The sequence below is a fragment of the Poeciliopsis prolifica genome, unplaced genomic scaffold, assembly GCF_027474105.1.
Source record: "Poeciliopsis prolifica strain line A6 unplaced genomic scaffold, Auburn_PproV2 SCAFFOLD043, whole genome shotgun sequence".
Classification (NCBI taxonomy): Eukaryota; Metazoa; Chordata; class Actinopteri; order Cyprinodontiformes; family Poeciliidae; genus Poeciliopsis; species Poeciliopsis prolifica.
In genome coordinates, this window is record NW_026562418.1 from 4,581,339 (window position 1) to 4,692,951 (window position 111,613).

Consider the following 111,613-nt stretch of genomic DNA (forward strand, 5'->3'; position numbering starts at 1 on the left):
GTACACCTGTGCACTAATCATTATGTGAGATCAGCATCTTGATGTGGCACACCTATGAGGTGGGATGGATTATCTCAGCAAAGCAGAAGTGCTCACTGTCAAACATTTAGACAGATTTGTGGACAACATTTGAAAGAAATGGTCATATTGTTTATCTGGAATGAATTTTAGATCTTTGAGTACATCTCATGAAAAATGGGAGCAAAAACAAAAGTGTTGCGTTTATATTTTTGTTGAGTGTATATTAATATTAAAATATATATTTTTGGTTAAGTGTATGATACTATACCAATATCCTATGCTATATATATATATATATATATATATATATTATATATTTGGTTATTTGCTATATATATATATATATATATATATAATATATATATATATATATATATATATATAATATATATATATATATATATAAAATAAAAAATAAAAAAAATTCCCTTCTCACCCACCGCGGGTGGTTCTTATCCTCTGAGCTCGGGTCCTCTACCAGAGGCCTGGGAGCTTGAGGGTTCTGCGCAGTATCTTGGCTGTGCCAAGGACTGCACATTTCTGGACTGAGATGTCTGATGTTGTTCCTGGGATCTGTTGTAGCCACTGCTCCAGTTTGGGGGTTACTGCCCCGAGGGCCCCGATGACCACAGGTACCACTGTGGTCTTCACCTTCCAGGCCCTCTCCAGTTCTTCCCTGAGGCCCTGGTATTTCTCTAGTTTCTCGTGCTCCTTTTTCCTGATGTTGCAATCACTTGGTATTGCTACATCTACCACAACGGCTTTCCTCTGATGTTTATCCACTACGACAATGTCTGGTTGGTTCGCCATTACCATTTTGTCTGTCTGGATCTGGAAGTCCCACAGGATCTTAGCTCTGGCGTTCTCCACCACCTTTGGGGGTGTTTCCCACTTTGATCTCGGGGTTTCCAGTCCATATTCTGCACAGATGTTTCTGTACACTATGCCTGCCACTTGGTTATGTCGCTCCATGTACGCTTTCCCTGCCAGTATCTTGCACCCTGCTGTGATGTGCTGGACTGTCTCAGGGGCCTCCTTGCACAACCTACACCTTGGGTCTTGTCTGGTGTGGTAGATCTGGGCCTCTATTGCTCTGGTGTTTAGGGCCTGTTCCTGGGCTGCCAGGATGAGGGCCTCTGTGCTGTCCTTGAGTCCAGCTTTTTCCAGCCATTGGTAGGATTTACTGATATCAGCCACTTGGGTTATTTGCTGGTGGTACATCCCATGTAGGGGTTTGTCCTCCCATGATGGTATCTCTGGCACCTCAACCTCCGTTCCCTGTTGTCTGAGACATTCACTGAGCACATTGTCTGTTGAGGCTTTGTCCCTGATGTATTTATGGATCTTAGTTGTTTCGTCCTGGACAGTGGTTCTCACACTCACTAGTCCTCTGCCTCCTTCCTTGCGGCTCGTGTACAGTCTCAGGGTGCTGGATTTGGGATGGAACCCTCCATGCATTGTTAGTAGCTTTCTGGTCTTAATATCTGTGGCTTTTATCTCCTCCTTTGGCCAGCTAATTATTCCAGCAGGGTATCTGATTACTGGCAAGGCATAGCTGTTTATCGCACGGATTTTGTTCTTGCCATTGAGCTGGCTTCTCAGGACTTGCCTTATTCGTTGGAGGTATTTAGCTGTGGCTCCTTTCCTTGTGACCTCATCGAGGTTGCCATTTGCTTGTGGTATACCTAGGTACTTGTAACTGTCCTCTATGTCTGCTATTGTTCCTTCTGGGAGTGAGACCCCTTCTGTGTGGATGACCTTCCCCCTCTTTGTGACCAGCCGACCACACTTCTCTAGTCCGAATGACATCCCAATGTCAGTGCTGTAGATCCTGGTGGTGTGGATCAGTGAGTCGATGTCTCGCTCACACTTGGCGTACAGCTTGATGTCATCCATGTAGAGTAGGTGACTGATATTGGCCCCATTTTTGAGTCTGTATCCGTAGCCAGTCTTGTTGATAACTTGGCTGAGGGGGTTCAGGCCTATGCAGAACAGTAGCGGGGAAAGAGCATCTCCTTGGTATATGCCACATTTGATGGACACTTGTGCAAGTGGTTTGCAGTTGGCTTCAAGGGTGGTATTCCACAGCCTCATCGAGTTTGCAATGAAGGCTCTCAGAGTCCTGTTGATGTTATACATCTCTAAGCATTCAATGATCCAAGTATGCGGCATTGAGTCATAGGCTTTCTTGTAATCAATCCAAGCCATGCACAGGTTGGTGTGTCGGGTTTTGCAGTCTCGGGCAACTGTGCGGTCTACAAGGAGTTGGTGTTTGGCTCCTCTGCTATTTACACCGATACCCTTCTGTGCCGTGCTCATGTGTTTATCCATGTGTTTGCTTATCTTGGCCGCTATGATGCCTGACATGAGCTTCCAGGTTGTGGAGAGGCAGGTTATTGGTCGGTAGTTGGGTGGGACTGGACCCTTTGATGGATCCTTCTGGATTAGGATTGTCCGCCCTTCAGTTAACCATTCAGGGTGAGTCCCACTTTGTAGCAGCTGGTTCATTTGGGCTGCCATTCGCTCATGGAGAGCAGTGAGTTTCTTTAGCCAGTAGGCATGGATCATGTCAGGCCCTGGTGCTGTCCAGTTTTTCATACCTGAGACTCTTTCTTGGACATCTGTCACAGTGATGGTTACCGGGGCTTGCTCAGGGAGGTTGCTGTGGTCCTCTCGTAGAGAGATCAGCCACTGTGCATTGCTGTTGTGGGACGCCTCCCTTTCCCATATGCCTTTCCAGTATTGTTCCGTCTCCAGCCTTGGTGGGTCTGCTCTGTTGTTATTACCCTGCCATTGAGAGTACACCTTAGCTGGTTGAGTGGAGAAGAGCCGGTTAATCCTTCTGGATTCATTCTCCCTTGTGTATCTCTTTAGGCGGCTGGACAAGGCTTGGAGCCTCTGTTTGGCAGTCTCGAGTGCTTCAAGTATGGGCATCTGCCTGTACTTTCTGGGTACTGGTCTTTTCATTGCACCCTTGTGGACCTCTGACAGTTGGCTCACTTCCCTCCTTGTTACCTTGATTTTAGCCTCTAACCGTCTTTTCCATGGTGGGTATTGGGTCTCATGGTTGCTCTTATAGCCAAGTATCTCAAGGATCACTGATGCTGAGTTGTAGATCAGCTCATTGGTTTCTGTTATGGTGTTGGTAGGGATCGTTCTCAATGCTGCATTCACATTCTCAATGAGACTTTCAGATGGTACTTCACTCAGCCGTTGTAATTGGCGCCGGGGAGGCCTGGTTGTCATTCGGGTCATGATTCTCTCTCTCAGGTCAGCAGCTGTCTCGTTCAGCTCTGTTTCGCTCATTGGGGCCGTGTATCCCCTCACTGGGTGGGGACTTGTAGTTAAGTCCCCACAGTCTCAGGACTGTGGGGACTTAACTTGACTGTGGGAACCCGGATGTGGGGACATCCGGGTTCCTCCCTTTTGCCGTAGCATTTGTGTTGTATCTCGTCAATCTCAAGTTGTGATAGCAGTTGCCGTTTGCGGATGTTGGAACACTGAGCTACTAGTTGTTTAGCACTTAGTGTTGACTGGGGATGTCGAAGTAACCATTCCTTCCCCAGTCTTTGCATGTAACCTCTCTCACTAGGGTTACTTGAGTAGTAGCATTCCAACAGATCCACATTTTCATCTCTCGCCCATTTCCGTCTTGTTCCAGTAGCCCATTTGTCATCAAGGTGCTCTGGTTCCCCAACACCTGACGCAGACCTTGTTTGGCCGGGCGACGTCTGAGCCGGCATGTTATGCAACTTAGTATCTCTCATGGTATGAGGTAGGCAAGTAGCCTGAAGGGTCTTGCCTAAGGACCCAGACTAGATTCGAACCCTGCCCTCTCGGGTGATATACTGATGCCTTATGTATTGAGCTATCCAGTCAGATATATATATATATATATATATATATATATATATATATATATATATATATATATATATATATATATATATATAAAGAAAAAAATTCCCTTCTCACCCACCGCGGGTGGTTCTGAGCTCGGGTCCTCTACCAGAGGCCTGGGAGCTTGAGGGTTCTGCGCAGTATCTTGGCTGTGCCAAGGACTGCACATTTCTGGACTGAGATGTCTGATGTTGTTCCTGGGATCTGTTGTAGCCACTGCTCCAGTTTGGGGGTTACTGCCCGAGGGCCCCGATGACCACAGGCACCACTGTGGTCTTCACCTTCCAGGCCCTCTCCAGTTCTTCCCTGAGGCCCTGGTATTTCTCCAGTTTCTCGTGCTCCTTTTTTCTGATGTTGCAATCACTTGGTATTGCTACATCTACCACAACGGCTTTCCTCTGTTGTTTATCCACTACGACAATGTCTGGTTGGTTCGCCATTACCATTTTGTCTGTCTGGATCTGGAAGTCCCACAGGATCTTAGCTCTGGCGTTCTCCACCACCTTTGGGGGTGTTTCCCACTTTGATCTCGGGGTTTCCAGTCCATATTCTGCACAGATGTTTCTGTACACTATGCCTGCCACTTGGTTATGTCGCTCCATGTACGCTTTCCCTGCCAGTATCTTGCACCCTGCTGTGATGTGCTGGACTGTCTCAGGGGCCTCCTTGCACAACCTACACCTTGGGTCTTGTCTGGTGTGATAGATCTGGGTCTCTATTGCTGTGGTGTTTAGGGCCTGTTCCTGGGCAGCCAGGATGAGGGCCTCTGTGCTGTCCTTGAGTCCAGCTTTTTCCAGCCATTGGTAGGATTTACTGATATCAGCCACTTGGGTTATTTGCTGGTGCTACATCCCATGTAGGGGCTTGTCCTCCCATGATGGTATCTCTGGCACCTCAACCTCCGTTCCCTGTTGTCTGAGACATTCACTGAGCACATTGTCTGTTGAGGCTTTGTCCCTGATGTATTTATGGGTCTTAGTTTTTTCGTCCTGGACAGTGGTTCTCACACTCACTAGTCCTCTGCCTCCTTCCTTGCGGCTCGTGTACTGTCTCAGGGTGCTGGATTTGGGATGGAACCCTCCATGCATGGTTAGTAGCTTTCTAGTCTTAATATCTGTGGCTTTCATCTCCTCCTTTGGCCAACTAATTATTCCAGCAGGGTATCTGATTACTGGCAGGGCATAGCTGTTTATCGCACGGATTTTGTTCTTGCCATTGAGCTGGCTTCTCAGGACTTGCCTTATTCGTTGGAGGTATTTAGCTGTTACTTCTTTCCTGGTGGCCTCATCGAGGTTGCCATTTGCTTGTGGTATACCTAGGTACTTGTAACTGTCCTCTATATCTGCTATTGTTCCTTGTGGGAGTGAGACTCCTTCTGTGCGGATCACCTTCCCCCTCTTTGTGATGATATATATATATATATATATATATATATATATATATATATATATATATATAAAGCCACAGATATTAAGACTAGAAAGCTACTAACCATGCATGGAGGGTTCCATCCCAAATCCAGCACCCTGAGACTGTACACGAGCCGCAAGGAAGGAGGCAGAGGACTAGTGAGTGTGAGAACCACTGTCCAGGATGAAACAACTAAGATCCATAAATACATCAGGTACAAAGCCTCAACAGACAATGTGCTCAGTGAATGTCTCAGACAACAGGGAACGGAGGTTGAGGTGCCAGAGATACCATCATGGGAGGACAAGCCCCTACATGGGATGTAGCACCAGCAAATAACCCAAGTGGCTGATATCAGTAAATCCTACCAATGGCTGGAAAAAGCTGGACTCAAGGACAGCACAGAGGCCCTCATCCTGGCCGCCCAGGAACAGGCCCTAAACACCAGAGCAATAGAGACCCAGATCTATCACACCAAACAAGACCCAAGGTGTAGGTTGTGCAAGGAGGCCCCTGAGACAGTCCAGCACATCACAGCAGGGTGCAAGATACTGGTAGGGAAAGCGTACATGGAGCGACATAACCAAGTGGCAGGCATAGTGTACAGAAACATCTGTGCAGAATATGGACTGGAAACCCCGAGATCAAAGTGGGAAACACCCCCAAAGGTGGTGGAGAACGCCAGAGCTAAGATCCTGTGGGACTTCCAGATCCAGACAGACAAAATGGTAATGGCGAACCAACCAGACATTGTCTTAGTGGATAAACAACAGAGGAAAGCCGTTGTGGTAGATGTAGCAATACCAAGTGATTGCAACATCAGAAAAAAGGAGCACGAGAAACTGGAGAAATACCAGGGCCTCAGGGAAGAACTGGAGAGGGCCTGGAAGGTGAAGACCACAGTGGTGCCTGTGGTCATCGGGGCCCTCGGGGCAGTAACCCCCAAACTGGAGCAGTGGCTACAACAGATCCCAGGAACAACATCAGACATCTCAGTCCAGAAATGTGCAGTCCTTGGCACAGCCAAGATACTGCGCAGAACCCTCAAGCTCCCAGGCCTCTGGTAGAGGACCCGAGCTCAGAGGATAAGAACCACCCGCGGTGGGTGAGAAGGGAATTTTTATATATATGTATATATATGACAAGCCCTACATGGGATGTACCACCAGCAAATAACCGAAGTGGCTGATATAAGTAAATCCTACCAATGGCTGGAAAAAGCTGGACTCAAGGACAACACAGAGGCCCTCATCCTGGCCGCCCAGGAACAGGTCCTAAACACCAGAGCAATAGAGGCCCAGATCTACCACACCAGACAAGACCCAAGGTGTAGGTTGTGCAAGGAGGCCCCTGAGACAATCCAGCACATAACAGCAGGGTGCAAGATACTGGCAGGGAAAGCATACATGGAACGACATAACCTAGTGGCAGGAAACCCTGAGATCAAAGTGGGAAACACCCCCAAAAGTGGTTCCTGTGGAACTTCCAGATCCAGACAGACAAAATGGTAATGGCGAACCAACCAGACATTGTCGTAGTTGATAAACAACAGAGGAAAGCCGATGTTTTAGATGTAGCAATACCAAGTGATTGCAACATCAGGAAAAAGGGGGTGTGCATGGTAGTTTGTCCTGTTTGTCTCTGTGTTGCCCTGCGACAGTCTGGCGACCTGTCCAGGGTGAACCCGCCTCTCGCCCGGAACTCAGCTGGAGAGGGACCAACAACTCCCGACCCCGTTAGGGAGAAGGGTCATCAGAAAATGGATGGATGGATAATAATAATCATAATTATTAAGTTATAAATAATATGTTATGTTCTTGTAATCCAAGAACTTGAAAATGGCCTAAAAACAACATTATTATTGTTTATTGTGATAACTTCTGGGACAATTCATCATCCAGAACAAATTTATTGTGAGAAAACTGATCAATGACTTGACTGGGGTTAATGTATGTTTTTGGAGGAAAGGCAGGTATCTGTCATGTTCAGCCAACTTGTTTTCTATACACATACACACATATACACATAAACAAGGCCGGACGCAAATAGGGACTTATAGAGAGGAGCAAACATGAGAGTGGAAGTGTCGGGAATACCGTGTCCACTGGAGTAAGAATGCATCCTTTTCTGCTTAAATTATTTGGTTTTCACTCCTTGACCTCTTTTATATTTTCTCATGATACTACTGCAAAATGCAAGAGGTGTTATTGAGATTTTGTGCGACAGGCCAACAAATAGTGGAGCTTCAAAAAAGTGAAAAAAGAATGATTTTTTTATTGAAAATACATGTTGTGTGTACTGACTCTGATACCCCTAAATTAGAGGTCTGCAAGAGCTGCTTTGCCCTCAGTCCAGCTGAATAAAACTTGTTCAGAGCTTAAAATGTTACTCTTTTCTGAAAAGACAACTTTCTTTTTAAACATTCTTAACAAAGATTAATTTGGTCATGTTTTGTGTTTAATTGCTGGTAAAGGAGACTCAACAACTTAACATTCCGGAAAAACTATTTATCCACTGTCATGCTAATTAGCTGAAAAGCAAGGGGTAAGAACTAAGCAGCAAGTAAACAAGTGTGATTGGCGGCGCTATGAACCTCCTCCTGGCTCTTCCTGGCAAAAACACATTGTTTAAAAAATTTACACACTTGTTATTTCAAGACCATTTCCACTCAGAAAGCTATCCACAGGAAGTAAAACACTGACTGTTCATAAACTCCTCACACAACCACAAAAACTCCCAAATGTCCACAGAGCTAGCAGGCTCTGAAAAGATGTGCGTGGGTTTGTCGGACTAACATGACCTATTTTGTCGTTTAGGAATGGAGACTTGTTGTGACACAAACCACGGCGTCTTGTTTTGACATCGTTTCCACGTGGCATGACATGGCAACTTGTTACTAGGCAGCCGAGTTAGGCTAGCTTCTCCCGCCTGCAGCTTTCACCATCCAGGTGATGCCTTGTTGAGTCAGGGCAAGTAAATTAAGTGAGTGGAGCTTCAGGACTAAATAAATAAAGAGAATAAAGAAAGTTTTCCTTAAATTTTCAAAATAGAATCTAAAATGAATCACTTATGCTAAATATATGCAGTTTTTGCCTCATTGTGCTGATTCAGTTTGTTGGATCACCAACAGCGGCTCAGTCATATTCCTGAATATTCCAAGACTGGATGTGAGCACTAATTGCCTCTTCTCCATAGGCCACTCTTCCTTCATTTTTATGGCTTTTCCAATGAGCCAGTCAGTCAACCTGTAAAATTATTGATGTGTTTACCAGAGTAGGGGGTTCGCCACTCCCTACCTGGGGAAACCCTGAGGCTTTCAATTGTTGAGTAAGACGGTTCTGCTGCCAGAGCCGGCTCCGATCAGAACACTTCGCCTCATTATGTGCTCATAATGAGGCGAAGATACATCCACACTTTGGCTCACCTGTGTCTCTTGATTCAATCAAAAACCTGAGAATTGGCCTTCTCCTGAAACAATGAGGCTGAACATGAGAAGACCTTCAAAGTGCTGCAACCAGGAGGCACATGAAGCTGAACCTCCTGGTTCTCTGCATGATCCCTGCAATAACAGCAGGTTACCCCGTTACTGTAAATACTGCAAATGTTCTGCCATGAAGATGCAGCAACATTTAGTCAGGTTCATCAAAAATAAACCAATCAGAGGAACTTTTATCCTGCAGAGATGGAGATGGGCTAGCAGCAGTAGCTGTTTTCATCAGAAATGATCACACAGCTATATTGATATTCTGCTAATGTAGAAAAAGCACAATTTTGGAATTGCAGTGATTCTGTTCTTCATCACAGATGAATAAATTTGGCCGTGTGACAATTGCACAACTACATAAAATTTCACTGTCCTCCAAGAATCCTCCAGTCATCAGAGTGAACCCACCAGAGACGGTTTGGGATGTGGAGGAGCAGGAGATTCTCATCATGGACATTCACCACAACAGTGGTGTCGTCGTCTCAAAATGAGCTTAAATCTCAGCTCTGAAACAATCTTTGCCAGGAAGAATTAACTCAGAGGAGTTTACAAACTGGAACAAACTGGATGCATCTAATGAAATAGCTAGAGAGTATTTATAGTGCCAGTCAAGGTTCTAACACCCCTTGAACATTCTGGATTTATTAATTTAGATCTTAAAGACCAACACCAAGTGGGAAATAACGGTGAAGTCAAAAAACAAAAAGGTAGACGACTTACATTTTTTATCAACTGAAATCTATATGGTGTATACATTACACTCAGCCCGCTTTGTGTCTCCCAAAAATTGCATTGCCCAAAAAATCACTTTAGGTGTAAACGGAACCCGCTGTCTCCAGGTGAATGTGAGTTTAACTGCTGATGTTCTGTTTCTGGCCTCAGATGTTCTCTAGAGAACAACCAGCATCATGAAGACCAAGGAACACAGCAGACTGATCAGGAGAAATTCATCATCTGAACATGGAGAAAGAATAACCCACCTGCAGGCCTTCCAAGCCCTGGGTGTCCAGCTAAATTGGCAAGGAGAGCATTAACCAGAGAAGCAGACAGGAGCCTCATGGTACTGGAGGCGCTGCACAGATCCAGTTCATGTGGACGAGTCTCTGAACTTAAAACTCCCACATTCTCTGGCATGCTGTGTGTTGCAGACTTCACACACAGTCTGCAGTCAGGATTTCATAGTCAAATGTACTGATTGCCTGCATTTTCCATGTCAAATTCCTTCATTTCCCATAATACAAATGGATGCTAGCAAGTTTGATGAGCTACCTGGGATGCTGAGCTGATTTTCTCTACTAGGTCAGTTGCCACACACCTGTTAGTGCGAAACAGACTGATAGGTTGCATTGACTGTCAACCTTATCAGCTCTGGGTCTCATCCAAACAGTTTGATGTGAACACTGCTCCCTCTGCATAGTTTCCAATGCAACACAGGGGCACTTAAAAAAACCCAGGTCATTATGGAAGAAGAAAAGTCATTGTTGGTAAAAATCAGAAGAGGTCCAGTGTAAAGATTGCAGTGAGCCACACAGGAGACACAGAAACATGTGAAAGACAGTGTTCTGGTCAGATCAGATTACATTTGACCTGGACAACGCTGTTTCCCCATTACCTGGATACAACATCCGCACAATGAAACTCGGGACTGGAAGGCTCATCCTATGGGAATGCCTTCGTACTGCAGCAACATGGAAGCTGATCAAGATGATTAGAAGCCAGATGAGTGGCGACTAGGCTTCAGTTTTTACTATGTAAATTGTTTGGCTTTTTAAAAACTTAAACAATGAGTGTATCTACTTGCAGGAGAGACTCTGTACTTTGGATGAGCCCATAAACTAGTGCTGGAAAGTCACTTACTGAATACAAACTTTGTTCGTGAGAAACATCTTTTTTTTCTATTATTGTCCCTTCGGCCCTGCCGAGTATTTCCAACCAACTCACTTACAAATAAAATTAAATTGTTGGTTTCCAGCAGAACTGAATGTCTGTGTGTGGAAGCTCTGGAAACAATGGGTCGGGCATTTCAACCCCATACCGTGCTCATGGTCACCGTAGGAAGTCATTCTTCTTGGCCTTCCCAGCGTCAGTCAGACACAAAACTACCTAATATTCTGGAATTATTCATTTATCTCAAGAAGACAAAAGGTTTGGATTTTGTTCACATTCTGGCAGTGCTCTCTAAAACTGCAGCACACACACACACATTTTTAATTCCCATAATAAGTAGAAACTGCACTATTGTGTGGTTCCTGCCTTGCAGGCTTTAGATGAATACAAATACAGTTTCAGTAATATTTAAAGATTTCCCCTCCAGCGATGTTCAGTGGTGAAAGGGTTCAGCCAGACACAGTGACAGATTTCTCTCCGCCACACCTGACATAAAGAGGTTTAGCTAGCACTACCTGACACCTACTGTTAATCCTATTTCAAGCTCTACTCTCAACCATGAAATCCACTCACAAGAGGGAAAATACACAGTGATGCAGTGCAGAGGTGGTACACAGATAATCTTTCCCCTGACACTTTTCTTCGCTGCCTTCAAAGCAACAAAAGCTCTTACAATTAAAACAAGGGCGGAACTTCTCTCTGGAAAAGAGCTGTATATGGAGAGGTACAGCTTTTCGTGAGAGATTACGTTAGGAGGGATATAAAAAAGCAAGGGAGGAATTGCATCGCATGGTTTCAGCAGGCGGTTCCAGACATATGGCAGACATTGGCTGTAACTAATGGAACGTTTCTTGCCAGCACTTGATTTGACCCAGTCCTTTAAAACTTCCTGATGGTGGTTGCAGAGAGTTGATCCCACAAACTCTTCCAGGCCTTGTGGTCTGCTGACCCGGCACTGATCCCAGAGAGGGAAGCGTCTCAGTCGTGCAGAGTGCTCAACGAGACAAACAAAACCGACCGCCTGGAATTTACTACAGGTCTGAAGCCATGGCTAGAGGATGAGGCTGAAATAATCCACCTATTTGTTTTTGTTTTTTTAGAACATGATAGCAGTATAAAATAGCAGGCATGAACAAGGAATGCAAGAGACACATATTTTTGTAACACAATAATCTTAACATGCTCGATAAGGAGTAGGAAGAAGTAAAACTTATGAACTCCATCCCCATAAACCCAAGCCATCTGAAAAGCCATGTTTTCAGATGGTGCTTGAATTATGATTAAATTAAGAAAAAACAAAAAGGAAAATCTTGACATAGGTTAATTCATTTTCCTTTTTCTTTCTTTTTTTTGCCATGGACTCTCCAAACACATTCATACATCAACACCCACACACACTCACATGCGACGACCTCATTTTACATAAACATCTCACCCATTTTACTATATCTTTTGAAAATGACCTCCTTATATTTCCTTTTGAATTGTATTAAATTTTGACTTTGTTTTTAACTCCTCATTTAACTTGTTCCATAAGTTTACACCATGAATTGAAATAAAAAAAGTTCTTTCTTGTAAGAAATCCTATAAAAGAGAAATTCTGGAAACACAATGCCAGATTTGGGTCGCCATCTGTAAAGTTAAGCAGTAAAAAATGTAACTGTAATATTTTTGGTTTATTTAGACTGTCAAAAAATTATAGGCATTCATTTTCCAAAGTTATTTTTTCACCATGTTATTGATGCATTTATAAATGTCAGTTCCAACCTAAATATTTAGTTCACAAGCTGAATATCTAGTTAAAAAGCTACATGTTGAATTAGAAAGGTAAGCATTTCGTTTGCAAATAAAATACTTTGTTAGAAAGTCAAATATTTAGTTAGCTTTTCTATGTAAAGTCAAATATTATGTTATAAAGCTAAATATTTAGTTTGTAAAATAAATATTTCGCTTCAGAACTAAATCAATCAATCAATCAAATTTTATTTGTATAGCACATTTCAGCAGCAAGGCATTTCAAAGTGCTTTACATCATAAACGCAAAAACAAAGTCATGCATCATGGAATAAACAATACATTGTTACATATTACATTTCAAATACAATTCTAAACAGGTGTGTTTTTAGTTGAGATTTAAACTAAATCTCAGGGTTTCTGCTGTTTTACAGTTTTCTGGAAGTTTGTTCCAAATTTTTGGTGCATAGATGCTGAAAGCTGCTTCTCCTCTCTTGGTTCTGGTTCTGGGGATGTAGAGCAGACCAGAACCAGTAGACCTGAGAGATCGGGAAGGTTGATACATGATCTTTGATGTATTGTGGTGCTAAACTGTTCAGTGATTCGTAAACTAACAACAGTATTTTAAAATCTATTCTTTGAGGGAGCCAGTGGAGGGACTTTAAAACTGGTGTTACGTACTCTATCTTCCTGGTTTTAGTGAGAACACGAGCAATGTTAGTTTGCCATTTGCTTTCTAACTAGAGCATTTAGTTTGCTCTAGATTTGATAAAGTCCAGGAATGGAGGAATGGACCAGAACAAAGTATGATGAGGAGCCCAAGTCAAACCGTTCACATGTAATGCTAGTAAATACTGAGAAAGTGCATGGAAGCTTATGATGTCAAAGAATTTAATAAATATTTCTATTATTATTGTGACCTTAAGCTAAAAGAAATAACTGTGATAATCCTAGCTGAGACAGTTTGGTCTTATTCAACTTCAGAGAGAGAAAAAAAAGTGTATGTCTTTTATTAAGTATGTGTAAGATTCTGGTTTCAACTGTTTATCTGAAATAAGTGTGCTGTATGCCGTTTGAATAAATACTATCAACAAGTGGTGGCTTCACATTAACTAACTGCAGAAGCAAGAAGCTATGTTGGCAAATTGCACTGAGAGCTCCTGCATTATGACCACATATTCCCCTAAAAACATGTCAGACATAAAGAGAAAAACAATAACCAAACTGTATCGTCTTAGCTCTTGTGAACGCCGAGAACATATGAATATTTTGGGCCAAATCTGAACGCCGGTCCTCTCTCTATCTCAGCTACAAAGTGTGACAAGTGAACGGAGACAAACGGGGCCCGGTGCGGACACGACATGGCGGAGGCGCAGCCCGCTGACAGGAGGCTGCTCACTGGAGCCAGCTGTGACAGAAGACGGCAGGGTGGGTGTCACCAGGTACCCCTCCCCTGTCCCCGCCGCGTCTCGGATAGTCTCGCCTGGCTGATCAGAGACGACAGGGACGCTGCTCCCAGCCTTCAGTCAGCCGTCACGCGAGGTCGGGGCGAAAGGCGGCGCGTGCGAGTCACGCATGATGCCGAACAGGCCCAGACACGCCGAGACACGCAGAGTTTGGCTTTCACAGCAGCTCTTCGGTTCAGTTCGGTTCCAGCTCTGGGAAGGCGAGGAGAACAGGCGTGGGCCGACAGGAAATGATGTGGTGCTGAATTTAATTTCAGAGTTGCTTCCATTATGTCGGTGGTCACGGGTTAACGGGTTATAACGGGTTAACGCCGCGGAGAGAAACTGGGAGAATAAAAACACAACAACTTGGATTAGAGGGGGGGAAAACGATGGAGTTCAGAGGGTCGTATATCATTAAGCAATTGAGAAAGTTAATTAGGCAGCTCTGATAATTATTGCCATGGCAACCTGAGCGCACTCATGCAGATTTGATTAACGAGGTGCCATTTAATAGTACTGGCTACACAGCAGGGTCTGCAAAGAGCTCGAGAGACCCCTAAAGGTAGAGCACGTGTAATGTTTCCTTCATTACACGTGCACGAATGCACTCACCTACACACACATACTCACGCACCACACATACACGCACACACAACATGAATGGAAAAAATCCCAGCCTCCATAGTTGACTTGGAACCAGAGGAATCAATGATTTCCAAACAGATAAGAAGCTTGGTTTCACTGCAAACAGACTCGTAGTGACATATTCCTACAGTTAAAAACAGATTAACACAAGTTGAAAGAAAGGATGTGGTATGTGTGTATGCGTGTGCGCGTGTGTTGAGGGAGTCATGGAAGGGAAGTTTATGGATTCCAGTTCACATGTTGCCCCCTGGTGGATAAACAACAATACTTGCAACACATGCAATGGGTTTGAGATGCAGCCTCATCAGGCAGTAATACAAACTGTGCTCCATGTGCTGCAAGTACACCACCCATCATGGCCATGGAGCAAAACTGCTTCAGTCTGACTCCTCCAGACTGGACCACTGCAACACACTTCTCACAGCAAGAGCCTGCAGAGGCTCCAAAACTCTGCAGCTCAGATTCTGATCAGAGTGAGCAAACATGACCACATCACTTCCGTCCTCCACTCTCTCCCCATTTCCACTGAAATCAAGATTTACCTCCTCAATACATCTACAGAAATGTCCCAAACTTTTTCAAAGAACAGCTGAACCCACAAAGCATAACTCTTTCACTCAAACCTTCTCCAAACTGAAGGGTCTTCTCTGCTGGCATTTTTTACCAACATTTTTGGTACATTTTCTTAGATATTGGTTTTAATCTCTTTTATATATGTATATATTTGTTTATTTTTAACCACTACAGTTGCTTGTTTCATTTCTGTTTCTTGGTCGTTGAGATCTAAAGATATAAATAAAATCTATTATTAATCGTGGACTTTTAATGATACATTTAAATTGCATTTTTTCCCAGGTTGTAATGATGATGTATTAATCTCAGAAACATAATTTTGGTCCACCAGTTTAAATGTATTGACATTATTGACCCATACACATACACACAAATATATGCATGCACCCCCACTAATATCTGAGATCTTTCAAACACTGGAGTTGTCACTGGTTTGGAAGATTTGGACAGGAAGCAAATCTTCACAGGACAGTTTCATCACCATGGGGGAGAAAAAAACACATTTAGCATTTGCTATCACAACCAGTTTGCTTAGAAATGATGTAAAGTTTATTAATTAACACTCTTAAGAGCTTTTCGTGGCATAGACAGCAGCATTGTCAGCATTCAGACTAGAGTGGAAACATAAAAGGAAGGTAAACTCAGCAGGAGATTTCTCCAGGGACCGACTAAACCTCCTCCTCCTCCTCCTCGTTTCACACACAGCCAGAGAGCTATAGATTATACCTTAATAGACAAATATCAAGCACAGATGAATCCTAATAACAGTCATATCCATTTTGGTCTCGTCACTCTGCGTTTCTTGGATATTTGATGATGGTGGCGGCTGTGAGAGAAGAACGGGTTTAAAAATAGAAAATAGTAAAAAGAGACATTGATTCCACTGGCATGATTCTCTATTTCTTTGTTAGTTCTTTTGAAGTCAGTCTTCACCTGCAGTTCACAGCCCTGTCACTGTCTATTACAGGTAGAGTCACTGTTCCACTCCACAGTGGAGACAATTTCCTCCAATTTTATCAGACAATTCCACAATGGAGCAAAAATAGTTCCAACAAAGTAGAAGATGGTCAAGAAACAAAGGGGTGGCTCAGGTAAAGACTCATGGTTAAATGGGAAAGAAAGAAAATATTAAAGCAGGTCGATCCTGATTGCTCTTTTATTAAGTTGCTCAATCAACAGAGTTGACATTTCAGAATGCAGTTCATTCAATAGGAGTCTGCAGTGTCGACACATTTGTGGCCAAACAAGTTGGAGGATACGTTGATCCCGACAGCTCTAACAAGATGCTCTCCATTTGACTTGATGTTAAATAATTGATTAGTCAAAATAAGAAGAAAATAAGGTGAGTTCAGATGGCAATGGTGCATACATAATACAAGAAGAAGAAAAAAACAAAAAACTTCAATCTAGAAGTCATTTACAAGAAAAATTACTGTAATTCACTTTAACAAAATAAATAAATAAAGCTTAGTCCCACAAGTGGTCCAGGACTAGTTTTTATGTTTTTTTTTTGTTGTTTTTTTTCCCCCAGAGACAATTGAAGTTATGCTGCCTTGAAATGATGCTCATTAATGGTGGAAAAGATGTGACCTTCACTTGCAAGGAAAGCCAAGGAAGATCTGAAACAAAATGATCAGCTTCAGGTAAAACCCCCAGTTTGGACTCATATTTCTGAATTTTGCAAATTTAGCAATTTCAGTGTTAAGACCAAAAATATTGTAATTAGAGTAACTGTCTGCACAGCTGTTAGCATGTAAAAAGAAAGAAACACACTCGCCGTTTCATAATCACATCTGATTTACAAATCCCAAGAAATCACACAAAAATGCCCTGACTTTGCAGCCTTTGATGAGGTCCCTGTCTCTGCTTCGCTCCTGTCTCTCACAAGAGAAGAAGTCTGGTCTAATTGGTTATTTGCTCCAGAAAGTGACTGGAATATCAGAGATGGTGTTACCAAGAATTTGGCTGCAGATTTGTTGCAGATAAAATTTGCCTGCAGCCACATGAAAGACTTTTGCCATTCCAGTAAAAAAAATAAAAAAAATAAAAATTCATGGCAATCTCTTGCCATTTACGTGCTGGCAGAGTATCTTCCCACATCAAACTCTGCTGTGGTGTCCAGGTTTTTCCAAACTATCCATTTATTTAAGGCGAGATACAATAATTTCCTACAATTTTAGTCATTTGGAACATTGAATGTCTAAAATGGCCATTATTGTGAGGTTACACTAATGATGATGTTAGTAAAACAATGTTTTAGAGAAAAGGGGTTGGGAGTGTACTTTGCAGTTACCTAATGTCTTGCATGCTAATGTAGTCCAGGTTTCGTTTCAGGTCACAGACACTGATGCCATCATCATGAACAGAGAACACTTGGATTTGATGCAACACCTGAGAGAGAGAGACAGAGAGAGAGAGAGAGAGAGAGAGAGAGAGAGAGAAAAAGAGCTGACAAAACTTAAATGATATGTTCACTTTTTTTCAGTGTAGAAGATGGTCACTGACATCCAGAATCAATGCAACTAGCTGGATCATTAGCCAAGACAACAAAGCGTGGCCGATTTAATGTCTCCCAGCTAAATGCACAAATTACCACCTGCGTGGAAGCGCCGGTAGCTCAGTTGCCAGACACCAAGGCAGTCACCATTTTTTAGTTACTTATTCACAAATAAATCAGACTTTCTAAGCAAAAGATCTTGAGTTTGATTAAATGGACTAAACAGGATTGCTGTGAATGCACCCATAAACTTATATTTTTAAACAGCTTAATAAAAGTACATTTGACCTGACTCAGTGTGTCAACTACTCAATGTAAAAAAAAAAATCTTAATGTCAAAATGTAACACACAGTACATCATAAACAGAAACTGATCAGGATGAACTTGCTCTTTGCAGTCACTGACCTGGCCCTGGACTGCAGACAAACCATTTGGTAAAACGCCTTGAGGACGCATTTCACTGCTCCATTCAGGTTGCGGCTCCACAGCGAGGTTCATGTTCACATCAAAGACCTAATGGAAGCACAGAGATTACAGGTATTGGCCTGGTTCAAGTGAAACCATGATATATGCCATCAACAGCAGACATCTGAGTGTCAGTTTCACCAAACAAAGAACTTCTTAAGGGGGTTTGTGAGGCCAGCTTGTATGACTTGTATGTTCAGACTAAATTGAATGAAATGGCTTTTAACAGTCTTTAGGTGGCAAACAAGCATGTTTGGACACACTGTCAAAGATATCTCTGATTGCATTGACAAGCGCAACAGTATCTCCAACAATGTCCAGGTGTTTGAAATCAAATCAAAATCAATGTGCACAGAGCAACAACAGAAAAAAAGTATTAAATTCCACATTTTCAGACTTCCTGCAGTAGATAGCTGTGCTGCAGTGCAGTACGACCTGGTTCACATTCAGGACATGGAGAGGTGGTTTTTGGCTGACATTTTTATTTCCATCCTCTTTAAACTTTACCAAGACATCCAATGTTATTTTTCCAGTGAAATTAAACTGCTATGTCCTTCACCAAGGGGCATTCATCAAAGCTCCTTATTTCCCCAGCTGCTGTACATGATTACAATTTTTCTAACATCTACGCTAAAGTATGTCCAAATCACTTTGGGGAGTCTCAATAACCCTTACACTCCAAAGAAGTTGCACATTTATTTAATTATGAAATTTAGGTTCCTTTGTACCAAAGTGGATGTTCCCAAAGAAGCAGAAATGCACAAGAGTATACCTTTCTGAAAATCTGCATATGGGCTTGTACCACCTCCAACATGTGGGAGCTGATCTCATTCAGGTCCTTTATACGTCGGACAATCATTGCCAGTAAGGACCTCTGTCCCTATAGAATCAGAAGAAGAAATGGCAGTGTGGCATTTATTTTCCGTGTGCTTACAGCCTGTTTCTCTGGAACGTTTGCTCACACTGTCGATGCGCAGGCTTCCAATCACCTTCACATACATTCCTGGAGAAGCTACAGTCGTCAGTGCAAAATCCTGTAAAGATTGGAGTTTAGATCCAATCTTTCATCAACAATCTTTTATTGCCATGTCCATTTTACTTTTCCCCAAATGTTCTTTAACGCCACTGACCTCCATGTTAACCCACAGCTTCACATTCAGAGGTGGACCGGTCATGTCATCCACAGCGTACTGGACGTTGGTCACAAATGGAGCAAATCCTCTGATGACTCCAACAACAGAAACCTGAGATAGGAGACAGTACTTGGCTTAGGCTAAGTAGTACTTCAGTACTACTTAGCCTAAGAATTATTGGAAATGTACCAAAGCTGTGATGAAAAGCGACAAAAAATTATAGAAATGTTTCTTAAGATGTCAGGATGTTGTTGAGAACAAATGAAAAGCTTAACATTGAAATTTGCCCTTGTGATATCTAAGAACACATTGAGTCTCATATTCAAAATCTAAGGAACATGTTTAAGATTAGAGCCTTTATGCTTGGAGTGACCCAGAAAGAAAGGGATGAATGCCAAATGTGGTCATGGATAGTCAGACCGCCATAAAAATGACCATAAAAATGCGGTAGTAAAATCACTGCTTGAAGACAACATACATAAGTGATGGTTAAACAACACCAAATATGGAAAGCTGTCTGTAACCTACAAAAGACACTGGGACAATACTGTTTTGAGGGAAACTAATTAGATTTGCTTTCCCTCAGATTATGTGTGATGGTCTGTAATACAAATCTTCTTATTCATTTATGGGCGTGTTCACAGCTGATAGTCTCGGTTAAATTGAGTAGTAAAATTGCAGCATTTGCTAAATTTCCAGCTGGTGTAGTTCGCTTTCACGCTGCACTGTGTCAAACGAACCAAACCCTTTGGAAAACATGTGGTGGCTCTACAACTAGAACCCCTGAAGGAGGCGACACAAAAAACTCTGAAGAAGACACGGAGCGAAACATTTCCACTTCTCAAAATGTGGACTAAAACATGGAGTTGTTATGGATTCTGTCATTTCCTCCATCACTTTTAACCTCTCCTATCTGTTTACAGTTTACATTACCATGTTTATGTATGACTGCCTCCAGTCATATGTAAACAGATTTAAACTGATTAGACTACCTTTTAGGGAGGGTACAAATTGCAGAGAATAAAAAGCTAAATTCACACTAGAGTCTTTGCCTCACTTGGTTTCATCAATAAGGTGAGCTCAGTGTGGCCCAGCGCTGGATGGTGAATGTAATTCTGTATCTGCTCCATTTGTATGACATGTATGGCTTGTAACATTTGATCATATTTTGGCATTAAAGCTTCTTTAATCTCATTATTTCTCAAAGAAATTTACACTGAGGGGTTCTGGTTGGGTCCTGAAACTGGTTAATGGACCTGGTGGAGCACAGAAAAAACAGAGTGGAGTAAAATTTTGTGTGGCTGTATGATTTCCCTTTGGCAAAAGACCATAAACCATTTCTCCCGCCAGCTTTAGACAGACCGTTTGTTTTGGTTATATTTACCCAGAATGCCCTGCACTCCAGACCGGCTCCTGGAACCTGTTAGGGGCGGTCTGCTCGCCGCTTGGCATTCAACTCAGACCATTGGTACCACACCCAAGTTCACTCCACCTGAACCAAGACCGTTTGTAGGCGGAAGTAATCTGCTGAAATTTCTGCAGAAACTTTTTAAACTATATTGAATAATTAATTGAGCTTACTGTACTGTTTGATCAATAGTTCAGTAATGAGAATGTATGTATGATGAGACAGACACTTTTTTTGTAAGGTACTTCTAGACAATATTTGGTGTGAATTGGTACTATAAAACAAATATAATAAAACTGAATTGAGCTTCAAAGTGAAAAACTGTTTTAAAAAAAGAGAAAAAAGGGTGAACATTTACAAGTAGCTGTTCAACTCCTCTGTAATGGACTGCAGACATTATCCACAGTGCACCTTTGCAAAGATAGATTTTAATAGGTGGCTAAATCCTTTGGTTAGTAACTGTCTGAAGCCCACTGTCCACAGTATGTGTTGAACAGTTTCTCTCTAAACCCTGACCTCTGAAAATAACCGGCTCACCTGTTTGAGCTCAGAGTCACAGATAGTGAAGCAGTCATTGCAGAGTTGAGCAGCCAGCAGCTGAGAAACGGTGCAGGGGAAAATCTCAAGCTGTGCTTTCTGTGGCAGAGACAGTGAGAGAGCAGATTATGAACCCAACAAATAATCTGCTTCTCTTGGCCATTAAAGCTCTTTCTACTTAAGCCAACAGACGTGCACCTTTGATGATGTAGTTTTGTGGCTCAAGGTTTCACCACTGGACTGACTGCAGCCTGTGTCAGAGCGACCAAGTTTCAACTTATGTGAGGGATGTTCAACAGATGACTTCAGACACGTGCCACTCACCTTGATTCCACATGCTCGAGGTCAAACAAAGTCATCAAGATGATGCAGACAGGCAGCAGTGGGATTTCATCAGCAAAGCTTCAACGCTAAACAGAAGAGCTTTCTGGGTTTCTTCAGCAGCTGAGCTGAGTTAACACCAATCACCTGTCAGTCAGTACAGCTTTAAAGAGCCAGTCAGATTTACTAGCCATTCCTTATATATTCAGAATTGAGATTTTGAACTCATTTTAGTCATTGATGATCAATGGATTTTTAATTATTTAGTCTCTTCAAAAATGCCATACGAGGTAATTTATCATTTAAAGACGTGATTGATGCTGCATTGTGTCTCCTTCCGTCTTTTCCCTAATTCTTCTCTTCTTCTCTTTCCCCTCCAACTTACCCCATACTTTTGATTGTTTACGTTTTCTCCTTACAACAAATTCCAAATAATATTCCTTTTATAGAAGGCAAACATAGGTTATTAATTACTTAACATAGTAAGTAAATTGGTGATTTTAATTCAAACTGGAATCAAATCAATCGGGAAACAGAGTCCAACCTGGACTAATTTTGCTCTATTATGAAAGAACGACAATTATAAATGTATTAATTTGAACATGTCATTGTACTTGACCACACAGAAACAGTAAATAAGGAAATTAGCCCCTCACCCATTCTGTATACATTTTGCATATGTGCTGCTGTAGAAACCTTGACTGGGGAAACAAAAAGCTGCTCAGAACCCCAGAAACTGCATGTTTCTGGACCTTAATGACACCATCAGTAGACTGATCCTCTTTATGAATTATCCATTCAAGCACTGAGAAAAAATGTTCCCATATAAAAATTGTTCAATCTTGTGTGTGTAAGAATTTTTTTTTTTTCTATACAGCAGTCATCACATTAGGGGATATTCCAGACATATTTTCAAAGTTAGACCATAAGACTTCCAAGTACAAACTGAACACATTTGCTTAATCCAGCAGGAAAATGTTATTATAATAATAATAATAATTATTATTGTTATTATTATTATTATTATTATTATTATTATTATTATTATTATTATTATTATTATTATTATTATTATTATTATTGTCGTTGTTGTTGTTGTTGTTGTTGCTTTACTAATCATTAGAATCATTTAAAATCATTGGAACCAGTGTCACAGAATGCTAACTTTTAAGGAGCAGGTGAGTGTAAAGCGGCCACCAGAGGGCAGAAGTGATCCACAGTAAGAGCAGATGCTCCTGTTACTGTGTGATTAGTCTGGATGTCCTGAAGGGAGGTTCTAGACTCATCACTGGTCAGCCTTTGGACCCATGACGTGAAATTCAAATTGAACACTACCAAACCCATCACACAAATGACTAAGTTGGGACAATACTGTAAACTATAACCTTTGCTATTTTTATAAAATATGCCATGGTTATGTTCCACAAGTCATCCAAAGGAATAAGAAACTACTAACAATGACAGGCTTTCGCCATTTAGGAAGAAAACTGCTAATGGTAAAACTTTCTCTTATGATACCTCTGACACCTGGAATACAACTTCAAGTGATATACAGAAACTCCCACTTCATTTCGAAAACGTCAAAATCAGGCTCCTGGAAAGCCAAAAATATCAAATTGGCCATATTTAAAAATTTACTATTAGGTTTTATGGCCCTTTATATGCATTTAATATGGCATTTGCTGTTTTTTAAACTCCAAGTGGGATTAGTCAAGGGCTCCACAGTGATGCAGTTGATACCTCTTAATAAAGGAAAGAAGGTAAAATTTTGTCTGCTTACATTTTTCTTTCTTTACAATGATTTACTGACATCCAAAGTTCCAAGAACCTGTGAGAAAGTAAAAATGTTTTAAAAGTTAGAAGTTCAGCAAAACATCCTTTATCTGTTTTATTCCTTTATTAATCATAACTGATTAGCAGTTATAAGCATAACTAACTAATAAGTTAGTTATGTTTAAATTAATAACTAATAGGATTAGATATGCTAGCACAACTAATCAGTTGAGCAATAATGCAGTAAAGCAATTATAAAGCAAAATCATTCTTTATTGCATTATTTTTAATGCAATAAAGCGTTCGCTTTATTGTAACTGTTTTTGGACTCAAATTCTGGCTTTTGAATTTCAAGTCAGTTCAAAAGTGCGTTATGTATCTCAAAGAGAAATTAAATGTTAGACAGGAAGGATTTCCTGTAGCGGTCAGTCTTGCAACAAATCTGAAGGGGCCTCTGACTGAAGACTGTTGCTGTATTATGATCTTGTCAATGTCACTGTGTTGTCGGGGCAACAACACAGCGACTTGAGCAATAGTGGTTTGTCTTGCAATCGGTGGATTGCCGGTTTGATTCTCGCTCCACTCACCCTTGTTGTTTATGTCTTTCACCTGGTCAGAAGTGCCTGTAACAATCATAATTGTGGTGTCTCTTTAAGACAGCCCAAGTTATCACTAGTGATGTCATGGGACAGGGAATTGTTGCCGTGTTGGAGTGTCCTGAGTCGGAGGCTGGAGTGAGGAGCAGAAGCGTTTTGTTGGTTAAAGTTAAAGTGACGGCGGTGGAATTTGGAGTTAATTTGTAGATTACTTTAAACAAGGAAGAGCGATGGATGAAGGCGAAGAATTAGATGACTCAGATAATTGTAGTATGAATAGTAATTATTGTAAAAGAAGAGGAAAAACAGGAGACTGGCAAACAGTGAACCAAGGAAATAAGAAAAGGAAAGGTTTTGAAACTGATAAAGGAAAACGAGAGGAAAATAAAAGAAATGACATTAAAGTGATTCTTAGATTCCAGAACCCATATGCTTTGAATCCTTCAAAAATAAGTGAGGCAATATATAAAATAGTAGGTCAGGTGAAAGCAGTCAAAATGTTAAGAGATGGTAATCTATTGGTGTTGTGCAGAGATAGAGACCAGGTAATGAGATTCAAGACATTATTAGGAAAAACAATCAAGCCATGGCAGGACAGAGAAAAAGTAATGGGAGTAATAGCTGGAGTATCAACTGATCTGATGGAGGAAGAGATTAAAGGTAAAGGTATAAAGGGTGAGTAAACTAAAGCGTTTGTTTGTTACAAGAGGGGTTAAAAGTCCTAGTAAGTCAGTTGTGTTGGTCCTAGAAGAGGCGAGATTACCAGAAAAGGTGATGATTGGGTATGTCAGTTATACAATAAGGCAATACATTCCTCCACCAACCAGATGCTACAAATGTCAAAAGTTTGAACATATTTCTACTTGCAGAGCTAAAGCCAGGTGTCCCAAGTGTGGAGGGGAGCATGAGTATGGAAAATGTTCTGGAGGAATAAAGTTAAAGTGTTGTAATTGTGGTGGGGAACATAGTGCTGCATTTAAAGGATGTGAAGCACATAAAAGAGCAGTGCAGGTACAAAATATACACGTAAAGGAAAAAGTTACCAATGCAAATGCAGTCAAGAAGGTAAGTAATTTAAATGTTCATGCTAAAAGTATTTCTGTGCCCCAAACTCCATCTCAAACCACAGAGTAAATGCAGAGCCAGAGAACCTTAGGAAGTACAATGATTGTGGAGAACAAGAAATTTGTTGCATTTATTGTGGAAGTGATAAATTGTTCAGCACAGACAGATAGCAGAACAGAGCGAATTAAAATGATAATTAAAGCAGCAGAATAATATCTTGAGATGGAAGACTTGTCTTTTGAGTCAATCAGTGCACTTTTGACAACTGGAATGAATGAAAGTCAACAGTCCGGTAATGGTGAAATTTGATGGTTCTATCCATATTACAGTGAAATGCAAGAAGCTTAATTCCTAATGGCCAAGAGTTTAAATATTTCATTGAAAGACAGAATGTTAAACCACATATAGTCTGTATTCAAGAAACCTGCTTAAAACCATCACTTGATTTTATTCTTAATGGATAATACGTAAAGATAGAAGTCCAAATGTTGGAGGAGGTGTTGCTATATTTGTTCTGCAGGGTATTAATTATAAGGTTTTGAATATAAATGAAGAAATAGAAGTTATAGGGGTTGAGGTGTGGATCAGTAAATCAAAGTTTAATACAATAATTTTTTATAACCCTGTAAAAAAAAATAAGTAGAGAAAGACTTGATAGTATTTATGTGAAGGAGAATGAAAGAAATATTTTATGTGGAGATTTTAATGCTTTCTGGGTTTCTTCAGCAGCTGAGCTGAGTTAACACCAATCACCTGTCAGTCAGTACAGCTTTAAAGAGCCAGTCAGATTTACTAGCCATTCCTTATATATTCAGAATTGAGATTTTGAACTCATTTTAGTCATTGATGATCAATGGATTTTTAATTATTTAGTCTCTTCAAAAATGGGGAAGTAAAAGAACTGATGAAAATTGGAACATAATTGAGGAGTTTATGGATGATTATAAGTTAACTTGTCTAAATGATGGAAGAGGTACTAGATTTGATGTAAGACATGGAGCGCAATCTGCAATTGATCTTACTGTAGTGTCAGATCAGATAGCAGGAATTAGTCAATGGCAAGTAATTAATGATAACCCCCTGTTGTTGGCAATTATTTTGGCGTTGCAATCGGTGTTGGAGGTGATGCCTAGTAATGCAGTTATCTGCTCAGATTCAATGTCTTGCTTAACCAGCATTATAAGTGGAAAATCTGAAATCTGTCAAGATATTTTAGATTAATTTAGTTATTTGCTATATGGTTGGCTAAAGAAGCAGTAAAGACAAAAGAAATTGAATATGATGTCCCACTAAGTATAGCAGAAATAAAAGTAATTATTAAAGATAAAATAAACAATAAATGGCAGGAGAGATGGACTTTAGAAGACAGAGGAAGGCATTTACATAAAAAATATAGCCTAATATTTACATTTAAAAAATACAAAATTAGCTGAGAGGATTTAATATGTATGTGTGTGAATGTATAAGTATGTATATAATTTAGTTATTTTAAGAATTGAAGATATACAGGAAAAAAGAATTTCTGAATTACATCTCCATCCAGTTGATGGCGGTAATACACAAAGTTTGTAAACTGCCAGGAAACGCTATAGAAGAAGTAGTGATGTCATAAGTCTGTACCACTGTGGCCCTGTCAAGAGAGAAACATGTTGATAGGACAGCTGTGGCTCTGGCCCAGTAGCTACCCGTCACCACTGTGTGAATGGGCCCTTTGAGATCTCAATTCGACATATAAAAAAAACATCAATTCTGAAGAGATCGTGAAATTATCAGGATTTTTTTTCCGATGAAGGTTAAAACCTTGAGTTCTTTGGGTCAGTCTAGTTTTCTCTGCAATTGTTTGTAAACATACAAAAACATTCACATGGCATCACCATAATATACTAGAATGAAATTATATTTTCCACAACACATGACATGCTAACGTCTCAGTGTTAGAGCAGCAGAGATGACGATCCACAGTAACATCCTGGATGACAGCATCAGTTGTTTTCTAGCTCTGCAAATCCACATCATTTGCTTTTTATGTTCCTCTTTAAATTCTTGCCTGGTAGTTTTGTTATGAAGCTGTGCAGGGACATGTTGGAGTCTGGAATATGATCTTTATGTACATTTACCACTATGATACATTGAAGAGATGGTTTCATTTCACTCTCTGCTCTTTATCATGCATCCTTTGTTTGAACTTCTCTGGGATTTGTGGTCAGAGTTTAGTTTTTTGTTTGTTTGCTTGCTTGTTTTAGCCTGTGACATTCTAATCAATAACTCCCAGGTGTAAATAAATAAAAATTAAAAAAAAATACCTTGTTGCCAAGATTATGCATCATAACAAAAGTTTGCAATTAAAAATAAAGAGCATCCATCGTTTTGGATGTTGTGCAGCAGTTGTATTCTATCTGTGAGTGACAGTTAGGTCTGGGGAGGAGGCTGTTGGGAGGAAGATGCTAAATAAAGCTAACTACACTGACCAAAACGTCAAGCTGCAGAAAAAAAAACTTTCGCACAACCATATCACTGAGTTGTTGAATTGCAATTAAGAAAAACATCTTTTGATTAAAATAAGTGATGACTACATATTTAAAAATACATAAATTTGAATGCCCCACAGCCTGCGCAACGTGAGTTTAAAATTAAACATAGAACTGCGAATGTGTTTTACTTTGAAAGGGACCGGAAGCTGTTTAAGCTGCTCACGCGGTGAGTTGTACGGTACCTCGCACCGCAGCAGCTGCACGCTCTGACGTCCAGTGTTTGACACAACCTCGTCGATTTGACTGAGCGAGCGTAGCGTGTGCAGCTGTAATGGCTGCTAGAGGGAGTGAGGAAGACCACCAATGAACCCCCGAGAAGCGACTCTAAGGTGAGCCTCATAACCTGATATCATGCGGTCAAACCTCTTCTGTCCCCGCTGTACTCCACCATTGTCTTGTCTGCTGTGCGTACCTGGCAACCCGGCTTGCAGGTGTGTCGCTGCTTGATAGCACGCGCACGTACACAGGACAATAAACTGTCAACACCTTGTGCTTAGCATGGATAGCTCTTCTGTTCGCCACTGTTGGGTCAGTGTAAGGAGACCCATTTAAACCCAATGTTTGGGTTTAAATGAGGCGACGCCAACGCAGAACCAGATTAGTAAACGAACTAGAGCAAACTGGACTCTTTGTTAGCTGCTGTTAACATGATTAGCTCGCGTTAGCAGCCAGGGGCCAGGCCACATAGCTGTTAGCCTGATAGCCAATCACCGAGGTAAGTGTCTCATTAACCCGTTCACTTAGCTGTCTGTCAGGGGAACAACTGCCTGTAGCACTCCATCATCTTCTGGTTAAATGTTGTTCATATCTATCATCTAAAGGTGAGAATACACCCTCCTTGTCCTGTATTTTTCAGTTGAGGGGGAAACACATTTTGCTAACTTTGATGTTTTGTTTCAAACTGAAATTTTTATTTTAAATTTTGGCACTTTAAATCTCTCTTACAGATTTAACAGTGTTAAGGAGTGGTGGAAATGTTGGTTATATCTGGTAATTTTTTATTATTATTGCAAAACCAGTAGTTTATTAATTAAACTTTATGAATTCATAACATAGATGTTTTGAATGTAACATCTATGTTGTATTAAAATAACATTGATAATAAATAACAATCTCCCCCATCTTGTATAAAAAAGTATAACTAATACAGAAAGTGTAAATGATGTAGAAATCAGTAGCCTTGGATTGAAACGGGTGATTTTGAGTGTGTGACCTTTGATGAGGGAAGTTGAAACCTGAAAGATTATTTTTATTCCCATGCATCAAAGCAAAAGTTCTTATATTTTCTGGAAAAATTTGGAAATTATTCCATTGATTTTGAATGTGACCAGCTGGCCAGACCTCAAAGAAAACTGGAAATCTGTCAGTCAGTAAAAACCTGATTTATGGATCGGTAAGTTGCAGTGTTGGTTGGAATACATGCTGAAATGAGCTGGTGTTTTTGTTTCATTTTATTTCCTGTTGAAGATCTGTTATTAATTCACTAATATCAGGTAAATATAATTGGGTGTAGCCTTCCTGTTTGAGGGTTGATCTTTTTCTGCACATTCTCTGCATGTCACTACCTTGAGACAGCAGCTCCTTTAACCATCTATTTGTTGTGAACTCAGGCTGGAACGATCCTTCAACTGATTTGATTTATTAAAATGATTCTGAGCTAATTTCATACTGTTGAACCACATAATTTTCTTCTGCATCCTCAACGGTGAACCAGTTTAGCTTAACATAGCATAATAAACAGTAACATAGCAGACAGATGTGTGTGTTGGCTTTGTCAGAGCCCACCATGATCAAAGCAAAAAAAAAAAACACACAGATGAAACAGTTTGGCTACACACAAACCTTCTCATGAATTAACCTTGGAGTAAAATCAGTCATATGATAAGAATGCTTAGATATTCTTATGAAGGACCAATTACCTGGTGGATGTCTACATTTCCACCTTAGAAGATCCTGGAGGACATCAGCTGTATTTTAGGACAGTTAAAACATTTGGCACAGACCAAACTGTTAGTTTTAGGTTATTTGTTCTTTATGAGTCCCATTAAGACATGTCTCATTTTAAACAGTGATCTTTAAGTCAACACAAAACGCTTTTCTTCCCTGTTTATTTTCCAGAATGCAATTTTTATCAATTCTAATCATGTAGCCTAAAAACTGTGTAATTGTGGAGTGAAATAACACAATTTGATAAATTGTGGAGTAAAATAACACAATTTGATAAATCGTTATCATTACAAAAAAATTCATGATTGTCACATTATATAAAAGAAAACCTTTTTAAAATGGTTTATCCTTCATTTCTATGGCATACCGTATTTTCCGGACTATAAGTTACTCCAGAGTACAAGTTGCACCAGCCATAAAATGCATAATAAAGAAGGAAAAGACATATATAAGTCGCAGTGGAGTATAAGTTGCATTTTTGGGGAAAATTTATTTGATAAAATCCAACACCAAGAACAGACATGTAATTTTGAAAGGTAATTTAAAATAAAAATAGAATAGAGGCAACAACAGGCTGAATGATTGTAAGGTATGCTATCGTTACATGACGCATAACGAACTGAGAACGTGCCTGGTATGTTAACATAACATATTAAGAGTTATTCAGATAACTATAGCAGAAAGAACATGCTAACAAGTTTACCAAACCATGCGTGTCACTCCAAATCACTAAACGCAATAAAATCTTCATCCTCGTGTCGCTTTTAAACAATTCCAGAGGTAGAAGATGCGGCGCTTCTTCCGCACACAATATCAACACAGGCCTAGAGCACCCTCTTCCAGTTCACTGTGAAAATAACGTGACATGATAGAAAAATGTGTTAATAATTTCACACATAAATCGCTCCAGAGTATAAGACGCACCCCCGGTCAAACTATTAAAAAAACTGTGATTTATAGTCCGGAACATACGGTAATATGTCCAGGCCTCTCACAATAACAAACTTTGCTGAACAGTAAATTGTCCTAGAACTTATTGAGATAAACGATAATGTTGTTGTTTTGAAACCATTTTCAAGAAATATAATGAACATGGCATAATAATGAGAAGAACACATTCTCAAAGATCAATAAACTTTAAATTCTAAGGGATAGATGGATAAAAATATTTAACACTGGAACTGGAAAACATTTGAAACAACCAAAATTAATAAACAAAACCACAAAAACAACTAATAAACTGAATCATGAAGTCTCTGTGAACAAAATTATCTTTCAAAAAACGGGATAATTGACACCGAAGCACCAGACTGATGACTTTTATCATTCAGTTTTTGGTAACAAGAGAAAGAAAAGCAATAAATCAAGCGAATTAAAATTGAGTTTCTTTTCATTTATCATTTATTAATATGCCCCCTCAGCTTCTTTTCATTGTGAAAACGAGGTTTTGACAGGTTCTCTTTGACATTGTGATGGTTGTTCATACAGAGCACACAGATGTTGCCATGATGGACTCAGTTAGGTGACATAAACCTGTAGTGACCAACGGTGTGATAATAACAGTGTGGTGATTGCTGCACTGTTTGATGTGTGTGCTATCATGTAATGGTCACATGTGCTATCATGGTAATGCTGAGGATTGGTATTGATGTCCACAGTGACTGACCAGGCACTCTGTCTGCCTGCAGGACTTTTAATCTGCACGTGTAAACATTGTGTCACTGTGTTCAGGATCTTGTTGCTTTTTCGCTTTGTTATACATATTATCTTAAGTGGAGCCTTTACTGTTGAGCCATTCACCAAGGTAGACTCTGTAGAGCAAAAAAAAAATAACAATGAGCCACCTTGGTTCATTCTGGTTAAGTTAGCCACATGTGAAGTCAATTAGCCACATTCTGATTTAGTGCCTAGTGGGAAAAAGAATGTTTTCAACTGAACTTTATTATAATTTGTTGCAAGCTCAGATAAAGAACATCAAGAAGCAGTTCTTCAGACTAAAGTAGGCTGTAGTTTAACCTGTCATTTTGTTCAGCTCTCACTAGTAGTGGGTCAGTCTGTTACACCTCAGTAGACATGTTTCCATCAATGGTTTTTTTATGAGCATTTTGAAATGTTGATATTGGAAAAGGTTGATAGAAATGGCATAATTTGAAATAGTCTCAATATCACAGTGAATAAACCCCACCTTGCTTGACGTGTTTTTTTTTTGTTTGTTTTGTTTGTTTGTTTGTTTGTTTTTTTTCTTTTCTGGAATGCGCTAAGGAGAGAATGGAAACATTTAATTCCAAACCTCCAGCACAGATTGGAGGACTTTCAGCCTGGAATGGCATGTCCAATAATTTTTTTTTTTTTTGGTTGTTCTTTTGCAACATTTCAAAAGTCAGTTTAAAAATTCCCATAATGATTAGATGGAAATATGACTATTGTTGATTATTGACTCTCTATAGTTGCAGATTCTTTGCAGTTGTAAGTGGAGAGAAGTTTGTAACTAGCTTTGTGTTTTTTGAATTAAGGTTAGTATTTAGCACCACTAGCTGGATGTGCTGAGGGTCCACAGTGTTGCTTCATTCCATCCAACAGTCCTGTCATTTCTTCTATTTCAAAGGATTTCTTTTAAATTTAACACAATCATGGGTATCATTTTCTCTTTGCATGTGTTGGTCACCATAAGTCATCCAGATTTCAATTTACCACAAAATTGTTTATTTTATGCTTGTATTGCCCCCTCACCGTTTCACTACTTATATCTAAATTGATACATTTTCAATTTCCTTCATGGGATCACAATTTCACACAGCTTCACTTCAAACACATAGAAAGGTAAAATTGTACCTTATTTTTAGCTTTGTAGGAATCCTCTTGGTAGTTAGATGTAGTTTAGGTAGCATTAGCTTTTGACTTTTAAGTTTCTGGATTAATCAGAGGTGAGGAAAAAAATGACTGACAAAAAACAATAAAAGCAAAAATAAACATACTGGTTTTAAAATACCAGCAATCATAACATTTAGGAAAAGGCTCCACTGGACATGAGTGGCTGCCATGTTTTAAGCATCTTGCTTGTGCCTATCTCACCCAGCAAAATTCTTGTCCCAAATTTCCCCTTCTGACAAACTTAAGTATGACCCAGTTATGATGGTTCTTGAGATAATCTTCAGAGATATTCCTGTGGTGTGTTGGTCTTTCTTTGCAGCTGGACACCACACATGGTGCAACCAAGCCTATTATGCTTAAGATTTTGCATTGTTTTCTGTGTGTGGTCTCTCAAATTTTGAAAATTGGCTGACGATTTTAGAATTTTACCATGTGAACCAGGCTATGCTGATTAGCTACATGCTGGGTGTGATTAGAGGATAAAAGTTAGCAGAAATAAACAGTTGTTTAAAAGGTCACCTAAACCATAGTAGAACATTCTCATATAATGTAATGTCTAGTTCTGGTACCACTGGGATTAAACAGGAACTTACCAAGCATAATAAATGCAAGACACTTAGGAAATGAGTCCTATAAATTTTCAAAGTTTCAGTCACAAATAAAAAAAAATGTTTTTTCTATATAACAGAATGTAATGTTCTTCACAGTTACAATGAAGTCCAATATAAACGTGGCTTTGCTTGTTCAAGCTGCTCCAATAACTAAAAGTCTTCTCACCTGCAGTGCCACTTGAAGTCACATGGTAGGAGCTAATGCTAGCTCATGGATCTGGACAGTTTACAACCAATTCAGAGGGGTCTTATTAAACTGTGGAGTTTTATCATGGAGTTTTATCTACAAAGAATCATGTAACCCTCATGTCTGTCTGAAGTTTGTTCCATGATATTCAGTATATGATTGACCCCAGAGCTGGAAGCTCCGGGATAAATGCATCAAAAGATGGGAGGACAACCATGTTTGATGCATATATTAGTGGGTCAAGTAGGCATTAATTCCAACTGCCATGCTGTAGAGCTGAAATAGCTCTGTGTTGGAAGTTGCTACTAGTGATTGTTGGCTTTGTGTGTGTGTAGTTAAACACGGCCGCAGCAAACTGCAGAGACTCCAAAACTCTGTAAAACCTGTTAGCCTATTAGGGAAAACTTGGCTGTTGATGATTTCTGGTTTTGGGATGTTTTCTTAAGGCTTTGGTTAATTAGCCAATGTTGCAGAAAGCTAAGCCTGTCACAACAAGAACTTAATCAAGTGCATGTTAAATTAAAATGAGCTTTATAATTTCCTTAGCAAAGGTCTACAAATTTGCTAAGAGGAGGCAGAAGAGGACAACCACTGTCCTCTTCTGCTTTCCTGCCATAGAGGTTTGACTGACAGGCTGGCTTATCAGGTCATGTCTGCATGTTTGCGGTTAACAATAATCACTCTACTGTTGCCAACTCAGTGACTTTTTTGCTATAATTCTGTCAACCAGAATTGGAATTGGCAGGTCAGGATTTTTAAAGATCTATGATTGAAGAATCGCCAAAAAAACTGCAATCAGTGTACGCCTAGTTCTTGTGGTTTGGTGGAGAGCAGTGTAACAGGCTGCTTTATGTTATACTATGACGTGTAAGATGAGTTCTTTATCACTGGAATAATGTGTGTAGTTGAGATTTAGACTCTGCTTCCATCCAGCAGCTTGATAAAAACAAAGCTTCAGTTACCTCCCACACAATCCAACAATAGAGGTAATTTATAATCAGCTGCACCATCTGTTAATAAATCAACTGATAATCAATTGTTTGGGGAAAAGTACTAATAAATCTAGCTGCTGACCAGAGACCTAAAAAGAAAACAGGGTGATGGAAAGTACTCTCACAAGCATCATGATGACCAGTGTTCAACCAGCGCTCATTAGCAATATTACCTTTTAAATACATCACATTGCCTTACAGGAAACATATTGCTGGTTACTGTTTTCAGTTTACACTACACAGTGGCCAGGAGATTTGTCAGCCAGTGTTTAAAGCAGTAAGGCTGTTTGCGATAAAGGCAGAGGTCAGAATATAAATATAAACTCTTCTACAATGCAAAGTGCAATTACTTGTCTTGTCCTTTGTCAACATCATAAATAATCAGTCATCCGACCAGTTTGTCTGGTAATAGTTTGTTCCTTATGAAACTGAAGACCAGCTCTGCTTCTCATTTATTGACTGCTCATTTACATTGTACTATGTGGGCAGCTGTACAGAGCTTCACCTGTACAGCCGCCACAGTCTCATGTTAAAGCTTTTCTTTGTTCTTTGGTAGCAATATCAACCAAACTGTTGCTTTCAGTACCCAAGCACTGAGCTGCTGTCTGTAAGCAAACATGGTTTTGTTTGCATCTTTTTTTTTCCTTTGCAAACACGTTTTTCATATATTCATGTAAAATCTCAAATTTGTGAGCTGGCTCCTAGCACTTCAGTGTGAGATATCACCTCATTACTAAGCCTATTGTGAGCAGCTAACACCCCCACCTCATAGGAAGTCCTGTTTCCTTTCAGACCTTTCATTTTGTGTCTAACTTCAGTTTGCCATCTGATCTGTGAATCATATTGCTACCAGAGATTTAGTGACATCGAGACCAAATTAAGGAACAAATTTCCAAAGTTCACTTTACCTTTCAAGTGAAGAGTTCTGTTTTGAAGATCTTTTGAGTTTTCCTCACCATCTTCTTTATCCTGTTGATTTTACATACCCTGGTAGGCCTTTCCTTCATGTCAAACCATGTAAATCAGCTGGACAGTTTTTCCAATTTTGTATCACACTATATGAGTCTTTCCAAGTTTTCTTGTCATGAGATGAAGACCTGTCTTGTTTCTCCACAGCGAGGATGGAAGGATGGTAAGCAGCCAGCCCAAGTACGACCTAATCCAGGAGGTGGGGCGCGGCAGTTACGGTGTGGTCTATGAGGCAGTAGTAAAGCGCTCGGGGGCCCGGGTGGCAGTGAAGAAGATCCGCTGCCATTCTCCAGAGAATGTGGAACTGGCCCTGAGGGAATTCTGGGCGCTGAGCAGCATTCAGAGCCAGCACCCAAACGTAATCCACCTGGAGGAGTGTATCCTGCAGCGGGACCATCTGGCCCAGAGGATGAACCACGGCTCTAGCTCACCGCTCTACCTTGAGGTGAGAATGCAGAGTTCACCAAACTGGACTAATGCAGCTGTCCTACTGTCTGGAAACATATACATTTAATTTGCCCGTTATCCATCTGTGGCATCAAGAGCCACCGAATGAAACAATGTGAAAATTTTTGAAGACACTGATCCCAACTTTCTTCTCTGCAAAATGTTTAATTTATGTCAAATTTTAGCCATTGTAGAATCTCTAATGCGTTTTTGGTAAAAAACAATGAGCTATTTCTTGCGTTTTTATATTGGTTGTATTCCTCCAGAATGTTGTGTTCATATTTGCTTTTTGTGTCCATGTCAGAGTTAGTTTACACATTCACACAACCCCGAACAAACCGGACGTTCTAGGGAAAACAAACTGGAGTTTGCTTAAAGCAAACTAAACAGGGTTGGTGTGAATGTACCCTTGAATTTTTGTTTGTAAATCTTATTTCAAACGTTATACTTACTGTAGTGTAATATAGAATTCACTAAGTGAGTTGAGCTGGTTTTAAACTAGTTTGTGCTGTGGATTGCAGCATCTCATGGACCAGTCTGCAAGGCGCGACTGCTAGTGTGTGTTTTTCAGATGACTGGTTTGCTGCACCGCTTTAGTGTATGTGTATATGTATATGTATCTTTGTAGTTTGTTGCCTCAGATCAATGGGCTGTTGAGGACTTGGGGTGCTTCTCTGTCTGGTCGACTTGTCTGCAGCTTGTCATGTTGCCGTGGCTCCCTGCTGCGTGACAGCAGCCTCAATCGCCTGATTCCAGCCTTTCAGCAGCTCAGTGGTCTATTGTCAGAGCAGTCATTTAGTTTTCTGCAGCGCCAGCATTGGATGTTTTCCCAGAATTCCTTTATTCCCTCTTGTTTACCACTCTGTAATGTTCCAAGACGTGCGTTCAGAAGAACAAATGATAAAGGGGTGGAGTTCTGCGCCTGCTACAACCATGGAATAACAGCCATCTATTCTCTTTGGACACTCATGAATTATGGCAAGAACTGGCAGCCATTTGTTTTCCACCAGGAGCATCCTCTTCCATACATTAAGCAGATTACTTGACAACAATAAATTACACTATATTCATTCCCTTGGAAGTTTTTTTTTATTTCATAATGTTACAGCTATAAACTTTAGTGCATTTTATCTGGATTTTATGTAATGGAGCAACACAAAGCAATGCATAACTGAAATGGAAGGAGAATGACAGTTTTCCAGATTTGATGCTTGTGCATTTAGATTATTTCCCCTTTTATTCTAATATCCCTAAAGAACTCCAGTGTAAATCGGCTGCCCACAAGTGTGTCACAGAATCTCGGTACAAATGCAGCAGTTCTGTTTCTGACCTCAGACGTTCTTTGGAGAATAAGCAGCATCATGAAGACTTAAGGAAGCCGGCAACATGCCAGGGAGAAACCTGTGGAGAAGTGTAAACCAGGGTTAGGTTCAACAACAAACCTCCCAGACCTCTGTCAGAGGCGAGGGGAAAGATGAGCCAAGGAAGATTAAGAGATTTCATTGTATTGGCTGCTGTCTTGCAAGACCAATGGGCCATCAAGGTTGATGAAAATTATTTGTACTTATGACAGCCATGTAGATCTGCTGGACAGACCATGGAGATCCAGCTAAACAGACAGGCTGGACAAGGAGAACATTAATCAAAGAAGCAGCCAAGAGAACCAGGACTAGAGGTACACTGGAATGGTTTAGATCAAAGCATGTGTATACATTACGTAGGGCTAATCAAAGTCCAGACATACATTAAACTGGGCATTAGTAGCAGGTCTGGAATATTGAAGTTTACAGAACCTCCAGAGTTGACCAACATGTTGTAATGCTCCTGTAATTTGGACAACAATGGTAGGAGTTTGATGGGTTGCCGGTTCGATCCCTGCTCTATTCACCTCTGTTGACTTGGGTGCTTTCTCCTTTGTTCAGTTTGCTGCCATGTAACCAGATGTTTTCTTGTCATCTTGTACTGCAGCTGGTGGAGACATCTCTGAAGGGGGAGATCACCTTTGACCCATGCTGTGCCTACTACCTGTGGTTCGTCATGGACTTCTGCGATGGAGGGGACATGAACGCCTACCTGCTGTCCCGTAAGCCCAGCCGCAAGACCAACACCAGCTTTATGCTGCAGCTGGGCAGTGCTTTGGCCTTCCTGCACCGCAACCAGATCATACACCGCGACCTCAAACCAGACAACATCCTCATCTCGCAGGCGTGCACACCCACTGGCTCCTCTGAGCCCACCCTCAAAGTGGCAGACTTCGGTCTCAGCAAAGTCTGCTCCGCCTCAGGGCTCAACCCTGAGGAGCCAGCCAGCGTCAACAAATGCTTCCTGTCCACGGCGTGCGGGACGGACTTCTACATGGCCCCGGAGGTCTGGGAAGGCCACTACACAGCCAAGGCTGACATCTTTGCTCTAGGAGTGATCTTCTGGGCCATGGTAGAGCGCATCACGTTTGTGGACGTGGAGACCCAGAAGGAGCTGTTGGGAAGCTACGTGCAGCAGGGCTCGGAGATCGTACCGCTGGGAGAGGCCCTGTTGGAGAACCCAAAGATGGAGCTGCTGATCCCGGCCAGAAAGAAAAGCATGAACAGCCACATGAAGCAGTTAATCCGGGAGATGCTGTCAGCCAACCCCCAGGAACGGCCTGACGCCTTTGAACTGGAGCTCAGACTGGTCCGGATTGCCTGCAGAGAGCTAGACTGGGACACGTGATAAACGAGTGTGTGTGTGTGTATGTATGTGTGCGTGCGTGTATGTGTGTGTGGCATTATGAACTCCTCCCATCGTGCACATGTACACATCTCTTCATTCGCTCTTAACCCATCCTTCTTTCCATGAAAATAAATGACTGTAACGAGGGGGTGATGAGAATACACATGGGTTGCAGCTTGGTCAGACATTCAGTCTGTGTCCAAGTGCATCCAGTCTTCTACTAGCTGTGTCTTTATATTGAAAGAGAGAGGTGCGACACCCACAGCTGCTGCTGCTGCTCCAGAACGCAGCGTCGTCTCAGGCCATCCAGAACACTTCAGCCACTGCTTCCTCTCACACACCACAAGAACACAATCGCCCAGAAAGTCAGAAGAGAATGGCTACGACTTCACAACTTGTCTTCGAATACCACCATGACCCCGGTGCTGATTACTACAAGATGCAATATGAGACGGTGTCCTGTGATTTTTACTCTGTAGGTTCTGCCTAAACTTGTTTCATTCAAATCATCAAGATTTGAGTCAGTTTTGGGGTCAGATTCAGTTCTGCTTCGAAAGCTCAGGTAATAACATTCATCATGGTGGTATTTGTGGACAGATATCCGGTGTTGATATCAGTGTTTTTCCGTGTTCTTAGAAGCAGGGAGAAAACCAAATGTTGGAACTTGAACATGACTTGGTTTGCCTGAGTGGGTGGAGATCATTTTTTTCACCCGATATCCAGCCACAAAGAGCTCATCTTTGGTATGCTTCTTTCTTTGCTTCTGAACTGCAAACTTGAAGATAAGTTGACTGGCTCCAGATGCACCCATAACCAGTTCACCAGAATGTATGAAGCTCCAGAACAGTCAGTTTTCTTTCCACCCAGCCTTAAATGCATCACTCAACCTGTCAGATTAAACCAGATCATTCAGGTTTATTGTGCTCATGTAACCTAAATGTTGTGCTTACCAAAGCTTGTGTTTTTTCATGGTTTTTCAGAACACACGAGTAAAACGGTTTGGCTTTTCATATACATACCTTTCGCTGGTTTCTTATGTCTTGTTTCCATGGAGTGGTATGGTACAGGTTGATGTAGTTTGGTATGCTATTTTGTCCATTTCCATTGCTGATGCATACGGTTGCAGGTCTATGGGACAATAGCAATGTCAGAATGGAGCTACTCGTTCACACAACCTTTGATTGGAGGACAGAAGTGATGAGCACTAGACACACTTGTGTGACGTTTGTTGTCACAGTAGTATCACGCTATGTTTGGGTTTAACTCTGTCTGCTCACTGACTCCCATTACTGGTCGAAAATCCTAAAGACTATAAAATATTGAACCATGCCATACCACCCTGTAGAAAGGAGAATGTTGATCACAGGGTACCTCAAATCTTTTCATCCTGATGGTTAAGAACAAGCCAACCGGTCATTGAGTCTCTATAGATCTGCTTTGCCAGGCATTTGGGATTGCTTTGGTGCGGAGGGCTTTAGAAATACAGATGGATCATCAAGTGAAGGTGAAGGTTTAGGTAATACTAAACCTTCTGATTCTCAGGAAGGTTTAGTATGAAAAGATTGTCTGACAACCTCATAAGAGTTTAGAATGTTTTTGTAGTTCAACCCAATTTCGATACTTTCTAATTTTGGATAAGTGTTAAAATTTTTCATATTCAGCAGCTACTTCTGCTGTACACCCTAAGTTAGCTGCAAAATACATAATTAGTTACATGGAATATAGCATTCCTGTGTGCTGAAATTTGAAACTTTTGATGTAAAGAACACTTAAGGTTCTCAACATCAAGTCACTACATCAGGGATGAATGGAAAGAACCTTGACATGTTGGTTATCCAACATGTTGAGGTGGCCAACCTACCTACTAATACGTTGGCCATCCAATCATGATAAAGTTATGTCTCTTTGCTCATAAGCTACTTGGTTATGAGGACAAATCTGCCTCTTCCTGTCGTTATTTGAATTAAAAGGGCTAGTGTTGCACCACCAAAGATTTGACTTATTTAATATTTCATGTCTCTTTAAGAATTATTATAATTTCAAAACCTTCCTGCTGTCATTAGTCAATTATTAGAAACAGAGACCAAATGATTTGGATTTAAATGGCAATTGGCATTAGCAAGTGTAAGCAGTCCTTGCAGACTAAGTAGTCTGACTTTCCAAAAGCCCAACTAGAGCTGTTGTAAAAGAATACTTTGGTAATCGAGTAGTCTATCGATTAATTTGTTTCCGAGTAATCGGATCTCTCACTCTTTTCTCTTTGTCGTATTCCAAGCATTTTTGCAGTCAATTTAAAAATGCTTATTTGTCGCCCCAAAAACCCAGAGACTTTGATGTTCTGCTGCTAACACACAGCAACAACTCCTTGGCGGAAGTGAACACACTGCCCAACACGGTGCGCTAAATAATGAAACCTAATTTTCAGGAAACTTCGAATCAGATAAATTTTTCTCAAGGAATTTTAATAATCCGGGTACTTGAATCGTTACAGCCCAAAGCCCAACATTCCCAAATGCATCTTCTGCCACACCAGAACAAAGCTAAAGGCTCCAGAGGATAAAACGGCTGCTTTCAGTCTTCCTACTATCCAGAAGATGGCTGACTTTGAGTCATCTTGTGGTAATAACTAACATAATTTTCACTGTCTGGGTTTCTGATGGTGAGTTCAAAGATCAGGAAAAAAACAATTGTGAGAAACAGTCACCAGCCAGTTTCTTGATGCATTTCTAGAAGAGAGTTTCCTCTCCTGATGAAGAGGTTTAAGCTGCTGGTTCTTTTAGCCTCAGGTTGAAGAGTCCAGGTTGCTTTGCTGAGCACAACGTTGGAGCCTGTAAGTAGCTGCAGTAGATCTGAATGATCCATGAAGGTTGAAAAAAAGTGACTCCAACTCCAGTGTTTCTTCAGAAGCTGCTTAATAATGTGAAGTAGAAGCTGCCTGTACTGTAGCGGCAGCTCCATGAATAGTCCCGTCTGAGCCCGTTCCAGACTGAATGTGTTCAACACGCCGGGACGCAGCGAAAGCACTTTTATTTAGCTGTCTGTATTTGTCCCTGCTGCGTGATGTAAAGGACTGTGATGCAGGATCGGCTGATGACAGCGTTTGTATTGCTGCAGCAGCCCGAACCGTGAGGGGTTGGGGCTCCTCCATGAGCCAGAGGAACTCTCCTTCCACAAAACAGCTGTTTGACTCTCATCTCCCACTCACCACACAGCATCCTCTTTGGCTCTGAATTTTCCAGTAACCCATTTGCTCATGCTCCTTAGCAGCTAATCCAAAACCTGTTGCAGAACTTGGCAGGAGATCATGTTGGATACCCTTTTTTTTTTTGTCCTATCAAATGTAATACTTCAACATATTTTTACAGGAAGCCAGAAAGGTCAGCCAGTGTTAGCGTTTTCTTTGCTGTGGTAGAAAATTAAATTTCCTTCCATTCATCTCCAAGTTGGCCTTTTATTCCTTCTCCCCTCATTCAGCTACACGTCTCCATGCAGGACATCTGGTGCTTCGGACATTGCAAAGTTTACTGCGGCTTTCAGTACAAGCAGCAAAGATTGAAGTAAAGTAGGCCACCCATCATCCTCAGCTCCACACAGAGCAGAGGATGATGGGTAGAGATGTTTCTGCTGCTGCCCTTCTGGAGAAGACGTCATGGAAGAAGACGTGGCTTCCTGTCAGGTCTGGGTTATCAGATGCCCCTTTCCTTCTGACTTACTGTATTTAGTTTTGCACATGTGTAAATACTGTAAAGGATCAATGGGACTGATGAGGCTGTACATATGAGGTGCTGTGCTCTGTTTTTAGAGCCTGATTGTAAATTGTTACAATGGCTTCAGTTGAGATGTGAGGATGGTGAAAAGTGTGTTTCATTGGCCGGTTTGTGGTCTTGTGAAAAAAACAAAACAAATGTACATCATGGATGATGTCTCCTGTCCTCTATGTGTGATTGGGGCATTCTGGAAATAAAATGGGAGTTTTTTTTTGTATTTATTTTTAAACCATCATTCAATGTTCCTATTCTAGAGAGCGCTCACCCAGGATCACCATAATGCTGAACCTCCCTGCTGGACATTGTAGTCACCAAATGGTGTTCAGATTCACAGTTTAAGTTTGAATCAAATAAACCTGTTACTGTGGACCCTTTACGAATGTGTGTGACCCTTGGTGAGTTGTCTGTGTGCAGCCATGAACACAGACATAGCCACTGCTCAGTACTGCCGTCTGAATTCATGAACTAAAGAACGGGTGCAACACTTGGTTTTCTGGCCGATTACTGATCTGAAAAAAGTCTGACCGGTCCATTCTGACTGGCTGATACAAACTATTTTTATTTTGTCAAATGTTGCTGAATATATCAAGAAAGTCAGTGAGTTGGCAGCATTGGGGTAATTATTGTTAAACTGTAAATATGCAGACATGACGTGAAATAGGACAGTGGCTGATTTTTAGATCTGTGCGGAGATGAATAAAATGAGTAGATAAGATCAGCTTCACGTCCAAGTATCGGCCAATCAATACCTTCCAAAATTCCATTATTGCTCACATAGCTTTGTTTCGCTAAATTAAAGTGAGGAGCTGTACCACACAACAAGTTACTCCTTTTTTTTGTTTGTTTTTTTGCTATAAGATTTCAAAACAGGTGGACCCAGCTTAATATGTAGTTAAATTATTAAATCATTCCTTGTTTTATTGTAACTACAGGAACCTTCCAGTTGTGATTTCTGTTTTTTAAAATCAGATGAGTATAAAGAGCAGTAGACTCTGCACAGCTCCGCAGTTAAACAGAATCCCCACATAACCTCTGAACTGCAGCTGATGTCTTGTTTAGTGATACATCTGTCTCTTTGTGTGGTCCTAGTTGGTATTTAACTGGAATATCAACTGTTGAAAACTAAAACGGAAAATGTTGGAAAATTCCATCATTTTCCAATCCAGCAGATTCCCTGTCAGGAATGGACCAGATCTGTTGGTGTGTGATGCATTCAGCTGATACGCCTCAATAGGAATTAGATTCCAAAATACTTTATTGATCCCAAAAGAAAAGAAAAGAATTAATACAGTTTGAAACTAGAAGACAACATACCCATGAAATAAGAAGACACTGAACTTTTTCTCACTGTTTGTAGTTAAATAAACAGTGAAGGTTCAGTCCTTTCTTGAATCATTTGTCTTTTTCCCTCCAGTGAAGAAAACGAATCCCTCAAACACATTTAGATGTAAAGAGGTTGTATTTGAGCTGATCAGTGCCACTCTTGCAGTAATATTTTTATTAGGGTGAAAATTCTGTTTTATTTTCACAAAATGGTGAACGTTTGGCTTCAGTCCCTCATCCTGGTGAGAGAAAGTCACACGTTCTCGCAGCTCTTCAGTTACGTGAAAGAAAAATGTGGTCAGTTTGTTCTTTCAGTGAAATCAAACCTCATTTTGTCCACATTTCTTTAGCTCTAGCATGTTCAGTTATATTGATAGTTTATCGTTTCAAGGTGTAAGACAGTGCTCGGCTTTAAAGCACGAGAAATCTCCAGATTACATGACTTGTGTGTTCAAAACCAGTGTTCATCATCTGAGTTTCTCATTCAAATGGATGAGTTAGAGAACAAGAAGGTCTGAAGTTTCTAAAGTAATTCAAGATTAGGGTGATGGCAAAGATGCCATCCTGGTTTAAAGACTTGGAGCTTGTAATTAAAGGGCACTTTAGTGAGGGGCAACAAAACAATGGTAGAAAAAAGATTTCTCTGTTTAACAGTTGTTGAGATGGTAAATCTCACCTTTTGGGGCTGTTATAAAATGCTTGTGCGTGAATTTCCAAAATACTTACCAGACCCTAGATGCTTTGTTATTTTAGGAGTTTGACATTCTGACATTGAGGTGAGATTGTGATTTTTTTACATTATGACATACCTTTTGATGCTCTCTTCTTTTCAGTTGCTGGATTTGGACAAAAAATACTTTCAATTTTTATTTTCAGTGAATTTGGAATAATTCTTCCTTTGCAAGATTATAGCAAGTGCTTACTAGCAAAACTGCAAGCAGAAATACAGGACATGATGGTTGTTACATTTGACAATGGAAAACAAAAGGCGGATTGTAATGAAAAAGAATACATGTATTGCAGTGGGGGGAAAAAAACAACATAAAAAAAAACAAAATCATGAGAATAAAGTGAGAGGCAATGGAGTCATTCTTCCAGTCTCTGGTTGGTGTGTGTGTGGAGCTTTTTCAAACAGAAAAAATTTAATTATTTTGTAACCAGCTTACTGTGTGTTTCAGACTTCTGCCCAGGTTTCTCTTGAAAATGAGATCTAGATCTCAACAGGGTTTATCTTGTTAAATAAAGGAAATAAAATAAAAGAAATGGGACCAACCCAGATTCATCTTTGGAATTTAGATGAACGTATAAAGTGGGACAACCAGCTGCGCCTCAGAGACAGACGCCATGAAGCTCCTCCTCTTCCTCCATTAGCGACCCTCACAGACTGACTGTTTCCGGTCGGCCTTAATCCCCCCCTGCCGCTTCCGTCATATAAACAAATGCAGCCTCCCTGACAGAAAGACGGACCGCAGCAGCTCGATGGGGGACGGGCCACCGGGGGCCCGGCTGCTGGCTGTATACGGGACAGACGCGCGAGGCGATCTGCTGAGGCTCGCGCTGCTGATGCGGGGGGGACGGTGAGGGCGGCGCGCGGCGAGGCGAGGCGAGGCGACGCGGCGGACCGCGCTGTGTTCTCCTGCGGCAGCACCACGGACAGCGGCCATGACGCGGATGCGCAGGAAGGCCATCGTCGCCCTCTTCCTCTTCACACTCTTCATCTTCGGCACCATGATGGGGCTCAGGACGCTGAAGCCCAGCGACGGCTTCTCGGACCTGGCGCCCGGGATGGACTTCGCCGGGGAGAAGTCCGACAGGAAGCGACCGGATGGGAGAGACGCGCTGGCGTCGCCGGGCCAGTTCCGCTCCGGCGGCAGTGACACCAAGGTGGTGTTCACCAAATCCGACCGAGACTCCAGCATCTTCTATGACGTCCACATCTTCTACTACCTGTGGTACGGCTCCCCCAGCATGGACAACCAGTACATCCACTGGGATCACCCGCTGGTGCCCCACTGGGACCCGAAGATCGCCGCCAGCCACGCTCAGGGCAGACACACACCTCCAGAGGACATCGCTTCCAGTTTCTACCCGGAGCTGGGGCCCTACAGTTCCAGAGACCCAAAGGTGCTGGAGTCCCACATGGCGCAGATCGAAGCGGCTGCATCAGGTAAGCTCTGCATGGGTTCTTGAGAGGTTCGGTTTGGTTCGGTTTCTGGCTGAACCCACAGTTCTGCTAAAATCATCAGCAGCTGAATATGAGCAAAAAAATGTCATTTCCATGGACTTTTAGGATGTTATGTCAAAAGTCTGATGGGTTTTTGTCTCCAGAAAAACGAGTGGATCTGTTCTGATCCAGGTTCTACCACCCACTGAAGGAGCAAACAGGGACAATCCATTTGTTTCATGGATTATAATTTCCAGAGCTCCCAGTTCTTTGCTATATTCTACCAATACAAATATTAAAATTTCCTTTGGATTTATTGCAAATATTTCTCAGATGGATGGAGGTTGGATTTTTTTTCCCCAGCAATTTCATCTTAAAAATATTTTTAAGATGAAATGTATTTATCTATTCAGAACTGGAAAATTTTTCAACTAAACCTCCCATTTGTCCAGACTGAGCTGGTCCATTGAACCCAAAACCATTATTCAATTACTGGATTTAAATAGCAAAATTTTCCAAGTAGCCAGATGTCAGATATAAATTATATCTTACTTATATTCATAATTTTTAAAATTATTATTATGTTTTTTTGAGGTCGGGTCACTATGAAAACCATAGGAATACTCTCTGGCTAATTCTGGGGGATGTCAGGACATTACCACTCTTGAGGTTTTACTAATGGGCCCCAGAGCCTCTCAGCTGGTTCAGGAATCCAGGGCCAAGCAAACCCTGGGGGGGTTCTCTCTCCTCTGATATCCATTGGTGGATCCTCTTGCTGTCACAGCAATGGACTTTCATAACCTTCAAGCTGCTGGAAACCACATCTACAAGTGGAGCAGGGTTGATTAGCTGACAGCTAAGCCCCCTCTTGTCACTTGAATATGGAGACTGCTGATGGCAGGATTACAAAATCAGTCATCAACGTTTGCGGAAAGTGGCCTGGTAGAGTAGACAGTATTCTACTAGCCTGGTTTAGTTGGCTTAAAGACAACTCTGGCTTGTTAGGGAAGGTGTAAATGCATAATAAACTCTGATGCAAATTAAGAGTTTGGTCCGTCTGCAAACGTTCGGTTGAAGTGAACTCGGATGCAGTTCAAATGCATATGTGAACGCCAAGCGGGCCGGAGACCACTCCGTCCAACAGTGTTACAGCGCCCCCAGGAGGAATATGAGGTGCTATATAAACTGGGTGGCTGGCAGCGATGAAGGCCTTGTGATGCTCATATGACAGAGAGAGAAATCTTTCCAGCCGATTTTATTACTGAGGTTTGCACTGATGTTGCTCATATTTATTCCTCTCTGATGCGGTTCTGAAAGTCCTCTTCTTGTCTTCACGCTGTGGGTTTGTAGGAGTGCTGGTGTTGTCATGGTACCCACCTGGGGTGGCAGATGACCATGGGGAGCCCACTGAGGATCTGGTTCCTGCTGTCATGGATGCTGCCCAAAGACACAGCATCAAGGTAACTGGTGAGACAACCGGTATGTTTTTTACCTTCTGACTACTCATTGAATGAATGAAGCTCTGTGATCACACCATGGTTTTCTTCCCTGTAATCATTTGGCCTCAGTTTCGCTAAAATAAATGAGACCCATCATTTGTTCATCCAAATGTCAGCAGTTTTGATGCACCAGATTTGGAACCGTGAGGTTCAATTTAGAAAATATTCCTATTTGGAGAAAAACTTTTTTTGGTCATAGGAGATGAAATATATTGATTGTTACCAGTAGAGAGAGCGCCACCTATCGGCCTTTTAAGGGCCAGCTTATAGCAATGTAAGTCAATTGTCAGCACTGTGAAATACATTTTTTGTAAAGTACCTTGAGACTACCAGGCCTGTCACATTAATCAATAAATCAAATTAATTGCATAATAAATTTAAACAAACTCAGTCATTTCCATTGGCATGATTCATTATTTATCTATTTTTCCCCTCTTTCTACCAAAAATCAATCAATCAATCAATCAATCCATCCATCCATCCATCCATCCATCCATCCATCCATCCATCCATCCATTCATTCATTCATGAATTCCCCTGCTGCTCATAATGTTTGTGAGTGTGTGTATGTGTGCTCACGCGTGTGTGTGTGTGTGTGTGTGTGTGTGTGTGTGTGTGTGTGTGTGTGTGTGTGTGTGTGTGTGTGTGTGTGTGTGTGTGTGTGTGTGTGTGTGTACACGACCAGTAATTCAAGAACAACCAGTAATACCAGAACAACCAGTTTTTCAAGAACAAACTGTAATTCCAGTTCAACCGATAATACCATTACCAGTTTTACCACACCAACCAGATTAATTTAAAAAATCCATGGTGGCACCAAGTATCTGAGTGTCCCTGTCTGGTACACTGTCTTGAAAGCTGTACCTATCCTCTTGCTGAATCTTCTCAGCTAAGATCATTTTCAGTCCTCAAAACCAAGTTCTGCCTGCTTATGTCCTGGACCTCGAGACAATCTGCCTCATGCTTGCTACGCAGATTGTCTAGTTCATTGCAGAGACTGTCCAGCTCTCCAGATTGCTCATCCATTGTCAGCTGTGCCTTTTTCAAGTCCATGTGAATCTCTCCAGCACTCCTACAAACCAGAGACTGTTGGCCCGTCTCCAAACAATGCACTGCAGCTTTCATCTCCGTGTACTCAGAGAATCGAGCTGTGCCTGCCTTGCATTGTTCTCACTTGCCAACATATCACATTGTGCTTGCAGATCTGGTGGCCCTCAAGTACTTTCGCAAGACTGGAGCGCCTGAACTTTCAATGGAGACTTTCAATAATCTGGCGGAGTTCTAAATTTTCTTTTTCCACTCTGTTGCACATCCTGTCATCAGAAGGCCTTTCCACAAAGCTGGCAAGCTCATCAGGCATGTGGCGTTCACTGCTGCCTTCAGCCATTTCTTAAGTTCAACTGACAGCACCTTTGAAATGCCTAATAAAATTAATTAAGTGCAAGAATGTTGGGATATGAAATACAGTTTTGTTCTTGTGTCTCAATGCAGTCTGACATTCAGAACAAACGAGTTGCTCTGTGGAAGTTTGGATTAAAGGGAGATGGATCACAGTCATCAGCGATGTGAGATAGCATGGGACCATTTTTCTGGCACATATTACATTGTGGGGATTTACTGCTCTCAAAGAAAAAAAATGCTGCTTTAGGGTTAGTGGTAAGGTTTAGGACCAAGGTGTGAATTGAGTTTTGGTTGGGATTCGACAGTAAAAATGAATGGAAGTCAATGGAAAGTCTCCGCAAAGACAGCTCTGTGTGTGCGCACGCGTGTGTGTGTGTGTGCGTGTGTGTTTGTGTGTGGCTGACCCTGTACCACCTGAACGATGGGACGTCTGTGGGATGGAGAATCTCTCTTCTGTTCCTCAGAAATGTTCATCCTGAGCTAAACTCTGGTTCTGTTCAGCTTGTGGCTGATGCTGAATCCAATTCATGGAGTCTTGTAAAAGTATTCACACCACTTACACTTTTCCTACATCTGGTCTCATTAACACTTTCAACCTCTTTGTGTTTTATTAGAGTTTTATGTGATAAATCAACACAAAGTAGACTAGAGCTGTGAAGTGCAAAGAAAGAAATGTACAACCCCACTTTGTAGAACCATTTTTATTTGCCAGTCAGTTGCTTAATTTCTTCATCCATATGAGTCACACTCACTTGTGTCTTAAAACATATAATTTTTATTGTGCATCTCTTTCATTTTTACTGTATATTGTCATAACGCCACCTACTGGGGTGTTTGTTCCCTCACTATTGATCTTGTGGGAGTTGTATGGTTTGGTTGGCTTCAGCTGGTCCTGCAGGCTGTGATCCAGCAGGTCCAGTTGTTCAGAGCGAGAGTCTCCGACTTTCAAACAGTGGTTCAGAACATCTGGTCTCCAGCTTTAGTTACACTCAAATCAACATCGATTTAGAATACAAAAATAACAAGGAGGTGGAGTTTTAGAAAAGGTTTTGTTTTGATCTCGTTGCCTTTTTTATCTCTTGTTGTAAGATGTGCTGAACAAAAGAAGAATGAACTGATGTCTACAGAGAAGACTCCAGATGTTCCCTGTGTATCATAATGTCTGAACAGATGTTTGGGGTCTAATATGGATGATATGGATCTGTTGACCCAGAAAAGACCCTTTACCCCACAGAGAAGCACATTATCTCAGATTAGAGAACAGTTGTGACTGCAGTAAACTGATCCCAGGATGGGGGTCAGTTAGTATGAAGGTTCTGATATATTTTGTTCTGGTATTTTTTCCTCTGCAGAGATCTTAAAAAATGATGAACAAAGGCAGCATATTTTTTACTGTTTTTCATATCGTAGTAGAATAGAAATAGTTTTCTTGTCTCACAAAGAGAAATTCAGGAGCATCAAATATACTAGTTCAGACAAAATAGTCCTTAAATTGCTAAAACAATATGTGGAAAAGAAGATTAATAATAACAATCAGAATAATGATTATGCTATATTGTGCATGACTTTCACATAAAAAATGCTGTGCAGCTATTAGAGGAATTTTTGTTTCATGATCAGGAAATTAGATGGATTACTGTTTCAAAAATGTACATTATATTAATTTATGTTGGAGTTAGAAAGACTAATTACAACACAGTATATCAGTACAGAAAACATTGTGTATAGCAGGTTTCAGCTAGCGTTTTGCTAACTAAAAGATGCTCTGATAACAATTTTTAAAAATTTCACCAAGACAATAATTTTCCAAATTTGAAACATTCCATCTTCTCCAGGTTCTTTTGTTTTCACTTGATGCTTTTACTGAAAATCCACCCTCCTGTCTCTGTGCACAGGTGGCCTTTCACATTCAGTCATACAAGGGACGGACGGACCAGAGCATGCATGACAACATCAAATATATTATTGACAAGTAAGCTCCTTCCCAGTATATGTGTATGTGCTGGGTGGGGTTTGCCTCCAACAGGTGGAGCTCTGCATTAAAGAACTGAAGGTGAAGGCAAGAGGGGTGATGATGAGGAGCAGCTGGGTGAATATAGATGGTTCCTCATTTCCTTGACAGCGTAATTGAGGTTTTTTGGAAGTGTGGCTCTGGTAAGACGTCATGACTACTCTAGATGTTTGGTGTCCTCACCATAACTAAGAACTACAGAGGAGTCAGGGCAGGTTCAAGAGGAAAGCGGAAAGAAGAGCCGACAGTAAATCATCCATTAGGTTCTTATTTCAACCTCAGAGGTATAAAAACACATAACAGATATCACCATGGCACTACTGAAGGTGTTAGAAGTTTGTGAAAAGCTACATCATTATTATTACTACTAACATCATTATCATTATCTGTGTAGTAGGAGAGGTAGTACTACTATTAATAGTAGTGGTGGTATTAACTTTGTCAATGGGGTTACTGTGGCTCTGTAGATGGAGTGATTGTCTTGTGATCAAAAGGATGTAGGTTCAATTCCTACTTCTTCATGCCTCATGTTGATGTTCCCCTGGTCACTGCAAGATACTTAACCTCAACTTGCTTGTGTATAGGTATATAAATGTGAGTGTGAATGGTAATATAACGTGCTTTGAATGGTCTAAATGATTGGAAAATTTACCATTAACTTCAAGGAACCTTGATATGAAATTATTAGGATAATCCATGTGTCTCACTCTGTTTTTCTCAGATATGGAAACCATGGCGCCTTCTACAGATTCAGGACTAGCACAGGGCAAGTCCTGCCACTGTTCTATGTCTATGACTCCTACCTTACCCCACCCGAATCCTGGACGGAGCTCCTGACAGCCAAAGGCTCACAGAGCATCAGAGGGACGCCTTACGATGGCGTTTTCGTTGCCCTGGTTGTGGAGGAGCGCCACAAGCATGACATCCTAGCCAGCGGCTTTGATGGCATGTACACTTACTTTGCCTCCAATGGTTTCTCCTTCGGCTCCTCCCACCAGAACTGGAAAGCCATCAAGGAGTTCTGTGATGCAAACAACCTGCTGTTTATCCCCAGCGTCGGTCCAGGCTATGTGGATACCGCCGTGCGCCCGTGGAACAACCACAACACCAGAAACCGGGTCAACGGGCGTTATTATGAGACGTCCCTGCAGGCGGCTCTGTCTGTCAGACCAGAAATTGTCACCATCACCTCCTTCAACCAATGGCATGAAGGCACTCAGATAGAAAGGGCTGTACCCAAAAAGACAACGGCACGTTTATATTTGGACTACTTACCAAATCAAGCAGACCATTATTTACAGCTTACTCGTCAGTGGGCCGAGACCTTCAACAAGGAGAAGAACAAGTGGTTGATGTGAACAAGGCTTCAGCTGGCTGGTGGAGGCTTTGAGGATCACTGTGAGTCTCAGTATATGAGCTCCTTCTGACTGTTGACCATGGGGATTTATCTCGCCAACATTTTCTGGTCAGTATTTCTTCGTAAACTTAAAAAAAAGTAGTTACAAAGAGAAGCTGTTTTTTCCTTCCCTATTTTACTAAAATAAAGACTGTTATTTCTTGTACTTTCTTTATGACCAATTAAAATGTCTGTTTACTGTTGGAGGGCTTGTATTTATTGTCACCTGAATGAGTCAACTGTGGCTTTCATGTCAATTGAACAGAAAGCCACAGTTTGAGATTGAGAGGTACGCTGGACTGCTTACCCGGTCAGTTCCTTCCTTCTTCCAACTGACAGAGATCAACCCTAAACACGGCGACGCATTTAAAGAACCATGAAACTTTGCTTAGTTTACTCATCACGCATTACCACACAACACAGCTGATTGAAAACAGATACTTACATACACTGTATGAAATGACTTAACTTTTATTTCTCATTCTCTAGCATTAAATCAGGTCAATCTTTTCTGTTTCACCTCAGTTAGGATTATCAACATTTTTCCTGTTTGCTAAATGTCAGAATAAAGTTTCTTCAAAGCCTGAAGTTTCGATCCATGTCCTCTGGGTTCAGTAGAACTGTAACGTGTCTTCACATATACGAATGTTTTGGTTTCAAGCCGTTCTTCCAGACAGAACCAGAGTCACTCTGTCAGAGATCACACACACACCTCCTCAGCTCTGTCTCTTTTAGTACATGGCTGAGGTTGGCTACCATCACACACTCAAAGCTCATCTTAACGTTCCTTACATTTCTGGCTGCACCTCAAAGGCTATGCACCATGGCAATGCACAGCGCTCCCTGATCAGTCTGCTACATGAGCACCAGCTGCTTCACTAATAGTTCTCCAAGTATCTGAATCTGCCTTACTTCTTTGGATGCAAAGTGAGTGAGGTGTCTGTCAGAAAATATTGAACTTCACTTCATGCAGTTATTATCCATCCTCACTATAAGCTACTCAGAAGGACTGCTATTGTTTCTGTCAGAGGAGACAATGTAGAAATAGAGGACAGGCAAAGAGGGACATACAGAAAAGGTAAAGTAGGTTGGGGGAAGAATAGATTATAAGCCAAATTCTAAGCTACTGTACCTAACACCAAAGGTAGATGCTATGAGTAAACGTTCTCTGCTCTTGAAAATAGGGAAGCCTCTGTTCTGGTAACAATCACTGGCTCATTCCATTATTGTAGAATGACACATTTAGTCTGGTATGGACACTAACAGGAGGAACTAGTGGCTTCCTCCTCAAGCACAGTGAATCTAACTAGTTTCACCAGCGTCTTCATAAGGTCTTTGGCTTTTGTTCTGGACATTTCAGAACAGAACCCGTCTCCTTCCTAAGCGCCATGACGGTTAGACATCCTTATCATGTCAATTGAACAGATGTACATGATGCTGTCAAACATCTGGAGGTTACACCAAAGGAAGAACCAGACAGGATCAGCTCCTGTTTCTCTTCCTCGTATCTGGGCTGATATCTGCTAACTTCCCTCATATCAAACCAGAAGGAAATGAGTTCCAGGTGAGACCTTCAAAATACTTCCATAGGTGTGCCTCCTATTAATTCCGATGTATCCTTCAAGTATCAGCTTTCCAAAACCATGACATTATCATCATCATCTGGGCTTTCTCTCGCCACTTAGAGACCGTAATCATTCCATATGCAAACCTCTGATCTTGAAGACATTTCTAAATTAATTATATCTTTCTCTTTGATTTGTGCTAATAGAAATAATTCTGATAAGTCTAACTGAACTAATTCAACTGACCTGATTTAACTTCAGACAGTAAAAGTCATGTATGTAAACTCCTGCCTTAAACTGTACAACTGCATCACATAAGTTTCTATTGTCTGCAGTAACAGGAATGCAAGAGCCCCACTTTGTGGAGGCCACATGGAAACACCTGCAGAGTAACGTTTTGCTCCTTTGGTTGCGTTAATGTCTTCAGAGACATTGTTGATTTACAGACAATGAAACATTAAAAGCTGTTGTGATGTTTATCTTAGACACTAGTGAAAAAACAGTAAACTGTTACTCTCACTCAACAGGATTCTGAGACAGAATCCTGATTCTGTCTCAATCAGAATCAGGATTCTGATTGAGACACAATCAGAATCCTGGGGATAATCAGGCTGCCAAGACAGAACAAGATTTAGGAATGACAGGGACTCAAAGTCCTCGGTTTATTGAAATCATCAGAGGTTGACATGTTACAAACTGGAGAAAAGTTATCTGGAAAATAACAGCACTACTTAAGACATAAAACAAGAGTAAATATGACTTTTAAAAAAAAGAAGCAGCTCAGAGTCACGCTGTCCTTCTACAGCAGACCCTGTCTCTTCAGATCCTCGTACGTCTTCTTGTTGACCACATTTCCAATGGAGTCCTCGTACTCCTCCTGAGGGGGACACAACGGAGGAGATGAGTGAAGAAGTCAGACTCCATCACATTCTGTCCAGGAGGCTTTGTGCTTACCTCTGTGTCCGGCTGCCACCGCTCCAACGCCTTCTGGGACTTTAGCTTCGCCCACACTGAACACAAACACATCACCGGTTAACAGGACGGACACGAGACAGAAAAACAACACAGGAGAGAGACGGCGTCCTCTATCTGTGTGACGTTGGCAAAATGAGCCGTGTTGGGGATTCCTAGACAGCGCATTCCATGTGCATGTCGCCACTCCTACACAGGCAAAAACATAAATAAATAAAACCTTGATCTTATTGTAATAATTTATAAAAGTTATTTTCACTGAAGGAAGCCCCTACTGCAAAGTGCCTCTGGAAGGCCTTGGGTCCTCTGTAGGTGTAGTTTCCACAGATCTCACAGTTGTAGTTGATGTTCAGGCCGTGCAGTTTGTAGAGCCAGTAAGGGATCGGCTGCAGGGAAAAAAATAAATAAAAAACCACACCAACTTCAGTCTGGGCCACAAAACACATGTAAAACCCTTAAACTAGTTTACATTTAGACATGCTGCATGAGAAAAAAGCAGCAAATAACTGATGTGGAAGGAAAACCACTCTGCTTTCTAATATTCTTACAACTAGAAATCTGAAAATAAAGCATCTTCCTATCCCAACAACACAGACATAAAGAAGCAGCATTCAGCTTCTATGTACCGTAAATCTGGAACAAACTTCCAGATAGCAGCTGAAACACTGAGTTCCTTTAAATCAGAGACATAGCAACATCACTTAAATCTAGTCTGATTCTTTATAGTCTGTTACTTCTTTATTTTGATCCTGTGAAGAAACGTTTTTTTGTTCATTACAAAATGTAATGCATGTTTATATTTTTATCATGTTAAGAAATTTGAATTGCATTAAAGTTGAAATGCATTATTCTAGCATGTAACTCCATTATATACTGTATGAGCTTATTATTGTGAAATGCAGGCCATGCTGAACCATTACAGGGTCCTGAAGTGGTCTGACTCAGTGTGTTTGGGCCTCACCTTGCCATCCCAGCCCAGCGGCAGGTTTTTGGGGTTGTATATGATCTCGTTGTCTTCATCTTCACTCTCACTCTCGCTCAGCTGCTCTTCCTCTTCCTCTTCGCGCTCCTCTCCTGTCCTCGCCTGCTTCCGCTGCACGTTCTCATGGGTGAGCTGCCTCTGCTCCTGCATAAGAACCCACAGACCCCAGCAGGTCAGGCTGTCCCAATTGGGACAGCCTGACGGCCCAAAGCCGGTCCTGAAGCTGATGAGGAAGACTCACCCCCAGGGTCTCCACATACTCGTAGACCTGAGCTTCCAGGAAGGCCGTTTCCCTGTTCCGCTCCGTGTCTCTGAGGTGGTGACGCATGGAGACGGTTACATTCTGCCCCATCACACAACAGGATTAACAGTCATTTTAATACGCTCACATACTTCTTAGGCCCTTTGGCTTTGGGGTTCTTGGCGAACAGAGACGGGTCCAGTGATTCCAGGGATTTGCCTTTGGTGCTGAACAGCCTCTGAGCTCTCTCCTCCAGAGTCCTGATCACACGCACGCACGCGCGCGCATGCACACACACACACACACACACACACACACACACACACACACACACCCCAACCAACACACACACACACCACGCACACACACACGGTGATAGTGAGGAAAAGCAGGGATCACGTTCAAGATTCTGTAAGAATTTAAATCTGACAAGTATGCTGTGCATCTGTACTCTGGTGCTTCAGAATAAAATCCAGTGAAACTATTTATGTGTAGCACATCGAAAGGTTCTGCCAGTCAAATTTAAACCCTTTAAGGAAATACATTTGGGAGAATTATCTTGAGAAACCTTTCAGTTGTAACAAAATAGAAAATGGCACCCCCTTCAGTTCCAGGGTGCAACATGCCTGACTGGATGCCACTTATTTTCTGCAACCAGGTTATTTTCATAAATTTGCACTTACCCAAATTAGACACAAAAAGCTAACTGGCTAGCTAGCAAGAGTATATTAGCAGTTGGTTACTGTTAGCCTTAAACTCCTCGAGCCAAAACTTACTAAAGATGTCAGGCATGACTCTAACTGTCCCATTATAAAAAAAAACCCTACAGGTACAAGATGAAATAGTGTTGCCACAAGAAAATATAAAATTTGTGATTACTGTGGTTAAAGCCACTACTAACATTTTAAGCCCTTGATTTTACATTTTATGGTGTACGTGCAAACTGATTAATCAGACAAGGAAAAAAATATTGAAGTTGTAAAGGGACAAAGTGCAGAAAAGTGAAATTAATCCGAGCTTCCGCTCCTTCTTACCCTCCACACTTCAGCCCCAAAGCCATGAGAGCAGACTTCAGCCTGTCCAGACCCAGAGAGGCCAGCTCCTGCAGGATGAAGCAGAGCCGTGAATTCAGTTCGCCAACAGCAGCCCTTCTGGTTAAAGTTTGATTTTACCTCCCAGGAGGAGAACGCAGAGAGGTCCAGATGAGCTCCGGCGTGGGTCAGAGCACTACTCGTCTCTTTCTGCAGTCAGATCAAAAACATGGAGGAGAAACGTGAGCTACGACGCTTCAGTGAATCACCGTGTTTTCCGTGGGCCACAGGCAGGACTCACAGGCCAGCCCGGAAACGTCCCGTTCTCCCACTTTTTCTCAAAGTCGGTCAGGACTTTCCCGTAGAGCTCGTTCTGGTCCAGCAGAGGCTTGACCCGGTCTGTGTAGTCTTGCAGATACTCCAGCAGCATTTCCAGGTACCTGCACACGCCACATGGTTTCCCCAGGTTATGCAGTTCAGGCCCAATGGGTCAGACTCAACACAAACAGGATCGTGGACCTACTTTTTGTATTCTGCGTTCTTCCTGTCTTTGGGGATGTCGAAAAGTTGGTCGAATGAGGACAGGTAGGTGATGTAGTCCAGTTTCTGTAGGGATACATGAAGCAGTTTGAGAACATGGTTCCTTCTGTCTGGAAGCTGATTATTACGGCAGAAACGGAGCATTGTTACCTCCGCTCCCTTCAAGTTGATGTACTTCAGGTAGCAGTCATGGAGATCCAGATAGCGGCCGTATCCTTCTTCATCAGTGAAGTCCACCATGTCTGGAAGGAGCGCAGCTGTTAGGCTGAGTGTTTACTAGCTAATGCTGCTGAGCTAAACAACAACTCAGACTTAAAATGGCTCATTTAAACAAGTAGAATCAGCAGAAACACAGCACAGGAATCCATCGGCTGCTCCAGCCTCATGCGTCTCCCTGAGTGGAGACCAGCTAATTAAATGTAATGGATGTTGTTTTGTATAGGCCACAGCTTGTTCAAGGAAGCATAATAGTGTACCTTTAAGGCTCAAATCATAAGATTAACTATTTAATTCACCATCAGTAAACATCCAGCCTTGTAGAGTTCCCTGATTATTCAGTTCAGAAAACCTAAATAATGAGTCTTACTCTGAGCCTCTTCACTGGGGTTGTCTCTGGCCTTCATCAGCTCTTCAAACTCTGCTGACATGGGAATGGAAATCTACAGAGGAAGGAAGATGCAAAGTAGCCCAGAGACTCCCTGTTACTGTTGCTGTTGACACAACGTGACCCGACGGCGTGGCGGCAGCTCTCCTACCTCGTTTGGATGCTTTCGGTGGAACTCCTTTATGTGTTTCAGTCTGTTGTAGAACTCAGCAAACTCGTTTGGTCCAGAAATGGCGGTGAGCTCGTCTCTCCTCATCCTGCCAAACAAAAAGGTTTCAAACGTCCGATAGCAAAACCAGCTGTGTGGAATCAGGTCTGTTTTTCCTCCTCTAGATCATCCTCCAGCTCAGGGGAGTCCAAACATTTGGTTGCATATTCCAAAGCCATGCAATCAAAACTCATGAACCAAATATGTGCTTATTTTCCTTGTCAGCAATAAACTAAGCCACAGTACTTTAATCAAACAAATAAAGTAGTAAAAATATGTATATTAGTGTAAATCTAACAAGCTAAAAAGGCTAAATGTGACAAATCCCTCAAATAAATTTTTATTCCTTTCAGTTTTTTTATGTCATCAAAAGAAAAAACTTCAACTATAAACATATTGCTAAAAAGATTTAAAGTAAACGTACCCGTCTTTGTCTTCGTAGGAGTCTCTCAGGTTTGCGCTCACGTCCATGTACCTCTGTCAGGAGACATACAGCAGTCAGGCTCCTATAATGGATTCACACCTCCCCAAACCAACCCGCCATTCTAGGCAGGCGAACTGGAGTTCAGTTAAAGCAAATTAAACGGAGATGGTGGGAATGAACCCTCACAGTAAGTAGATAAGTAGAACAGATAAGTAGAACTGCAGCAGATCCAGGAGGAAAACCCTGGGCATCATTCACCCTAGAAACATCTGTTCCAGTGGAGAACCACAGGCTCCAAAAGCAACCAGAATCAGATAGACGGCTATCAGCTAGATGGCCTTCATAACTGGGTTTACTCAGAGCACTCTCCATGATCACTGTTATCAGTGAAGAGCAGCTTCAGCGAACAACCCAGAGACAACTTGATGAGGATTTTTGTGTATTTTTCCTCACAGTGGATGTCATGAGGCAAAAGTGATAAGTGTCACAATTTCAAGACCCAACATCAATTAAGTACTTCCTGGTTTCTCTGCACAGCTTTCTGATTATACAGATTTAAACAGGAGCAGCAAAAGCATATGGGATGGAATAGCAGAGCTGCCAACATCCAGAACATGTCCCTGTAGAACAGAAGTCCTCAAATCCAAACCATGATGACCTGCGTTACATCAGAGTTACAATGTTTCATTTTGTTTTGTAATGAATTAAGCATTTCTGAATTTGAACTGAACCATCAGTTAAGATGTGAGGCAGAAGCTGTTGTACAACATGTCAGAGCGAAGTAAAGACATTATGAAAGCTCGACATTGCACATTTAGACTCTTTACACAGATTCACTCTATTTATCCATTAAAATGTCGCACTCAGTTTCTCTGAGTGTACACTAACTTAAAATCAGAACTTTTCCGTTCCACTAGACAATCAAGATAGACTCATATGGGTCGTCCATCCATCCAAAACGAACTTTATACTTACATCCAGCATAGCTCTTATGCGATGATCGGAATTAATTTGTTCTCGAAGCTGAAACAATAAGGAAAACATTTACTTACTCTGAGTGTTGTTCTGGTTTCTAACAAGTAAGGATTAGCCTCATGCTAAAGCTCGCTTGTAGCGCCAGAGCTTACCGTGGACTTTTTGTGCAACATTTCTTTAGTTTGGGCGTCCATCAGTCGCTCTTCCTCTTCGTGGTAACGACGCTGCTGTTCTAAAATCGTCTCCATGGTTCGCAAACACACACTGTGTCTATTAAAAGCTGGGTCAGGGAGCTCCGAGTTAGCAGAAAGCGCGAGCCACCGTAGCCGCTGCGTTTGTTTTCAATGGCGCATGTTACGGAACTGCCTTCCGTCGCTTTTATCGTTGTGTGAGAAACACGGACCGACGGAGAGTTCCGCTGTAATGACGTAGTCAACATAAATACTACTACTACTAATGGAAAAAAAACAAAAAAAAAAACAAAAAAACGACAATGTCACAATTACGCTATATTAGTGAAAACACGAAAGATTTTTCTATGTTCAATTTACTGTCAGTTTATTTTTTATTCTGAACACTTAAGAGTTATTGTTCTTTTCTGCTGCTGTGTTTTAGTGAATCTAGAGTTCGAAGACATTAATAAACACCAGTCGGTACATGCGGTATGCTGCAAGAATATTTAATTAGGCTGAGATTGTCTTAGAGCCCAGTGGGTTTCCTCTTTCTTTGTAGTCTGCAAAAACATTACAGCCTGCTACATCACATCTAGGCACGCGCGCGTGCTCGCGGGGAATCGCTCTGTTTGTCAAGTTTTTCTGTCAAAAAGACCGGAAGTGTTCATTGTTTTCCGCTGAAAATAAAAAAACTAAACGACAATGAAACGTATTTAGTACACATATTAGACACAAACTATTTTAATCCTACCAAGAAATATGTTTATGAGACATATCTCTTAAAATACAATAAGCAAGTAAGTTTTATTTAGTGCTTCATTGATAATGAGAAAAAGAGGACAAACACAACAAAGCCAGAATAGTTGTTACAACTAAACTCAGATTCCTTCCCGATAACTGAGCTTCTTGCCCCATCTCCATCAGAAAACCCAGATACCCTGCAGCCGAAATAGACACTTGTATCTGCGATCTTGTTCCTACAGTCACTTTCCAGAGCTGGTGACCATAGTTGAGGGTAGGAATATAGATAGACTTTTAAATTGTGAGGTTTGCCTTTTTGCTCAGAGGGTTTGCCACAGTTTACTGTCTTTTGCCCAATCTGTCTATTGCCCTTCTGCTCCATTTTCCCCTAATTTGTTAACAAGACCCTAAGATATTTAAGCTCTTTCACTTAAGGCACACAGAGAAGGTGTCCTATCCTTTTCCAGCTCAAGACTGCAGTCGTGGATTTGGAGGAACTGATTTTCATCCTGTCCACTTGCAGTCAAGTGTGAATCACTCCATCTAATGAAGCCAACAGAATCACATCATCTGCAAGAAACATAGGTCCACTTCAGCCAACAAACACTAACACTATTAAAAGGAAAAAGCACCTCTTTCAGCCACAACAAACAAAGGCTGCAGGATGAGGAGCATCTCTAGGGTCATGGAAACGGGCCAACATCCACTTTCAATTACCAAAACATGCAAATGAAATTCAGCCTAGGGCCTAATCTTAATGCAACCTTGGGCTGTCCCTGGAAAAAAAGAAAACGGGTACATTAGAAAATCTATATTTAATACTTAAGCTGATTGATTGAGCTCTATAATTATTGTTTGTACCTATTCCTATCAGATGCTGAACCTAATAATAGAGAGGAAAAAACAACAAAGCGGAAGGAAACCCGGGCTTTTATTTTAGTGGGTCAAAGAGGAACCCTTCTCTCTCATGCTCTCCGCCATAACAGACGCATTTTGGCACATTCTCCAGCAGCAGTCAGTCAAAGCAAAGTGACGCGGAGCAGCGGACGGCGAGTGTTTTGGATTTACGGCACTGGGAACCGTTTTCACGGCCGCTGTGCTTCCAGCCTGATTGAAAAGGTGAGGACTTTGTTTCCTCGCGGACACGATCCCTCTCTTCAGAATATTGGGGGTGTATTATTGTGGAAGGGGGCGGCGGCGGCGGTGTTGGCGGTTGTCGTTGTGGAGAACACCGAGGGTGGGGTGGGATGAGGTAGTGGGGAGGGGGCCGGGAGGGGGGTCTTTTGTGTTGGGGCATCTATCTGGCAGAGGTCAGCGCGAGCCCCGCTTCTGGAGGTGCTCACTTATTGTACGCGTGCATTCTGGAACTTAATCCTTTGAAATGTAATTGCGCGGCTGCCTCGCGGCCAACTCTTGATCTGCGGCTAACAAAAGCAGAGGACTCGGGGCGGCAGGAGCTCGTGGGGCTCGTACCCCACCACCATGCGACCTGTTTGCTGTAACTACACCAGACGATTCAACGGAACAATGTGGTGCATTTTAAACATTCTGCACTTAAACTGCGCTGTTGAGACGCGGCTAGCTTCTTTTCAGAGTCAACCATTTCAATCACAATTGAATTTACCGCACCGAGCAGCGTTCAAGCTTCACTGGTTCTGGCACGGAGCTACATTAAACAACTGCTAGCTGGTGACAGCATTTAGCTAGAAGTTGGCTTTACAGGGACTTTTTTCCGACACGTTAGGAAAGATCAGGACTGTTTTCAGTGTGGCTTAGACCTCAGCTTGAACATCCTTCCTCGAGAAGGTGGTGTCAAAGAAGAAAAAGTTTCAGATGAAAAAATTCAGCTTAGTCACTTTAATCCCCCTCAGCCTACTGCAGCTAAGGTTGGTGTGGCTGCTTGGCAGAGGTCAGGTTGGAGGCTCTGTCCATGCGGGTCAATTATTTTAGGCAGCACCAGAGTTGGCAGAACCTCTCCTCTCCTCCACCTGACTGCCTCCTACATTTATCACACATGATCTGGGAATGTAAATAGAGGCATTCACCTTGACTTACTATTAGATGGGCTCATTGAATTTAGTGAATGTCACCTTGTACGTGTTTTACATACTAGAGTTTCAGCTTGACTAGCTCTGCGCACCTGAATGACAATATTCATAGTTTTGGCTCCAATTCAGCTTCTTTCGATTGGGTTTTAAAACATGTATTGTTGAATGAAAAAGTGGCAGAAGTTAGTAGGTCAATGATTATTAAAAAGATGCCAGGTGAGGTTGAAGCCACACTGAAAACAGTCCTGCTCTCTCCTAAAGCCTCGGAAAAAAGTCCCTTTAAAGCCAACTTCTGGCTAAATGCTGTCATCAGCTAGTAGAGAATTAGACTGAAAAGAAAAATAAAAATCTGGAAAGTCTTTCAGCTAGGAAAGGCAAATCTCATTTCACTTTTGTTAGTGTGTTAGAATGGCCTAGTCAAAGTTCAGATTGCAATTCAGCTGAGAATCTCAAGCAGGACCGGAAAGGCTTTAGCTCACGAACGACCATAATAAACTCAGTAACTAATAGTTGTCATATGACTGTATTGGAGGTGAAATTAACAGCAGAAGTTCTATTGGGAATCAGCTGGAATAACGTTTAAATAAGAGCAGAGAGACAGAATGAGTAGTTACAGGGTTTATTTCTACTGTTTTGGATAATCGCAATTAGGGCTGAAATGATTAATGAATTACTAAAATAATCAACTAATTTTGTTATCGATTGTTGTTAACTGGAGCATATAGACTCAGATAAAGACTGTTTGCTAAAGGAACAACACAGTCAGAGCAAATCCAAAACCGTGTTAAATCGATCTACAATTTGCTTTTAAGAAGGGGAGAAAATAACCTGTTACTCTGTTGTACTAGAACTCTTCTAATGATAGTTTCAGCTTCACCTCTTTCAAATTCTGTCAAGGAAATCTTCTGTTGACCGTCTTTTGCTGTCCAACTATTAATAAATGAATCAAAATAGGAATCATCCAGCAGAAAGGCCTGGGTTTTTCACATCTCGATGTTAGGATTGTTTTATCCTTTGCTACAAATGATCAAGTGTTCTCTAAGAAATGCTGTTATTGTTAATGTCTTCAAGTTTACCTTTTGGATTTTCTTATGCATTTCTAATTTTGCTTAAAATAAGCTTAAATGAATAAATGCAAAATCTGCAGAATGAGCCAATTGTTTTTATCCAATTAGTTGTCATAATAACAATAATAATAATAAACAACGTTCTTTGCAGCCCTAATTACAATTAAAGGCTGCTTAGAGAAAACACAATGTGAGATCTGAAATTTATGTTAAGTACTATTGAATGAGTTTATTGGATTCTATAGCTACAGTAAAATCTTAAACCTGTTTGATTAAATATCTGCAAAATCAATATGATCTAATTATAGATCAGTCAGTCATTCTGGAATCATCCAGCTTTCCTTTGATGTGCCGTGATCAGAATAGTCCTAAAGTCCTGATACTTTCTGCTGATTCCAAACTGCTCCATCCATCCTGCTGGATGGTTCTGATCACTGAGGGACGACGGATCAGTGAGCGGTGCTGGAGAACAATCTGAGAGCTGCATCATGGTGCTTTTCCTGATGGTTGACTCTGAACAAATAACAGGAAATGAGGCGGGAGAGAGAGACATAATGGTCCTCCGTGGGTGTCAAAGCAAGGCAAGGACAGCGGTGCCTCCCCCTTCCCCAATTATTGCAGCCTATATTTTCGGAGTTGAGGGACTCTGGACCTAGAAAGTTGTGTGTTTTGTTTTCAGCGTCAGTCTTTAAATGTTCACAGATCTGTTATGTTTCCTTGTCATTGTGTGTTAAATTCGATGTGTGTGCTCCACAGAGTCAGCATGTCCAGCGAGGTGCAGCCGAGGCCGGACGACAGCCCCAACACCAGCGGTGGGAGCTCCGACGCCGAGCAGAGGGAGGCGGCCCCTCCGGAGCAGGCCGGCCCCGAGCAGCGGGACCAGTCTCAGCCCAAGAAGAAGGAGGCCAAAATCTCCAGCAAAACTGCTGCCAAGCTCTCCACCAGCGCCAAGAGGTAGATCCGCCGCTCTCCGCTGTGCTTTGTGTCCTCTGCTGGCTGCGGGCCGGCTCTTCCCCGGCGGTTGCGTTCTGCCTCTGCGCCGGTCAGCTGTCACCCACTTGTGCACTTTTCTCCAAGTCGCCGCTGAAAAACGCCTGGAGACTTCATCTGAAAGAGCCTTTAGGGGTTTTCAGGATGCTGCCTGAACAGAAGGGGAGTGCTATCCAAGCTGCTGGCGTTCCAACGGGGAGAGAGTCGATAAGAGGCTGATTGAAAAGAAAAGATTGTGAAACATCAGCCGAGTTATCTGTCAAATCTTCACAGAGCTTTAAATTGCAGAGCAATTCAGAGGACATTTCAGATACAGCCTGGGAGTGGAAACCTCATCTTTTGACGTACGGTTTACTGCAAAATTAATCACACCCCTTAAGGTTTTCCATATTTTGTGCTGTTGCTGCCACAAACTTTAATGGCAAATAAGAATCTGAAAGTGGGCTGCACATTTATTGCGTCAAATATGGCTACATAAACTTTTCTCCGACCTCAGACTTATCTGACCTATTTCACTCTATCTGGAGGCTTGTTCTGCTGCATTTTGGATTTGGGAGCAGTCCCAGCCCTAAACACGCTGTGAGAGGGATAGAAAAATGATCCATGCACATTTACCTTAAGCCTCCGATGCTTTTCTTACCTCTCTGTATCCCACACAACTTGTTAGATCTGAAAGATTACTGGAGAATCTTCACCACACAACCCAGAGAGAGGGAAAAAAAGGTTGACCCTGTTAGCTCAGCCAATGTGCCCTGTTTTCCTTATGTAACAAAGAACTGCCTCTTTAGATGACTTCATGGGAGATTGGAAGCATTTCTCTGTGATGACACAGAGCAGCAGCTGCTGTTATGTGACCAGGCAATAAACAGGACACAAGGCAGAGCCCGTGTGCCTGTGTGTTGATTGGGAGCTGCTCAAAGACATGTTATCATTTTCCACACTGGGTTCTATTCGCAGACAGCAGCTGTGGCTTTTGGTGTTGGCTGTAAAGATCTACTCAAAGCACCATCATCAAAATAAAGAGCGAATCAACAGCCTCTTTAGGACTGCAACTTGGGCTGACCCGGCCTGCATGGCTGCCATTTTGGCACCAGCACCTCCAGCCCAATCCCACCCCGCTCCCTGGAAACCTGAGAGCTGTGGTTCTAATTGGGCCGGCCAATCCGACTTGTGCTTGTCTATGATGTACAGAGTAAAAATGAATAGTCAGAGCACAGTGCCCTGTGGTGCTCCTGTGCTTCTGATCACCTGGGTAATCATTGATCCTGGCGATTGTTGAGACCTTTCTCTTCTTGTGGAGTTTGAGGGTTTGTTACAGTTGATGTCTCTAGATCCACAGCTGTAAGCACTTACTCATTGGACTGATGATGGATAGGTTTTCCTTTGGTACAGGAACAAGGCAGACCTTTCCTGAACTGTCTCTGTTCTGACCTTGAATCTGATCCTTCTGCTGCTCTAAGCAAATAATCTTCTTCACCCTGATTTTTGATATTACTCTGCTGTTACTTGCTCTTCAGTTATTCTCTGCACACCTACTCCTGAGGAATTCTGTCTCCATTACTTTAGGCTCTTTTTCTTTTTCAGTAGGTCCTCCAGGTCACTGGTGTATCAGGTGTTGTTGTTGAGGAAGCATCACAGTGTTTTAGACGGGCTGGTATTTCCCATACAGAAGCTGTACAGTCAGTTTCTCACTCAGTCTGGACATTGATGTCCTCTCCATGTGGCTGGAACAGAGCAGCCCAGTCTGGACACCCAAAAGAACCCTGAAGGACTTCTTCAGCTTCCGTTACTATCTGTTCAGTTCTTTTTGTCACAAGTTGCCTTTGAACAACTTCATATTAAACAAGATTGTGATCTGATTGGCCAAGAGCAGGATTTGTCTTGGTGATGTATGAGTCCTTGACATTTTGGTGAAAGAAATTCAACATTTTATTTTCTCTAGTAGAGCAACTGAGAAGCTATGGATACTTTGGATCTGTGGTAGAGAGAGAAGTGGGTTGTAAAAATGTCTCATTGAGTCATAAATGCAGGAGTTATATTTAAAAAAACAACTCAGAATTAATGCAACAGACAACATGCTGCCACTTTGAGCAGCACAACTGACTTCAAGGTACCTCTGGGATTCCTAACTCAGAAGGAATTTATATCTGCACTTTCAGCTCGGTGCCATTTGCCAGCCTTTTTTGAAACACAGCGATTGACTGCACTTTGTGACAGCATCGTTCTCAGATTTGGAAGTAGAACTTCCATCTTGTGGTGAGCCGGAAGGTCAGATGTCTTGCGTAGGTGACCCAGCTGCAACCATCTAGTGTGCTTTTTTTAACACACAGGAGCTGCGTCAAGATAAAGAAGAGCGTGCTGCTGGAAATGCAAGTCTCAGAGGGACCATTAGGCTCATTACACGTTCATGGAAATGATTGTCTTTGTGTTCAGAGAGGCGAAGGCCAACAGAAATGGAGTGAGGAACCAAATGTTATCAACAGGAACAGTAACTCACCCGGGGAGGGGCGGGGGGTAGTACAACAACTGATCATACCACAAATCTGGCCTTCCTTGGAGTGTGTAAAGTTCATTTGCAGTTTGCCACAAGCCACAGCAAACTGTGGAATGTGACAAAACCAAAGTTGAACTGAAGCGGTGGCGGTGGCAGCATTATGCTTGGAACATGGGTCGTGTTTAAGCTGAATATTCTAATAATGACATCAGCTGTGATTAAACCTAATCTTTCTCTAATACCATAACAAATTAAAGGGAAGCAACACGTGGGATAACTTAAAATAGGGTTTATTTAACAAAAATCATAGCTGGTTGGAGAGGAAAGGGAAAAAAGAGGAGAAGTTGACAGACAGAAAGAAAAGGGCTGGGTTGATGAGAAAAAGGTGATGCATTTTAAGCTGATCTGATGTCATTCATGGAGACACTGGCCAGCTGCCTCCACTTCCAATCAGCACCAATGAGAAGATCTGGAGCAAGGATGCTAAACCCCAAAGGAGTAACCTTGGGCCGTAACTCATTTTTCTCTGATCTGTTCTTTGCCAAACTGTTTCCATTGACAAAAAGGTGTAAAAGCCCAGATGCTGTCATAGCGTCTCCAGCAGCAGGCGGTAAATCCTCCTTATCACCAGTAATGGCTGCATAATAAAAAGAGAACCTGGAAGGTTCCTGCTTTTTTGGAAGGTTAACCATCTCAGTAATATTTATTTGCATTTTGGAGCCGCTGGCAGTAATAAATCGTCAATTGCTGCATCCACTCACAGCAGCTTGTCTTTCACGTTATAAAGGGTCTGCACGCAGAGACCTGCAGATTGCAGTGCTGTAGAGTGTGTGCTGTTTGCCAAGACTATCATGTAGAACATCAGAAAAAGATGGTGTTTGTTTAAGGAGGTTGTGTTAAAGCTGGAGGATCTCACTTTCGCCTTTTTGGCACACTGTTTCCCAAATGATCCCTTTGTTTCTGTTGTGTAAATGATCAGAAAATAGAGCTGAAATGCGTTGGTATTCACACCAGCTGTGGAGATAGTATTGCACACTGCTTTCAAATATGTCTAGTTTTCATCTTTATTTGCTGTGACTTCTCTGGTCTATATTACATGTTTATGAGACTGTAGCTGACCTCTTTGTTCCCATTACTTCTCTTTTTCATTTACTTATTAAGTTTTTTGTTAATTCTAGTCTCAGCTTCCTGTTCTGAGCTGACAGGACTGGTACCTGGTGAGGTTTTTCTGCTGCTGTTTCAAGGTTCTACATGTTGCGTGTTCACAGATGGTGTTCTGCAGCTGTTGGTTGGAACCAGTGGATATTGGACAACCCTTTCTCCTGACATTTGCATCCCATTTTTATTCACACAGCTAGTGCTCACAGAGTATCCTCTCTTTTTCAGACCACTCTTTGTAAACTTGAGAGATGGTTGTGGGTTAAAATCCCAGAAGATCAGTAGGTGCTGAAATTCTCAGACCGTCCTGTCTGGCACTAACAACGATGCTGTGTTGAAAGTCACTTAAATTCTCATTTTATTCCTATTCTGATTGTCAATTAAAACTTCATACAAACCATCTGCACCAGATTTCAAATTGCTGCCATATGAATGGCACATTTCTTGTGTGTGTTTTATTTACGTGGCGACAATTATATTTCCCTTCAGGGTCAAAACAAATTCAAATTTCTCCTGAATTTGGTTGTTCCTTGGTTTAATGTGTAAAAAAGAAAGTCTAAAACTGCTTCAGTGAAGAACTTTGACTGAGTGTGTGTGAAGCTGTTAAGTTTTCACAGCATGAATAAAAGAACATCAAACTGCATCATAGTCAAGGTTAAAGTCTGCTCTTCCCTTCTCTCTGATTAACTGCTTTGTTAGTTTGGTTGGTCTGAAATTCCTCTTGTTTCTGAGAATGTTGACCTGCTTGTGTGCTGTTTATAATGTGCAGCCGTTTTCAACAAAAAAGAAAACTGATACAGCTTTTTTTATTGTGCTTGACGTGCGTTGATGTGTTTCTCTTCCTCACTCTGATTCAAAAATTGTCACCATTTGTGAAGCAACAATAAACGTTACATTTTGTCAAATGTCATCGTCTTAATCATTAATACACTTCAAATATATTGATTAGTGCTCCATTTATTATAAGACAAAGACTGTTCAATAGGTGGTTTGTTAGCTTTGATTTAAAAGAACTCAACATTTCAACAGGTTTGCAGTTTTCTAGAAGTTTGGTGCATGGAATCTGAAGGCTACTTAGTTAGAAGCTTCTTAACCTTCAGCGAAGATTAAGAAAATTCTTTCTGCCGTCTTAAAAAATTCTTAGAAGAAACTTGGATAAAATGAATGAAGTGCTTTTGAATTAGTAATTTTGGAATTGACTGTTTTACAGGAGAGAGGAGTAGCTGTTCTAACTGATGGAGTGATTGTAGAATAGCTCCTTTCCTCTCCATGCATGCAGACAAATCACTGGCATGTAATGAAAACCTAATCAGTGCATCCGTTAAACTTTCTTCATGTGTTCATGCAGTACAGACATGGCTGTGATCATCAGTATTGTTTCAGAGTTATGACACCAGGATCAGTTACTGTACACATGCTTTAGAAGGTGATTAACGCACAGCTGTGCACGCCTGTGTTGATCTTGCATGACATGACTTATTCCTGTGCTCAGAAGCTCGTTGGAAAATCGATGAAATGTTTATTGTGCTCACTTCCAACTTGATTTCACAGACAGCCTTTTTGTGTGTGTGTGTGGGTGTGTGTGTGGGTGTGTGTGTGTGTGTGTGTGTGTGTGTGTGTGTGTGTGTCTGGGTGGGTGGGTGGGGTGTGTTTGTTTGTTTGTAGTGTGATCATAACCCAGATCCTCGTCTCATTTCAGGATCCAGAAGGAGTTGGCAGAGATTACTCTGGACCCGCCACCAAACTGCAGGTAGGAGGCTGTTGATGATTGTTTTTTTTTTTTTTTGTTTGTTTTTTGTCAAGGCTCATCTTTGCCTGTCACTATATCGCCCATTTTTCTGGGCGATACATTGTCCTTGACGTTATTACGACAAATATAATATTGTTGTTTTGAGACCATTTTCAAGTCATCAAACAAAAATGGTATAATAATGCAAGAACATATTCTCAAAGATCAATAAACCTTAAATTCTAATAAACATTTAATACTAAAACCAGGAGACATTTGAAACATCCAAAATAAATAAACAAAAGAACAAATAAAATTAATTATGAAGTCTCGAAAAACAAAATTGTGCTTCAAGAAGAGGGCTCACAGAGACCAAAGCAACAGACTGAAGACTTTTGTCATCCAGTCTTTGGTAGAAAAAGAGGGAAACTCAGTAGAAATTATTGATTATTAATTTATCATGTGATTAATGGAGTTATTGCTTATTGTGACAATACTCGTCTTGCTGGGGTCATGTGTTTCTGCGTGCATGTATATATGTGTTGTTTGAATGATTGAGAAGGTTAATCCAGAGTGGAATTTGCTTCTGTTTGTTCTGGATGAAGCTGAGTGGATCTGAAGGTTTAACCTGATGAGGTAAATATGGGAGAAAAAAGGAGGTTTCCCTCATTGTCTCTGTCGCTGCTGTAGTCACAGCAGTACAACCCTGCTGCAGCTCTGCATACTGAGTCACTCTGCTGGTGAAGTTGGGGGCTGGGGTGAGGGGAAAGGTGGACATGCTTATTTGGGTTATTTATCATTTAAAGGCTGCATTCACACCAATCCAGCTTAGTCCGCTTTAATCCAACTCCAGTTGATTTGCCTAAAGAGTCTGGTTATTTGTGGAGGTGTGAATGCTAATAGAACTCTGATGTGAACTGTGGTCTACCTAAAACCAACAACAAAGACCAAACCCCAGGTCTGGGTTTGGTTTTGGTTGTAATCCCAGCCATTCCACTTTAACAGTTGATGCTTGTGTTCCTGGTTCTGCTCAAACCTAAGCTCATAATTACAGTCCTCCACACTGAGCAGCTCAAGAAAAAACTTGAAAATGTTCTTTATTCATCTCCTATGCACTGTATTTCTACCTCCCCTTTCCCAGTCTCTATTGTTGGCTTTCTCTATCTCGTTTTCTAAGTGTTTCTGTCTCTCTGAACCTTTCAATATCAGTCAAGCTCAGAACCAGGGGGAGTATTTTCCCTCCAACAGCCAAGCCAGGTGAAAACCTTTGAACTGGTGGTGACTGATCTCTGCTCCAGGTCAGGAGCAGAGCATGGAGCTCTTGGACTATTTAGTATACCCTGGGCTGAGGATGGATGCCTGCTGATCTTAGTTTTTGAAGTAGTGTCAAGATGTGTTCTCAAGATGTGTTAAACACCAAATGCATGTTGAGGCATTTGGTGTTTAAATTTTTTAGAGGCGTAAGGGGTGGTGGGCTCTAGTAGTGGATAGCTGTGGTCTCTAGATCCTGGGGTTCACAGTATGCATGGGTTTGCTTTGTAAAAAATTAGATTTGGAAAAATAATTAAAAAAACATGCGTTTAATTTGAACTTGATTTGTAGTTTTTGGAACCAAATCAATAATGCCAAAATGTTTACCTGGCTAGCCATATATCAGTTCCACTTCTTCTTTGTTGTTTTTCTTTATCATGCTTTCCAGTGAACACACCTCGGCTGTCCTGTCAGTCACCACCACAGTGTGTGTGTTGACTCACAGGTTATATTGACTGAAGTCTCCTATTCTGTCTCCTGTCAGATGAGCAATCAGCAGAGCAGGAAAACGAAATTTCACAGACAAACATTGGTATCAAAACTTGACAAGCCTTTGAGAGGAGGGGAGCAGAGGGGGAACCATTTTGAAGAACGTCAATGCTGAGAGCAGCACTTGTGACGAATGGATTGAGCTGGGCATGTCAGTGGCAGTCGGATGTAATCCGGCTGAGGCGTGGCACTTCTTCAAATGTAGATTTTAGTGTTCATCAGGCCCCTGGAGTGTCTGACTCGCTTTTACCAACTCCCAGTTCCATACCAGGTCGCAGAATCCCCAATTGTTTGATTTCAGTGGCTGGTTCCACCCCAACAGATCAGTTTCTCGTTCCTTTGTGCTACAAGAGAAGGACAGTCTCACAGTGTGAACGTTTAACCCATTCCACTGAGATGAATTCCTGTTCTTCCTCCTACATGATGTCCTCCTTCACGCACTAATCAATCTGACACTGTTAAATCAGCTGCTCTCCATATAAAAGACGCCATGTAAAAGTGCTATGGACAGATGATGGGACGCAGGCCATTACCCGGCAGGTTTCATTACTTCTACTTCTTCTACCTCTGGTAGAACAAAGCTTTGTCACAGACGTCCTGTCCGCCTCATTAACTGAGTTTCCATTACAGATGTCCTGTCATCTGAATATAGACAAAGATGTGTACAAATCTTTGTCTATATTCCACTAATGTTATAGAAAAAACAAAATTTTGCAATTGCTGTGTCTCCCTTAAATAAGAAATTAAATTAAAATCACATGTGAATAAGCTTGTTCATGCAGTTAATCATTAAAAAACCGTGGCAGCAACAGATGTAAACAGTTATATGAAATATAGTCATAATTCAGTCGTTTTTGGAACCAAATCAATTGGTTCTCATCATCTATTTGCCAATCAGAGGAGACGTTGGCATTGTATTCAGGCGTGGGAACAACAAGATCAATCTACTTGGGTAAATTGTAGTTGGTGATTTTACAGAAGAACTATGGAGTCAACAACAACTTTTTATGAACTGTTATGCTGTGAGAGCTCTGGAGGACACTCTGGAGGACACTGTCCAGAGCTCTGACAGGATTGACACTAGTGGTGTCAATAGAAACACCACTAGTGTCTTCATCGTCTCTCTTTGCTGGTTGAGAAGGGAGCCGATCCCCTTTGGGAGCAAGCAAAAAATCCCATATTTAACTTCCACCAAGGCAGCACACCTGTTTCATGGATCATCTGCTGCCTCCTCAGAAAGTGTGGAAATATTTTTAATCATTTTTGTCACCCCTCCACAGAGTAATTAATTGAATGTGACAGGCGCTCTGGAAGGGTATGTAAATAGCCCCACACCCGACACTCTGTATTAGCGTACTGCTTGGTTGGCCTTCCTTGTTCTGTTTGGGTATGTGGTGTTTTTTTCAGGGTAATTATCATATTCTTTCATGATATTTTGTGTAAAATAAAAATGAAAATCCAACCCCCGTCAGTGAAGGGGAAACAATGTGTGGATTCCAGAGGGGGAATTATCATGCTTCTCTCTCCGTCTCCTTTTTGACTCCAACAAGACAATACGCTTTTCAACTGAAAATCTTTTGAATGTGAGCCAAGATCTTTAGAAATGAAAGCAATAGGAAGAAGAAAGATATGACAGAGATATATCTCCCCTCTGTTGTTTTTGCTTTGTATCAAACTTAAATGCTCAAATAAATGCTAATATCACAAAAGATAGCCCGAGTCCATAAACATTGGAGATTGTTTGTTTTTACAAAGAGGAAAAAAAAAGTTTGAGAGAAAAAATTTAAGAGGATTTACAAATATATTAATATTTGTAAAGGAATTATCAGTTTTTTGGGGGGGTTTTTTTCATTTAAAAGGTTACCTCCATGAAAAGTTATTGTCTTGCCATTAGGATTTCTGAAAAAAGAGCCAGATCAACTGATGCACAGCTCTGTAACGAAAGCTAGCAGTCTTTGGCGTATAAAACACAAAATATTTCAGAGCTACAGGAGAGAGCGCAGTCTGGAATTACCACCACATCACTTAGTCTATTTATCTAACTCGGGGGTCGGCAACCCGCGGCTCTCTTTAGCACTGCCCCAGTGGCTCCCTGGAGCTTTTTCAAAAATGTTTGAAAATAGAAAAAGATGGAGGTGGGAAATATATTTTTTGCTTTGATATAGTTTCTGTAGGATGACAAACATGATACAAACATTCTTGCTGTTTTCCAATGCTATAAAAAATGTGTAGAATAAATGCGAAATTTCAACATTTCCGACAACAAAGATTTGCGTCATGGCAAACATGCACACGTTTCTTTCAGTTGGGCGGGGTGCCAGACAGGTGGCTGTTGCAAACAAATTGACGGGTGTGTGGTGGGGCCATGGATGCCAAAGGGGAAAAGAGGAAAATAGCTGAGGAGAGATTCTACAATTCTTGGACCAAATTATTTGCATTCATTGCCAACGTGGAAGGATTAACTAAATGTTTCCTCTGTAGAGAGAAGTTGTCAAATAACAAAAATACCTACTTTCCGGACTGTATACACGCCTTACTATAAGCTGCACCTACAAATTTTAAAATAAATTTAAAAATGGATACGTACATATATAAGTCGCACAGGGTTATAAGCTGCATGGTTCAAAGCACGGGGAAAAAGTAGCGTCTTATAGTTCGAAAAATACGGTAAGATGGAAATACATTTCCAGGGAAGGCACTCTATGGACCTTACCACCAGGGCTGAGTTTCATTGGCTGATGCCCATTCTACGTAGTAGCATGGCTACCACGTGCGTGGCTGTCTCACAAACACAAGCTTATGTACATGCATTAGTAAACGCATGCTAACGTAACACCAGACTACATTGCAGACCGGCAGAAAGTTTTCACATCGACAGTCGAAAAAGAATGGTTCTCCATTGCCAGTGGGGTATCTGTACTGGTGATGTCAGATATCCTGATCGTATTTGTGGTACTAAAATTCACAGATTTCCAAAATCAAAAGCAGAATGCTTTGCTTGGATCAATGCTTGTGCACGACCGCATGAGCAGCTCAACCTGTGTCGGATCAACAAGAACAAAGGAGTGTGTGCTAGTGTAAGTATTATTGCTTTGCTTTCTTTCTGTCTGAAAAAAAGAAAATCACTAATAAACACCTCCATCATGAACACCTTTTCGTCAAGTACAGCAAAATAATAATGGCATGATAATAATGGCAGTATTGATAAAACTTCTACACTTTGACACCTGTCTGCTGTACAGACTTACGTTAGCTAAACAGATCAGTATGCAATGTGTACTGTATCTGACATAGGCTACATTAAAGATTTTATTTTAGCAGAAAATGCTTTTGATTAAACTGTTACTCCTGTTAGCCACTCTAGCACTGAGTACAGTGTATCAGGCCAAGGCACACTCAAACATTTGCCAACAAACAACAGGAATCACCCACTGATTTCGAAAGTAACCTACAAAACGATGATTACTTGACTTACCCACCCTTGCAAGAACAATAGGCATCAGTGATCTTGTCCACAGCTATATTGATGCTGAGGTTTATCACTGCTGTTTTCCTCGTCGACCGAATGTGCATAATGTTGGAGGCTTCACCTGGCTCAAACACCTTGATGTCATCCAAAAAAGATCACATGAACTTGTTAGTTCCTCTATCCATTGTTGTAGCTGATATTTGGTGAAAACAGTAACAAAGTGGTTGTTTTTATAAATTGATAAGAGATTTTTGTCAGTATATATGACACTTGGCGATATTATTGTGTTTAACATCCTAAGGTCCGAGGATGGCTGCGTTGGCTGTGTGTCAGAAGAGAAAAGGATGCTGCTATGTTTTACCATTACACTGACTTGCTTGGCATTTGCACAGAAATCAGACTTAAACTGTATTCATTTAATTTCATATACTTTCCCTTTTCAAAAGGCTGCTGTTTTATTTTATAACTGCAGTTTGCGTTTTATTGCACTCCGTTTGTTGCCCAGATAGGGGACAAAACGTTCTATTTTGTTGTTTTTTTTTCGATCACACACTTAATGTGATTATTTACAAGAAGACATCGTTGTTATGCAAACTGCATTTGGAAGCAGAATTTTCAAGTTACGAAAAGAAAAACATCTTTTCCTGTCAAATCTTCATAATAAAAATCAGATTTTTTTTATTGCATTTATTTAATTTTATAAATGCAACAAATTATAATACAGTCATATTGTAATGGGAGGTGAACTTAAAGCACCATCGTACAACAGAGTAGTCACGTGGTGCGTCATTCCATCCAGGACGCAGAACAGGGAAAATAAACATTTAACCTGTTTAATCCCACCGGCAACAATTGTTGGCAGACATTTTTTCTAAGTTTAGAAGCTCTAAAAAAATTTGACTTTTGGCACCTAACTGAAGTTTTAAAATAAAATAATAGGATGGGGTGTCTACTCTAATCAATATCAATTTCATGAAGCTAGTGTGAAAGGTCACATGACCAGACCCCTTTACTTCCTGCCTGTAAAGCTGGAGGTAAATGTCAGTCACAAACCTGTACAAGAGGAAGTCAGTAAAATACTTAAACAAATATAAATAAAATATTTTTAACATATGTTCTTTGAAGTGTCTAAAATTGATATATAAAGAAAATTGTATCCCTTCATCTTTTGATCATAAGAGGAGTGAATGTAAGCATGACAGTTGTTGCTGCTAGCATAACACATGGACAGCACTATGCTATGTGTCCATTGGTTTGCAGTTTATTCTATATGCCTTGCTGTTCACACACAGCTTAAAACTATCAGATATTTTAGATCTTCTACACCTGAAGGAACCTCAAAATGATATCATCTACATCACTGTCATTTCCACAGTTGAAATCCTCCCCCCTAAACCCTCCCCAAAAGGCGATCCTTTACACAAAGTGTGGCCTATGCACTGAATGACGACTACAAGATGATGCCATGCCTGAAACTAGTTTACATTTTCACAAACATAACCAACATAAACTGTAATAATTCATAAATATCATGTGTTAGGGAGGTCCAAGGATTGAAATGCATGCACTTATTTTACAGAAAAAAATGTTGGGATTAAACGGGTTAATTATGAATGCTCATGAATGTACGCACTTAGTTGTTTTGATAAAAGGCTGAAATAGCAAATATGAACTCTTAAAGGCTGGATTTCCTTCATTATAAGCCTTATTTAAGGCTTTTAATTTTATGCGGTTCCAGACAGATTTGTTTTTTGTATTTTTGGTCCAGTATTGCTCTTTCAATATTTTAGGTCGCCGACCCCTGACCTAACTGATGCAAAGAGCCAATGAAAATCTACCACATAGTAGATTTACTATGATCACAAGTGGAAGTGCTCTACTTGTCCTCATACAGTGGAATCCCTGTATTTGTAGATTAGTGTCCATTACCTCCTGTGAATACCTGAAATCTGCAAATCCTCTTAAAATTATTACAACTGCCTATTTAATAGTTCCAACTCCACATATGCTGACTTTTTACTGACTTTTTTTCTCAAACAGCAGAGTTTAGGTCATTAGCAGTAACACTATTTGCATCTAGTCTACTTTCATACGTCAGTTTTTTTTCTCATGGGTCAAACCTCCTAACAAATACTGCTGTTTGGCTCATCAGCTGAAGAAACTTCTCTGGCTGCAGAGTTTTAAACTTCAAACAGCAGCTCACCATTTTCTCTCAGCCATGAAGTCTGAGGTAAGTCTCTGCAGGGAAGATGGAGTGTTATTGGCAGAGAGGGAAATGGGTTTGTTTATATGGACCAATAGTAGCGTGACGTCATAAAAAAAGCTGCTTGATAACTAGTGTTTTCCCTTTATCCAAGGGAGTACCTGACCTCCCCAAGAAAGATTGTGGCATGTAGTTAATGGTGTTCACAGTCAATATTGTTAATTTTACTAGCCTATCCAAGCACCGCGAGACTCTGTTGTAAGCCATTTCTATCCCTATGTTCTGTATTTAAGCAGCCATGTATTTAAATTTACTTTACATCTACAGCTGTTCTGCTTTAATACACAGATAGAAATAATTTTTATAATTCCTTCCTTTTTGTAAGATTAAAAGCAGCACACCGTTCTTCTTTTATTTGCTATAGTCCTTAGAAAATAAATTAGAACCATCAGATCAAGCCTAAGAATAAGTATAAAGCTTATTGGTACATTTCTACTAAATCCAGTTAAGGTTCCATATAGAGGAAGAGATGGAGCTTTAGAATTGGCTTTTTTTCTTTCTTTTTTTTTTTTACTTTGACACAACAAAACAAAAAAAAACCTGAGTAGATAACACAGTTTGATCCTTGTATCTGCTCTGCTGCTTCATTTCTTTCTCTTCAGAATGGAGCATAACAGGCTGTGTTTGTATTCCAGGCAGTTGCCCCCCTCAGGATACATCTCCCATAAGTCTGTGCTTTGTGAGAGTTACAAGGCTCTTAGTAGAGATCCCTCACTTCAAAGAATGGCCCTTTATCAGCATCATCAAAGCATTCAGTTCTGCTCAGTGTTTGAATGTTTCCACCAAACAAGATTTAAGGACGGTGCTAAGATCTGGTTGCACTTAATCTACTGTAGTCTCAGAGATTGGTGAAGTAGAAGTTAGTGTAGGAATTTATTAACTTTATTTTATGGATTTACAATGCTTGTCTGCTACTGTAAACTAATATAGAGAGCTGGTACATCCTTAAGGCAACATGAGGGGCTTCTAAAGTGAGAATATTTAGATTTAAACAGTCTAGCACACTGCAATTCTTTAACTGAATCAATCATCTGATGATCCTGATTTATAAATCTCTACTCGGCCTAACTCCAGCATATTTAAGCTCTCTTACATAGATTTGATAGTTCTCATTCTTTACGCTCTAACAACATTTTTCTTCTGCATGTTCCGCATGTTCGAACTGAAAAATGGGAGCAAGCAGTCAGTGTGTTGGCTCCTACAGCGTGGAATCAACTCCAGTCTGAACTTAAGATGTTGGAAATGATTTCATTGAATTTATTTTGAGCAGTTCTTAAAAATAGGCAACAAGATTCTATGAAACAGTGTCACTGCTTTTAAATTGTTTTTCTATTGTTTTACGCTTGTGTATATGTATTAATTGGTTTCATTCTGTAACCAGGTTGCTGTGTATTGCAGACTTTTGCCCAGGTCCCTTTTGAAAATGAGATCCAGATCTCAACGGGTTTTACTAGGTTAAATAAAGGAAATGAAAAATAAATACCTAAAATAAATCAAATCATAAAAAACCCCAAAAATCTATTGGGATTTAGTGTAAATGGACAGCAACAGCTTTGCCAGCTCATTGTTTCCTAAAAACATTTTTTTTAGCTCCAATCATTATTAAAGCAAACAGCAGTTTATATTGCAGCAATATTCCAGTTGTGGAATAGGGCCAGATGTGGCAAATTAGCATAAGCTATTAATGCTATGGTGTTGAAAGAATGGAACTAGAGATGGACAGAATGCAGGAGTGTTTTTCTTCATTACCAGTGTGTTGTAATGAAAAAAAATATCGTCAAAAAATTCTGTTTATAGTAGTAATGTTTTTGTATTTTGGTAGCAGTATGTAACTTGTATAAATAATATTATTTATATAAATGTTGAAACTGTCGCCATGTTTTGACAGAAGGATATTAAAACAGAAGTCCTATAAAAAATTTACCTCATTTGCATTCTCACAGTACTAACTAGAAACTAGGAGGAGGTCTTGGTGCTGTCAATTATGCTTGTAAGTGTGCTGCTCATACTCCGTTCCCGTCCACTGTTTTGCCCCTTTGCCACACTATATCTTCCTTTTAATAGCAGTGCCGGTTGTGAATGCTAAAGCTAGTTAGCATGGCTGTAGATGATGGTGGGTAAATAATTTCTCTTTAATGGTAAGTTGTTTCTCTGCCATCAGCACATTGAGCAGCATGTACATCAGGTTGTAAAGAGGCGTGTTCTGCTCTGATGTTTTAGGTCAGTTTCTTCTCGGCCTCCCTGAATGTATTGTGTCTGCATTTATGCTTTTGTCAGATAAATGAGAGGATGGCCAGTTTTTTATCTGCAAACATTCTGCAGTGAAACAGCTGGCAAGTGGGTGCACCAGCTGTTCAGCCACAACATCCCATTCCATGTTAGAAAAGCATTTTCTCTTGAAACAGTATCTGCTCTATAAGGGACAGTCAAAGAAACCGAAGTGGTGGATTGAGCCTGGTTCAGTGTTAGGGGTCAGCTGCTGAGGGCCTTCATCTCAATAGTTCTCTCTGAGTAAGGCGGAGCTGCAGGGGGATCATGGACTACTGTAGCAGGATAGACTGATGTCACTTTGCAGACATGCCTCACTTGGGTTATGTCTAATGCCTTCCATCTCTCATGGCCCTTGGAATTGCAGGGAGTTAGTTCAAACATTTACACATAATCCTTATTTTTACTCCTAACTTTTCTGAGTTATCTTCCTATCCATGTATCATATTTTCAGTAAATTTTCAGTAAAGCCTGCTTTTGATGGGTCTGGCCTGGAAAGCTTGGTACTTGAGGGGAGAAGAGAACAGAAATGGAGTGAGAAATTAAGCTGAGAGTGGCAGAAACAGGCGTGCCCATCTGCTGCATAAGGGATCTGAGTGGAGGAAGTTAAAGATTTCTGCAGCCCCCCTGCAGGGAGAAAACACTGTGGAGCAGCTAATTATTCACCATGCCTTTACCCAGGCATGCTGCTGGGAAGTGTGTTGCGGTTTCTGCTTCTTCTACATGTTGAAATCAGCTTTCACTCATTTGCAAATCTGTCAGAACAAATGGGATTTTAGAACTTTTATGTTTAATTTTAAATATTTATCTGAAATTTATTACAGGTATTGTACTTTAAAAAACAGATTCTCGTTTTGTCATATTATGGGAAGTTTCCACATGCAATGACAGTGATTTTATTAGTATGGAATTACTTTGTATTAGAGCCAGGAGCTAAAACAGAACACTTCTAGCTCTCTACTCTTCTCTCTTTAAAAGGATTCTTGCAGGTCTGAGAAAGTTAAATTTAAGATCTTTTAAGACCGTTGTTAGTAAAATTTTGAACCAACACAACACACTACCAGAAACATTTAGATTGTCATTTTGAAAAAGAAATATTCATTTTGAAAAAGAAATATTGAAAATGAATATTCATAAAGAAGATTCAAGTTTTTGAAAACTTGAATCGTCTTTAGTTTTCAAAGAAGATTCAAGTTTATCAATTAAAAAATATTAAATCAGTTTTTAAACAATCTTAGCAGTTATCTTCTTAACCCGAGTAATCTTCCTAACACATTTAAGATATATTAATCATAATCACAGTTGAATTATAATTATGCAAAAGAAAACAGGAATCATGTTTTATTTTAATTGATTGTAATTAAAATCATAGTTACTCACGTCTGTAAGAAAGACCAGACAATGTTAATATATGTCTTTTGTTTTTGGAACTTACACTCTATTCATAGAACTTATAGCTTATTTCTTTTAAGTCATGTTCGCATGGAAGTGAGGACTAGTCTCACCTACTTTTGACAAATGATTTGAGTGGTTAATAAGATTTATAAACTCAGTCATTTTTAGTCTATGAGTTTCCTAAAATGAAAAAAACAAATTAGCTGAATTATTCAGAAATATGCTCCTGGCAGGGACTTGGCTGAAAAACGAGCCCAAATTCTCATTGACCTGGCACATTAAACATCCCCTTTTTAGGTTAGGAATAAGTAGAGTCTTTGTCATTTTTTTCTATCATGAAGTGAATTGTTTTTTCTTATCTGGAGAACACCTGTCACACTGTTTGATAGCTAATTGCAGAAAGACTTTAAAAAGAAAGCATGACTGCTTTATCAACTAAGTTTGTCCAACAGCTGTGATCAGTTGCTGTGATAACTAACTGTTGTACTGGTTAATGGGTGTTGCTAATCCCTCCTGAGAGCCTTCAGGTCTTAGCTAAGGTAAGCAAACACTTCTGATCTGGGAAGATCTGGAAATCTGAGAAGATCATTGTCACGCTGTAAGGAGCAGCTTGTTTCCCTCTGACAATGAAAGTTGATTCATTTGATGGAGAATCTCCCAGAGAGTGGATTCAGTGATGTTACAGAGCAGAGCAATGCTGGTTCAGTATGTATTTTGTTTTTTTCCAAATGGACCCTGCTGATGTGGAGCTTTCAGGTATAAAGATTATCAATGTGTCCTGCAGCAGTTGTGTTCCAGAAGCTTCAGACTCGTTTTAAAGAATCAAAGTGAAGATGTCTGATGCATTATTATAAGAATCATGTGATTCCAGTTTCTGCATGTTTTACTCCTCCGTCCTCTCTCATCCACAGTTAGCTGCAGCTGACTGTGGTGATTCTGTCATGGAGCCCGGATGTGTGAATAAAGTCATTAGTGTGCATTAATTATCTCTGCACACTGTGTAGGATGAGTGATTAGGCTCTTAACACAAGTTTCCCCTGCAGAGAGGCTACTGCTCAGACCTCCCAGCCAGTCGTATCTTCTGTCCATAAGCTAGAGTTTCATTTGGGTAAAATAACTTCATCTTAAAGTTAAACTTTAAGATGAGGTCATGACATAAGGTAAGGTCATGACATATCAACACTGACTGTACAGACAGTTTTAGCTCCCGGAGGTCATGCAGGGATGCTGTTTAAACACAACCACTCTCATTTCCTTCCAGGGTGAGTATCACTTCCTCTTGCACTTATACACAGAGATTCATTCAGGTTGAACAGACTGAAAGGCACATGTCTAACTTCAAAACTTGATAGTTATCCATGCTGAAGCGTTTCAGTAAAACCTAATGATGTTAGCAAAACCCAACAGGACAGTAATTTCTTTTCTTGGTGCTTTAACCCTGGTACTGTTATGGTGAACCAAACCAGTCAATGAGTCAGGGTTTATAGATTTATAAACCTCCAAGTTTAGTTTATGGTATTTTTAGTGCCACTAAAATGACCTGCTCTACCTGTTTACAAAGTGTGATGAAGTCTTGGCTTTTTGCTTACACAGTAAAATTGTTGTGGTTGGACAAAAACTGCAGAACTTTGATGACTCCCTCCAGAGTGAATTTTTTAGAAACGCAATGTGATCCATGTAAATGCAAACCAAAAAGATTTAGAAATTGACAGTCATGCCATTTTGCTCTTGTGCTCTCAGACTCGAATTTCACCTGCGCACAACACAATGGAGGACCTCCATGTCGTGTCTCTGCTGCTGCACCTCTTCAGGTTATTTGGGGTGTTAAAGCAAAATCTGCTCACTGTGGAACATTTTACCTTTAGGGATGCACAGGGATTAGAGGCATCAGAGGATGTGTTCCTGTAGGTACACAGCTACAAGCAAAGGGTTATAAAATAAACTGACTGAGATCAGAAAGCTGACCAACTTTCTCCACCTTCTACTGTTATTTCCACTTTCATTCCACTGTTGTGTAAGCTTTTTCTGGATACACAAATGGAAAACATTGTTGGAAACGTTACTGTGCAAACAGCACCACATTCTTGAGGAAGCAGAGCTACTGCAGCTACCATTAGCTAACTTGCAGACAAATGCCATTGTTGAGGTGTTAAAAGATGCAGTTACACCTGCGATATTTAGGACCAGCCTTGAGTGTACTAGAGAGGTGAACGCTGTGCTTTAGGGGTTATCTTGAACTATGAAATTGTGATGAACCAGTTCAAAATGATCTGAGTATATTCTGAAAGGTTACACTGAATGTACAGATGGGAAAACAGAAGCTACACATAGCTTCTGTTAGGATGTGTGGGGAGCAAATGCAACTGAAAGTATCAGCAAATTATCAAATGCAATACAAAAAACTTCCATAAAAAGATAGTGCAGTATAAATAGTCTTTGTAAAAAAAAAATATGTCAGCCATTTTGAAAATATGAAGAAATATGACAATGAAGCTTGCTTTATCTTTTCAAAAAATATTGAATAAATAAAGTGCTGATACCATCTGCAGTACAGACAGTAAAAATGTAAAAGATGTGACCCTGCAACCTCCTGCTAAATGGCTACAGACATCCTCGGAGAAATATCATCTGGATAGTAACGTTTCCAACAACCTGTCTGCTGCTGAGGCAGGGAGAGCCATATTCAGCTGAACACGCCTGTTAACAGATTCTTTTTCTCCTGCACAGCATCCGGGAGAAAAGATTTCTGTCCTGCAGCATGGTGGAAATCAGATATACGCTGCCTTAGTTCCATTGGGCCAGCAGCCTCAGCCTTTCACACACCATGGCAAACTTGTCATCTTTGGGAATACACTGTGTAATATTTCAATCAGAATAGAAAATTTATACGAAGAAAATGTCAAATGAATATCTGTAGTATAAATCTTTTCATTGATAAAGAAGTGAAGCATATCTCTCTGGCTAACCAGAACCAAATCCAGATGCCTACTTGTCTACTCTTCTCTGAAGAGGCTGAATAAGAGACAAAATATTTCCAATTATGTGATTATGTAGATCGAGTGCACCTCAGATTATGGATTGGAAAAGAGGAGACCAGACATGTGGAATTAAAGGAACCAGACAGACATGTGGAAGGAACCTTATCCATGAGGGAATGATGTTCTTAAAGAGCTGTGAAAAGGTATTTGTCCAGTTAAATAAGAATTTTGTTTCTTGTAACTTCAATGTTTCAAAAGATCTCAGTTTTACAATTTAACATCCCACTGACTAGTTATCAGACACTTGATGGCAGATGTTCCTGAAAAGGGTGAAACAACCAGTCATTGATTTTATGGGGTAAATAGTATTTCACAAATAGGGAAGTTGGCTCGATTGCTTTTTCTCAAATAAAGAGAAATTAGTTAAATGATGTCATTTAGATGATTTTCTAAGAATTGATCAAACACACTCTTAAGGTACAGAGGTCAAAGTGTATCACTCTGGTAGCAGGGAGTAAATTAATGTGAATACAGAAACTGGAGAGACTTGATTCTGTTGGTCAGATCCAGTGGATAGATGTCGTTTGATTGAGAACCTCCAGTTAAAAAGTATCAGACTGTGCAAACTGTTCAGTGTTTCTCTTGATCATGAAGCAGACTAAACCTGGGATGATTCAGAGTGTTTCCCCACTCTGCCCCCTCTGTTTATCTCTCCCTAACTCTCATCCAGCCAGTGTCTCTCCAAACTGCAGTGCTACCGAATCAATAGTGCAGTGAGATGCTGGAACTGAGCAGCCCATCATAAAATCAGAGCAGGATACATTTGAGCCAGCAGGCCTTTGCAGCTGCAGGCGTGGGAATCATGCCTTGTTTTTATCCTCTCAAGGATTGTGTTCCCACTCACTCCTCCTATGTACATCCTGGACTCTGATGTTGTACTGATGCCTGTTTTGAAGCAGTCTGAAGGCTGATCAACCAGAGTAACTTTGTCCATTTACTCTCCTCGGTTTTCCTAATCTTGATCAGAAGAATTACCTGCTTGATGCAGTGACAGTTTAGAAGTAACTGCTATGTGGTCAGCCAGCTGTAGGTCACCTGTTCCCCTTATGAAGCTTGTGGGAGCCATTCACTTGCCCGGCGCTCCTACTCTGACATCGTTTTGTATGCTGGTAAGACCCAGAGGTCCCATTTATTAAACGGGGTACCTCATAAGACCCAATAAGGAAAAGTGACAGATTCCCTCAGGATTGTCTGAACCGCTGTGCAGCTCTGCTTAATTGTCTGCATGCGTCAGTAGATTTTCCATCTGATGTAGTTGCCACAGCTGTTAAATTCTTAATGTTTCCTTTTGTGGGCTGCTTTCAGCAGCCATCACCTTCAAGCTTGGGTCCCTGGTGGGGGAGGTGTTGTGGGAGTTCTGCAGGGACGGAGGCTGTTGAAAGCCCTAATGGATCCCCGGAAATCATACTTTGGATGCTTTGATAGAGTGTCTGCAGAGTTGGAAGGGGTTAAGGAATTGCCCAAACACATACGTACAGTGAAAATGTTGGCACCAGGTCTAATGGGTCCAAAACTTGGGTTGGGTTTCTTGAAGTTTCCATTTCAGTTTTGGCAGGAAGATTTTCACAACTCCCCCAACCCTCTGCTCCTCTCCTCCCTCAGCAGCCGCCTCACACAGAGAGGATTACACCCACATGGCAAGGCTTTGATTTCACTCAGGTGATGAATGCCCAGTAGCAGCTGAAACAGAAGGTAGGCAGGGTTTAGCTTGGAGAAAGAAGTGAAGTAATGAAATGCTAAAGGAGTTCTCCTGCTTGTTGTTTTGACCCATGTCTGCTGAGGCATTGACTGTTGGATTTCTGAAAATGTTGTGTTTTCTGCCATGTGTTTTTAGCTGTTTGCTGTGTCTTCAAGTATCTGCTTCTCTTTTTCTCACTTATATGAAGTTGAACACATGTACATCTTCATAACATGTATCCACTGTGGTATTAATTTTACTTGTACTTGGAAATTACAGGATTATATTAATGCCCACAAAGGATTATGTTGTGGAGCTGTTTTTCAGGCATTTGCCTTGGCCCTTTAGTTCTAGTTGAAGAAACTCCTCAGGCTGCAGCATGCTAAGACATTTTGGACAAGTTTATTCTGCTGTTTTTGTGGGAACAAGTTGGGGATACCGCCTTCCTATTTCAAATATGCTGTTTGATGCATGGCTCCCGGCAACCTGCATTAACCGAATTATCAGATACTGTACTGAGTTTTCCTTTGTCTGAAACTGAGAGCCATGAAGCCTCGAGGCCATGAAGACAGTGTAATTATTGGGTGGCCTATTAGGTGTCAAACACAAATAAATCACAGTGAAAGGAGATGCAATGGTTTCTAAGAATAGATTGCTCAGGTGGAGTCATCCAACCAGAGCTGATGAATGCATATGGGGTGGCTGGTTTTTAACTGGACTACAGTGTCTAGGGTATTTTTCTCAACACAGGTTTCCTGAAACTGCAAAAGCAATTTATTTGTGGTGAGACAAAAAGCTCTTCAAGAATCACTGGCAGGATTATTAGTAAAAGCCGAGGTGTTTAATTTCCAACCCATTACAGACTGAACATGGCCGAAAGACTGAATAAGATTTTAAACGTCCTGAGCCAACGACTCATCAGCTTAACACACATAAATGTCAAAGTCAGGATTCACTAAAACATGATCATATTTAGGCACCTAAAAACTCCGAAAGGTCTTTTGAAAAATTTTAAACATTGGTGGTCAGCAAATTTCCTTTGGCAGTACTGGTAGGGTATGCCTCAGCTCTCTGACTCAGCTAAGTCAGAGAGCAAGAGTTCAGGAAAAACCCTAGACTTCAACTCTCATTCATGTCCTGACCACTTACAGGAACTCCAATCACATGGAACATAAGAAATTATGTGGAATGAACCTTTTGTCTTGTAAGAGCCCCACATTTACAAGAGCCATCCTTTCAAGAGGCAACTGTGAAGCACAGGCTGATTCAGAATGTTGATTCTACATCAGAGCGGTTGGAAACAACTTTTTCAATAACTTTGGTGACAAATATGGAAGGTTGGAACTTGCCTGTAATTCAGTAATAATGACTTGTCCAGATCGAGAAGCTGTCTTGGCTGATTTGATTTCTATTGAGTTCGAACCAGTCCTACTTACAAATATTTTATGGACAGCTTATAAAAAGGTTTGTTTGAGTTTTATAAAGTAATGCGTCTCAGTCAGATAAATGTTTCAAAATGTAGGAAAGGTATCAGAAGAGTCCTTTTGACCTAAACGTAACTCTTCCAGAGATTAGTGCTTTAATTGACGCAAATGGAAGGATAAAAATGTACCATCTTGCAAACACTCAAAGCAAGATGGAGTTCTCTTTTGCCACATTTTGAAAATATATTCCTGACAAGGTTCATGTCTTAAATGATGTAATGTTAGCTGAAGGGTAAGAATTAAAGTAGCATTAACTTAACCTAAAATGAATGCATTCATCCATTAATCATCCATAATTGCTCACAAAGAATAGAGCTTTGAAACGTGACATCACTGCTCTTGGCGTAGGGATAAGAGCGCCATCTTGTGAGGCCATATACATAACTGACTAAATGACTTAAGTAGTCGCTTGTTGTCAAATGTGTGTCCTGGCCAAATGTGTCAATTAAAGGAGTTTTTAATTATTACCAAGTTTATGTCAGATGTACAATCTGGTTTTAGAAATAAACATTACACAAGAATTTAACCACAGTGTTTAAAGTCATTAACATTTTTATTAATTGTGTTGACCCTAATCCTAAAATAAGTTCTTTATTTCTATTGCATCGTTAAACCAGAGCAGATTTGACCAGCCGCTGCTTCAAAAATGAATGGCAGAAAATTATTATTGTAAGGTAATACGTCTAAGTACCTCAACCAATAAAGGAGTGTCAGGGGTCAATACTAGGTCCCAATCATCCATTCATTCATGGATGGATGAAACAGACCTTATCTATCCTCCATACAGATCTGAAAGTCATCCAGAGTTTGCCTGGATGACTTCCACCAGATCACAACCTCATGCCTGCAGTTAACGACAGTCACCCCACCGTTGCCAACTCAGTGATTTTGTTGCTATATTTAGAAACTTTTCAGACAAAAAAAAAAAGATACATCGGAATCTCCAGGTCAGGTTTTATAAAAATCAGTCATCAGCCAGAAATCTGCAATCGGTGCACTCCTGGTTTTACCTGATTTTCAAAACTGAATTACATATATTATAGTTTGAATGTTTGTGTTGCATTAGTAATATTTAAGTATCATGCTGTAGTCTTGACCTGGACACTCTAAATTAAGCTTGACCTGGTTAAATAAAAGTAAAATAAAAATCAAAGAGTGGTCTGTGCAGCTTGGAGTCTGGTCACAAACATGAAGGTAGAGTAAATTGCACACACACAGAGATTGTTTCTGGCTCTGACTGATTGTGGTTTATTGGAGCCCATCTGGATAGAAGAGTGACATTAAATCAATACTCAACCTAATCAATGGTGCCGTGATGACTGTGGGGACACACACATCTACCGCGATAGATCATTATGTGATCGCCTGGAAAGTCACATCGTGTTTCCTTTGATTTGCCAACACCCTTTCTCTCCATACAGCATGACGCGGTGGAACTCTGAGGTCTTGCTGCTCTGCCTCTGACCAAATGTTTCTCTTCACGCTTTTCCTCCAATCATTGAGCTGTAAACAGCTGAAGTCGTGAAAGCGTTCTGCCATCATGCCTGTGTGTCTGAACGGTGGCTCATTCAGCTGGCTGAATGAGCATGTGGCTCATTCAGCTGGCTGAATGAGCATGTTTGTGTGACCTTCAGGAATGCATGGGTCTGCATTCGTTTTCTGTGGACATCCTGATCACCATGTAGTGTCAAGGCAAAAAGCCCTTTTTGCGGACATCAGTCAGTAAACAGGGTAAACCATCATATAATCAGAGTTCATTATTCATCTGTTGTTTTGAAGATGCGTTTCATGAAATCAGCAGTATGATTATTGGAAAAGCATTTTGGAATCACTGAGTCTGTTTTAGGGCTCTGCAGTATAAGAAAGACATAAACATGTAATTAGTAATTGGTTATTAGTGTATTTTTAGTGTGTTTTAATGAATTATGGAGATACGTGATATTTATATTAGCAATATTTAATAATATTACTACTCTATTTTCCTTGACTGTGGTCCAGATTCTAGATATTTTACAGGGACAACAGTAAAATAGAATGAACTATTAGAATAAACTTTAACTCATAATTTGTGAAAGCATGTATAAAACATTTCTTAGAGTGAATGAACAGTAAGGACTAATGAAATGGAGCTCAACCCTTTACTGTGGTTGTCATCAAAAAATAATTTCATAATTAATGCTTATGGACAGCTGTACTTGGAGGTTTGTAGTTGTTGAGATTGAACATGCTTATTTTCATTTAAGAAAAGCCAACTCTCACCTTGACTTGGCATGGATAACATGCTCTGGTAAGTGAGTCTTCTAAATGCACATAAAACAGTAAACCAGATCTTACTGAAGATACTGCATTTTTGTGATGCAATAGATGAAAGACAAGCTGTGGGTGAGAGCATTTATCTGGGGAAGAGACACCATGATGGCATAGGATTTTATTCTTTCTAAATTCCTCTTTAAACAACACATCTGACGTTATTAAAATCTAAATAAAATAGATTTCCTATCAACTTTCTACTTTTGAAGACATTAGTTCACTTTAGGTTATATCAGAAATGTAAAAAGTAGGGATGTACTAATCTCAAAATTTGTACTGATCTGATATCCAATATCAATATGCTGTTATGGCCGATAACCAATATTTGCCGATATTGTACATATTATACATTTCGACACCTTGATAAAATCTACCACATTGCTAACTTCACCACTGCTTCTCTGCTTTAGTTACTATTACTACCACAAGCCCAACTTCCTGTGCTCCCATTCCAGAAACAAATGGCAACAAAATGGAAATAAAAATTGTTACTAATGTTGCCCAGTTTCATTTATTGGACAGATTTGTTCTAAAATTGACCAATACCAATATTAGTATTGGTATTGCACTCCTAACACAAAGAGCTAAACTTGCCAAATGACTATTTGGATTAATCATGATGAATTGATTATTGAGGTAATCGTCGACTAAATTAGTAATGAGATGCAGATTCTACAATAAGCCTTTAGCTGAAAAAGCAACACACTAAGAACAGTAATGAACCCAAAACTACAAAAAGAATCAGCATTTTGCATTTAAGATCAAAAAATATTTCTGACTGTAGGTTTGTAAAGAAAAAGCCTTTTTTGTTTCTTAGTACTGGCCACCAGGATGTTGTGACAGCTCTGAATCGACCCTGATGATTTGATAGTATTTTTTGGCCTGAACACTCCAAACGACAGCCTTTGCACCGTCCAGGTTTCACTACCCTGCAGCTCTGCTAAATGTCACATAAACGGCTAAGCTGTCTGCTCAGCACTGCTTATTCACTGCTTGTTCACCCCTGGGCCTTCTGTAATGTAATATGGAAATATTTTAAGTGTTTTCTTCCCCACAGTGAAGGTGTGGATTAAAGGCCTGCTTTTCCACTCAATTTTAAAGGGGCAGTATTTTTGAGTGGAAAAGCAGGCCTTTAATCCACACCTTCACTGTGGGGAAGTAGCATCCTGTATGAAAACCCGACACCAACATCTTAACTCTAGGAAAATAGTCCTGATTCTTTTTCTGGTTTGTTCTTGGTTCTCATTAGTTCCTAAATATAATGGAAAATCCTGAACATGCTCATTTAAACACCTCCATGCAGAGTTAGTATTCAATATGGATGTAATGACTCCAGTTAAATTTTACCATTCATGTCTACAGATTGGGTAGTTAATAGTTGATGAGATTTGGTCTGTTTTTATTGGTTTTAAAAAATGATGGTGTCCATGTTTGAGCTAACATCACTTCAAAGCTCAGTCTTCTGTTACTGAAACATCAGATTGTTTTTGCTTCTCCATATTTCTTTCATTCCTTTGTGCTTTCTGCTCTAAGGCTTTACTGCTTGGACCTCTTGCTATCAAGTAATTGACAGTTCAGGAAGAACTTTTTCTGTTTGATAGCAGCAGCACTGTTGGAAATGTTCTTTCTTCAGAAGCAAAGGGCAGTGAGTCACCTCTGACTATTATCTGCAGGATTTATCCCAGGAGATGATTGAAGTGCGTTGGGCTGCAATAACTGTATGTAACACAGTTATTGAGAAACCTAATAATAGATAAAAGTGATTACAGAAAAATCTAAGGATTATTTTACCGATCCAATAGAGAAAAACAGAGCAGAATTGATTTTATATGTTTCTTTTTAAACATAGACATAAATGTACTAAATTACAAATTTATTTGATAATGATGCACCAGTACAGCACACTAAGGGTCTATTTAACTTAACTAATTACCTCATTTGTTTGAACATTTAATCATCAACAAGGATGGAGGAATTTGCTTAGTCCTCTCATGCATCTTCACCAAACTGTTTATAGATTTATATCGAGGGAGAATACTTACAAACATCAGCAATTTTCTCAGCTTTAATTTAAGCCATGTTTATAGAAATCAGGTAAGAAATAAAGACGCTGCGATCATTTTTGTTATTCCCGCTCATCCCGCATTGGAACAGCCTGGTTTAGTGGACAGACTCACTGTGTAGTAACGACGCTTGCAGGAGCGTCGCTAGTGTTACAGGCTAACCAGTAATGTATATGAATGAAGAAATCCTTCAACCGCTAAAATCTGACATTGCTCCGTTTTTGTTCAGAAGTTTTGTGTCAATTCCTTCAGTAGTTCTTGGTGCAGTGCCCAAAGGCGACGGGGGGGACAGGTGTTTCAGTTAGTTTTAGTCGTTTGACACAGTACAGTGTGAATTCGAACTAAAGTTCTTAAAATGTAACAAATGTGCAATTTTAGTCCCCGATCAAACCGAGTCTACCGGACTATCTGGTCTGAAAGCACATTTAAATCCATTAATAGCTTCACAAGCATGGTCAAACCTGTAAAAACAACAGATTTTTAATTTGTTCATTCAATTCAATTAGGAAGATAGCAGCTAATGTGAAATAAATAATAAAGAAACTCACTAGCATGTTGGATTAGCAGTGAATGTGATCAGTCATTTCTGTATAGCTGTAACATGAGGAGGCTGAGTCCCATAGCACCGTCATGTCAGCGCTGTTCAGTTGGGACAAAGTATCAGTGCAAAGCTACTACACATTGAAATTGATGCGAAGCTTTAGAAGACTTAAAGTCTGAACTGATGTAGCACTTTTTCAATAATTTTTATCGCTTTTCATTATAAACACATTCACACTCACAAACGCTCACACATTTATCGATAGGCAACTCCGGGTTAAGTGCCAGAAGCACATTAACATGACTGGAACCTGGAATCAAACCTACAACCTTCCAATCTCAAGATGACTACCAACAGAGCCACAGTCAGCCCATCTAATTTTGACACAACCAGTAGACAAAGTCTAAATGTTCAGATATGTAGGATGTTGTTGGCTCTCTCATTGCTTAGAAGAGAGACATTGAATTCTATTTTCTAGTTCTGTCAACACTGAATTGGAATGACAATGCTTGTGTTTTCTCCTGTAATTTAACTGTTGAAGCTGCATTACATAACTCTTACAAAAATTTATTTTCCATATTAAAACTGTAACCATGACAGTAATCTGTGGAAAAAGGTAATCTCACCCACTTCATTCCAGTGCTGCAGTTGCAATCTGCAAAAATGCACTGCTCCAGATCAACATCCAATCAGAGGTAGGAGGCAATAGTGAAAAAGCAACTTAGCGGTCCAATAAAACCGTTTATCCACCCACATTGGTGCCTATGCTAACTAGAACTACTTTTAGCATATGAAGAGAGGACTTTGTGGGCGACTGTGGTTGTGTGGCAGAGTTGTCGTCTTGCAATCTGAAGGTTGTAGGTTCGATTCCAGCTTCCTCCTGCCACATGTCGATGTGCCTCTGGGCAAGGCACTTAACCCCAAATTGCCTACCGGTCTGCATATTGGTGTATGAATGTGTGTGCGAATGGGTGAATGTGACTCTAGTGTAAAGCCCTTTGAGTGGTCAAAATGACTGGAAAAGCACTATATAAGTTCAGTCCATTTACTTTAGGATAAGAATGATTGACAGCACTAGGATCCTCCTCCTGGCTCTGATTGGTTGTTTCTGATTGAATGGTATATTTCTGCAGTTTGCACTGAAAGAAGGCAATGAAGTTCATTTTTTTCCACAGATTATCTCTTATACTGTCACAACATAATGATAATTTTTAACAACTATGTAAAAAACTTTGAAAGTTACATACAGCAGCTTCAGTATTTTGTGGAAAGCCAAGTTGCAATATGCATAATCCATTGTACCTAAACAAATCATTGTGACATTCACGAGATCATGCTCTCTTGGATCTCTTGGCTCTTCATGTGTTTTATAGATCTGGAGAAGGCTTATGACTTTGTAAGGCATTTTGTATGGAGCCCAATGGGGATGTTTTTAAGGAATGTTGGTCTTTGTCCAACCAAAGCCAGAGTGACGTCTGTTTTTTCAAATCAAGCATGTTCTCAGTAAAAGGCTGGGTTTTACCAGGGCTGTCCCTTGTCTCTCTGTTTGTGGTGTGCATTCACAAGATTTGTGTTTGGTACCTCAGGGTCTCATCTTTGCAGATGATGTGGTCCTTTTGGTGTCTTCAAGCTGTAACTTTTAGCATATACTAGAACATTTTACAGCTGAGTGTGAAGTGACCATAATCAGTCGGCTCCTCTAAGCCTGTTTTCATGATTGAAACTTCCCAAAAAGGTGTTTAAGGGCTGTGTGGGTTTGGTTCTGGCTTTAAGCAGTTCAACATCAAGGACCTTCCTGGTTGAGTGTTTACTGCAGAATCAGCTAATTATTACTTAGCTTCCTTAAACATATCAGGTCCTGGACGCGCCAGTAGAGCAGGACTATAGAGCGCACAACCCATGTACAGAGGCTTCAGACCTCACTGATCCACTGACTTTTTGTCTTCTCCCTCTCAGAGCTCTCTTTCCTGTCTGACCACTGTCAAATAAAGGCCACGACAGCCGAAAAAAAAAAAAAACACACAAAAAAAAAAGCCTTACACTGTATCAGCAAAACCCTGCGTGATAGAAACATCAGCGGACCATTGTGTCATACATCGTGATATCATGGAGCCAGAGCTGCTGGCTGTTGACTGCACTGTAACCATCAGAGGAGTTCAACCACAAAACCTGAACTGTTCTTTTCATTTCACTGGCTCCGTGTTAATAGATGTCTATGGTCCTGTAAGCACCATGCGACCAAGAATCCAAGAAGCTTGTTAGACTTGATATCTGCCTATGAGCTGTCATTAATAGTTTACAAGTTATGTGTGCCATGTGTCCTTTTGCAGGATCTTGTTGACTAAGTTCATTGCTTTATGTTTATTGATCAGTTCCTAAAGGAGCAGTAGAGACATTATGAACTATAAAGATTCATATCTGAGTGTTGCTCATGTTGACTTGTTGTGTTGTCATCTCCAGGGAAATGTTGTAGATTGATGTACACAGGGATGCAATGTTGCCTGGCAACACGCTCAAGATAAGGACAGAGGTGCAGTAGGTTTATGATGAATCAAAGTTTGAAGGGTGTAGGACCAGCACCAGGCCTGATCTTCCTCCTACCCGCCCTCTGGTTGTCGGCACAAAACTGAAGCAAATGAAGAGACAGCTGGTAAACATAAGAACTTTCCTTCCACCATAGACTGTGTCTGCATGCTTGGTTAAAATCTGTTTATATTTCCCTCAGTGGAAGGATCAGATGTGGCCAGGAGAGCCAAAATCTAAATTGTAATAAAATTCAGTTTCAATTCAATTTAGTTCGTGTAACACCAATTCGCAAAACATGTCTAAAGGAACTTAAGGAAGTCAATTCAGTCCAATCAAGCAGAGAGAATTACAGTCAATTATATATAAACATTATTTTAGTCAGTAGATGTGCAAAGCTGATTCAAACCTTTTAAGGTTCACATCAGAATACTTTTCATATTTTTATTTGAAGAAAGACTTTGAAAACCTTGTATGATTTCTCCTTTTTATTTATCTCCCCTTTGAACCTATCTGCTGCTTCATCACTTTAAATCCCAGTAATGTGCATCAACAGTGGTTAGAATGTGACAAATAGGGAAAGAGTTCAACACCTTTAAAAAGTAGAAAAACGTTCGCAAGGTGCTGGGCAAGAATTAATTAATGTTGACCTTTGTTTGCAATTGAGGGCAGTTTGTCTTGTAACCGGTGACTTCTGGTTCAAAACCCTAATTTTGTGTGTCATCGTGTCACTGAAAAGGATTCTTCCCTGCTTTGCCTTCTCGTAGTGTCCCTGATTGCCCCACTGGAGCCAGTGGATGGTTACTTTTCTGCAGGTGTTTTTTTTTTTCTTCCCAGGCATACAGGAGCTAGCTCAAATCCCTTTACCTGAGACAAAATATCTGAAATCTTCCTGTAAGTTCAACAAAATAGCAAAAGAAGTTGTAGCCTAAGCATATGCACACTTAACACTCCAGTTTTCCCACCTTTTCCTGAGAGATCAACGTCTCTCATTGAGGAATCTGACACCTTTTGTTTTGGTTTACTGTGGAGCAGAAGTCAAATTCTAAAGACCACTTGTCCACATTTAAACGTAGCAGATAGGTTTCCTTGGGGGAATAATGGCAGACACCCCTGGGTGAGTTGTATGATCTGGTTCGTCCATCAGCCTGACAGACCTGGTGGCTGATAAAAATGTCTCTGCCAGCACTTGATCCCAGGTCTTCCTGTGAGAGGTAGGAGGAACAAGCTGCACTGGGGGAAATGAGGCAGTTTGTCAGAGCTCTAAATATTTCCAGATGCTACAAGGCACACTGTGGGAACATAGTTAAGAGAAAAATGAGCGTCGGGCTAACCGTGGGACCCCTAAAAGACTATTTTTAAAGTCTACCTTGCTATACCACTTGAATAATGAATGCTTTTAGGGCAGTAATTGTAATTTCTGAGCTCAGTCTGCAAACAGTGGTTCTATAGTGTCGGTTTTTATGAAGGTTTTAAAGAAAGATTCCAGAGGAAGCTGGTCTTTTCAGGTTATGTATTTCATTCAATGATTTATGCTCTCTGTGTAGATTTTGTGGGTCACTGGAACTCTTAAACAGATCTTTTTTAATAAGTGTCATTTAGTCATAAATATGAGCTTATGGACAGGTATTTCTAGGTTAAAATCATGAAGCAAACCTTAGATATAGACACACAGTAAATGTTCAGTTCTTTCAAATTTTTCAAAGGCAAAGATTCACATGTCGATGCCTAGTTTTATTCATATTTATCCTCAGAAAAAGAAACTAATTCATTCCAAGTACACAAGGAAATAGTTCTCAAGGAAAAGTTGGGACACCCTGCCACTCATAACTACTCTCCCCTCCTCAGGCTTAAACAACCTGAGAGGGACTCTATGAGTCTGACCCACATTTGTCCCACTCCTCACTTTCAGCTGTCAGATGTTTAAAGAGTTTTTTTGTTTGTTTGTTTTTTTTTGTTTTTTTTTTTACATCTCATGCCTGTTCCAAGTCGCCCCACAGGATATCAGTGAATCCCAGGTCTGGACTTTGACCCAGCCCACAGCCTTCCATTGACCTCTCAACTAGTCTTTGAAGTATTTTATGGTTTGTTTTGGATCATTGTCGTATAGTAGGGTCTGATTCTGCTTCAGCTTTTATTTTCTTAAGAAACACAGATTTTCTTCAGGCCATCGTTCTCTGATAAATGGTAGAGTTTGTGATGGTGGGCTGACCTGCAGCAGATCATCCCTAAACCATGACACTGCCATCTCTGTGCTTCACAGCTGGCAGTTCTTTCTCTGGAATACTGGATCTGGTTCCTGTCCAACATGTCCTCTGTTCTGGTGTCAAATCAGTTTTAGACTCATCTATCCAAAGAACATTTTTTCTGAAGTCCCTGTCCTTCTGGAAAACTTTACTCTGATCTTCATGTTTCTTTTAAAGAGCAAATATGTCCTCTTTTCACTCCTTCCATTAAAGTAAAACTTGTTCAATCTCTTTCTGATTTTATTTTTAAAAAGTTGTTACTATGAAGGGAGATGCAGGTGAGAAGTCGGCAAAAATGAAAAAATTAAAAGGAGTAGAGCATGGAAACAAACAAGAATAGATCTATATGTCATTCCTATGATCACATTTAGGGAAAAAGATTAAATTGATTGTCTTCAAATAATGTGACAATATCTATAGGTACCGTATCTCCCAAGGAGCACAAGTAGTTTTTCAGTCTTACTAGTATTTACAAAAATAAAAATATATGATTTTCTTTTGTACATTTCTCTAGATATATGTCCTTAATCTCATTCATTAAAAATCTGAATGATCTGGATGGTGTTCCTGTATGCATGAAGCTCAATCATTGTGTTAACTGAATCAAGTTTGGATCTTGTGAGGGTTGAATTTAAACAAAGCTGGTCCCATCTGTCTGCTGTGTGAAGTAAAGCTTTTAGACAGCCATATATCATCAGACTTCATCTGAACTGAAGCCAGCAGCGCTTTAATAAAACCACTGGTACACTTTGAAATCACACCAGTGAGTTATTGACCAACCCCCCCGGGTCCCGGACACCTGCCCTGGCACCCGTCCCTTGTAGTCTATCAGAGGAACATGGCTGTTGTTTCTACAGTAATTCCTCTAGGGCAAACACACACCGAGAGGGACCATCTCTGCAGCGGCCCCCTGCTTTACTACCGCTGATGTTCAACATGAGCAACCACACTTAGGCTCTTATCTCACTGTAATGTGTCTATGCATGCACACACACACTTGCATGTACACACATTATGTTTCTGAATCTTTACAGAGAATTTAATTGATTTCTATTAATTTCTGCAGCCTTACCTTTACCATTACCAGGACATGTCTAACCCAAATCTAACCTAAACTCAATTCACACCCTAGTCCTAAACCTAACCCATAACCCAAAAACAGCATTTGCTCTTGTGGGGACCAGAAATTGGTCTCCACAAAGAACAGTTGGTCCTCTCAACGCAATGTGTGTTAGGAAAATGGTTCCTGTATCAAATACAAGGACACACAAACACACGCCAACGCACTCTCTCTCACACACACACATACGCAAGCTCTTCTTCCTCTCTGGTTCTCTCAGATTGTGTAAATGATGAAAGTTAAAGTAATACATGATACCAACAGGGGCATCTGGCCTAATTCCAGTACAGAATGGGATTTGATTAGTTCCTCTCTTCTTCCAGCTGTGTGTTCGTTCATGTGTATGTGTGTCTGCATCTCAGTGTGCGTGCATGTGTGTGTGTGGAGGAGAAGGAGGACCAACAGTGAAACTTGGTAACTGCTAGCTGCCTGGCAGTTAAATGCTGATCAACAGTGAGGACACAGAGCAGCTGCTGCTCAACACCTGTCTATTCATCTGTACAGGTGTGTGTGTGTGTGTGTGTGTGTGTGTGTGTGTGTGTGTGTGTGTGTGTGTGTGTGTGTGTGTGTGTGTGTGTGTGTGTGTGTGTGTGTGTGTGTGTGTGTCTCACCTTCAAAGACTGTTGTCATTCTCCTCCTGATGCTCTTTCTCTGTCTTTAACAACAGTTTTCTGTTTGGGCCCACAGTGCCGGCCCCAAAGGAGACAACATTTATGAGTGGAGGTCCACCATCCTGGGCCCCCCGGGCTCCGTATACGAGGGAGGAGTGTTCTTCCTGGACATCGCCTTCACACCAGACTACCCCTTCAAACCCCCCAAGGTAAGTGGTTCTTAAAGAGCAATAAAATAAAATTTTGAAAAGAACACTTTAACACTGGAACTGGAAGTTATGTTAAATATCTAAAATCAAACATGACAACCTCAGAAACCATTTACAGCCTAAACATGAATGAAACGCATTATGATCTCCCTGTAAACAAAATTGGCCTTCAAAAAATATTAATCAACACAATGAAAATTAACATTTTAACTTGCGATTTATTGATTTATTGGTTGATGCAACAGGCTAACATATATATACACTAGTATATCTCCAAAAGTTTTGCATAAAAGTGCATAATGTTTGCATTAAAACTTTGCATAAAAGTCCAATACTTCTTGCCCATCAATTTAGAAAGTGAAATGATCAATGTGCAGACTTATTACACATGAAGTAAAAATATTTGAAGTGATTGTTTTTTGCTATTTAATAATGCAGTTTTTAAATACTGTAGGAAAATATGGCACACACCTTGGCTGACTAATAATTATGAAGTTGGAATATAATTTACAGATTTCTGTTTGCTATTCAAATTATTGAAATTATTGACCAAACAAGAACTAAGTTATTGTCAACTAATTGCAGAGTCTATTATATTTTGTAGAACACACAGTTTGAAGGTGTTACTGTTGGCCTCATTTAAGGGTTCTTTCACCATTTATCAAAGACTATACAGGTGATCACCTCTAGTTTTGTACTTTTACATATTCGGATTGATGAAACCTGAACTGAGCATATCCAAACTAAACTACTTTACTTTAAAGTAAAACACCCTATGATTTGTGAAATGTTTACTTATATTTCAGAAAACACAAAAAGGCCATTTTTTTCGATATCAGTCATCAGGACCCGCTCAAATATTGTCCTGCTTGAATGAGTAGTTGGGAAACCGTAGTGTAACTAAATAACTCTGCATTGATTATTGTTTCTTCAAAACTCAGCCTTGCTCTATAAAACCTTTAAGGGGTTCAGGGGAATGATTATTCTGATCTAATGTGTGTTACGTCTCTTGACCTAAGCACATCATTACACCTCCAGTCTGTCTGAATCTCTAAAACTGCACAGCTTCATTGTGTACCACAACACTTCCTGCTCGAGTTAAGATTTTCGGAGCTTTTGCTGCCAGTTCCCACTGGCACTGCCAAGGAGAAGTGACATCCGGAAAGAATTTTCCTTCTGCTCATGCAGGGAAAAGCTGGCAACTGGTTTCATAAAAATTTGAAGACATTTTTCTGGGAGCCTTATGTGGGGATCTAAAAAAAGATTAATTTAGCATTAATGCTGCTGAATTGGCAGCACTGGCTTTCACAGGCGAATCATTCCAGAACACAACAGAGCATTTCTGCAATGTTTACGCTTCACTTCCTGGAAAGAAAGGAAGTGATTTCACTTTCTTGTACAGCAAGTATGAAACGGTAACAGTAAAATTTCTGCTAGCTTTGTTCAGGATTAAAGTATCTACAAAATACACTCACTGGCCACTTTATTAGGTACACTCTTTCATTTGTTTCTAAACACAAGAACATACTGGCTAATCACATAGTAGCTCTTTATTTTTAGGAACCTAAACCACTTTCTACTGAGCATCAGGATAGGAATCAAAGAGGATGTGAGGGACTTTGAACACAGCATGGTTGGTGCCTGACGGGCTGGTTTTAGGATTTAGCTAGGAATACTAATGAACCAGTGAATAGACATTCCAGAACCAGCTGTGTTCACACTACAATCACTGGAGACACTCACTACGCTCAGATGATCTCTATTCTTCTCATTAGCTGTGTTACCACCCACCATTTAATTGCGCAAATTGAAACTGTTAAAATTAATTTGATTAATGGAAACACCTCAAATTTTGAAAAACAGAAACAAAACCCTCAAGTTTTTTGATAAAACGTTTTTGCGCCAGGATGAGATGGTTTTTCAGCCGTATTGAAATTTATGTATTACAACACAGAAATGGCCACACTTTCTCTTGCATCACGAGTCATGTGATCAGCAGCCGGATTCTGCTACTGGTGGAAATGGCAACAGAAAGAAATAGGAGGATGAAGTTTTTATTATTTTTTTGGAAAAATAATAAAGCTGGCTCCACCAGAGCTCTCATAGAATCACAGTCTAAAAAGTTGTGTGTCGTCCAACGTGTTGAATCCATAACTCTTCTGAAAAATTGCTAATTATGTGTTAATTATGTGTGTGGCATACATAATGCCACACATAATGTGGGTGGCATTATGTACCCAAAATCTACCCAAAATGCCACACACATAACTGCTTCAAAGTAGGCGGGGCTTGTTGTTGCAATGCCCTGCCATTGTCTCCTCTGATTGGCTGATAGATGAGCACTAGCGTCTTGGCAGGATTATAATTTTATTTTATATAACTGTTTACATCTGTTGCTGACATTAGTTTTAATGACTTATTGCAAAAGCAAGCTTACTCACGTGTGATTTTAATATCATGTCTTGTTCAATAAAACCACCGCAATTGCAAAAAAAATTTTTTTTGACAATTGCAGAATATAGACAAATACTTGCACGCATTTGCAATGGAAACGCAGCTATTGGGATTCGACCAGAACCAGTTGGCTTAACCACTGTTGAACTAGGTCAGTCATTTCAGAGGGGGTGAATATTATCTAGTTAAATATTTTTATTTAAGTGCCATAATTTTATAGAAATCAGTTTTCACTTTGACATGTTGTTGTAAATTTACTTATCAATTGAAACCAATTGTTGTTGATCATAATTAATTTGTAAAAACAATAAAAAGGAAAAACATTCATAGGGGTGAATATTTTTAAGAAGTACTGCATGTTGCCTAAAGAGACAGCACTGAGTGGACTCTGGACAGCTTTTTTTCTTGGTAAACCAATTCCTCACATGACCTGGAGTTTTTGGGCCATTCAGAGACATTACTGAGACATTTCTTGTTGGGTTGCCTCCCCCTGTTCCATTGGCTGCAGCATTCAGCAGCCCTTGATTTCCTTCCAGTCAACCTGTGGGTTTCATGTATGTCTTCTGCTGATGCAATTGTGTATTCGCATGTACACAGTGGGCTGGCTGACAGCGGTTGCCACATCCCCTTTGTTTCAAGTTCTGCTTCTTTTTTTGTTCAAAGTTTGGGTTTTATGCTATCAGACATTCTTAATTACATCTGTTTGTTAAACTGAGACATTTTAAAATAAAGGAAAAAGGACATGCAACAGACATGGCCAGATGTCTGCTGCACCCTTTATCCTTGGGGGTTTAGGGTATTTAGCTTTTTCAAACTGTTGTTCATTTCTGTTTTTGTGCTTGAAATGCTGAGCAAAATGTTTTTCCTGTAGATCTTTTCAGATAGGGGTCTTCTCATATTGACCCCATATAAACTGACGGAAACATGTGATACTTTCTTTTTCTTTTATAAATCAACATGGACAGATGCAGACAAATGTGCTTGTCTTCTTACATCCTTTTGAAATGATTCATTTCTCCTGAAGTCAATTAAAAGCAGCTTTATAAACCAACCCTGCCTGTGTTAAATATGTGAACATAATTAAGAAATTGATTTTACCTTATAAACATACTTAAACATATAGATTTATTGGTTCCCCTAAACAGAACGGATCATTGCGTCATTGTCATATTTAACCTTAAATTAGTATCATAGATGCATTCAAGCTTTTGATCAGAGATCCATCTTACTTAAAATTGAATAGATTCTGGACAAATGTGAAATCCCAGAAACTCAGAATAAAATTTGTAGATGTCTATGTTCAAAGTAAATACTCTAAGATTCTCTCCAAGGAGCTTCATGGTATTGTGTTTACTGTTGCTAATACTATTGGAAAGTCTAAAGTTTCTAGTTCTGCAGCCAACCAGTGAGGAAGTGGAAACAAGAAGAAATATAACGTACGACAGATCGTATGAATGGTGGAATGCAATCAAGAAAATCATCCAGAACTGTACTGAGTGAACTCCAAGAGCAAGTTATGTAACTTTCTTATAGCACCGTCCATAAAACCATATTGGAATTCACCATGTCTGATACACAATTCCAACAACTGTAGAGACATCAGAGTATTTCAGTAGATCATAGTTGGACGTGTACTGAAAGTCTGCAGTGTGCAGAGTGAAAAGGAATGGTGAGGGTACAGTGCCCTGTACTTCTAACCACCTGGTTGGACACACAGTCCTTCAGTCTCACAAAATGTGGTCTGTTTGTCAACCTCAGTTTGTGAGATTGTGAGACTGTTTGTACAGATCTTCAGGACAGTTTACAGTTAAAACACTTTTACTGAGTTTTGGTCTAAAACAATATACCGGTACATCCCAGTGAATCATTTGCACACAAAATGAAAAGTCTTGATTAAATGTTAAAATTCAAGTTAATAAACAGAACTTGGAAATAAATTGAAACAATTTGATAATCAGGTGAAGATATGCAGAATTCTGGTGCTGGAAAGAAATACAAAAGTTTGTACAGATGAATAATTAAATTTATCTGGGTCTCAATAATATATATTAAATTCCATAGGTGTGGGGGCAAGAGAAGCTTATTAGGTGAAGAATAGCATAAAATAATTGAGAACTACTAGTTTACAGTGACCTTGGACCAGGGAAATTAAGAAGGGATGAACAACGGGACAGATGTGAGAGCGCAACCTGATGCGCTCTCACATCAGGGAAAAATGTGAGAGCGCAACCTGATGATTCACCAGTAGATAATTGTACCATATTGTGCAATGAAGGGACTTCTGACAGCTTTAACTTCTTGATGCAGAGCATGGAGGCTGTGGTGAACTCTCTGTCACACCGGACCTCCTGTCACTGATGGTGTAAACCCACATGTAGGTGGTTAGCACAAATCAGTCATCAAGGTCTGCTTTTTGAAATCACTATACCTTAATTGCACTCATTCCTGTTTGTGGTTAATGTTGGTTTCTGGGCAATCAGTAAGATGACTCATTTACTTTCTTTTGAGCCCTTCTCTGCTATGAATGCCGTCATGTACTACTGCCTTGCCTTGCTGTATCTCAGCAGCAGAGTTGGAAAACGTAAACTAGAGACAGTGTTGACAAGCCAAGTAGAACTAAACCAAAGCTGTAGTAAAGTTGACACCATATCTCTATTAAAATAACATTTTTCCCACTCTGTCATGTTAAGTCAGATCTGTTTGTCAGGTCAGCTTGCCAAAATTATTTCTGTTTCTTAAAGTCAGAATAATGGGAGAGTTTTTTTCTTCTTTCTTCAAATTCATAAGTTGAGCTACCATAGTGGCTGGAGTTTTGGCAGATTCTTCCTCACAGTATATGAGAGGATGGCAGTTTGTCGCCACCTTCCTCATATACACCTTTCATCTTGACTCCAGCATTCTCTAAAGCAGGGGTGAGCAATCCCAGTCCTCTAAGGCTGGTGTCCTGCTGCTCTTAGATGTGTCCCTGGCCCAACACACGTCAAACAAATAGCTGAATCATCTGCTCGAAGTGCAGTCAAGTGCAGAGCAATAGAGGCCCAGATCTACCACACCAGACAAGACCCAAGGGTAGTGCAAGGAGGCCCCTGAGACAGTCCAGCACATCACAGCAGGGTGCAAGATACTGGCAGGGAAAGCGTACATGGAGCGACATAACCAAGTGGCAGGCATAGTGTACAGAAACATCTGTGCAGAATATGGACTGGAAACCCCGAGATCAAAGTGGGAAACACCCCCAAAGGTGGTGGAGAACGCCAGAGCTAAGATCCTGTGGGACTTCCAGATCCAGACAGACAAAATAGTAATGGCGAACCAACCAGACATTGTCGTAGTGGATAAACAACAGAGGAAAGCCGTTGTGGTAGATGTAGCAATACCAAGTGATTGCAACATCAGGAAAAAGGAGCACGAGAAACTGGAGAAATACCAGGGCCTCAGGGAAGAACTGGAGAGGGCCTGGAAGGTGAAGACCACAGTGGTGCCTGTGGTCATTGGGGCCCTCGGGCAGTAACCCCCAAACTGGAGCAGTGGCTACAACAGATCCCAGGAACAACATCAGACATCTCAGTCCAGAAATGTGCAGTCCTTGGCACAGCCAAGATACTGCGCAGAACCCTCAAGCTCCCAAGCCTCTGGTAGAGGACCCGAGCTCAGAGGATAAGAACCACCCGCGGTGGGTGAGAAGGGAATTTTTATATATATATATATATATATATATATATATATATATATATATATATATATATATATATATATATATATATATATATGAAACAGTCATTTCTCTAGACTCCGGAGTTTGTTTTGGTTCTATTTGCTCAGAATGTAGTCTCTTCCTGTTTTTGGAGCAGACTCACTTGGCATTCATATATGCTTTCAAACCACACCAGAGTTCACTTAAACCAAACTCAGACTGAGTTGGCTTCTTTGGTCCATATTAGTGTTCGACTAATTTATACTTCCCCAAACCAACCAGACTATCTAGGCAAACGAAGTGGAGTTGGATTAACATAGACTAAAACAGGGCTGCTGTGATGCATCCTTACAGAGGTGTATTAAGAGAAAATTTTATATGCATTATATTCCTGTCTGTAGCCCAGTCATAAGCTCACCCAGAAGCTGTTCCAGAGGAGCCTGTCTTCTGCTCCAGAAGCTTTTTTCCTGTCTGTCTGTGCAGAGGGAAAGCTGAGCTCATCGAAGCTTTTGACCTCCTGCTGTCTTGTTTTTCCAGTCAGTCTGTGAGATGTGTCGTCCAGCAACTCGGGGGGCCAATCAGACAGCAGCAGCTGCTCCCGTCACTGGCTCACTCACTGATATTAGGATGAAGGAAATGGTTAAGATTGACACCAATACACTTAGGTGGAGGCTGAGGACAAAAAGGACATTACCTACACGGGTTTCCTTCAGACCCTCAGTGGATGAGGGATTATCCTCCTCTAACATTACATCCCTTCATTGATTTATATTGTTATGCCTTTGACCTAAAGCACAGTTTTCACATCATTCCCCCTGTGAAACATGCATATTGTTTTCAAACGAGGTTTTTAACACTCCATGGAGCGCAATGAAGCAAGCCTGGCTCGATCTGCTACCTCCGTTTAAACTAAACTGTTTTCATCTGTCTTATTGTTACAGTTATCAGCTGTGATTCTGTTTGGTTTATTTTTATCCCATTTGTCCAGATGACTGCTGAGTGTATCAGGTAGAAAGAGGACTGAGAAGAGCACCAGACGTAAATTTGTAGTTGATCCCTGAGCTAAAACAAGACACGTGAAAAGATTATTAAATATTTTTTTTACCTAATTATCTTAATCTAAACTCACATTTTACACAACTGATCATTTTATTTCTTTGATGAAACATTTGTAAATGACAGTTGGAATAAAAAGCCAGTTTTAATGCATTTTACTGTGATTTTATTTCCTTAGAGCTGCAGTGTATAGATTTGCAGTCTTTATTGCAGCATCACTCTTTTCTTAAACAAGCATGTGGTTGAAATTAAGGGTGCATTTGCAGCAGCCTTGTTTAGTCTGCTTCAATCAAACTCCAGTTGGTTTGGTAGAAAGTCTGGTTGGTTTGGTTTGTTTGACACAGAGCAGTAAAAGCAAACTGCTGCGGCTGGAAATGGGAAAAAAATGTTGCAACCAAGTCTAGCGAAGTGTGAAAACACCCTGAGCATAGACCAGTCACTATTATGAAATGTATACCACTGTTCTTAAAAGCTTCAGTTTTAAAGTGACTAAGGTATTTTCCTTGTTTATTTCCAGTAGTTCCAAGTCCTTTAAATGAAATGTATTGATGACTTCACTGTGATGATCTCGTTCTTTTACTGTGGGGAGCATAGAGCCTGCTTCCTCCAGGAACACACCGTAGATGGCACAGCCATGTTTAACACAATCAAACTCATGTTTAAATCAAACGCCTGGTTGTTCCATTAGACACTAATTCTATACATACTGTTGTAAACATATTTGTTTAATTCTTTACGTATTTAGACAATACATATGATAATCAAACATTTGTCACATTGTAAGAAAACTGTCCGGGGACAACAAATCCTAAACTAATATAGCATTAGGAAATGCATCTGTATAAAATAATGATGTGAAATGTACAAGAAACTGTAACCAGATCTTTTTTTCAATATTAAAATCCTATCATATTTGAATCAATTTCTGAGCATCCAGTTGCTGTGAGCATGTGATGTTGTCAGGTGTAATAAGTGGAACCGCTTATTGGCTGCATTCTTTATGTTTGACACTTATTTTGAAGTTAACAGGAAGAAAAAATTACGATGTTTTTGGGAATGATTCATTTGTAATAAAAGTTTTTCTAGGAACTGAAGGTACAGATGTTTTCTATTAGCATGATCCTGGTTCTCTTCACAGTGAGGATTGTTGGGAGTGAAAGCATGCAGCAGCTGAGGGCAGAGGCTTAGGTTCCTCCATATTACTGAAGGGATGCTGCATCAGACTTAAAGCTGTTGTTACGCCTAGGCAGCATCATAATCTATTAGCATCAGACATGATGGGATTACAGGCTCTTAATCATGGCTGCCAGCGTTGGCACCAGAGAAACGGTTCACACAGGAGATGTAAAGTCCAGCTGCAGTTTGCTCTTATCAGACACCCTTCCTGCCTCTCACTGTCCTATTCCCTATGAAAATCCTATCATATTTGTCCTGTACCTAGGAAACTGATGACAGTGCTGGGTTTTGAACAGCAGGTTGATTTGTTTCTCCTGAAGAGGGGATGTGAAAGAAGGAATGGAGGAGGAACTTGCTTGTCCAAAGTAGTAGCCATAGGAAGGTGGCTACTACTTCCCTAAAAGTCAAGGGTGACTCTTTAACGATGCGGTGCTCATCATGCTGATGTCAGGATCTGCTGTGCTCTGTTTACTCCGTGCTGATTACATCAGATCCCCAGGGACCATTAGCTTCACCTTCACTCTGCTGAGTACGAGGTGTGTGTCATTGAGTCGAAGGCAGCAGCTTTTCCTGTCCACAGGGGGCCTTTACTTCATCTGGCTTTAGCTATGCAGGTTTTTCTTGGAAACATGTAGTCTTGAGTTATTTGGACAGATTGGACCTTTTGTGACCAAGTGTCTTCTTCCTGTTTGCATCTGAAGTAAAGTGCTGTAGGTTTGCACTAAGATGACTCCTTCCTCTAATCATGGCCTCTGTGTGTCATCAGGTGACGTTCCGCACCAGGATCTACCACTGCAACATCAACAGCCAGGGGGTGATCTGCCTGGACATTCTGAAGGATAACTGGAGTCCTGCCCTCACCATTTCCAAGGTCCTGCTGTCCATCTGCTCCCTGCTCACCGACTGCAACCCTGGTAAGAGCCTTAGCTCCCTCCAACCAGCTTGACTCACATGTTCTCTGTATTGATTATGCTTTTACTGATGCTGCAGCCTAAAAGTACTAATTTTTCAGCACCTTTTTTTCAAAAAGTTGCGGTCAAAGTTACACATTTTTAAGTTGTATTCTTTGTGCAAAAGAAATTTAAATTTCAGCAAAACAGACAATTTTAACATAGCTAATATTTAAAGTGCAAATAAAATTTTTTGTAAGATGCTGTATCATCTTAAGACAAATCAGATCATGTCCTGAGAGGTCAAAGTGTAAAAGAAGTATTTCTTATTGGTCATTCAAGTTAACATGAACTGTTAACACAGAAGAAGAAAATCCTAATAAGCATTTTTGAAAAAAGAAAAGGCAAATGTTAGTGTTTAGTGTCGCACATGATTTCATATTGCATTTTCAGTTGTGAACACATCGTGAAACAGGAAGTTAAATTAGAAGGGGGCTGAGAGGATTGGTCATAGTTTAGCAGAGTAGCAGTGATTGGTCAGATAGGAAGGAAACTGAAAACATCAAGGTCAGATTTTTGGAAAAGTTGTAAAGACTGATGAAAATAGCCAGTCTGGGGAAAATTTGTGAATGTTGGGTGCGTTTGCATTAATAGTTGTTATCACAACTTCTTGTAGTGACTGATATTTTCTCTTCATAATGGCTCTGTCCTGACATCAGTGGATATTTACTCCTGAGGAGACAGTAAACCTCCTATTGGCCTCTTTGACTCCCTTACCTACATTTACACATAGATCCTCTGATAGTGTGACCTCCGACCCCTCCCAGTGAGCTCTAAGCAACTGAACTGGAAACGACCGTCTGTTTGAAACAACATTGCTGGTGTTCTTTAGTGATGAGAGGCAGTGAAATGAGACACCAACAGGCCTGAGATCCTGAACAGCCATGAAGCCCTCAGGTCCACATCAGCAGCAGCAGGAGCCTGCAGTGAGGAGAGGACTTGATCCTCAGTCTGGCAACACTGTGGGTTTGATTTCTAGATTTTCCTGGACTACACAAAAATAACGTTTAAAAATCTGGACAACAGACTTCCACAATGCCCTGCCTGGTATCTGGAATTTTTGTTCATCCTTCTCTCTGATGTGTTTCCTTCATGTATTCCTTTCTTCCTCCTTTTACTTCTGGTTTGTTCTTATGTTCTTTCCTTCCTTGGGGCTTTTCTTGATTTTCTAATGTCCATCCATCCTTCTGTCTTTTCTTCCTTGTGTCTTTCCTTAATTCCTTGTCTCCTTTCTTTATTTTAGTCTCTCTTCCCATGTTTTGAACTTACTTATTAGCAACAAGCATGACTGATTGGTCTGTCAGTAGACCAATTTTACTGGATGATAAAATGTCCCAGAAACAATATTATTGTAATTTTGAGATAATTTTTATATAGTAGTAATAATAATAATTATAACACAAGTACACCCTGTCAAAGTTCAAAACACTTTTAATTTCTAAAGAACTTTTAACACTGGAACTGCAAAACATTTTAAATATCAAGTGATGTTAAATGGGAGCGTCTCTTTAAGGAATTGTACAAATGAAAATGATAAAATTCATTTAATTTATCATGTGATTAATTAATTAGTTTATATCAGAGCTAGCATGTGCTTTGCTGCAGAATGTAGGTTCTTACCTTCCTTATCAGCTGTAGTGTTGGTGCTCTGTTCAGTGGGTTTTCTGGGTTTTCTCTCCTCCTTAATGAGTTCAGATTCTGTTCAGATTCACTTGGATCATTCCCTAACTGTCAATAAACTGAAGATGTCTAACTTGTGAAAGCAACAAGAACTGTGCTGTTTTCTTAAACTTGATGAATGATGGGGAGGGGTCAACCGAAAGCATAAAACAATTTAGTAAATTATCTTCTTAAATTATCTGGTGAGGAATAATTTAAACATTAAATATTGTAATGAATTGCGACACTAATTAAAATTACATATTAAACACAATCAGTGTGAAAAGATGCCCTATTTCTAACAAAATATTCTGTATCTTCAGATAGTTGTGCTTATGTATGATGATTAATGTGTCTTTTGTTACTTGATCACAGATTATAACTTTCTCAGGCAAGGTTGAGACAGCAGTTAGAGCTACTGCCACCTGTAGGTTGGAGTTAGCATCACTTCAACCCAATGTTTTTGACCATTTTTCAGGAAAGTTTGTAACAAAATCACAAAAAAGTGGAGGGACTGGTTGTAGTTGGCAGTATATAGATATAACCTGCTTTAATGTGACTGATAATATCATTTTTAAGTACACTGCTGTTCCAGAGTCTAGAGGGCAGGCCAGACTTGACCCCTGAGCCTCGAGTTTGACACGTGGTTTAAATCAAAGTAGATTCAGGTGATAAACTGTGAAGGCAGTCGTTGCCATGGTGACCCTGGTGTTTGTTTTGCAGCGGACCCCCTGGTGGGAAGTATCGCCACACAGTACCTGACCAACAGAGCCGAGCACGACAGGATAGCCAAACAGTGGACCAAACGCTACGCCACATAGAGCCGCTCTCACCCCAACGTCATGTCCAACACTTCCTGTCCTCCGGCTCAACGGAATCATCCACCCCCAAACCCCACCTACACCCCCACCCCGCTGACATATGAACTGTTCTTTGTTCCATGCTGACTTGAAAAGCTTCTTTTTATACAAAGAGTCTATTGGGATTGTATTTTCCAATACACTGAATGTTGATATGGTCATGAAAAGCTTTAATACTGTTATTGTTCTTGTTGACGTTGCTGTTCTTAATGCATTGTTTATACCATGGTTGCCACTCTGGTCATGTCCATTATTGAAACGTGTGTGTGTTCGTCCGTGTGCGTGTGTGTGTGTGTGTACTATCCATGGGTCATGTGATGTAAAAATGTTCATACTGAGTGAGAGTGTGTGTGTGCGTGTGTGTGTGTGTGTGTGTGTGTACTATCCATGGGTCATGTGATGTAAAAATGTTCATACTGAGTGAGAGTGTGTGTGTGTGTGTGTGTGTGTGTGTGTGTGTGTGTGTGTGTGTGTGTGTGTGTGTGTGTGTGTGTGTGTGTAGTTTTCTGTTTCCGGTCAGTAATAGTGCATGGCGTCTGGATGTGTGTTCATGCAGTGTCGTCATGGTATCCGTTGTGTTCCTGCAGACTTGTGGCATGGACTGAGCTCATCATCATGTATGACATTAGGTGTTAGTTTGCTGTACATTTATTGCCTTGTGGGAATACATAGTGAATTAAACACTGGCTGTAATGTGACAGTCTGTCTCCGTCTGCTGTTTTTCTTCCGATTGGTTCGTCTCCGAGCCCACTTCCTGTCCGAGATGAGCCGTCGTCTTTCACTTTACTTGGATTATTTGCCACTGCTTCAAATTTATGTTCTGCTGAATTGACTTGGTGCTGCCGAATCACGCAGCAGCTGAAGCTCTCCTGGACTTCAGTCCCATGATTATGTAACCGGTTTTCCCACGTCCTGTCTGCTCCGTCTGGTGCGCCTCAGGAAAAACTGATTCCTCTCATTCCATTCAAAAAGTCAAACACATGTAGAGGTTTAGTACACTGTGACTTTGTTTAATTATGGCTTACAGCTGATGAAATCTCTGAAATTCAGTTACTGTGAGAAGTACAGATGGCCAATTTTA

At 40.6% G+C, this 111,613-nt stretch overlaps 5 protein-coding genes across 7 annotated transcripts; 3 read left to right on the top strand and 2 right to left on the bottom strand.

Annotated features, from left to right (window-relative positions):
* Window positions 1-16,331: 16,331 nt before the first annotated feature.
* On the bottom strand, window positions 16,332-21,575 carry LOC129376374 (replication protein A 32 kDa subunit-like). The gene is made up of 9 exons (XM_055056003.1): window positions 21,468-21,575; window positions 21,342-21,394; window positions 21,144-21,242; window positions 19,196-19,309; window positions 19,028-19,099; window positions 18,838-18,945; window positions 18,006-18,113; window positions 17,396-17,493; window positions 16,332-16,721 (listed from the first exon to the last, which is right to left on the bottom strand). The coding sequence occupies exons 1-9, from the start codon at window positions 21,478-21,480 to the stop codon at window positions 16,646-16,648; spliced, it is 741 nt and encodes a 246-aa protein (XP_054911978.1). The 5' UTR covers window positions 21,481-21,575; the 3' UTR covers window positions 16,332-16,645.
* Window positions 21,576-27,562: 5,987 nt separating this feature from the next.
* pdik1l (PDLIM1 interacting kinase 1 like) lies at window positions 27,563-42,303 on the top strand. Of its 3 annotated transcripts, XR_008607745.1 has the most exons (4): window positions 27,563-27,758; window positions 35,154-35,451; window positions 37,422-38,724; window positions 38,799-42,303. XR_008607745.1 is itself a non-coding variant. In XM_055055973.1 (3 exons), exons 1-3 carry the CDS (start codon window positions 27,733-27,735, stop codon window positions 38,160-38,162), a joined length of 1,065 nt encoding a protein of 354 aa, XP_054911948.1. In that variant the 5' UTR covers window positions 27,563-27,732; the 3' UTR covers window positions 38,163-42,303. The 3 variants fall into 3 exon arrangements, 2 of the variants coding, with proteins under 2 accessions (XP_054911948.1, XP_054911949.1); XM_055055973.1 differs by having other exon boundaries at window positions 37,422-42,303; XM_055055974.1 differs by lacking the exon at window positions 27,563-27,758 and adding an exon at window positions 27,915-28,144 and having other exon boundaries at window positions 37,422-42,303.
* Window positions 42,304-44,655: 2,352 nt separating this feature from the next.
* Window positions 44,656-51,926, top strand: maneal (mannosidase endo-alpha like). The gene is made up of 4 exons (XM_055056051.1): window positions 44,656-45,419; window positions 46,767-46,876; window positions 50,212-50,288; window positions 51,049-51,926. The coding sequence occupies exons 1-4, from the start codon at window positions 44,915-44,917 to the stop codon at window positions 51,683-51,685; spliced, it is 1,329 nt and encodes a 442-aa protein (XP_054912026.1). The 5' UTR covers window positions 44,656-44,914; the 3' UTR covers window positions 51,686-51,926.
* A 1,992-nt stretch (window positions 51,927-53,918) lies between these two features.
* sf3a3 (splicing factor 3a, subunit 3) lies at window positions 53,919-59,644 on the bottom strand. Its single transcript, XM_055056053.1, has 17 exons — window positions 59,418-59,644; window positions 59,266-59,313; window positions 58,291-58,343; window positions 57,810-57,915; window positions 57,641-57,713; window positions 57,205-57,296; window positions 57,038-57,120; window positions 56,816-56,954; window positions 56,656-56,724; window positions 56,518-56,585; window positions 55,636-55,743; window positions 55,484-55,553; window positions 55,222-55,386; window positions 54,536-54,646; window positions 54,353-54,449; window positions 54,243-54,298; window positions 53,919-54,165 (listed from the first exon to the last, which is right to left on the bottom strand). The coding sequence occupies exons 1-17, from the start codon at window positions 59,511-59,513 to the stop codon at window positions 54,088-54,090; spliced, it is 1,512 nt and encodes a 503-aa protein (XP_054912028.1). The 5' UTR covers window positions 59,514-59,644; the 3' UTR covers window positions 53,919-54,087.
* Window positions 59,645-61,141: 1,497 nt separating this feature from the next.
* LOC129376302 (ubiquitin-conjugating enzyme E2 E2-like) lies at window positions 61,142-111,230 on the top strand. Its single transcript, XM_055055888.1, has 6 exons — window positions 61,142-61,298; window positions 64,051-64,248; window positions 69,636-69,686; window positions 98,551-98,683; window positions 107,830-107,977; window positions 110,396-111,230. Exons 2-6 carry the CDS (start codon window positions 64,058-64,060, stop codon window positions 110,491-110,493), a joined length of 621 nt encoding a protein of 206 aa, XP_054911863.1. The 5' UTR covers window positions 61,142-61,298; window positions 64,051-64,057; the 3' UTR covers window positions 110,494-111,230.
* Window positions 111,231-111,613: the final 383 nt, after the last annotated feature.

Coding starts and splice junctions, on each gene's coding strand:
- maneal (XM_055056051.1), top strand. CDS start 44,915: ATGACGCGGATGCGCAGGAAGGCCATCGTCGCCCTCTTCCTCTTCACA. Junction 45,420..46,766: donor GATCGAAGCGGCTGCATCAG/GTAAGCTCTGCA, acceptor GTGGGTTTGTAG/GAGTGCTGGTGTTGTCATGG. Junction 46,877..50,211: donor CCCAAAGACACAGCATCAAG/GTAACTGGTGAG, acceptor CTCTGTGCACAG/GTGGCCTTTCACATTCAGTC.
- sf3a3 (XM_055056053.1), bottom strand. CDS start 59,513: ATGGAGACGATTTTAGAACAGCAGCGTCGTTACCACGAAGAGGAAGAG. Junction 57,714..57,809: donor ACCGAAAGCATCCAAACGAG/GTAGGAGAGCTG, acceptor CTTCCTCTGTAG/ATTTCCATTCCCATGTCAGC. Junction 57,297..57,640: donor CCCCAGTGAAGAGGCTCAGA/GTAAGACTCATT, acceptor CGCTCCTTCCAG/ACATGGTGGACTTCACTGAT.
- pdik1l (XM_055055973.1), top strand. CDS start 27,733: ATGAACCCCCGAGAAGCGACTCTAAG. Junction 27,759..35,153: donor CCCCGAGAAGCGACTCTAAG/GTGAGCCTCATA, acceptor GTTTCTCCACAG/CGAGGATGGAAGGATGGTAA. Junction 35,452..37,421: donor GCTCACCGCTCTACCTTGAG/GTGAGAATGCAG, acceptor CTTGTACTGCAG/CTGGTGGAGACATCTCTGAA.
- LOC129376374 (XM_055056003.1), bottom strand. Junction 19,310..21,143: donor GTGACTCTGAGCTCAAACAG/GTGAGCCGGTTA, acceptor CTCCTATCTCAG/GTTTCTGTTGTTGGAGTCAT. Junction 18,946..19,027: donor GAAGCCTGCGCATCGACAGT/GTGAGCAAACGT, acceptor CTGATTCTATAG/GGACAGAGGTCCTTACTGGC.
- LOC129376302 (XM_055055888.1), top strand. CDS start 64,058: ATGTCCAGCGAGGTGCAGCCGAGGCCGGACGACAGCCCCAACACCAGC. Junction 64,249..69,635: donor CTCTCCACCAGCGCCAAGAG/GTAGATCCGCCG, acceptor GTCTCATTTCAG/GATCCAGAAGGAGTTGGCAG. Junction 98,684..107,829: donor ACCCCTTCAAACCCCCCAAG/GTAAGTGGTTCT, acceptor GTGTGTCATCAG/GTGACGTTCCGCACCAGGAT.